Here is a 144,179-nt window from a genome sequence, read left to right as displayed (position 1 = left end):
TAGGCCCGAACGTGCAAGACGGGGCACACAGAAGGAGCTCAACAGAGAGAGTCAGCCACCATACTGGGTAACTGGGCATCCCAGCAGCAAAAGCAGCCACATCAGGACTCAGCATTCATTTTCCCAGACTGGCCAAGCCCTGGATGCCTAACACCTTCATGCTGGCCTCACCTGCATGTTGGTGCCGTATTCCCTGGCCCACAGTGCAGCAAACCTTACAGGGCTTCTAACATGGGACACATATGCTTGGGGGTAAGGGGAAATGTTACAAAAATGGAAAAAGGCACTGCCCTGACCCCTAGGGCACCCACAATCTACGGCCCAATTTAAACCTACAGATATATGATAGGCTAAGTGCAAAATGGGGATTGTGCTTAGGGAACAGCACTCCACACAATACCCTTGGGAGTCAGTGAAGCTGGTGCACGTATCACCCACCCCTCTCTTTTCTCTGCTGAGTAGTATTCCATGGTGTGGATGTAGCACAGTAGGTAGAACCTTTGTGCATTGTAGGACATTTCAGTTGCTTCAGCTTTTGGTCTAATAAAGATGCTATGAAAACCTGTGTGTGTGTGTCAAAAAGCTAAGCTATGGTCCTCTTTTAAAACTATCCACCACATTTCTTCCCAGATCATTTTTTGAAGAGTTGTTCATGTTTATGAACTCAACTGTGTTTTCTATCTATGCTCACTTCCTTTCAAATGGCTTGGAGGTGAGGTTTTGTTTTTTGTTTTTTTAAGGTTTATTTTTATTTATTTATTTATTTATAGAAGCACTGGGTACAGTCAGAAGCGTGGGAGGATGAGAGGATTCACCAGAGCCAGAGCAGGGAGCAGAGCAGGCAGAAGGACCGAAGTACACTGCTGAGGGGAGCAGCGGGCGGCAGGAGAGGTCTGCGCGCCATGTGAGACCCTCCTCCGGTGGCTGGGGAGCAGCCGGGTATCGAACCGGTGCTGCAGAGGCTGTGGGCAGCTTTGCAACCCAGCACTCAACCGCTGGGCCACCAGGGAGGCCCTGGAGGTGAGTTTTTTAAGAACTTATAATAAAAATAAAAAACCAAATAAAATCAGGATGGAAAAGGGAGATTTTGGGCTCCACAGTTTTAGCATCAGACCACTGAAAGCATCTGCACCTAAGCAAAGAGTGGGTGGGGTAAGGGGACCCTAGCTCCCCCTTTCCTGACTCTGCTACCACCCAGCCCCACCCCAGACCCCTCTCCAAGACTGGAGGACAAAACAAGACTGGAGTACCCAAAACTCAGCTCCACAAAGACCTGGCCATGCATTTCTCTGTTCGCCCAACAGGATGAGCCTCTGGGCAGCAGCCCCCACCCCCCCATCCCCAGCGGTAACTTACACAGGCACAGCCCAGACACTACCCACATGCCTTGTGCCCCTCCCCGAAGGCTGGGGTATAGGTAGCCCAGAGGGCTTCTCCCACAGGTTGCTGAATGAAAGCACTATATGACCTAGAATGAAACCCTACCTCTCTTAGGCCAGATACCCCAGGCCACCCCCAAAGTGAGGTGCGCAGCCAGGGAAGCTTGGACAACTGGTGACAGTTCCATGATCATTCTGAGTGGGGTTATGACCGGGCCCAAGAAGGGGGACAGCCCCTAGACTTCATCTGCCAGTCTCCTGGGCAGTACTCCTTCATGAGGGCCCCCGGAGTGGGGTCCCTGGGGGATACTGGGTACAGGGAATGCAGAATCAGTGGACAAACATGGACAGATAGAGGTATTGGAAACTCAGGTCAGTTCCCTGGCATGGGGCCAGGAACCCAGAATATGGGGCTCTGAGTTGCACCCAGTCAGGAAGAAAGCAACCCAGCCTGTAGAGTAGGCCAGCTCTTCCACCAATGAAGGCAGGGGTTTGGCCTCCCACATCCACACCTGAACCCCATCTAGAACCTCCTTCCCCAGCCCAAATGAAAAAGTCAGGCGCTCTCCCCATAGTCCCCTTCTAGCCTCCATTTTCTCTTGGCCCCTCTCCAGCACCTACAGCAGAACCCTGCTTAGGCCACTTCCCAGTTCAGTCACCCCCAGAAGCTCCCCACTTCCCCAGGCCCCTCCTACCCAGGCATTCTGAGCCCAGCTGGCCTCTCTGTTCCAGTTCTCATCACCCCCATGAGCACACTGGGCTCAGCTGCACTGAACTAAACTGAACTTACAGCTTCCCACACACTCCCCCCAGTCTCATCCTCGCCTCCACACGCTCACCTATTTCATGCACGCTCCTAAACGAACCCTCTATCTGCTCAGAAGGAAATCTCCCCCATGTCTGGAGACCCCCACAAAAGTGACCCCCCTCTGGAGAGACTTCTCTGATTCCCTGGCTGCTCCACCTCACCTGATGGCTCTGAAAATGGGGGAGTGGGGGAGGAGGGAGAGGGAGCTGGCAAGGATGAAGACCCCATATTAAACTGAGGAAACTGAGGTCCAAGTAGGAAAAGCATCTGCTCTGCCCCCTCCACCCCTTCTGTTCTGCTCTCCTCCCTTGAAGAAGTGAGCAGCCACGTGTGACTGGACTGTGGAAAAGAGAAGGTAGTCGCTTGGAACCCCCACTGGGAGTGGAAAGGGGTTGGGCCCCCAGTCTGGCGACACCCAGGTGTCACACGCTCCCAGGATCCAGTGCCAGACCTGCTCTGCCTCCTCGGAAGCTTTGCAACTGTTGACAGTAGCCCAGCTTCCTGGTTCCTAGTGGAAGCGGGACCTCAGGACAGGCAGGTCGCAGTGACCTTCCAGCCTGCCCAGGCCCTCTCCCAGGGGTGCCCAGGAAGACACAGCCCCTCCCCACAGGCCGGGGAGCCTGGCACAGGACACAGCCTGGGAACAAGGTTCCCCAGAGTCTTCAGGCCCTGCTGCTCCTCCTTCCTTGCTATTTACGGCCCTTTGGAGGTAGTTCTCCCCTTTGTTCTGCCAAACAAGCTCACTCCTGACTCCCAAGTCAGCCAGGGACTTGGCAAACATTTGTCAAGACTCGTCCCCTCTCTTTGTATTTGTCTACTCGGCAGAGACCTGGACTCTGTGCACAGACAAGCTTTGCCCCAAGGCTTGGCGGGACCCCGTTCTCAGCAGCCCTGAGCCCCTCCTGCAGGTAACCAGGCTGGGAGTCTGTCCATCCACCAAAGGCCCAGCCTCCCCCACGGTGCCTGAAGGGCCACCGTGTCCCAGCATCATGCACTCCCCCCAGGGCGGGACTCACACGCAGGTCCTGTCACTCAGTCACTCCTAAATGGCAGTGAGTCCGAGCTTTTGGGAGAGGGAAGAAGGAGGGGCCTGCAAGGAATAGGGGTGGGGGTGGGGCTGAGTGTTCGCCACCACTGGCAGGGGAGGGGGGCCATCCCCCCCCCCCCCGCCCCCGCCAGCTCCGGCCTGGCCTCCGTGTTCTGGATGCCTCAAGATGGTGCCGCCCAGCCAGCCCAGGTCAGTGTGCCCTGAGCAACAGATGATGGACAGCCCCCAGAAAGGCGGGTCCTCCGGGGAGAAGCCAGGCTCTGATTTCATAGTCAGCACCAGGGAGCAGACAGACAGAGGCCTGAGCCAGATGGAGGATGCAGACAGAGGCCTGAGCCCGGTGGAGGACGCACAGGGCAGCGATGGCCTAAGGGGAGAGGACCTCTGGATCTTGGCTTGCACTCTGGGTCCATGTTCCCACCTAGTTGCGCAGTGGGGACGCAGAGGGGAAGGAGGTCCTGTGCCTGGAGCCACAGAAGTAGCTGCCACAGCCCCACAGAGCAGAGCATATAGAGAGGCTAGACCGGGAGGGGGCAGAGCCCACACCTCCCCAGGTTGCACTCCTGTGACCCTTGGGGATAGAAACAGTCCCTGCTTCACAGACCCCTCTGACAACGGAAGGCGCTAATACACAGGAAGATGTGAGCAGAGGCCTGGCACCGGTGGCGCTTAATCCACAGGAGCTGGTATTGTTGATAGTCCTGGTGATCTTGGCCGAGTCTCTGGGCTCCTCCCAGCTGTCCTCGCCCTCATCTGTGAAGTGGGCTGACAGCTGGTTAGAGGAGGAAATGACCTGATAAAAGCCCTGCACAAACCTAGCTACAGATGGTGCTCAAAAATTGTTAGTCCCTCTGCTCACCTCCAGAATTTATTTAATAGATGCTTGCTGACCTAGATCACAAATGGCTAAAAGGAAATTTAAAAAGAGCAAGGAATGGCAGGTCCATTGGTTGTTCCATCGGGATGGAAGGGTGGGTGCCTTGGGCTCCTCAGGGTCTAGGACCCGGGGAAACTGGACTAGACAGTTCATAGAGAGGCTCTGACCCCTGCAGTGTGTGAACCATGGTTTAATCGTTCAGGGACGCCTGCTGCTCCAGGACAGGAGAGTGGATGAGCCCACATCTACACCCACCTTCAACCAGAGCAGTGCTGTCTTCATCTCTTTGGGGGTCCTGGTAACATTCCATTTTGAAAATTGTGTCCTGCTACAAGAATAATACAACTTCCTGTTTCTCAAGGGAAAAAAATCAAGTCCGAGAGGCCCATGAGCAAGGAACCCAGCACCCTGGGGCTGTGGAGGCTTCTTGGTGCCTTTTCAGATGACTCCCATGGGGGTGCACGGGGCTGGGCCCAGCCTCAGGTGGACACCTCACTTACATCGAGCTGCCCTTCACCAGCGTTGTCCCAGCCCGGCCCCCAGCCCAGCTCCAGAACAAACTCTTGTGCCCCCCACAGCTCAGAGGGAAGGTCACTTCCTCCAGGAAGACTGCCCTGATCCTGTTGTCTCCCATGGCTCCTAAGCTGGCCTGCTCCTAAAAGCACATTCATCTTGGAAGATTGTATCATGATTGCCCACACCTAAGGATAGTTCAACATCCAAGCACCAATTAATATAATTCAATATCTCAACAAAAAGAAAAACCATATGATCATATCAATAGATGCTGAGAAAGCATTCAACAAAGTTCAACATCCATTTATGATGAAGGCCCTCGAAATTTTTGGGCTAGAAGGAACATAACTTAACATAATAAAAGTCATATATGACAAACCCACAGTCAGTATCATCCTCCATGGTGAAAAGGTAAAAGCCTTCCCTTTAAGATCTGGAACAAGACAAGGATGTCCACTCTCACCACTGCTCTTCAGTATAATCCTGGAAATGCTAGCCGGAGCAATAAGGCATGAAAAAGACATACAAGGAATCCAAATAAGGAAAGAAGTGAAACTATCATTATTTGCAGACTATATAATATACATAGAGAACCCTAAAAACTCTACAGAAAAACTAATTAAAACAATAAACCAGGGCCTCCCCTGGTGGTGCAGCGGTTGAGCACTGGGTTGCGAAGCTGCCCACAGCCTCTGCAGCTCCAGTTCAATCCCCACCTGCCGACGAGGGTCCCACATGGCGCGCAGACCTCTCCTGCCACCCGCTGCTCCCCTCAGCAGTGTATTTCATTGGTCTGACTGTTCTGTTCCCCACTATGGCTCTGGTGAATTCTCTCACCCTCCTGAGCTTCTGACTGTACCCAGTGCTTGTATAAATAAATAAATAAATCTTAAAAAACAAACAAACAAACAATAAACCAGTTTAGTAAAGTGGCAGGATACAAAATCAACACACAAAAATCAGTAGCCTCTTATATGCAAATGATTGCCCACACCCCTGTGCCCGTGGCTCCCACCAATGCCAGCATATACAGTGGGTGCTTAGTAATTACATGGCCTCTACTGTCCTCATCTGTAACATGGGTGAATACTACCTCCCAGGATGAGAACGGTGAGCCACTCACGGGGCAGACAAGTTAAGGGCTCAAACAGCAGGGAGCCTTCTCCAGCTGCCATGGGCAGGGGCAGGCAGCCTTTAGCAAGTTCCCCTGCCAAGGCAGAGCCATACCTCAATAAGCAAAGGCCCAGGCTGGACATGTGGGGTCCCTTACTAAGACCTCAGGGAACCTCACTTACAGCCACCAGGACAGCACACCCCTTCCCAGCACTTATAGTCACTTAGGATTTGCAAGAAGGGAAAGTCACAAAGTACTTCCAAGCTCTCTGCAGAGAAGGGACCGTGAAGCCCTGGGCATCCAGGAGGAGGTCCCATAGCCAGTCCTGAGTGGACCTCAGAACTATCAAGGGCTGTTACTAAAGAGCTTATGAGCCTATGGCTGATAGTCCAGGCCCCCCACACATGAGCATCCCTATGCCTCACAGCTCTTGGCACCCCAAGACTGCTGAGAACTCAAGGCTCACAGTGGTGAGGGGGCAGAGCTGGGATCTCCTGCCCCCTAAGTCTGACTCAACTATCCTTGAGCGGCAGGGGGAATCAGGGCCATAGGTGCACACACAGAACAACTCAAGTCCCCAGTTGCACCCCACTCAACCCTGGAAGCAAGGCTGGAGTGCAGGGGAGAGCATGGCTGGGAATGAGGCACTAGAGGTGCAGGTCCCCAAACCATACTCGACATCTCTGCACAGAAACCCGCCGTCTGCACGGCGGGGCAGTCGGCCTGAGGAGCCAGGAGAAACGTCAGTCACTGCAGCTACCAGACTCCATCCAGAGCACCCCGGCTCCGAAGCAGCCCCGGGATGACAAGGAAACATCAATATTTCATGGCAGCTCCCTCCTGGCCTCCAATCATGTTTTCAATTGTCATAAAACAATTAAAAATTTCCAACTCAGGGCTAATAAGCCACAGGGGTAATTATTTTAAAAGCTTCTCAGAGGCCTGTTCTTTGCACTGTCTCCCCAAATTATGCATCTGCAGTAGTGGCTGTGCCCCTTCAGGCCCTGGGCACCCCGTCTCCCCACACAGCAAGTACGTATCAGAGGACTGCTGAGGCACTGGGCCCAGAGCATGGGAGAAACAGAACAGACCTACAAAAGGGTAAACTGAGGCCCCTCCAAGGGACAGCTCCAGAAGGGCAGGGGCCATAACTACCTTCATGTTTCCAGTGCCAAGCTATGCCCTCCTGTGTGCATGACAGGTGGACGGACAGATGGCCAAGGAAAAGGATGGATGGAGTGAGTGAGTGAGTGAATGATGTAGCAATAGCCTGCTCCCATCTCACCTATTCACATCCATCCTCCACTACCCAGGCAGAGTGATCCCTCTGGAAGTATAAATCCAACCAGATCTCCCATTGTTCAAATGCTTCACTCATGCCTCTTTGCCTTTGGCTAACATCTCACCCTCCTAACAAGCATTATGAAGTCCTGTGGTATTTGGTTCCCAGTCAATTCTCCAACTTTCTTTTCCCTCCCACCCAGTGCTATTCCCAGAAAAAAAAAACTGTTCCAGGCAAACTCCCTTCAACATCACATTGCACATTTGCTCTCTAACACTGTGCTCCAAATATGGTTATGTGTTAGTATGTCTGCCTCCTTGGCTCAACCCAAAATAAGCAGAAAACATTCATCTTTCTATCTCTGTGCAATCACAGGCACAGAACATGTGCTCTCTAAACTTTATGGCCTGATAGAGGCCAGTCCAGGAGGTTCCTAGGCCAGGGCTCTTTCCACTATTCCATGCACATGCTAATAGAAATCCTTGAGATGATGAATGGTTTCTATTTTTGCTTTGGCTGCTAGGAAGCTCAGAATACACTCAAATAAATTAATATCCTACATGATCCCAGAGGTTCCTCTCTACCTTTACAGGCTCTAAGTCCCTCCTCACAGACATGTTTCCTCACTCTGTGGATACATCCCTACACATGAGTCAGCAGACTCTGAACCTCCTTCAGACTTTGTAGTAGCTCTCCGCCTCTCTCCATAGAGGAGTGCATGACCAACCCTGGTGGACTTCAGACTCTCCCAACAGAGCCAGGGCCTGTCAGGCTACCGGCACCATCAGCAGTCCCCTGGGAACCTTGACAGGGCAGGGACTTCTTTCGATACCAGCGCACTTCCTGCCACCAGCAGCTCACAGAATTTGTGGAGGACAGCAGCCAGTATTCTTGAATGAGTGTGGAGACTATTCTTTAAGATGACAGAGTGCCCCCACTTCAACCTCAGAGGTGGAGTCTATCACCCTCGCCTGGCCAATCCCAGCCCTGAGTCAGTCTTCCCCACAGTGACTGGTTCTGGGGTAGGTATATGAGCTGCACCCAGCCCATCAGCACAACCCAAACTCTCTGTCCACTCTAAAGAGGGCCCCGTGGCTGGGGAGAGGCTCAGCCCAGCTCTCATGGAGCCTATAAATGGTGGGGACAAAAGGCTTTAATCTATCATTACACAAATATTCATTTCAATACTTTATTTCCATAAAAGCTGTGAGGAGACAGACACTCTCTACCTTTTCTGGGGACTGAGATAAACAATGCATGAGGAATCGCTGTCCCTTTCTATGCAAACATGGTGGAAAACATTTGCCTGTTAGATTTAGTGTGAACTAACGTGACAGATTCATCTCAGAGTCGTGTGTGTACCAGAGAGAAAAACTTTTGATTAGAGGAAGCATGTTAATTAGGGAGGAACAGCAAAGCAAGTGTGTTCTTCTGACCTTTTTTGATTGGAGACCTGGAAGCGCAAAGCTAAAGTAAACCTCAGGTACAAGGACTGTGCCACCTCTATTCCTGAGATTTTCAGCTCCACCCTTCCTCTGTCTGATGCCCAATTTCTTTACCTTCAAAGTGGAAATAAATGTGCCCCAAATTGGCTAAACATAACGGAAATTGAGAGATTTTCTTTTTTGAAGAAGTGTAGTAAGTTTTGATCCACAGCAGCCCCCCGCAGTTTTCCCAAGAGCTTCCAGGTCTTAGTCCCAACCCACCACACAGGCCTGCCTGGCTACCCTGGTCAGAAACCTTCCCAAGCAGATGGAGGGCAGGTCCACTAAATCAGAAAAGGGACCTGCTTCTGCCTGACACAGCCAACACCACCACGCTGGGGAAAGAAGTAAACAAAAACAAGAGTAAACTCTTTTAAAGAGCAAAGCAACCTGGCAGTTATCACAATTAACATTCAGCCCAGCTGCCTACCCCAACACAGGCCCATTCCACTCTGCACCATCATCGCCAAGATTTCTCAGCCAGGAGGAAACTCCTATTCTCCCATTTCACGGGGATGGAAACTGAGGCTGGGAGAGGTTCTGGCTTGCCCAAGGTTACACAGCAGTAAAAGACACAAAAATTCCGACTCTGGCCATGGGATCACTGAGGTGTTTTTTGTTTTTCTGCACTAGGAACAAGGGCATGCAAGGAGTCACATACACCGTCACTGCTGGGCACAAAACCCCAGGAGTCACTAGTGTGCAAGGGCAGGAAATTGTGATTTCCCAGTGCCGATGTCAGAGTGAAAACCACCCAGCTAGGTGACAGCTGTCCCTCAATAGTAAAGGTCCAGAGGTTGCATTTATTTCCAAAGAGTCCCCGGGACTTGGGGAGATGCTGTGAGGCGAAGGCTGATAGATAAAATCAAAAGCCACTCAGTTTAGCAGCCCACTGGACAGACCAGCCACAGGACCATTTTCACACATACAACAGCCAACATCGTGGCAAGGCGGAGCAAGAGAGGCTAGAATGTCCCCGGCACAGGGTCCCAGCTCAGACTGCGTTTCTGCCTGGCTGACCCCAGCTCCAGGTCGGAAAGCCCGCGTAGAGGTCTTGGCTCCAAATCATTAGGGTCCTGTGTCCACCGAGACACACAGAGCTGTGTCAGGGCTGTTCAGGGTCCAAGCAAGGCTTTGGAGTCCGGAAACAGCAATGCGGGGTGCAGAGGCCGCCCTCCGGGCTGCGCGCAGCGGCCTCAGCGAGCTTGGGTCCAAACGGCTCCCGGCTTTGCTGTGGAGGGGGTCTCGAGTCGCAGCCACCCCAGGCCAGGAAGCCCTGAAGGTGCAGGCGAGCCGGGCGCCAGGGCGGGCGCGGGGCCGTGGCCTCTCCCGCAGCAGCTGTTGGCGAGCACCAGGCAGGGAGGCGCCGCCGGTGACGGCACCTCATGAAACATTGATGCTCGGCAGCCGCACTGCCATCTCCCGGCACCTTGCGCCCAAGCGGCTGCCCCGGAGCCCCGCAGCCCTAGGCTGGCAGGCTCGGCTGCTCGGGTCCGTGGTCTCCCGACGGTCGGATCCACCCAGCCCGCTCGCTCCCTGCCCCATCTCGCAGCCCCGACTGCTGCGGCCTCGGATTGCGCGCTTGGGGGAAGCAGGAGCCAGTTGGGTCACTTGGTTTCCCACACCAGGCTGCGGGCAGAGGGTTATCTGGCCTTGGGTGACAGTGGCGGACCCGGTCGCCTGCGGGTGGGTGGGGGGCAGCTCCCCAGTTCGCCTCAATTCCCAATGGCCACCAGCCCTAGACAGGCGTGTGCAGCCACAGGGGCCAAGGCCTTCCCTTGCACTAGAGGCGCGGGGCTGCCGCTGGAGAGTGTGCTGGCAGGGGGTGGACAGGGGCCACTCAAGTGCGTCCTGGTGTGGTAGTCTCCCCGTGCCCTGTCAACCCAGCGTCTGGGGAGGTGTGGGTGTGTGTGGGGGGGGTGCGCCTCCAAGCTGGGCAAGTGGTGGGAAGGTTGCCCCTCCCCAATAACCCTCCCCCCCAAACTCTGGGGTCTGTCCTCAAACTTCCGCGGTTGCCAAACTGTTCAGTGCGCGCTCCCCGCCGACATGCACGCCCAGCTCCCTCCCGCAGGCTGAGCTGGAAGGGGGAAAGGGTCAGACCTTAAAGCCCCGGCTTGACCGTCGCCCTGCAGCCCTTGGGGAAACCCCGACTAGACCCCGACTAAACGGAAGTCGGGCTCGACCCCTGACGCGCCAGGTGGGAAACTGAGCCCCGGGAGAGAAAGTGCACCGGATCCAGGCCGGGACCGCGGAGACTCGGTGGCCAGCAGCCGGGTCCCTCCCGCGCCCGCGCGCCTCCCGGCCTCCGACCCCGGTCACGCGCCCCGCCGACCCCCGCCTGCGGCTCGAGGAGGGCCCGGACCCCGAGCCGGAGGGCCCGCGCGCCGCCCCCTCCTCGCCCGTCCTGGCGAGCGCCTCGACTCCCCTCCCCCCCTTCCCGCCTCCCCGGCCCGTGTCCCCGCCTTCCCCGCGGGCGACGGGCGGCGGCGGCGGGTGGAGCGGGTCGAGCCGAGGCAGCCCCGACCTCGCACGCGGGGATGTAGCGAACCAGCCGGGCCGAAGCTGCGCGCGGAGCCGGAGACGCGGCTGGATCCCGGGGCCCCTGCCGGAGTCGAAACTTCAGCCAGAGTCCGCGGCGAGCGAGCCCGGAGCCGAAGAGCCGCAGACGCCGCGCAGCCCAGGTGGGGTACGGGACGCTGGATTAGGGGCGCAGGGCTCGGCGATGTGGGGCGCGGGGAGGTAGCGGCCGGGCGCCACGCCGTGCGCTCCGAGAGTTGGCGGGGTACAGCCCGCGGCGCGGGTCAGGGCGCAGCGCGCAGGCCGGGCGCCATCGAGGCAGCGCGAGGAGCGCGTTCCTGCGGCCGGGGCTCGGTCTCAGCCGCCGGGGCCCGGCGCTCCCTCTCCTTGCCGGCGGGCCCATCCCACGCTTCGGGCTCGGACACCCTAAGAAAGCAGCATGGTCAGGGGCGCGGGCCCAGACTGTAAAAGGGCACTGCCTGGACGCCCGTCGCAGCCCCTCGTGGCACCGCGGGCCGCAGGGGTCCTCGGGGAGGACGCTTGGTGCTGGGAGCCCGGGCGCCCGGCTGGCAGAAGGGGCCCCGCCGCTCCGCTGCTGCGCCCCAGGATGGGGGCCCCTGCGCCAGGGAAGGCTCTGGCACCTCTGTATGGCGGGTCTGGGGCTTTAGCTTCGCGTCAAGAGGGTATTTTTCCCAAACGAAACCGCTTCATTCGTTCGTTCCTTCTGGCAACTACGCCCCAGAAAAGCAACAGACATGTGTGGGCTCTTTTCGCCGCAGACCCTGATGTCCGGCGATAGAGCTGGGGGGAACCCCCAGCCCGCTGCGGCCTGCCGTTGCCAGCACGGGTCTAGCTTTCCCTGAAGCCTAAGAGAAAACCCAAACGCTCTCCGCAGAATCCAATAAAGACGTCCCGGCTTCTCCCGGGTTTGGTTGTTGACAAATGGTTCTGAGCACACAGCCGCTTCTCTAGAACCGGGTCTCAGCATCCTAAAGTTGAGAAGGCTCCTAAATCGGAACGGTTTGGCTTCGGCCCTGTACTGCACAGTTGGGGACCCCAGGCTGGCATCCTGGTCTCCAGCTTTTCCGATTTAGGAATTCGCCTCATCTAAAAATATGAGTCCACTTTTCTGAGAAACGAAGGCTGGGCTATCTTGGCATACCAACAGCCTCTGACAGCCCCCGGCCAGAGAGGCAACCCCAGGCTGCTGTCCACTTGGCTGACGACGCCAGGCTAAGGTAATGGCAAAGCTGTAGGCACAGCGGCGGCGCAAGAGGGGTGCTTGCTGGCCTTCTGCACTTTCCTCAGACTGCTCTGGGGCTCCGCGTGTCTTTTGGGAAAAGGAAAGAGATGGATGGGGACACGCAGAACAGACTGTGGGATGGAGGGGCAGCAACTCTTGACCTTGCAGCCAGGCTCAGAGTGACTTTCTCTCTGGAACTCAGCCGCTGGGGAGAGTGGACCGTGCTACCGCCAAAGCTCCTCTCTTCCCGGGCTGTTTCCAGTGGCATGGCCAGCCGCTGCCACTTTCCTGGCCTTCACTTCCCCTCTGTTCAGCCACTCTCAGGAACCCAATCGCACCCAACGACTTAGCTAGGCTGCGGCGTGAGCCCGCAAGGAGGGTGCTGACAGAGTTCCAAGTCCATGTTCCCATCAGTGCCCCATGCAGCCATTGCGCCTAAATACATCCCAGCTCTCCCTGCCAGGACAGGCTGGGGAACCCCAACTGGCATGAAGCCTCGGGCTGAGGTCCTGGAAAGCCTGAAGAATGGAGTGAGACCATTCTGGCCCCTACCTGAACACCTCTTTTTCCCTTTGCCCAGTAATTGCTTATTTTCAAGAAACAAGAGCTTTTATTAGGGAGAGGGTGTTAGATCAAGCGCAGGAGGTAGGTGGTCCCCGCTGCACTCCCAAAACTGGGTTTTCTAGTTTGAACTTCTCCCCGGACTAAGAGGCTTAGGGCTGGAATGTCCCGGAGAGTCATGGATGGCCCCGAGGGCAAGCCATGGCACATTCCTTCCCTTTTCCTAAAATCCCTCAATTCTGACACAAAAATTAGGGCCAGGTACCGGTATCCCTATGGGTAAAGGATGCCCCCATGAGGACCCGCCAACCAGCCTTTCCAGAATAAATTACTAAACCATTCTTGGGCACCAAGTCCGTTTTTTAGGGAGCCCAGCCCTAGGAAGGGTCTGAACCCTATGGACCTTAGTTCAATCCCCACAACAGCCCGGGCACCTCTGCTCAGCCTAGCTAGGACTCTAAGCCCCAAATTTCCTGCAAGTAACAGAATCGTTGAGGCTCTGGGTGACCTGGAGGGGCCGGGAGGAGGGCACACGGTTCCGGCCCCAGGAAGCCCCTTCCCTCCTCACCTCACATCCCATCATCAAGTGAGCTAGAGGCTGAAAGAGCAGGCAGGGATTGCTGTCCCAAGTGAAACATGGAAACTGAGGCACAGTGCAAACTAAGCCTCGCCCAAGATCTCTCAGCAAAACCAGGGGAACAAGCGCTGTTCTTACTCGTGAAAGAGCCGCCTCCTGTCCTGTGTTTGTGTGTGACGTGTCTGAGTGGGCAGTGAGCCCCCACCCCACCTCAGATAGTGGCCACCAAAAGGTGCGGCTGGTGACGAAGAGTGTCCAGATCCCTTCCCTGCCAACACCCAAGATCAGGCCAGAGCTTCCAATTCCTTGTCCCCCTGCTCATTCAGCACTGCCTGTGGCCGGAAAGACTCCCCCAGAGTCCCCACTAGTGCCAGCCCCATGCTGGGGCTCCAGGTTCCCAGGGACATGGGGCTTTGCCGGCCAAGATGTGAGGGCCTTTTCCACAGCAGCCATCAAGATTTCCACATGCAGGAGCACACCACAGGTGCTCAATAACTGCATTAAATGTCTCAACAGTGAGCCCCTCAGACTCAATAGCTAGATCTGCGGTCACATGCCAGGGAGGGCCTGACTCCACAGACCCTCTGAGGAGTGGGGGGCCATGAAGCTCAGCCTCTGGATGCCCGCAGACAGACCACTCATTCCAGGTGCCCACCAGAGGTGCGCGGTGCTTCCACTTCATCTGACACTCGGCGGCTTAAACACACCCACAGCCGCCAGTTTTCATGCCAGACAGCATCAGTGTTCTGGGCCTCAGCAGCCTAGCTGTGTCACATATGCGGCTGTACCCAGCATTACCAGGTGGGTGCATGTCTGTGTGTACCCAGCACATGCCTCCAGACAGGCCGTACTATTGGGGAAGGCAGCTACCCAGAGGGCAGTGTGTAGAGGGCTCTCCCTGGGGTGCCACAGCACCTCAACTCCTTCTATCTGCTGCTGCAGGAGGCTCAGCGAGGAATGTGGTTAAGAGACGCAGAGAGGGGAAATGTTGAACAACCTTCCTTCCCTGTGTCCCCCTCCCACTCTCCTCCATACCAAGACTAATTTCACCCTGGGCTTCTCAACCAGGACAAATTCCCTTTGGGAAGAAAAATCAGGAGTGGCTGAGCCTCCCTTTGGGGAGTCTGGGGATACATCATTCCTCTGGCCTCAGACCTTAGACCCTGCCCCGGGTGGCCACAGACACCCAGAGGGCCGGGATCCACAGTGGGCTGGGATCTAAGTAACTGTGTTTCTGCCCTGAGCTGGGAATGGGGGGCAGGCCTGCTTTCTCCCTGTGCCCGCACCTGAGCCTGCTTCCGGCCTTCACCAAGAGCCTGGGTGCCTCCCTGTGATGGAGAGGCCGGTGGTGCACGCGTTTGCTGGCAATGCCTGCAGAATGTCCCAGAGCCTCATAGCCTGCACCGTCAATCCCAAATTGAGCCCCCCAGGAGGATGTGAGGATGCACTGGGCCCACCCGGTGAGGCGAGGCGGATGCGGACGCGGGGCCTGGAGAGTAAGGCAGTGCTTCCCGAGGTCACTGTCCTACATAGCACTCCTGTCTGGTGGAACTGGTCAGCCAGTCAGGGACAGAGATCAGCACGGAGTCCAGCTGTGACCAGAGGGACAAGTCAGAGGTGCCCCCTAACATCCCAGCTGTCGCCTACTTGCTCAAGACTCTGAGGTCTCCGGGCCAGTTAGCAAGTGTTGAACAAAATCCTTCAACAAACTTCACTGAAGTGGGAGGACTCAAGGAGGTGATCACAAATGGAGTGGGGGGGGGGGGCTGAGTAAGGTCTCTGCCTGTGCCCATCTGGTGCCCACCAGTGCTGCAGCTTAGCTACCACTGTGTGGGAAAGAAGCACAGGAAGACCGGCGTCCCGAGCTGTGACCCTGGGCTGGGAGACTGCAGTCACCTGGCCGCCATGCCTGTGCGCCCTCAGCTCTGGGGAGCTAAGGCAGAGGCCTGAGGTCACCGCAAACCTGCCCTGCAGAGGGTAGACACCCACTCCGCAGCTGCCAAAGCTCTGGCCGGGCCCATTTGGCCTGATCGTCGGAAGCACAGAGCTAAGGGGGGTTGGGGGGGAGCGTCCTACAGAAGCGACTGTGGGGCCTGACAGGGCTCTTGGGGTCTCCCGCTGCACTCGCCAGCGGCCTGGTGCCAACAGAAACGTTTCGTCTGATTAGAAGCCATCAGTTCTATCCCAATCCCGGAAAATTGACTGCGGTGCAGAGGGGGAGGCCTGAGAAGCGGCCTTGGGGGAGAGGGTCCAAGCTAATTAGGAGGCAGCATCCGGGGGCCCATTAGAGCGCCGGCTGCTGTCACTCAGCCGGCTCAGGTCCCGGGAGGAGAGGCCGAGGGAGGAGGGGCCCGCGGCCCCTCGACGGGGACGCCGCTGGGAGCTGCCGGAACGCGCCCCGGGCCCTGCCCCCGCCCTGGCGCTGGCTCGGAGGCGCCCGCGCGGTGCCATCCTGCTCGGGGAACGTCCACTCGTCCCGGGCAGCTCTCGCCGGGGACTGAGGACTTCGAGGCGGCCCAGACAGGCGTCGACTCTGAGCAAAACCAGTCAAGTGGGGCTCGAGGTGGGCGCGAGCCGCGCGGGGCTTGCAGGCCAGATGCGGTTTCTTTTGTGCGGCCGAGGGCGAACGCGGAGTGTCACCGGGGAGCAGGGAGCGGCGCGGGCGGGCGGCGCGGGGGGAGGGGGCGGGAGGCGGCGGGAAGGTGGCTGCGGAGGGGGGAGGGCGCGGGCGCGGCCGGCGGGCGGGAGGAGGCAGGGAGGGCAGCGCGGAGGGCGCGGCGGCGCGGGCGGCTCGGCGCTGGATTCCGCCCGCGCTCCCTCGCCCGCGCGCTCCCTCCCGCCCAGCCCCCTCCCCCCGGCCCACCCCACCCACCCACCACCCCTGGCGCGGGGCCTGCCGGAACCTGGCGTGCGCGCTGTCGCTTTAAGACAGACTCGGCCGGCGCCGTCCCGAGCCTCAGGAACCGGCCCCGGGTCTGGAGCCGCAGCCGCAGCCGGGGCCGGGCGGGCGGCCGAGGCCCGAGCGGCGGGAGCGCAGCGCGGAGCGCGGAGCCGGGCGCCCGGGCGCGAGAAGCCGCCGCCGCTGCCGCGCGCCCGGCCCCGCAGCCCTGGGCGGTCCATGGGGCGGGCGCGGCGGCGCAGCCGGCTCGGGCACCCCCGGGGGGCCGCCGCTTAGGCGCCGCGCTCTCGTCCCCGCAGGTCGCAGCCGGGGCGGCCGGGCCGGGAGCGCCCAGCCCCGGCCCCTGGAGCGCCCGCCGGGGTCCCCGCCTCCATGGACGCCTTCAAGGGGGGCATGAGCCTGGAGCGGCTGCCGGAGGGGCTCCGACCGCCGCCGCCGACGCACGACATGGGCCCCGCCTTCCACCTGGCCCGCGCCGCGGACCCGCGCGAGCCGCTCGAGAACTCGGCCAGCGAGTCGTCCGACACGGAGCTGCCAGGTAAGCGCGGCCTCCCGCGCGGGGCGCACGGAGCCGGCCGGGGCGCGGGGGGCCGGGGGCAGGGCCTGGCGCCCGCGCCGCGCACTCAGGCGCCCCCCGCGCCCCGGGAACGTCGGGGCCTCTCCTTTCCCCGTCCTGGACCTGACGGGGAACGCGGGCAGCCTCGCTCTCCGGAGCGGGATTTTAGTGCTAGACGGAGGCGCTTCCACGCGGTCCCCGCGCAGCAGGAGACCCGCACGGGCACGGACCTGCACCCAGAGGGGCGCGCGGACAGCCCCTCTCCGCCGGGAGCGCACGGAGTGGGGAGAGGGGAGCAGGGAGCGAGAAGGCTGGGTTTGCGCAAGTAGGTGCCGCGGAGACGAACCGACCGAGAAGGGAATGGGGGCGGCGGGCCCAGAAAGTGCCCGGGAAGGCTGAAAGGGGGGCAGGCGCCCCGAGAGAGAGTGGGCGACATGTTGAGAGGGAGAGTGGCCCCCGAGAGGAGGTGGGCGGGAAAAGTCAGGGAAGTAAACTTGGGGAATTGTCTCACGGCAAAGGCAGGCGTGGAGAGGGCAGTAGAGGCGAGGGGGTCAAGGGGCGCGGCTCGCCTCCGAGAGGCCGGACCCCAGCCTTGGGCGCGGGTTCCCAGCCCCACGTGCGTCGGGGAAGCCGGCAGCGCCAGGCCGCCGGGCCGGGGCTCGGCCTGGGCTCGGGCAAGCTTCGGCGGCGCAGCCTTTCTGCACGAGCTCGAGGTTTTCTCCCCCTGCTCCGCGCGGGGCCGGCGGGTGGGCGGCGCTGGCAGTCGCGCGGCGAATCCCTCTCGCCTGCACCGACCTCCCGGGTCTCCAAACTGCTCCCTCGACCGCCACCCTCACTGGGGTCGCCGCCGGGCTCCCCACTCCCAGGCCCGTGGCGCCTCTTCTGCGTTCATTTCTTAATCCTCCGCTGAGTGTTTCTCTACACGTTTTTAATCTCTATTTGTTTCTGTTTTGCATCCCTAAGTGACTTTCTCTGAGAGGTTCGGTTTGCTTGGTTAAAAAACAATCAGCGCTGAACTACAGGCTTTTGTTTTCGATAGTTTTAAGCGTGGTACTGGGTTGGTTTTTATTTTTAAATCCCAGAGAAATGTAGTTTAGGAAAAACCACATGTAATGAAGATAAGATAAATTTAATATTTTAACTATATTTTTCGATTTAGAAAGAATTGCTGTATTCTGGGTATTGCTCTGGAATTTGAAAAATCTACGCACAATATTATTCCGGAAATTTTTAAAAGTCAGACCAAAATGGCGCGTTTCTCGGCGATTTTCTTAAAATTCATTTATATCAGGATTATTTGCGGAATTTAAATTATCTATAGTTCTAGTTTCCCGCAATTTAAAAATTATCCCTAGATGGGCATTACTGAGAAGGCGTTTTAAAGTCTATTTACAACCTACATTTTTTTTTTTAATCCACAAGAAATAAATGCCTGTGTCTGCCTGAAGTTTACACATGCACAGCGCTGTATTTAGTTAGGGGTGTTTTTGCAAGGTTACTCTGGCTTCTAAGTTTGCATTTGTTCTGTGTTCCTACCTGCCTGTTTTAGAGAGTTTGTGACCCTTTCTGTGTTGTCAGGCATGAAGCTGTAGGATACTTCTCGGCTTCGGTGTTTTGTTTTTAAATTTTTTGTTTCTGTGACTTGCATATGTTTCATGTAACTTAAAAAGAGAGCCGCTAGAGCCCAGCTCACTTAAGAGTCTGTCTGTCTGGACTTCTGGGCTGGGATTTTCTGGGCCTTGGGACTCCAGGCCTGAAGCTAAGGCCAGGAACCCCACTGTGTGTGCCTGTCCGACAGGACTCCCACACAGCCCTGGAGATAAGAAAGCAGAAGGGTTTGGGGCCACTGACTGGCTCTAGCGCCACTGACCAGTTCGCTTCAGGCTGGAAAGATCTGAACCTGGTTTAGTAAAAACAGAGACCCCCACAGATTTAGAGCCCTAAGATTCCACAGCAAAATTGAACATTTGTGGTTGACATCAGCAGTAGTGCTTGAGAGGAAGCAGAGTTGGAAAAGTAGGCCCGCAGCTGCGGGTTGGGGTTTCTCCTAGGCATGCCAGACCAGAGGTGACTACTAACCACCAGAACGACCTATTTCCAATGGGGGCCATCCCAGGGTCTCTGGTGGGAGGAAGTGCTGCCAGCTCTGGTGGCAGGCCCTTCGGTGGAACCGGGATGGGTTACAAAAGGGTATAAACCCGACTTGACCGCCCGGTCCTGCCTGATTCAGAGAAGGAGCGCAGCGGGGAACCCAAGGGGCCAGAGGACAGCAGTGCCGGCGGCACGGGGTGTGGTGGCACAGAGGACCCCACCAAGAAGAAGAAGCAGAGGCGGCAACGTACGCATTTCACAAGCCAGCAGTTGCAAGAGCTGGAGGCCACCTTCCAGAGGAACCGCTACCCCGACATGAGCATGCGGGAGGAGATCGCTGTGTGGACCAACCTCACCGAGCCACGAGTGAGGGTGAGCTGGGGCGCGCCTACCGGGACCGCGCTGAGGGCTGCTGGCTGACCTTGCCGCAGCCCTGGAAAGCTTAGACCCAAGCTCAGACTTTCACTCTATCCACCACCCAAACCTGCTCCCTCCCTGCGCCGGAGGAGATTCCATCTTAAGCCCCAGTTCACCCCAGCTGTTGCCCAGCATTTGGCCACTTTTGTCCCTTGGCTGATGCCACCTTGGATCCCTCTGACCCCTCTGACTCGTCCTTGAGGTCTACGGCAGCCCCAGGGACTCTCCCATGCCCGGTAGGGCTGAGGGCCCACTCGGATGTTACCACCCTAGAAAGAGTAGATGATTCCCTCCGCTGGGGACCTCGGAAGCTGTTTGGCGCCTTCCCCTGAAAACGAAAGGGAAAGGCAGGTCCCGCCTGGTGCCCAGGGAGAAGCATAGAAAGTACCCAGCTTTGGGAATCTCAGAATTTCCTAGGTCATCAGTCCCATCTTCTCCTAGCTTCTCCAAAATCTCAGGGTGTTCTCCACCTGACTCGTCCCCAGCCATTCAGTCAGTTGAACCCTTTGCCTAATATTCTTTGGGAAAGGGAGGGAGGAGGACTGGAAATTTAAGGGAACGGGTCACCCTCAGGCTAAGGTTACCCTTTTGGGACCCAAGCCCAAAGCGAATCCTTCCTTTCCTTATCCTTTGATTCCCAGTAAAAGGAAGTTTTCCCTGTCAAGAGCAACAAAAATCATTTCTTTTCTGGGTGCGCAAATAATCGGCTATAGAAAGCATGTAAGACTAAAAAGTCCCACCTGGCCCACAGTATCTGCTGTAACCCCAGCTCTCATCGCATGCCAGCCAGGATGGCCAGCCCAGTAGGACAGAGTATAGACAGTACTCAGTAATCCCGAACTCACTAATCCTGCCCGGGTTTATGGGGGTGGGGGCATGATAGGCAGTGGTAGTGCTGGGGACTGGAGAAAGTTGAGATGGGGAGCACGGAGATCCTGCAAGCTACCTTGGGAAACTCAGTCCAGGGCTGGGGGAGGGCTGGGGAGAGCAGAAGGCATGAGACCGAATAAGGGTCCACAAGGATCAGGCTTTGGGAAAGAAGAGGTTCGTTCTTACAGCTTTTGTGGGAGAAAGTGAAGGGGGAGATTGGAGAGAAACTAGTAAGATATGAAAGGAAATTAAATACTTGCACAGAAACCCATTTGGCATATATTTAAGCGGCAGGAAAGACATGAAATTTCAAGGGAGCAGCAAAGCACAAGCATTTGAGAAAATAAACTACTTAAGAGGAACGGTGAAGTTCAGCTATTTGAAAAGAAGAGGGAGGTATTTGGGTAAGAAATGAAAGAATCAAAAATGGGGATAACGAAGAACATGGACTGTTTAAGGGAGAAGAAAGTGGTTCAGCCCCAACGAAAATAAACATTTAGGGCAGAAATGAAAACATCAAATATTGGCAATAAAGATATAAAACAGACTATCTGAGGAACGAAAAATAGGTTGAAGACCGGGAGTAGCAGTTGAGGGAAATACTACGTTTCAGGATAGAAAAATACCTTTTGTGTTCAAGGGAGAAGGAACATGTAGGAGGCAGACGGGAACCGTTTTGGGGGGGGAGAAGAAAGAAGATGGACTGGTTGAGGAAGAAAACGATTCTTTTATTAAAAACAAAAGCGGGTCCCTAGTAAGAAGAAAACGGATTTAATTTGGGGGAGAGCATAAAGATCAGAAAAAGGAACGGACTCCTATTTTCTGGGGACAGGAAAGGAATCGTTGGGGAGAGAAAGCAGGGGCAGAAATACCCGAGAAGAGAAACGATATTATGAAAGGGGCGGGAGGTGTCGGCGGGGACCTTCCCGCCCCGGGCAGCCCTGACCCTTCTCCTGCCCCCTCCCCCAGGTCTGGTTCAAGAACCGGCGAGCCAAGTGGCGGAAGCGCGAGCGGAACCAGCAGCTGGACCTGTGCAAGGGCGGCTACGTGCCGCAGTTCAGCGGCTTGGTGCAGCCCTACGAGGACGTGTATGCCGCCGGCTACTCCTACAACAACTGGGCCGCCAAGAGCCTGGCGCCCGCGCCGCTCTCCACCAAAAGCTTCACCTTCTTCAACTCCATGAGCCCGCTGTCGTCGCAGTCCATGTTCTCGGCGCCCAGCTCCATCTCCTCCATGACCATGCCGTCGAGCATGGGCCCGGGCGCCGTGCCCGGCATGCCCAACTCGGGCCTCAACAACATCAACAACCTCACCGGCTCCTCGCTCAACTCGGCCATGTCGCCGGGCGCCTGCCCGTACGGCACCCCCGCCTCGCCCTACAGCGTCTACCGGGACACGTGCAACTCGAGCCTCGCCAGCCTGCGGCTCAAGTCCAAGCAGCACTCGTCGTTCGGCTACGGCGGCCTGCAGGGCCCGGCCTCGGGGCTCAACGCGTGCCAGTACAACAGCTGACCGCCCGGCCGGGCCACGCGGGCCGGCGGCCGGCTCGGCGCCGGGCGGGCGCGGGGGCCGCGCGCAGGGCCCGGTTCGCGGCCCGCGCGCCTGCGCAGCCCCCGCCTCCCCAGTCCCCACGTCCGGGTTGGATTTGTGTTTGCTTTCCTGGGCCCCACGCCGCCCTCCAAAAAAAAAAAAAAAACCCAAATAAAAAAAACAAAACATAAAACGAGACCAGACAAAAGCTGTCGGAGAAAAGTGCCGCGCAAAAACGGATGAGTTGCAATTTCCCTCGGGAGGGCGCGGGCGGTGCGTGTTCGCCCCCTCGGGCCCGGCGGGCCACTCGGCGGAGCGGCAGCGGCGCGGGAGGGGAGCACCCCGAAACCGGGGCGGCCCGGACAGGACGCCCTCGCAGCCGGCGCTCCCGCCGCGCCGGACCCGGACTGAACGGCCACGCCGGGGAACTGGGCGCGCGGAGCCGAGCAGTCCCCTCCCCGGCCCCGCCAGGAACCAAGGCGCCCCTCCGAGCCGGGCCCGGCCGAGCTGCCGAGCACACCGTAGCTCGCATCGGATCCGAGTTGGGGCGGCCCTGACGGTGCCCAGTCCGGGATGGGGACGTGCCGAGGAGCGCACAGGGCCCCGGCGTGCCCCGAAGAGCTTTCGCCCTCTCCACGCCCCGGATTTCTATTTTAAGGCCACGGAGCCGCAGCTGGCCGAGCGGACGTGGCAGGGGGGATCGAAAGGGTTCGCCGCAGAGCACCCCAGTCCCCGAGCCTGCTGCAGGCCCAAGCCCTCTGCTCCGCGCCCGGGCGAGGACGTGGCCCCCTCGCGCCGGCGAAGAACCCCCTCCTAACCGCCCGCCGTGCAAGAGTCGAGCCGGGAGAGCTCGGGGCGCGGCCGGGGCCCCGCGCCGCGCCCACTTTGCACACCCGCTCTCCGGCCCGCTCCCCTGTTTACAGCGTCCCTGTGTATGTCGGACTGACTGTATAGAATTATAAATCTGTCTATATCGACTTGTCCATGTACGTCTATTAAAACCATAGTACGAGCGTGCTACCACTGCCGAGCCCCGACTGCTTCTTTCGGCCGAGGAGGGAGGCGGACCGAAAGGGAGCCAACCGCCCAGACCCTGAGGGTGGGAGGGAAGCGCTCAGGAGATCCAGCCCGAGGCCACTTGCCCCCGCGTCCTCACCTCGGACCCAGACCTGGCCAGACTGGCTCCTGTGTTGCCGCCGCCGCCGGCGGCGCCAAACTCCCCCTCTGCGAGCCGGGCGCTCCGCGGCTGAGCCGCTCAGCCTGGTGGCGCTGCGTCCCAGCCGCCTTAGCTGGGATCCCACTCCCGCCACCGCCACCTGACTCCGCAGGCTCTTTCCGGCTGGGTTTGTGATAACCCTCGAGTTCCTCTGGGTGCCCGGCCGTGCGGCCCTGGCCCACTGCACTCGGGAACGTCAGGGTGGGACTATCGTTTCCCTTGTGGGCCCAGCATCCCCACCTCTGAAACCTGCCAGGGCTGTTCCAAGGAGACGGAGGGTTCTGGTTCCTCGAGAGTCCACCCGAGGCCTCCCTCCATGCTGCCCAATGCTTCTAAATACCATCTAGGGACAAAAGGCTGAGCCAGAGAAAGTGTCCATCGCACAATTCACTTCTCACTTCCTTTTCCTACCAATTTATCGAAAGTTGTCTGGCCACCTCCACCCTCCCCCAGCTTTTGGAAACTACTGAACAACACCAGCCAGTAAACTGCCTGTGAAATTCAGCTTCCCCGAAATCAGTCATTTCTAATGGCAAAACAAAATGTTTGCAGCTGCAGCAGGAGAGGGAGAAGGGATAGGTATGCTAGGTTAGAATCACCTTGTGATGGCAACTGGTACTGCCCTGGAGCTGGACTCTGACGGGCTCTAGCCAGGAGTGGGGCAGGCTGAGGCTTGGGCTAGTAGCTGCAGAGCCCTGTGCCCATATTCTCAAACCAGGTCAACACTGCCTCTGACGTCAGGAGTGTTGTCCCTATTTCACAAATGCTGGACCCCGGGCTCCAGCACGCTGTGCCACCAGGTGAGGGTCACAATGAGTCAACAGTCTTTAGATTACAAAGCCAGATATCTTTGTACAGGCTCTTCACCATGAGGTGAGGAATAAGTACAGGTCCTTTCTGGAGATGGACCTGCCTGATGCCACAGAACTTGGAATGTGGGGTTCTGAGAGGGACAGGGCCAGATACACAAGCTGGAGGAGAGAGGTGGCAAGAGGGAAAGCAGAGGTGGGGGCTGGAACCTGATCACCCATCCCCCCAACAGCTCCAGTCCAGAGCTCTGACCCCTCACTCTGGAAACATAAACACAATCACATCTGGACTCAGAGTGTGTCCCCCAGCCTCACACATCTGCCAAGGCCAAGGGGCCCTGGTCTCAGTTGAGGGCAGGAGGCACCAGGAGACCTAGGAGGTAGGATCTGAGGGAAGTGGGAGGCAGACAGGCCTCTCCTGAAAGCCAGGTCCCGCCAGGTGAGAGAGGTGCTGCTGAGGGGCTCTGGTGAAGATTCCCTGCAGCTGTGGAACCCCAGGTCAAAGAACCACAGGTCAGGAGCAGTCCCAAAATGAGCCCATCATCCTTCAAGGACTGTGGGCAACAAGCTGAGTGTAACCCAGCCTGGGGTCCCCCCAGCCATTCTCACCCAGCTGTTCTGTGGCTGGCACTGCCTTCCCAACTGCACCACCTACAGGACCATCTCTGGAGGGACTGAGGAAGATACTGGGATCTGAAAGCCAAGTCCTCTGAGAAGGAGAAAAGTACTAGCCCTGCTCTGCCTGAAGAACACAGGGAGGATGTCATTCCTTCCTTCCACGTGGCCTTCCTGCCTGTGGTGCTGGGCATCCAGCAGCGGAAAACAGACACGGTCCCCGCTCCATGCACAAGTAAACAAACACATGTATAATTACAAACTGGGCTCAGTAGTTTTGAAGAAAATAAACGGCGCCGCAAGAAAAACGAAGAGTCCTGCTGAACAGGGTGGCCAGGCCACGTGTCCTGGGGAGGTGGCTATGCCCATGTGCAGCGGTGAGCACTGCCATCCACTGAGCCCCGTCAGGCTCCGGTGTCCCATGTAACCTCCCTGTTGAAAAGTCCCTGTACCTGCACAAAAACCCCTGAGGAAGGGTTCTCATTATCCCCTCTCCCTAATGAGGCTTTCAAAGCGTAGTTTATCCGCCCAAGGTCACATGGCAGGAAATGATGAGGGGGTTCAAACCCAGTCAGTGCCCACTCACTATCTTTTGCAATGGGCTACCCCATGCCAAGCACTATGGGCAACAGGAAAGGAGGTCTGGAAGAGATCGTAATTTCTACTGGCAACACAGGACTAGCCCCCAGGAACAGATTGATGCTTTTCTGGTCCTGACAAAGCAAGTCCAAAGAGGCCAAGAATGAGGGACAGGCGGGCAAGAGGCTGGTGCCCAGCACTTGTTTACAGGCACAGCGGAGAACCAAAGGTAAGTGGAATGAGCACTGTGCGCAACCCCCATTTGCCTGGTCACTGAGGGAGAGAGACCAAGTCATCTCCCCTAGCTTTCCAACCACAGCCAGGCTGCAGGCCTCCCCTGGGCATCCCTGAGGCCAACTACCACAGTCATCTGGGGGGGAGGGGGAAGTCACAGCTGGAAGATTTGCCTCTAGAGATGGTGCTGTGTGGCCCTTCAGAGCCACAGACCTGAGCCTGCTGCTCCCAGGTGAGTCAGCAGTGGGACCTCAGTCTCCAGAAGGCCGACCTGCAAAATGAGCGTGAGGGTAGTTTTGCAGCCAAGCCCTAGCCCTCCCCATTTTCTGGGCCAGTTACTTGGCTTTGGCATCCACAGGAGCCCTCACTGCAGTCTTGGAGACAGGGGCTTGAGCTCTGGCTTCACCTCTGAGTTGCCTTGGAGATTTAATTATCTTTCCTTGGCCTGTTTCCTCTTCTAGGGTGAAACAGTCACTTCACACGTTGTTTAAGGAATTGAATGAGACAATGCATCGGAGGGGCTGGTTGCTTCATTTATATTAGTAAAGAGCAAGTATTCAATAAATGGTTATTGACGTATTGTTATCAGTGTTAGTATTAAAGTGAGATGTCCCGACTCTTTCCCCACTTTCTGCCTTAATAATGGGGCTTCTCTAAGTTTCTCAACAAGTCATTTCTAAAAATGTCACGCTTTTGCCTCCAGCATCGCTGGCTGTCGTGAACGTGAGTTATAACAGACCGTCCTGCTGACTCCCCGCCCCACCTCACCTTCCCTATTTTATCACACCCCGGAACTAACTCTCCTCAGTGACCCAGCCCAGTGTCCTTGGGTGCAGTTTTCCCAATACCCTCTGTGGGCCTGGGAGACCCTGAGGCACCAGGCCTAGTCCCTGCTGTCCACTAGCCAAAGAAGAAGCAGAGGGGCAGCTGGTACTCTGAGAGATGAGCCTGGAAACAGAGGGGGCGCTCACTTCAAAATTCTCCTCTAAGGACTCCCCACCACGTAAGATGAACTCAGTGTTACCTCATCTTCTGGAGAGCTAGTCTCAGGCCCCTTCCAGGTGAGTGCCAGGCCTAGGGACTGGGAGAAGGTGAAGCTCCCGGAGACCCGTGGCTGGCCCAAGATGGCACAGCTCCCGAGGGACAGTCAGGACCTGCACTCGGGCCCTCTGACCAGGGTCCATGCTCCCATTCACAGTGTACACTCTCCTGACAAGAGTTGCGTTAGAACTGGGTGAGGGCACAAGGAAATAACAGTTAAAAATTTGTATCAAGAGTTTGGACTTGGCTGTGCTCTGGAAGAGAGAAAGAAAAGGCACCAGACCAGCTCAGCAGACTTTGTGGGAGAGGAGCAGAGGGCACAGTGACAGCGGGGACTGAGGAATGTAGCATCAGACAGTTGCCTGCACTGGCCAGGGCGGAGGCCGCAGGTCAGAGTGGCAGGTGGGAGCACAGGGGCACACCCCGATGAAGTTCCCAGAGATAGTCCTGGAATATCAACCATTAAATCAACCCTGGTCTCAGTAGTACAAGCTCATTTCCATGATAGATGTTTCCAGTTGGCTGCCCTCCAGAAGCCCTCCCAAGCCTTCAGGCTCTGCTCACCCTGGAGCTGCTCTTCAGTCTTGTATTGCCTCTGTGGGGCGCTGGACCTTGCCTCCTATTGCCTGGTGCTGCTAGAGCAGGCGTTCACCATGGGGCGCCCAGGAGGTGTGGCTGCTAGAGTGCAGGCAGGTCAGAGGGGCGGGCTGCAGTGCTGTGACCTAGACAGGCCGCTGCCCAGGGGCAGGTCAGGCTGCAGAAGCTGCCCTGAGAGCAGGTGGAGGCAGAGGGCAGGATTGCCTGCATGGAGGACGAAAGCTGCTCTGGCTGCCCTGGTCGGGTGGCCGCCGGTCACATGCCGTGCACTGTTCCAGGCTATGCGCTCTGCATGTTTTATATAGTGTCATTTTATTCGTGAGGAGGCTGAAGCTCAGGGATGTTGGGATACCTGTCCAGAGGCATGAAGCTTTAGGCACTGGTATCCGAGCATGTCTGATTGCAGAGCCGGGGGCTTAGCTACTGAGGGCACAGCCTCCTGGAGACCAGGCCCGGGCATTTGGGCACTGTCACAGCAGTGACAGAGCAAGGATCTCAACACAAACAGGTATAGATAGCGACCCTTGGAGAAACATCTGCACACAGTGGGTGCTCAGTAAATATTTTCTGAATAAAAGAATTAAGGGGCTACTTTTCCTCACTCCTCATTCCACAAAACATATCTTGGCCCTTTCTCCCTCGCCCCGTCCTTTTTCTTCTCTCTCACTTCTCTCCTTCTTCCACTGACTCCACAACTCCCTCTTAGCATAGGCAACTTGGCACTTTGGAAAACCATACCTGAACAATAAAACCCAGTTCAAAAATGGGCAAAGGGCTTGAACAGACATTTCTCCAAGGAAGGTCTACAATGACCAAAAAGCACATGGGAAGGTATTCAACTCCCCCAGTTATGGGGAAAAGGCAAGTCAAAATGACAGTGCGATACCAGTACATCTACTTGCATCGTGGAGCCTCAGGTCATGTGCCGTGCACTGCCCATGGCTACTATTGAAACAAAACCAGACAATAACAAGGGTTGATGACTATGTGGAGAAGTAGGAACCCTTGTGCCCTGCTGGTGGGTGTATAAAATGGTGCAGGCACTGGGGAAAAGAGTATGGCGAGTCCTCAAAACATTAGACAGAATTACTTTCAAGATATGATCCAGAAATTCCATCACGGGCTATACATCTAAATGAGACAAGTCCAAGGACTCAAACTGATACTTGAATGGACACTTGTACCCTGATCTTCATAGCATGATTCACAACAGCCAAAAGGTGGGAGCCACCTGAGTCCATCAACAGATAAATGAACAAAATGTCATGTGTGCTTACAATGGGATGTGTCTGACCTCTGAAGGGAAGGAAATCCTGACATGAGCTACAAGATGGCACTGTGGGAAGTGAAATGAGCCAGGAGTGAAGGACAACTGTGGTGACCCCATTTATATGAGGTACCTGGATTATTTAAATTCACAGAGACAGAAAACAGGATGACAGCTGCGGGGGCAAGGGTGGGGGAAATGGCCAGTTAATGGTTTAATGGGTACAGAGCTTCAGTTGGGACAATGAAAAAATTCTGGAGATGAATGTTTGTATAACAGTGTGAATGCACCTGATGTCTCTCAACCGTATACTTAAAGGTAAAACAGGGACCTCCCTGGTGGCGCAAGGCGTTAAGACGCAGCACTATGAAGCAGTCTGTGGCCACTGCAGCACAAGTTCAATCCCCGGCCAGGGAGCTCACCCACATGGTGCAGCAGACCTCTCCTGTGCCCGATGCTCCCCTCAGCAGAGTATCTCACTCAGTCTGCCTGTTCTGTTCCCCACTCTGTCTCTGGTGAATCCTCTCACCCACCACACGTCTGGCCTGTACCCCAGCTCTTGTATGCATAAATAAATAAATCTTTTTAAAAAAAGATAAAACAGCAAATTTTATATTACAAGATTTTTTTTAACCACAATAAAAAAACTGAAAGTGTTTATGCTCCTACCTTATCCAGAGAGGCAGGCCAAGGCTGGCACCAGGACTTCTAGGGCTGAATCCACCAACAGAGCTGGTCGGCTGACTACTGGCAAGCTTTTCACTTCCACCCTCTCCAATTGGCAGCCCAAGGATAGCCGACCCCCAGCTGGCCCTCACCCCATTCTCCATTCCTCTACTCAGCTTAGTAGTGGGGTCACTTAAAGGACACCCCCTGCTGAGTATCTACTACGTAATCAAGAATGAGCAGTGGGGTGGATGACTTCTCTGTAAGTGCAGCATGAAATTAAATAATAGGTTTACCGTGCCTTTTTTAAAAATGAGTTTTCTCTGTCAAAAAAAAAAAAAAAAAACCTAAGGCAGGCAGGCCATAAAACAGCAAATTAGCACAGTACCATTTTTGTTCTGGCATATGCAGAGACATATCTGGATGAACACCAACCATGAACATCAACCACCTTTGGGTAGTGGAAAATGGGAGATCTTTTTGTTTGTTTGTTTCATTTGTTTCATTTGTCCTTCCCAAGTTTTTTGCTCTGAGCATGTATTACTTTTGAAATGATGAAATAATATTTTATAAAAAATTCCAAGACCTGCGATCTGCAGGACTGATGAATGGTTGCATCCCCTCCCTGGCACCCGTCAACCTTCCAGATTCAGTTTGGGGGCAGGCCAGTGTGACAGGTGTCAAGTCCATTTTTACACATTTTTACAGGAATGAAATTTTCGTTTTCACATACAAATACATCCTTCTTAAAACAGCTGTCAAATTAGTAGGTGCCAACAGGAATGTGCAGAGAGAAGAATGAGCCGTGATGGTCCTGTATTGCCAAGAGAACTGTCTAGAAGAGGCCCCGGTGGGCGGGGAGCCCATCCCTGTCCCCTCGGTGCCCTCGCTGCCCCCAACACCCTCCAGCTCAGCCACCTACTTGCACTCCTACCTTGCCTTCACACGGTGTGTGCCTGCCTGCCAGCATGCTCCTGGAATCTTTATTAAAGAGTTCCAAATTACCAAAGTTTTACTATGCTACTAAAAATAGTTGTGCTTACTTAGCCTATTTAATGAGCATGCTATTTCTCATTTTTCTGCCTGAGTAAACTGAAACATCATTCCAGAAATACATTTTTACTGAAATATGGAGGTTTATTTTCCTCTTCTTTCTTAGACTTTTCTCTCTCCCTTTCTTCTTACTTTCCTCTCGCCACCGTCCCTCTTAGCCCCCACCCTGACCCCTTTTTAAAATTTCAAAACATAAATGGGAAAGTAACCGTAATTTGGACTTGGCTTTCACGCAAAATGGACCAATTTTTTTTAAGTGTGGTAATTTGTCCCGAAAATGGATATAGGGAGTCAGGCTGGAAAGGCTTTGAAGAATGGGGTTTTATGAGTGGAAAATGAGGCCGAGTGTGCGGGAATGCGCCTTGCCTCATCTGTGCCTGCGATGGTGCGGGCACGTGTGATAATCACAGCTAATAGCACCATTATTGTTATTATCACATTATATTATTGTTATTCATCAGAATCTGACAAACCTTATTAACCCAGTTAATTGAACCAAGGGCTTAACGTCCCCGTGATTTCACGGAAAGTGCCTGGCAAACTCTCCAGGACACTGCAGCCACAAGCCGAGGCCACTTTGCTGCTTGCCAGGCTGTAGCAGCCGGCAAGGGTTTCCCCAAAGTACTCCTGCCTGTGGCCTATCTGGGAGCTTTCCAGGACACACTCGGGTGGATGCTTCTCCCTATACTTATTCCAGTCCTTTGTGCATCCATTTCTCCCCCTCTCCCCCACCACGTGGGTAAGTCTAATTTAATAAAAGATATATTTACACCAAAGAATTGTATACACACATACACACAAGATGTCGCCAAGACATCTTGCACTCCTACCTTGCCTTCACACACGGTGTGTGCCTGCCTGCCAGTATGCTCCTGGAATCTTTATTAAAGAGTTCCAAATTACCAAGGCTTCCTCCCCCCTCAAGCTGACACACCCGCTGGGTCACCCAGGCTGGTCCTGAATACCAGCACACAATACAGGCTGAACATGTGCTTTCTCCTGAGTGTATGCCCATTCCTCCTAAGTCCATGAGCCCAGGGCGGGGTCCCTGAGTCCCCCACACAGGCATCCCCCAAGTACACCCAGCTCATCAAGGCAAGGAGAATCATTAAGCCCAGGCAGGAGCAGGTGGCTGGGGGAATTCAGCAGGTTGCTGAATTCTAGCCCTGAACAGGGCTCCTTCCTGGGGCACAGCCATCCTTCACAGAGCCTGCGTCTCCTCTTCTTGAGTGGCCACTGGACTGCCTGCTTGCTTCTCAGGTTTGAAGTGATCTTGCACATGACCAGTGTGTGTGTGTTTCAGGTGGGATATTGCTTCAGGGCACAGAATTGTCCTTTATCACCTCACCAACCTCCTACCGCTGCCACACACTGAGTGAGGAAGCTTTATTGGTGGTCAGCATACCCAGCCGTCTACCCCTCCAGATTCCCCCCACAAGGCCCCTGCCAGCCGGCCCTACAGGGGACTATCCTGCCTCACTCACTTGGGGACAGTGGCTACTGCCTGAAGTCCGTTTCCACTGGGCCCAGGGCGGTATGGCACACCAAGGCCCCACCTCAGGGCCAAGACAAATAGATCACAGGTTAAGAGAATAGGGTGAAGGGCCTCCCCTGATGGTGCAGCGGTTGAGAGCTGGGCTGCGAAGCTGCCTGCAGCCTCTGCAGCGCCTGTTCGATCCCCGGCCTCCAGCGAGGGTCCCACATGGCACGCAGACCTCTCCTGCCGTGCCCACTGCCCCCCTCAGCAGTGTATTTCGTCAGTCTGTTCTGTTCCCTGCTCTGGCTGTGGAGAATTCTTTCACCCTCCCGCGCTTCTGACTGTACCCAGTGCTTGAATAAATAAATAAATTTTTTTAAAAAGAGAGAATGGGGTGAACTCACAGCGCCACCACTTACAGCTACCTAACCTCCTAGCCTTAGTTTCCTCACCTCTACAAGGATAAATGTGAAAGGGACAAATGTATTGTTTGGTGCTCTGCCTGTGACAGAATAGGCTCAAAATAACCCCTGGATCTCTGCTGCCCACTTTCCCCTTCCCCGCTCAGGACTCTAAAACTGGCCTGTCTTTGGCACCCAGATGTTAGAGCATGACGTCTTAGTCTACCTCCCTCCCCGACTGGTGCTGTGAGAAGTATCTGTGGGTAGAGGAATTAAGATCTGATTTAAAGCCATGCATGAAAAGTCAAGGGTGAGGATGCAAGAAAGGGGAACTTAATGTTAACCAGAGCAATCAGGGAAGGCTTCCTGTCAGAGAGGGCCTAGCACTGTGTCTTGAAGGACAGGCAAGATTGTGGTAGCTGTGCAGGAGCCAAGGTGAAATTGACCCAATATCAGGGAGCCTTGGGAGACAGGGAGAGAGAATAGGGGAGCCTAAATGCCAGCAGAGGGGGGTAAGGCCACTCTCACAGAGGCTGCAGGGATCAGATCTGACGAGGTCCTCCTACTTCCGAACTGAACACTACAGTCCCTCAGAATTTGGCTCCAATCTACTCCCACCCCCCTATGGCACTCCCCACACACAGGCTGTAGCCCACCTGCTTCTCAATCTCTAAACCCTCCGCAAGTTCCTGTCCCCTTTGCTTTGTGCATGTGGTTCCTTAAGCCCAGAATGTCCTCCCACCTACCACCAGTTCAGGGGCATGCACACCAGTGCACATATACACTGATCAGCATTATTTTCTAGGTGAAAATTGTGTTGTTTTTCCTGATCATAAAATATATATTCATTCTTAAAATTCAGAAAGTTCAGAAAAACATGGGGATAAAAATCAAGACCATTCAAGCAGCTATTAATATGATCGTCCTGCAGACACCCCCCTCCCCACGCACATGCTTACCTACCTTACTCGTGCTCACTCCCTACGACATGATGGGTAGCTGCAGACACCACTTTTCCAATCAACTTACTATCTATTTTTACTACAGTAAAAATCTATTTTTACTGCCATTTGTAACAGCTACTCTTTAGATTCATAATCATTTCTACTGTCTCCTCAGCAGTGGGCATTCAGGGAAATCCCTATTTTCCTTTTTTTGCTTTAACTGTAACAAGCACAGTAAACACCCTTATCCATGCACCTCTGTGCATTTGGCTCCTTAGGAAAATTCAGGAAGCTGGGCCACACCTATTTGCTCTGCGGACAAGGGTACCAGGCCTGGTCCCCAGGCCGCTTCCAGGGTATGTCTATCTTCACTGTCACCTGAGAGGAAAAAAAAAAACTTGATTCCGTGTGTGTGTGTGTGTGCGTGTGTGTGTGGTCTTAGTTCTCTGTGGTGTTATGTATGTAGTTTTGCAACTGGCTTTTCCACCTGACAGCTCTTTTACTCCTCCTCTGCTTGTTCTTTCAGGGGTAAGATAAAATGTCACTTTCTTGAACCAAGACTCCCAAGATACCCCCTTGAGTGCCCATGGCTTCCACCCCTGCTGATGAGTTGTCGGTAGTATAGGAACAGGCGGATGGCCCAAAAGGGCAAACTGCAACGTCATCACCTGAGAGGCTAACCTTCTGGGTGTGGGTGTGGCTCTATGTGCCACTGACAAGGCTGGCTCGTCAGGCCTGCTGAGCTTACGCCTGCTCCCCATAGCCCATCTGCAGCCAAGCCTCCGTGTAGGCCTGCCTGCTTTACTGAAACCTAGGGCCGGGAGACTGCTTGGCCAAACCCCTCTTCTGCCCAGGCTGTAATTTCCTGATTAGGCACCACAGTCACCACCCCATCTGTACACACTGAGTGTTTCCGGCCGTCCTCTCCATCTCTGGCGCTCCCAGTGCTCCCAGGGCCAAGCCAGGAGTGACTGGGCCAGCAGATTCAGAGCCAAACCAGGCAGCAAGAAGGTGCCAGAGAACTGGCAGATCAAGGCCCATCTGAGGGACCACCCCCCCCCCCCCAGAGCCAGTCACTGTTTAGAAGGGAACCATGGCCTACCTTTTAGAGTTCAAAAACTAGCTGATGGAAAAGAACAAGGTCACTGTGAGGCAGCAGAGCAAAGGGGGCTCCTTCAGATACTGACTCTGCTTTCTAATGAGGATCTTGACCAAGTGACAGTCTCTCTGAATCCAGCTCCCCCACCTATGAAACGCAGAGAACAGTCCTTAGAAAACACTTGGACAGCATCACAGTGGAGAAGTTCAAGAGCCTGGTTCTTCCCCAGCAGTGGTGTGGCCTGGGGCAGGTTACATCATGTCTCTGAACCTCAGTTTTACCAGCTTTTAATACAAATGCACACTTGCCCAAGTGCTGTTATGCAATTCTAATCACATGTGTGAAAATATCTCCCGTACAGAAATTCCATGGTCAAGAAAGAAAACCAGCCTTTACTGCCTGGGCCTGGATTCTGCCTTCTCTGGCCCAAGGGCAAGTTTGGAAGAGATCTTCTTATCTCCAGCATCCCCATCAGGGACGGGGGGAGTCAAGGGCCGGCCGTCCTCTTGGGATGCTGTGGAGGTAGTGGGGTGCCTCTGCTGTGATGCCACTGCTCCATCACCAGTCTCCAGTTTCCCAAGAATTTTACTTTTTTTTCCTAAGAATTTTAGAACAGACTCTTTCTCCCTTCAGGCCTCTTTCACATTTCCTTTGAGACTCCAGTTTCATTTTGTAAAATGTCAATTGCACTAGGTGCCACCACCTCTACCCCAGCTAGGGGCTCAGGTGGTGAACTGTATAGAGCTTTCTTAACACTTTCTAATTTTAGCCTCAGAGATCGCTATTACACAGGTGATCTCTATGGCACCAATATATTCCAGACGCCACATGGTCCAGTCTGTTCTCGGAGGTTCATGTTATTTTTAATTTGGGGGGTTACATTTTTATTCTTCCATATGTGCACAGGTTCCACTCACTTAGATTTTCATCTTTTTAAAAAAAAAGATTATTTATGCATATAAGAACTGGGGTACAGGCCAGAGGTGTGGGGGTGAGAGGATTCACCAGAGACAGAGCGGGGAACAGAACAGGCAGATCGACTGAAATACACTGCTGAGGGGAGCAGCGGGTGAGACAGGAGAGGTCTGCTGCACCATGTGGGTAGCTCCCTGGCCGGGGATCAAACTCGTGCTGCAGTGGCTGCAGATAGCTTCATAGTGCTGAGACTTAACCCCTGTGCCACCAGGGAGGCTCAGGATTTTCATTTTTAAATGGTATAAGTCAGCAGCCAAATATGTTTTAAATAATTCCAATCATTTGGCCCTCTCAAAAGTATCATTGAGGAGTCAGTTGCCACACAAGGCAGCTGCCGGGCCCATTTCTCCTTTCAGGTCTCATACTCCAGCTGTGTCAGTGACTGTCCAGGGGCCCTTACCTCTTACTTCCTTCTACCGTCTCTCGTCCCGTCTCCTCATTGCACAGCCCCACTGAAACTCGCTGGTCTCTTAGTTTGCTGTTTGCCCACAACCCTGATTTTTCACTGTGGAGGAGAACCCAGACTGACCCAGAAAGCACCGGTGCTTCCCTTCCCCCCAGCTCTCCAGGCCCGCTCCAGTCTCGCAGTGCACATGGCATGGAAAATAAAATCCAGGCGCGGAGTCAGGGAAGGTGAGGCACGGGGCAGAAAGCTGGGAAGAGGGGACACTTGTGTGTTGACCAATCTCACTCCATCGCGTTCAGCTCCTTTCTCCTCACTTCCCAACCCCTGCGACCAGAGTTGGCAGCGATCACCTCGCCTTTCTCAGGAGTTCTGAGCCATGTTTTCCCTGGAGAGCCTGCGGGACGCTGGAGCAGGCAGGCCCAGGCAAGGGGCACCAGGAAGCGAGACCCAAACAGGTAGAGACACCGCTGAAAGCAAAGCCTGACCTGTGGGAGGGCAGTCTGTTTTAGGAAGTGTCCTGCCTCACCTGCATCAGAGAAAGCATCAAGGTGTGCAGTTTCCAGCGTCTGATTGATTTGTAGGGTTGCCGGAATCCACAGGAAAGCTAACACTCTCAATCACTGCCTGGACCGCCACAATGTAAGAACTGCTTCCTCATGGTAGACTCAACAAGCAGCTAAAAAAAAAAAAAAAAAAAAAAGTCCAGCTACCTTTCAAACAGTTCAAGCCTTGGATTCCAGATCCTTCCCACAAGAGCTGGGGAATGGCCTGGGTATGACCAGAGGACTCAGGCCAGATCCCCTGCCTCCAACTGTGGCCCCCACCCCACCAGGCCGGCAGTATGGAGATGAGCAAGCCATCCGGGGACAGTGCTGCTGGATCCCAGAACTAGGGAGTTGGTGGAGGGTGGATGGGTGTTCAGGGGGGGCAGGGGGAAGAAGGTCCTATTTTCTACCACCAGGCCTGGGCAAGCAGAGCCATTTCTGCCCCAAGCAAATCAATAGAAAGTCTTGGCCAAGCCTGTTTGAGTTGGTGAGAGCCCAAGTGGGAATTCCAATCTACCAGTGTTTGCTCTACAGGCAAACACGGCCAGATAGAAATGCCGCTTTAGGACTTTGCGCCAAATATCCGTCCGTGTGTTCTGCCAACAGCGCTGGGTCAGCCCTCCGCACGTCACTCTCTCCCAGTTCTCTGCTCTGTGACAGGCTCTTGCGAGCGCCCCGAAAGGCTGCTTGCCCTCTCACACTGCAGTTCTGTGCCCCCAGCTTCCCTCCTGGGCCTGGAACCCAGGCCTTCCTGGTCCGACAAGCTGTCTGTCTGCCCACCACATCCCACATCAGCTCCATCTGGAGACCCATTTCCTGTCCTTCTGCAGGTTCTGACCTTGGCTTCCAGCCCTCAGCTCCACACTCCCCTCCCTCCCACCTTGTTGCTGGCCCGGGCACTCTCGGCCCTCCCAGGCTGGTTGCCTAGCAGACAGAGAGCTGTGGTCAGCATGAACCCAAAGTTGGCTGCATCTTTTTTCACACTCTCCTGTGTATTTTATTTGATCTTTCTGTGGGTCATTTTTATCAGCGTGTTTCTCAGAGGAAATAGCTGAAGGTTTGAAAGATAGGTCACCTTGCCAAAGTCACCCAACCAAGGAATCCAGGTCTTTTGATTCCAAAACCAGGGTATTTTCTAAATTGCCTGCTTGAAGCAAATTTTTAAATCTTTTGTTCATTCCCAGATGCCTAAGGCAATTCTCAGTATTCCTGGGGAGAGCAGGCAAAGTGCTTTCACATTCTCCTGAGCAACGCTGGCACAGTATGAGCAGCTGGCAATGTCTCTTTTGCCCCAGCCCTAAATCACAGTCATTGCCTGAGGTCTGCCTGTCCTGCTGACCTGGCAGGCCCACCAGAAGCTCCTCCCAGCCTCCCTGATTAGGCACTGGCTGCCAGAGGCTCTGAGTGGCTCCCTCTGCCACAAAGACTACAGTCACTGCTCACTTCAGGCCCACCTCACAGGGTAATAGTAGCATAGGATTCTCATCACCCCAGGATGCAGGTAGGCTATACCCACTGCACTCACAGGGCTCCCCCACATATGGTCTCACATTCCAGAGCATTACTTCTTAACACTGTTCACACAGTTTTCCATTTGGTTCAGAGTGTGGACAATTGCACATGGAAATGGTCTGAGTTATCTCAGAAGTCACATATTCTCTCCATTTAATTACTGTCTCTTCCTCAGGAGAATTTTCTTTCAGCCCATCTGAATGGATTGTCTCCCCTACGCAACCACGGGCACCAACCATGTTTAGAACTAGATGTGAGTTTCTCATCACAGGACACACAGCAACTGCACAGCTCGGTGAACAGCAGCCAGAGGCATGAAAGAAACCATGACTAACGATTTCCTCCTTCCCCGCTCCTGTGGCCTCAGGAGTGCCATCACCGAGGCCTGAAGCCTGTGGGCCCACCCATGGGACCCTCTGCCCATCCATTCTCAACTCTGCCCCCTCATGCTTGCTCTGGCCTGGCTCCCCAGTCTGGGTCTGGGCCTTCCCACTCAGCTACAGGTGCTGGCTCCCAAAGCAGCCACACCGGGGCGCCGCACCCCCCATCCCGGAGCCACTGCCAAGGTGGGAGGCTCAAGAATCCTCCTCATCTGCCTGTTGACCATTTGCATTTCTTCTTCGGGGAAGTTTCTTTTCAGTTCTTCTGCCCATTTTTTGACTGGGCTATTTACTTTGTTGTTGTTGAGTCTCATCAGCTCTTGGCAGATTTTTGTGATCAGTCCTTTATCATTAGTGTTGGGTGCAAAAATGTTCTCCCAGTCAGCAGGGTGTCTCTGTGCAATGGGAGCACTAGGAACAGATGGGAACAAGGAGTGCCAGTCTCCTTGTCCTACCTGGGCCTTCAGAGGGCTCCATCATGTCCATACCAGGATGGTGCCGGGAACCTGGTGACTCTGGCAGTCAGTTGGGCAGGAATGACACAGAAAGTGTCACCTGTTAGGTGAAGAACACTAACCAGCTGTAAGGGGGGAGACAGTCCAAAGCACCTGATGCTGCTGCTCCTCTGGGCCTTGCGCGAGGTGCGCCACAATGCCAGAGGCTGCTTCCCTAGGCTGGCCCACCTTGAGCTCCACACCCCAGCAGCGAATCCCTGGTAACAGCTGCACCACCTGCAGCACCACGAGCACTGTGAGTCTGAGGGCAAGCAGAATATATCCCAGGTAGGGGTCCCATGGCAGTGGGTCCACAGAGAGAGATGGAGGTGTGCCAGGTGTGCAGACACCCACACAGATGAGTGAGTGGAGGTTCTGAGACCAGTAGGACCATGGCACTTTGAAGGAATCATATGCTGTTATGGGGTAGCTGCAGGTACTTCTTGGTCTGGGGGCCTCAAGGGGTGTCCTTATGAGCCCTGTGGTCATTGGTACTGAGGTCAAGGGAGCAGAGAGCCAGTCTGACCCCTGGATGTGGCCCCTGACCGGGGAGAACTGAGAGCCTCCTTTATCTTACTGCCAAGGTCTGGCTGTAGCATATGGGTGAAGGGGATCAGGTGGGCTCCAGGGAGTCAGACCTCATTGGTACCTACCCAGACCCAAGCCCCAAAATTTGGGAAACTCTGTGATCACAATCACCACAAAGAGGCCTTCTCAGAAAGCCTCTGTTTAATGGGGAGCCTATCACAGGCTCTGTGGTGCCCGGTGCCAGAGTGACCCACTCCCAACTACTCAGAATTGTTATCCGAGCTCTGGGGCTGTTCCTTCTGGGGAAGTTCTTCAAGAAGTTGGCTCAGCACATGCACGATCTCATAGTACAGCTCTTGAAGCCTGGAAATAGAGCAGAAGGAGAGGTTGTCCAGGCTCGGGGAGAGTTTCTGGTCCCCCTGGCCCCACCCACCATATCCACACATTCTCCACACCTGGCAGGGGTGAGGTTGGGAAAAGCAAGGACTTCAGAGCCTGATCAGGCTGGATGGAGTCTACTGTGGCCCCCAGAGTGAGTGACTGCGCCCAGGTGCAGGTTGGAGACAACAAACTCCCATGCTCTGAGTGACGGGCTACTGGGAGTTGACCAGACATTGCCTGGCCCCTTCTTGGGCTCAAAGTGTGTGTTCCCTGATCCTTTCCTTTTAGTTCCACCATTCCATGAAGACCTCTAGTGGGCTTTTGTTGAGAAATCAGGCTGTGTCCTCCCATGTTCAAAAGCCCCCTGAGGCCCCATAGGCCCCACGTCCCCGGCCTCCCTGCTCAGTGAGGGTCAGCTATAACCCCCACTAATGTACACTGAGCACAGCCCCAGACCAGGCCATGCTCAGAGCTTCACATACATAGAATCAGCCCAGCAGTCCCTCATGTGACAGGTGGGGAAGGCAGAGACTTGCCAGTCAGTACTCTTTCCTCGGCCCTCTGGTTTTTTTTGTTTGTTTTTTTTTTTTATAGAGGCATGTTTTATTTATTTATTTTATTTGTTTGTTTTTGTTTATACATGCACTGGGTACAGTCAGAAGCGCGGGAGGGTGAGAGAATTCACCAGAGCCAGAGCGGGGAGCAGAGCAGGCAGAAGGACCAAAGTACACTGCTGAGGGGAGCAGCGGGCGGCAGGAGAGGTCTGCGCGCCATGTGGGACCCTCCTCCAGTGGCCGGGGAGCAGCCGGGGATCGAACCGGTGCCGCAGAGGCCGCAGGCAGCTTCGCAACCCAGCGCTCAACCGCTGCGCCACCGGGGAGGCCCTCCTCTGCCCTCTGAAAAAGGGTGAGTAAAGAGGGCCTTGAGAGTGGAAGGAGCCAGCATTTAAGTACAGGTCAGGGTGGGCTGAGGAGGGGCAGGGGAACAGAGTGCCCCCAGCCAAGGGCATGTATGTCCCGTGCACACATGGCATCTGCACCCCAAGAACTTCCTTCTACCTTCCCTGAGCACTGGAAATACCCTTTGCTCTCCCAGGGCACCTCGCACGGCCCTGCCTGCAAGGAAGCCCAGGGGATCAGGAAAGGCCTGGTCTCTGGGGCAGGGCCAGAGGGGCTGGGACTGACTTGTAGATCGTAGCGTCTTGGTTGTCTAGAGTGGACAAGTAGACGTCAATAAAGGGCAGGCTAGTGCCAAAGTCATCCAAGACCATGGGGTCATCATGCCGCAGGGTCTTCTTGAAGTTCTTTACCAGATCACTGAAACTTCCTTGGTTACCATTTTTCTAGAGGGAGGTATAAAGAGAACAATGATGAGGCAGGGGTGACACCCAAGGTGTACAGAGACCTGGGGACCCTCCATGAGGGACCCCTGACAGAGGCATGACCATGGATGGCCCCAGGATGAGTCCTGAATCAAGTCACACAGGTTCATCTTGACACTTTCTGAGCCTGGAAGCCCTGACCATGGTGGCCTCATCAGCCACCATCACTGACATGAGTGCCGGTGGCACAAGCAGGAAGCAGTGACAGCCAGATTGTGACTCAGGATGATCTTACCCCACCCTGGGAAAACGCTGGGCACAGTCAAAGGAGTAGAGGTCTTAAAGAAGTGGGGGAGGCATGCGTGGCCCACTTGTGGAGAAAGGGGCAGCATGTTCACCACCCACAGAGCACCAGACCTGGGGAGCACTGAGCACTCAGACTGAAGAGAAGACGGCTCAGCCCTCTACAGTTGCAGCATACATTTTAGGAAATCTCTAAACTGCTGTGCTCATTCTTGTCCCGGTTTAGAAAACTGAGGTTGAGTGACACCTGTGAGAGCCTCTGTGGGCTCAGCGGCTTAGAGCACTGAGGCCATGCCTGCCTGGCACCCACTGAGCGCCTCTTCTTGGTTGTTCCTGTCAGCCCTGACTGTCCATCTGTTTGTCTACCTGCTCGTGGAAATGACCTACCTTTGCCTGGATCAGCTTGCTGATCTCATCCTGCTGCCGCCTCAAAATCACCTGCTTCTCCTCCATGAGTGTCATGTGCCTCTCCAACATCAGCTCCCGCTCAAATTTTTTGATGGAGTCCTAAGGAGTGAGTGGATGGAGGTAAGTGGGGACTCTCACCACATACCTGCCCCCCTTTCTTCTTCCCTAGCCTTGCATTGCCGCTCCGGCCTCAGCAGGAGGAACCCCAGCTCCATACAGGGCCAGTCCCCAAATCAAGCTGCCAATGGCAGCTGCAGTGGCCTCCCAAGTTCAGTGTCCTGCTGGCACTGTCATGAGGCAGGGAAGCACTCTGGCTCAGAGAGAAGGGTCAGGCTGGGGCACTATACCTACCTGGCCACCTCCCCTCCATGTCAGGAGGGAGGCAGCTCAGAATCCTCCCTGGAGACCTGGCCTACAGCTCCACCTGCCACATCTGACCCAAACACTAATTCTTACACTTGAAACCTCACCTCAGTGTAGATAATCATCACGCCGACAAACATACTGAGGAAGATGAAGGAAGCAAGCAAGATGAAGATGATGGTGAACGCCCGACTCAGAGCAAAATTCCTGTCATCCAGCTTCTGCTGCAGGTTTGTCCAGCCATCCACCTGCTCGGCAGGTTGGGGATGCTGAGTGCCAAGGCCCAGAGGGCAGGAGTCCTTCCTACCTACCCTGAGGGAAGCCAGGCCCACTGAGGAGGAGGCTGGCTCTGCCTCTACATCAGCCCCTCAATGACTCTCCAACCCCGCCCATAGAGGGTACCTAGGGGTGCAGGGCATCACAGGAGAGGGAGGCAACTTATGATCAAGGAGCCCTAGGGGCCCTTCTGCCTCTCTGCCACGCCCTCCTTGGAAAGACCAGGGGGATAAGAATTTCAACTTTCAAACTTGGGCTTGCAGGCTTATTCTGGGTGACCTTGCAACAGTCTATCCCCAAAGAGGCTGTGTGACATGGGTTTTGTTTCTAAGTTAAACTTAATCCAAGTTAACTTTCTTTTGAGAACTCTTTGGAAGCTAACTTTCTTTTGAGAACTCTTTGGAAGCGTGACAACCCTGTGGGACAAATGGAGCTGCTCTAGGGAGTCACAAGATTAGAGACAGAGCTGAACCCCTGGTGAGGGCACAGGCATCAACTGTTCTGGGAGGTCAGCCCTCAGCGTCCCCAGCTAGCTGAGAACTTGGAGAGGGCCCCATGTGAGACCTAGCATGTCCACACACATGCCAGCTTACATCCCTTCTTAAGGTCCCTGCCCTGCCCTCTGCTCCTAAACTCAGTACCGTGGTCAAGCTGAAGAGGGTAAAGAAGGCCACAGCCAGGTTCCCCCAGTTATCCAGGTCGCCCCCATCTGGACCTCCGAATAGGCAGAAGCCCAAGACAGCAAAGATGAACATCAGGACAAAGAGCAGGATGAGCACGGAAGCCACAGTGTAGACTGTCTGCCCCATGGCAGTGATGAGAGTCTGCAAAATAGGGAGGATGGGGCTAGGCAAGGCTGCCAGACTGGTGAGCTCAGGGAACAGAAGCCCAAGCTGCCCAGATTACAGCCATCCACAGCATCCAGGGTGATGCCTGGCACATGGCAGATGCTCCCTAAATGACTAGATGGATGGATGGATGGATGGATGGATGGATGGATGGATGGATGGATGGATGGGAGCTGTGCCATACTGTGGGCCGGACCCATCTAACCAGTTTATCAATGCATGGGCTCCACCCACAGTGACCTGTGGGCAAACCACACTGGCTGCCTCAGGTGTAAGGCTGTTTCCTTTTACCACTAGCCGCTCCATCTGAACCCCAGCCTGGCTCTGTGGTCATCGCAAGGTGTCCCTTCTCTTCTCAGCGGAGGGTTAGTCCTGAATGCTCCTCCAGTCCCAGAAGAAATAGGAGTGGGAGTGAAGAGGGCTGGGAGGAATGTGGCTTCCCATTTTGGGGGGATTCTGTTTTAAAGGTCCCCATCTTGTGACCCCAGCCTCCCCCTTTCGCCCAGTGAAATGGGTATTTGTCTTATCTCCCAGTACAAAGGCCACTCCTGGGAAGCGTATAGCACATGATTCTTCATGGTTCACTCTCCACACGTGGGGGTCTTGCATGCAATAGGCGCTCAATACATGTTCACCTACCTAAAGGCCATCACAGACATAATTTCAACACAAGTCGGTATTGTCACTCCTCCCATAACAACATGAGGGATCAAAGGCCCAGAGAAGCAAAATGCCTTTGCTAGGGTCACACTGCAATACAAAGGTGGAGCTGGGGCCCATTCTTGACCTTCTACCACTAAAATCCCTTTTTCTAAGACAAAAAATCACTCATTGACTTATCACTAGGACAGGCAGTACTCGCTAGGGCTGAGGTACCAGACAGTGAAGCCTGACAGTCCAGGGTGAGCAGAGACAGTCCCAGAGCACTGGATGTGAACGGGTTTGGCAACTGCCTGCAGGGGTTAATCACATGCTGAATACCTCTCTCCTCTCCTTGGGGGAAGAAAATTAGTAATTTTAATTAATTCTCTGAGAACTGAGTCAGAACTTCCTTCCCAAGAACCAAGTCTGAAGAGGTGAGTCCTCAGAAATGCTGCAATGGGACACAGACTGCAGATGGTGTGGGGGAGCACTGAGGAGCGGTAGGAGGGTGAGGGAAAGGCCTGGCTGGGTCTCCCAATTCCAGGCCTGCAAAGGCCCAGAGTGACCTAAAGTCAAAGCTGAGCAGTCTTGAGAATGCCCGTGAAGAAAACGTGTGTGATTCCTGATAGCTGGCCTTGCCCAGGTTCTTCAATAATCCAGTCAGGTGCATCCTCCCAGGACAGACGGTGCCAGGGAAGAAGGTGCCAGAGAAGGAGGCCCAGATCATCAGAGAGCCTTCTCTGAGGAAGTCCTAGGCCTTTGAAGTCTACAGTCTGGCCCCCAGGAAATGCCAGATTTGGAATTCCCAAATTCTCTGGGCAAGCAATTCTGAACCCTGGTTCAGTTCTCCAAAATGCATTTCTTGGAGAGGCCCAGCTGCTCTGAGGAGCCCTCCTATCCTGTCCAGTCAGATATGCAAAAAGGGATGAGCCTGGAGGAGGAGGAGGCAGAAAGGAAGGCAAAACTGGCTCTTTCCACAGCCCGGCACGTAAAGGTTGTTCTTCAGGCTGAAATTCCAATGACCAGGGCAGTGCAATCCTCAGGTGCCCAGTGAACAGAACTTCTCTGTGTGCATAACAAGAAGAAACTATTTCCTCATGGCGCAGGCTTACTGCCATGAGATGGAAGGCCAAGTGTCACTTTAATTAATGCGTGGATGGGAGCCAAGAATGCGCCAGAATAGGGCTGTGGGCACTGAGGTTCTGGCTCTGTTAAAGTCCCATTTAGATTCCAGTGAACGTAAATTAGTACAACAGGGCAGGTCCCCTGCCTGTTACCTCCAGCCCCTCTTGATCAGCTGGCAGGCCAGGGAACAGCAGAGGGTATGTAACCCAGAATCAAATTTCTGTGCCCCTCAGGGATCTAGGGTCCAAGGAAATGTTTTGTCCTCATGCCCGTGGGTCTCTGTGCATGTCCACAAGAACCAGAGCAGAGGCTGCTGACAGGCTAAGATCTGGATTCAGCTTTGACCAGGTCTGTGCTCCCCTCACAGAAACCCTAGGCTGGAAGGATAGGTGGTCCTGACGAGGCCCCGAGCCCCAGGCACTTGAGGGTTTGCCTCTGACCAGGCTGTCAGTCCCCTTGACAGGCTCAGCAGGCAGCAGTGCCCCGGGCCTTGCGAGGTGTCAGAGCAGGTCACTGGCCCTACCTCCCATCCCCCCTTCTCCCAAGACAGCCCTTGGACCTGACCATCAGCCCTACATGCTCCCCTCCTCTCTGTGCCGCTCTGGGCTCCCTTTCCACCCACCATTACCTCCTTTCTCACATGGCTCCTGCAGGTCTCTGGCACCCTCATCCTTTGGTTAGGCCTCTCATGCCCTCACCTGAAAATCTGAGGACATCGCTCCTCAGCTGCCCTTCTTGAGGGGTCTGACCCAGGAGGCCACCCTCTGCCTTTTCCTCAGTGCCCCAGCTCCATGAGCCAGGGCCCGGCATCTAGGCAGGCCCAACCCTTTCCCACTTCCCATTCCTCTCATGTGTTAGAATGTCTTCAGCCTCCCCCACATCCTGTTGTCATCCCAGGTGTCTTCAGAATCTACCACCTATCCCAGGCCTCTTTTTCTCTTGACTTCCCCATCCCTGATGATCCCTGCTCCACATTAAGTCTCTGCTTCCTTGGTGCCCAATGCCCAGAAAAAACAGGCTACACTTCTTACTGTCCCATCAACCCTCACTCCAAGGTGCCCCCAGCTGGCACTGACCCCCCACAGACTCCAGCTTCTTTCCTGTCCAGCAGCCTCACTCTCATCCCTGATGTGGTCTCCAATGCATGCACCTCCCTCTTCCAGGGCACAATCTAGGGTCTGTCTCTAGCTTACAAAGGAACGGTGCCAAGATCTGATGTGCACGTGAGAGACCCCCGCTGTTGGGGCATTTGTGCTCCGAGCTCTCAAGAGCATGAGAGGCCACTGCAGACAGGCAGGTAAAGGCAGATGGTGATGGAGAAAGACAAGGCTCTAGCGGTGGAAAGATGTGGACAAGGGAGTGACTACTGAGGAGGCCATGTAACAGGCTTTGAGAGGAGTCAGCTGACACTCAAATTAATGACTTGGCATAAATGGGGTGAGGGAGAACTTTTCACCAAAAGACAAAAAACAGGAGGATGAGCCAGTGCTCAGGGTTGGGAGGGTGGGTAAATGCTGGTTTAGACATGTTGAGTTTGAGTAACACATGATGTCCAGAAAGTGGTTTCGAAGGAGAAGTTAGGAAAAGGGCAAAGGCAGACAGTTAGGAACCGACCACCCCAAGTCCCTAAGTCCACTTATTAGCTTCACTGAGAAACACTCGGTTGGAACTAGGATAATGTCCCCCCCCACACACACACACACCCCAAGTCCTAGGTCATTTATCAGTCTGATTGGAGACCAGGAGAGTCCCTCCCTGCCCCACCACACCCCATGAACCCCAACCCAGTAGAGTGGAATGTCCAGATCACCAGCACATTAACATAATGCTACAGCAATGGCCCAAGGCTAACTTCAGGAAGGTGGCCCAGGAAATGTGGGCAAACTCAGTGGTCCTCGGTAGCCTAGGAGACCCCATGGGCCCAGCCAATCATCAAGAGACACAACATGGAGACACCCAACCGCCAAACCCCCACTCCTTGCCCTTTATACCCAGATAAGAACCTACTTCTCGCCACCTCAGTGGCAACCCACTCGGGACCCCTTTCTGCTTGGAGAGCGTTCCTGTTCTTCCTCATATCTATCAATAAACCTCTTGCTTTTCTGTAACTTTGATCTCAAGGTTGAATTCTTTCCTCGCCAATACAAGAACTGAGAAAAAGCCCACCTGGGGTCCTCAGTTTCTGGGGCTACTCCCTAAAAACACCAATTCAGTTTGAGTTTGAAGGTCAACGAGGGGGTGGACATGTAAAGACCACCCCTAAGAAGTGGAAAAGATCATCCAAAGAGAATATGCAGAGTAAGAAAAGTAGAAAACTCAGGACAAGATTCTAAGAAAGCAATACTTACGGGCCAGAGGAGACACGCCTGAGAAGTCACACTCAAGAGACTAATGAAAAACCAAGAGAAAGTGGTGACAAGGAGGCCAATGGAAGCAACCACTGGACTTGGTGACAGAGGTTAGAGTGAAGAAGCCAGGGTAGACATGGCAGATAAGGCAGGGGGGCTGCTATAAAGAGAAGGAGGGCTGACTATGTCATTTGAGAAGAGAAACATGAGTCTGTGACTAATGAGAGCAAGGAATGAATGAATGGAAAGTGTGACAGAAAAAGCTCTTGAACATTTTCTTTGTCTTTTCCACCCAAGACTAGGGCTCCCTGAGTGTCCAGCTTGGGCCCCTGACAGCCATCTAGCCTGGGTTAGGGCAGTTTCTCTGGATTAGAAGTGTCAGCAGAACACACTGACACACCCATCTGATGAAATGAGTCCCAAACAGCCCCTTCCTGGACATGTATGGAAGCTGGGTACAGTCGCACAGACTGTCCAGGAGAATGCCTGAAGGCACATATTGGTCAACTCTGAGGCTTGCTCTGAAACTCCCTGAGCCAAAGTAAGGCTGGTCACGGCTTCCAACAGCCCAGGGAGACTTCCCAGCAGGAGCATTTGTGTGAAGGGAGATGCGTGAAGGGGGTAATGAGACTACTGCCATCAAGAAAAGCAGCAAATGTTTCACTCTGAGGAAAGCCCTGAGCAGGCAGGAGACTTCTAGGCATGCAGCTCAAAGGGTGCGTGTCACAAGCAAACTAAGTGACTTTGCAGCATGGAAGAGCGAAAACATTCCAACAGCCTCTGGAGTGACATACATTTCCAATGTCAGTGCTGGCATATAACTGCTAAGTAATCTAGGGCCTCAATTTCTTCATTTGTAAAATGACGCTAATGATATCTTTGCTACAAAAGTTTTACAATTAAATGAGATCAAATTAGTAGAGATCAACTTGTCACACAGTGGGGACTCAATAACAGGATGATAGAATTATTTCAACAGGGGCTGGTGGGCAGATGGGCCCTATGGCCTGCACGCCCAGAACCAAAGCACCACCAGTCTACTCACTCGGATGCCACGGCTATAGCCGATAAGCTTGAGGATGCGCAGGGACTGTAGGCCATTAGCGATGTTGAGGTACGGATAGTGCTTGCCTTTTGTCTTTACTAAGATGTAAGGCAGGCTGAGGATGATGATAATAAGCACATCGAGCAGATTGTAGCCATCCTTCCAAAATTTGACGGGGTCCACATAGAGCTTGAGGTAGAACTCTGCACTATAGATGGACTGAAATAAGAGCTCTGAGATCTGTAGGGGTGACAAGGGTGGGCGGGTCAGACCAAGTTACAGAGCCCTATACCCTGGCCTCTGCCCAATCGTGTGTGTTTGGGGTAAGGGGTGTGCCTGAGTCACCCAAAAGAGAGTAAAACCCAGGCACAGTCCCTGGTACACAGTGGACACACAGTGTGCCCAACTTCCTTCTACTATGTATGTCTTCCCTACCCAGTGACCCTAGGCCAGGAACCAGGTTTGACCTCGGGTAAATGGAAATGACTAAGAGAAGGACCATGGAGGCCCAGCATAAGGCAACTCATCATGTCAGGCAACTGGAACGTCAGGTTTCCCAAAGAGAAAGTCCCAAGAATTTTCTATCAACCTGAATATTTAAACCTTGAGGAATAGAGATGAAACACTAAGATAGCTACTTATGTTTACTTTTTTAATCATACACACTTAAAGTCAGTTAACTAATCTGTTTCTAAAGAATATGAAGACTATTTTTTTCACTTTTACACCTTACAAAACCATATTCAAATTCTTCTTACACATCTACAGTTCCACTAGCTTTGTTTTTACTGAAAGATACTTTCTGAGTTAACTAAGCTTTTCCTTATCATGAATGCATTTCATTCACCGAAAAGGCTTTAACTGAGCATCTGCCATGTGCCAAGCAAATTCTGTTTTAGGCAATGGGAAACGCAACCATGAATAAGACAGAAAATTTCCAGGCCCCTCTCCCAAGTCTGCAATCTAGTAGAAATAAATGCTTAAACAAGTACATAGATAACCTCAGATAGGAAGGAAAATGAAACAGCTTCAAGGATGGGGGCAGGGAGTGCAGTATGTGCAAGTGTTTAGAAAAGGTGGTACACGGAAGTCTCACTGAAGCCATAATAAGAACTGGGAGAATTCTTACCAGTGGTGAGTCCAAGAGAGAGAGAGGTGTTCAAGATACACCAAAGACAGTGTGGCTAGAACAGAAAGGGGACAGAAGGGAGGGAGGAAGGAGGGAGAGGCAGCTGAAAAGAGGGCCTAGTATGTCCCATAAGAGTTTTTAATTTTAATCTCACCCTTGTAGGATTTAGAGTGAGGCCATGATTATGAATGAATTACATTTTAAGAGATCTTGCTGGGAAAATAGACTCTGGGCAGTCAGCAAGAATAGCAACTGAAGGGCAAGTTAGGGAGGAGGCGACAGGCAGAATGTCTAGGAGTCACCCAGGCAATAGTCAACCAGGCAATAGTCCAAGAGATTGGACTGGGTTGGAATGGGGGGTAGTGTGGTGTTTAAAAGAGGTCTGACTCTGGATGTATTCTGGAGGTAGGGGTGATGGGGAGTGCTCATGAATTCAGGCACGCAGAAGGTAGAGGGAAGGCAAGGAAGACAGAGCAACTGGGTAACTGGTGATGTCCTTAAGTGAGATGAGTTTGGGGGTGGCTTAAAGGGGTCCAGAAACTTTATGGCAGAAAATAGAAAGGATTTTGATATCACCTTTTAAATAGACATCAGGTGCTAGCACTGGAATTTATAACTCCAGCCAAAGCTGTCCATGTAGATAACATAAGGGCAGCTGGTATTTTCATTTGTCCTGTACACTTACATATGAGATCTCCGCACAGCAACTATGTACATACACTTTCAGTTAACCAAAATGTACAACCATATACTACTACCCAGCTAAAAAACAAAACATTGCCATTCTAGGCAGACTTTTTGGATTTCCTCATTGATCAAATCCCTTTCTCTTCTCAAAAAGGTAATCCTCCTGTAAATTAGGAGTATATCATGCTCTTCTACTTTATACTTTTACTTGTGCCTCTAAAAACACGACTTTATGTTTTACATATTAAATATCATATTCATTAAACAATTCTTCGACAATTTGTTGCTTTCATTTAAGTTGTAAGCTGCATCAACGTTGATGTGTGCAAACCTAGTATGCTGTTTGACCGCAACTTGCAGTAACACTTAGAAAAATACTACCACTGGGCCTCCCCAGTGGCACAGCGGGTTGAGCGCAGCGCTGTGAAGCTGTCCACACAGCCTCTGCAGTGTGTGTTCACGATTCCCAGCCAGCCAGGGAGATTCCCACATGGCGTGGCAGACCTCTCCTCAGCAGGTTATTTCGATTGTCTGCCTGTTCTGCTCCCCACTCTGCCTCTGGTGAATCTTCTCACCCTCCTGCGCCTCTGGCCTGTACCCCAGCTCTTATATAAAAACAAATAAATAAATCTTTAAAAAAAAAAAAAAAAGAAAAATACTACCACTTATTTATCCGGCTACCTGCTGAGTGATATTTAGTTTGTACGCCTTTGAACAACTCCTTTATACTTTGTTGTATGCTTGTGTGAAGTTTCTCTGTTTCTCGCTTTCTCTAGGAATGGAACCACAGGGTTATAGGAGATCAGCATTTTCACCTTCACTAGATTACTGCCAAGTTGTTTTCTAAAGCTTTGGTGCCAATTTAATATCAGCAGTGTTCCAATTGTTTTACATACCAAAACTTCTGTCAGACTTCAATTTTTGTTAGTCTGATGAAATATTAAATGGCATCTTGTTTTTACTTTTTTTCATTTCTCTAATTTTAATGAAGTTGAGCATCTTTTTAGGTTTAAGTTGTACATTTCCTGTTTCTGGTCTTTGGCCAAATTTTCTATAGAACTGCTTTGTCTTTGCCTTATTGACTTGGGAGATATTTCCTTTCTTTTGAATGCTAATCTGTTACCTGTTAGATAGATTGCAAATGCCTTCTCCTATACTGACCTTTCTTCTCTTTAATCATCTCTTGATATACAGAAGTTTACAGGGTTTTTTTTCCCCAAAGATATATTTATTTATACAAGAGCCAGGGTATAGGCCAGATGCACGGGAGGGTGAGAGGATTCACCAGAGACAGAGCAGGGAATAGAACAGGCAGACTGATGAAATACACTGCTGAGGGGAGCCGCGGGAGAGACAGGAGAGGTCTGCCACGCCATGTAGGACCCTCGCCGGCTGGCATCTAACCGGCACTGCAGAGTGCTGCAGACAGCTTCACAGCGCTGCGCTCAACCACCTGCACCACCAGGGGAGGCCCCAGAAGTTTACAGTTTTGTTTTTTTTTTTAATGTTTGTTGGGTTTTTTATTTTTTTATTTTTTTAAATAATAAATTTTATTTTTATATTCCCCATACAATTGCAACCCCCCCATTCTGATCCCAATCCCTCCCCTCCCGCCCCCCACCCCCCCAAAAGTGTCTCTGGTTCATAGTTTTCTGTTGATTCTGATTTTCACTTTCTTATAGTTATTCATTTTTCTGGTCCCTTATTTAAGTTTTCTAGATTCCTGCTATGAGTGAGACCATCCGGTATTTTTCTTTTTCTTTTTGGCTTATTTTGCTGAGCATGATCCCTTCCAGCACCACCCATGTTGCTGCAAATTGCATGTGTTTATCTTTTTTGAATGCTGAGTAATATTCCATGGTGTATATTACCACATCTTCTTGATCCAGTCATCTATTTTTGGGCATTTGGGTTGTTTCCAAAGCTTAGCTATTGTAAACAGTGCTGCTATAAACATAGGGGTGCAGGTGTTCTTTGGAATTGATGTTTCTGTGTCCTTTGGGTAAAGACCTAGGAGTGGAATTGCTGGATCATATGGAAGCTCTATGTTTAGTAGGTCCAGAAATCTCCACACAGCTCTCCATAGTGGTTGGACCAGTTTGCACTCCCACCATGTTTGTTGGGTTTTTTAAAAAGATTTATTTATTTATTTATACAAGCACTGGGTACAGTCAGAGGCGCGGGAGGGTGAGAGAATTCACCAGAGCCAGAGCGGAGAGTAGAACAGATAGAGTGACAAAGTACACTGCTGAGGGGAGCAGTGGGCGGCAGAGGAGGTCTGCGCACCATGTGGGACCCTCGCCCCTGGCGAGGATCGAACCAACGCTGCAGAGGCAGCTTTGCAACCCAGAGCTCAACCACTGCGCCACTGGGGAGGCTCAGAAGTTTACAGTTTTAATGGAACCAAATTAAATTAACCAAACTTTTTTCATGGTTTGTGTATTTTATATCTTAAGAAACCTTTTCTTCCTAACATCATGGAAATATTCCGTATTTTTCTTCTAAACATCTTAAAGTTTCTTTTAAGTCACTCATTGAAGAACCTCTCCTTTTGCCACTCATTAGCAGCATCACCTGACAGCTACCAGGTTTCCAGATAAGCCAGGGTCTGTTTCTAAGCCCTCTATCATGTTACACTGGTCTACATGTCTATCCACGTATGATCATCCTGCTTTAGCTATTACAGGTTCACAGAAAAACTTATGACCTAGTAAATTAAGATTTCTCCAACTTTTAACTGTAAAAATCATCTTTGTTGCTCTTTATCTTTTATTAGTTTATCTAAATCTTAGCACCAGCTTTTGGAGACCCATAAAAAATCCTGCAACTCTTTATTGCTTATTCAATAACTTTATTTAGTATTAACTTTTTTTTTTTCAGATTCTTTTGGGATTTCTATGTGGAAATTGACTAAAAATAATGACAGTGTTTTGTTTTTTTTTAACTTCGGTTACCCTTGTTACCCTATTACTCAACTATAAATCTTTTTTTAATTTTATGTATTTTTTATATCATTGTTCATTTTTGTATGTTTGATTTCTCCCCTCAGGTGTAATTCCAATAAAATTCCCATCACCATATTTTCCGTGAACCATCACCACAGTCTCTTGTGCTGTCTCCACCTCTCCCCTGCTATGTATCATGGATTTATAGTTTGCGTGCTAGTTTTTTTCTGACCACATGTTCAGTTTCCCTATATTCCTCCTTTATATGAACCCATCCATTATTTTTATTTTTCCTTCTGGCTTATTTCACTGAACATAATCCCTACCAGTTCCATTCATGTTGCTGTGAATGGCATGAATTTATCTTTTTCGATTGCTGAATAGTATTCCATTGTGTATATATACCACATCTTGATTCAGTCATCAATTTTTGGGCATTTGGGTTGTTCCCATATCTTAGCTATTGTAAATAGTGCTGCAATAAATATAGGAGTGTAGGTTTCCTTTCTTTTTTTTTTTTTTTTTTTTTTTTTTTTTTTATAGAGGCATGCTTTATTTATTTGTTTGCTGGTTTTGTTTGTTTGTTTGGTTTATACATGCACTGGGTACAGTCAGAAGCGCGGGAGGGTGAGAGAATTCACCAGAGCCAGAGCAGGGAGCAGAGCAGGCAGAAGGACCGAAGTACACTGCTGAGGGGAGCAGCGGGCGGCAGGAGAGGTCTGCACGCCATGTGGGACCCTCCTCTGGTGGCCGGGGAGCAGCCGGGGATCGAACCGGCGGCGCAGAGGCCGCGCGCAGTTTCGCAACCCAGCGCTCAACCGCTGCGCCACCGGGGAGGCCCTGTAGGTTTCCTTTCTAATTAATGTTTTTGTGTCCTGTGGGTAGATTCCTAGGAGTGGAATTGCTGGATCATATGGTAGATCTATTTATAATAATTTGAGGGTCCTCCACACAGCTTTCCATAGTGGTTGGCCCAGTTTGCATTCCCACCAGCAATGTAAGAGGGTTCCTTTTTGTCCACATCCTCACCAGTATTTATTGTTGTCAGGTTTTCTAATGTGGGCCTGAATCATACTGGTAAGGGGGGGTATTTCATTGTGGTTTTGATTTGCATGTATGTTGAGCATGTATGTTGAGCATATGTTGTTTCATGTCTGCTGACCATTTGCATTATCTCTTTGGAGAACTGTCTTTTTAGTTCTTCTGCCCATTTTTTGAGCAGGCTGTTTATTTTGGTTTTGTTGAGTTGTGTAAGCTCTTTGTAGATTTTTGATATAAGTCCCTTGTCAATTGTATGGAGTGCAAATAATTTCTAATCTGTATGGTGTTGCTTCACTTTGGTTATTGTCCCTTTTTCTGTACAGAAGCTTTTTAGTCTGATGTAGTCCCAGCTGTTTATCTTTTACTTCATTTTCTTTGCTTCATGGGATGAGTCTTCAAAGATGTATCTGAGATGTATGTCATGGAGTGTTTTGCCTATGTTTTCTTCTATATATTTTATGGTTTCAGGTCTTACATTCAAGTCTTATCCATTTTCAGTTGGTTTTTATGTATGGTATAAGGTAGTAGTCCAGTTTACCCAGCACCATTTATTGAAGAGACTGTCCTTGTTCCAGTGCGTATTCTTGGCTCCTTTGCCATAGATTAGTTGACCATATACATGTGGCTTTAAGTATGGGTTTTCAATTCAATTCCATTGGTCTGCTGTTTGTTTTGTTCAAGTACCACGCTGTTTTAATTATGGTTTTGTAGTATAGTTTGAAGTATGGGAGTCTTCATACCTCCATTCTTCCATTTTTTAGTCAGGAAAGCTTTGACCATTTGAGGTTTATTTTTTTTTCCCAATTCCATAGGAATTTCATTGACATTTGTTCTATTTCTTTGAAGAATGCCATTGAGGGCCTCCCCTGGTGGCGCAGGCGGTTGAGCGCAACGCTGTGAGGCTGTCCGCAGCCTCTGCAGCTTGGGTTCGACCCCAGCTGGCTGGCGAGAATCCCATATGGTATGGCAGATCTCTCCTGTCTCACCCACTGCTCCCCTCAGCAGTGTATTTCAGTCAGTCTGCCCGTTCTGTTCCCCACTCTGTCTCTGGTGAATCCTCTCATCCTCCCCTGCATCTGGCCTATACTCCAGTTCTTGTATGCATTAATAAATAAATCTTTAGAAAAAAAAAAAGAATGCCATTGAAATTTTTATTGGAATTGCACTGAATCTATAAATTGCTTTTGGTAGGATGGCCATATTGATCATGTTAATTCTACTGATCCAGGAGCAGGGAATGTCTTTCCATTTTTGTTTCTTACTTCTTTTATCAATGTTTTGCAGTTTTCTTTGTACAGGTCTTTCACCTCCTTTGTGAGGTTTATTCCCAGGTATTCAATTTGGGGTACAATGGTGTTTTCTTGATCTCTTCTTCAGATTGTCTGCACATAAGAAGGCTACTGATTTTTGTGGGTTGATTTTGTTTCCTGCTACTTTACTAAACTGGCTTACTGTTTTAGTTTTTCTGTGGTTTTAGGGTTCTCTCTATATATTATCATGTCATCTGCAAATAGTGATAGTTTTACTTCTTTCCTATTTGGATTCCTTGTACATCTTTCTCTTGCCTTGTTGTTCTGGCTAGGACTTCCAGTATTAAATTGAAAAGTAGTGAGAGTGGACATCTTTGTCTTGTTCCAGATCTTGGAGGGAAGAATTTTAGTTTCTCACCATTAAGAATGATATTGGCTGCAGGTTTGTCATACATGGTATGTTCCTTCTACCCCAATTATTTTGAGGGTTCTTGGATGTTGTACTTTATCATAAATGGATGTTGTGCTTTATCAAACGCTTTCTCAGCATCTATTGATAGGATCGTGTGGTTTTTCTTTTTCTTTTTGTTGACGTGGTGAATTACATTAAGTGATTTTCAGATGCTTAACCACTCTTGTGTCCCTGGTATCAGTTCTACTTGGTCATGAGGTATATACTTTTGATGCATTGTTGGATTCAGTTTGTTAGGGTTTTTGCATCTGTGTTTGTTTGGGATATTGGTCTGTAGTTTACTTTTTGTGTGTTGTCTTTGCTTGGTTTTGGTATTAGTGTAATATTGGCTTCATAAAATATGCTTGGTAGTATTCCTTTTTTCTCAATTTTTTGGAAGAGTTTTTGTAGGATAGGCACCTTTGAATGTCAGGGTAATTTGACATTCTAGCTTCCTGTATGCCTATTTTCATTTCCTTCTTCATGTTTGGGAAGGTCTCTTCCATTATTTCCTGGAATAGGTTATCAGTTGATTTGTCTCTCTCTTCACCTTCTGGGATTCCTATGACTCATATATCCTTTCCTCATGGTGTTGAATATTTCTCAAAGCATTTCTTCGTTCTTTTTCCTTTGTCCATCTCTTTCCGTCACTGGTTCTTTTTATATTTGTATCTTCAAGAGTACTAATTCATTCTTCTACTTCATCAATTCTGTTTTTGCTGCTTTTCCCAGAATTCTTTAGCTTCCCATTGCCTTTATTTTCTTTTTAAAGACTTGTTTTCATTCTTCAGTTCAATGATTGTATTTCTCATATCACTCTTTTCCTTTTCTTGTTCTTTAAATTTTAAAATTATGGTGAATCGGAATCCTTTTCTATGAGGCAGAGAAATTCTTCCATGTCAGGGATGTTGGGTTCTGCATACTTTCTTTTTATGGCGTGTTGCTTGCTTGGCTATTTGAATTTTTTTTCTCCCTGATGTTTGCTTTTGTATTTGTTATATGCACAGTGCCACTGCAACCACTGGTGCTGGCAGGCATTTCAGGGTGCTGCTACTGGGACATCAGGGACTGGTGGCCAGGCCTGATCTGGTACCATGATGCCAGGCTTCACAAGGACTATGATGCTGTGGATGGGCTGATGGGTGCTAGGGCTGTTGGGTGCTGGCACTGGAGGTTGCTGAGTCTCTGTGTGCTGCTGGTCTCCCCCTACTTTCGTGTCTTTGCACACAAGGCCAGGTGCGGTTGGCACAGCTGCAATGTGGTTCATGCACACTATTGCTATGTGTGGGCTGAAGGGCATTTGCCCATGTGGTTGCTGCTGACCCTGTGGGCACTGGGCCCTCCCTCTACCTGCCTGGCTTAACTCACAGGGCCAGGTGGGGCCAGCACAGGCAGGCAGGGATTTACACAGACTCTAATACTGTGCGTGGGCTAAATGGCACTCTCCCAGGTGGTCACTGCTCACCATGGGGTTGCTGGGTCCTCCCTCTACCTGCCTGGCTTCATGCACAGGATTGGGTGAGGTCAGTGCAGCCACACTAAGTTCACACAGTTTCTTATGTTGTATATAGGCCAAAGGGCTTGCTCCCACATGGTCTCTGCTCACCTTTCAATTATAAATCTTTTTTTTTTTAATTTTTTTTTTTATTAAGGCATGCTTTATTTATTTGTTTGTTTGTTTGTTTGTTTTTTTATGCATGCACTGGGTACAGTCAGAAGCGCGGGAGGGTGAGAGAACTCACCAGAGCCAGAGCGAGGAGCAGAGCAGGCAGAAGGACCGAAGTACACTGCTGAGGGGAGCAGCGGGCGGCAGGAGAGGTCCGCGCGCCATGTGGGACCCTCCTCCGGTGGCCGGGGAGCAGCCGGGGATCGAACAGGCGCCGCAGAGGCCGCGGGCAGCTTCGCAACCCAGCGCTCAACTGCTGCGCCACCGGGGAGGACCTCAATTATAAATCTTAACTGGAATACTACTTTAAAGGGATTATGCTAAGTTTTACAACTGGATATGAATTTTAATATAGTTTTTTCATAGATACACTTAATGAGGTTAAAAATAAATCCTTTATATATATTCATAGTTTGCTAAGTTTTTATCATAGAGGACATTCACAATAAGCTTTTTTCCTGCATCTTTAAATAATCTTAGGGGCCTCCCCAGTGGCGCAGCGGTTGAGCACTGGGTTGTGAAGCTGCCCGCAGCCTCTGCAGCGCCAGTTCAATCCCCGGATGCCGGGCGAGGGTCCCACATGGCGCGCAGACCTCTTCTGCTGCCCACTGCTCCCCTCAGCTGTGTACTTCGTCAGTCTGCCTGTTCTGCTCTCTGCTCTGGCTCTGGTGAATTCTCTCACCCTCCTGCACTTCTGACTATATCCAGTGCTTGTATAAATAAATAAAATAAATCTTTAATAATCTTAGGAATTTCTTTCTTTCTTTTTTTTTTAAAGATTTATTTATACAAGAACCGGGGTACAGACCAGATGTGCGGGAGGGTGAGAGAATTCACCAGAGACAGAGCGGGGAACAGAACAGGCAGACTGACAAAATGCACTGCTGAGGGGAGCAGCGGGCGAGACAGGAGAGGTCTGCCTTGCCATGTGGGACCCTCACCGGCCAGCTGGGATCAAACTGCCGCTGCAGTCTGCGGACAGCTCCACAGTGCAGCGCTTAACCCCCTGTGCCACCAGGGGGTTAGTAATTCTTTCATATTTTAAGCTAATAAAATGTGTAAGTCTTTCTGCACTGATGGAAACACCCATTATGGCAATGGTATCTTATCGCTTTTGTACATTTTTTAACTTGCTTTCCTAATATTCTGTTTGGGATTTTTGTGTTCAAGTTCATCACACCATGAGCTTTTTTATCCTGTCCTTCTCTAGTTGGGGCATGAGGTTATGCTAGCTTCACAAGATGAAGAGTTTGTGGGCAGGGCAGATACACTGGTGTATTAATCACTGAAAGCATTTTATGCTAGAAATTGGAGCTCCCATGAATGTAAAACCATCTCTACCAGGTTACTTTGTTTGCTTGACGGAGGGGCATTTTAAACTACTAATGCAATGTTTTATAGTCATTAAAGGACATATGTGGACATATAAAGATTATTTCAAATTTTACTGAATTTTTTTTCTAGAAAATCATCTTATTTCAGCTAGATTTTTTAAGTTATTGACATGAAATTATTACATTTATGGCACCTACTGTATCTGCAATTTTGCCTTTTAATTCCTAGCATGATTCAGGGATTCCATTTACCTTGTCTCATGAAGTTATATTTCTATTTTCAGATCTAACTTACGATTCTGTTGATACTTTCTTTGAGTCTGTTTCCTATTTCATTCATTTCTGCTCTTACCTTTACTCTTTCCTTCTTTTTCCCTTCTACCCTACGATTTCTTTCACTTTGATTTTATTCTCCACTCTTTTCCATCAAGTCAGCTCATAATCCACATACCACAAATTCATCATTTTAAAGTGTAAAATTCATTGGAAAGGGCTAGTTTTGAGAACATCAACTTTTGTTTATCTATTGTGGTAAAATAATACATATCATCATTAAATTGACCATTTTTAGCCATTTTAGGTATACAATTAAGTAGAACTAAATGTGTTAACAATACTGTGCAACCTTCACCACTGTAATTTTCCACAACTATTTTACTATCCCTAAAATAATGCACAATTCCTTCCATTCTCTACTTCCCCATCCCAGCTTTGTTATAGTGAACTCTGTAACACTTTTCTATATGCATTTGCCTATTCTAGGTATTTCCTCTAAGTGGAACCATACAATATTTCATTATTGTGTCTGGTTTTCTGGTTTAGTGCACATAGCATGCTTTCAAGGTTCATCCACATTGCAGCACGTGTCAGAATTTCACCCATTTATAAGGCTGAGAAATAGTCCATTTATTTGATGGATTTGGATGCTTTCTTCTTTTGACTGTTATGAATAATGATTCTATGAACACTGGTGTTCAACTATCTTTTTGAGTTCTGTTTTTACCTGACAATTGCTATCTCTGGTAATTCTATGTTTAACTTTTTGAAGAACTGCCAAATGGTTTTATATATTGGCTGTATGATTTTACACTCCCACCAGCAATGTTCAAGGTTCTAATTTCTCTATATCCTCACCAATGTTTGCTTTATACATTTTTTTTCTTTTAATAATAGCTGTTCTAATGAATGTGAAGTTGTATCTCATTATAGTTTTGATTGCATTTCCCCTTCTAATGACTGGGGATATTGACCATCTTTTTAGGTGCAACTTGAATATCCTTCGGAGAAATGTCTATTCTAGTCCCTTACTGGAGGTCCTTATTCTTTTTTTTTTTTTAAATAATAAATTTTATTTTTATATTCCCCATACAATTGCAACCCCCCCATTCTGACCCCAATCCCTCCCCTCCCACCCCTCACCCCCCAAAAAGTGTCTCTGGTTCATAGTTTTTTGTTGATTTTGATTTTCGCTTTCTTATGGTTATTCATTTTTCTGGTCCCTTATTTAAGTTTTCTAGATTCCTGCTATGAGTGAGACCGTCCGGTATTTTTCTTTTTCTTTTTGGCTTATTTCGCTGAGCATGATCCCTTCCAGCGCCATCCATGTTGCTGCAAATTGCATGTGTTTATCTTTTTTGAATGCTGAGTAATATTCCATGGTATATATGTACCACATCTTCTTGATCCAGTCATCTATTTTTGGGCATTTGGGTTGTTTCCAAAGCTTAGCTATTGTAAACAGTGCTGCTATAAACATAGGGGTGCAGGTGTTCTTTGGAATTGATGTTTCTGTGTCCTTTGGGTAAAGACCTAGGAGTGGAATTGCTGGATCATATGGAAGCTCTATGTTTAGTAGGTCCAGAAATCTCCACACAGCTTTCCACAGTGGTTGGACCAGTTTGCACTCCCACCAACAGTGCAGAAGAGTTCCTTTTTCTCCACACCCTCGCCAACATTTGTTGTTGCTAGTTTTTTTAATATGTGCCATTCTCACTGGTGTAAGATGGTATCTCATGGTAGTTTTGATTTGCATTTCCCTGATTACAAGTGATGTTGAACATTTTTTCATATGCCTGTTGGCCATTTGCATTTCCTCTTCAGAGAAGTTTCTTTTTAGCTCTTCTGCCCATTTTTTGACGGGATTATTTTCTTTGTTGTTGAGTCTCATCAGCTCTTTGCAGATTTTTGTGATCAGTCCTTTATCATTAGTGTTGGGTGCAAAAATGTTCTCCCAGTTGGTGGGGTTTCTCTTTGTTTTTGTTATTGTCTCTTTTGCTGTGCAAAAGCTCTTTAATTTGATGTAGTCCCAGCTGTTTATCTTTGCCTTCACTATCACTGCTTTGGGTGATGTGTCTGTAAAGATGTCTTTGATGTGCAAATCACGTAGTGTTTCGCCTATATTTCCTTCTATATATTTTATGGTTTCAGGTCTTATGTCTAGTTCTTTAATCCATTTTGAGTTGATTTTTGTGTATGGTGTGAGGTGGTGGTCAAGCTTCATTCTTTTGCATGTAGCGACCCAGTTTTCCCAGCACCATTTATTGAACAAACTTTCTTTGCTCCAATGCATATTCTTTGCTCCTTTGTCAAAGATTAGTTGACCATAAATCTGTGGGTTTATTTCTGGATTTTCTATTCGATTCCATTGGTCTGTATGTCTGTTCTTGTTCCAATACCATGCAGTTTTGATGATTATGGCTTTGTAGTATAGTTTGAAGTCTGGGAGTGTGATGCCTCCATTCCCTTCTTTTTTTTTTTCAGGAGAGCTTTGGCTATTCGGGGTTTTTTGTGATTCCATATGAATTTCATCAATAATTGTTCTATTTCTTTGAAGAATGACATTGAAATTTTGATTGGAATAGCATTGAATCTGTATATTGCTTTTGGAAGGATGGCCATTTTAATAATGTTTATTCTTCCAATCCATGAGCAGGGGATGTCTCTCCATTTCTTTGTGTCTTCTTCTATTTCTTTTAACAGTGTTTTATAGTTTTCTTTGTATAGGTCCTTTATCTCTTTTGTTAGATTTATTCCCAAATATTTGATTTTTTTTGTTTCAATAACAAAAGGGATGGTTTTTTTGATTTCTTCTTCTTCAGATTTATTGTTTGTGTATAGGAAGGCTACTGACTTTTGCGTGTTGATTTTGTATCCTGCCAATTTACTGAACTGATTGATGAGTTGAATTAGCTTTTCTGTGGAGTTCTTGGGGTTCTCTATGTATAATATCATATCGTCTGCAAATAGTGATAGTTTGACTTCTTCTTTTCCTATTTGGATTCCTTGGATGTCTTTCTCTTGTCTTATTGCCCTGGCTAGGACTTCCAGTATTATATTGAAAAGCAGTGGTGAGAGTGGACATCCTTGTCTTGTTCCAGATCTTAATGGAATTGCTTTCAGCTTTTCACCATTGAGAATGATACTGGCTGTTGGCTTGTCATAGATGGCCTTTATGATGTTGAGGTATGTTCCTTGTATCCCAAGAATTTCAAGGGCTTTTATCATGAATGGGTGTTGCACTTTGTCGAAAGCTTTCTCAGCATCTATTGATATTATCATATGGTTTTTATATTTCTTTTTGTTGATGTGTTGGATAACGTTGATTGATTTTCGGATGTTAAACCATCCTTGTGTCCCTGGAATGAATCCTACTTGGTCGTGGTGAATTATCTTATGGATACATTGTTGGATTCTGATAGCTAAAATTTTATTGAGGATTTTTGCATCAGTGTTCATTAAGGAGATTGGCCTGTAGTTTTCCTTTTTTGTGTTGTCCTTGTTCGGTTTTGGTATTAATGTAATGTTGGCTTCATAAAACGTGTTTGGTATTGTCCCTTCCTTCTCAATTTTTTGGAAGAGTTTGTGAAGGATAGGCACTAATTCATCTCTGAATGTTTGGTAGAATTCATTTGTAAATCCATCAGGTCCTGGGCTTTTGTTTTTGGGGAGGTTTTGGATTACCATTTCAATTTCGCTAATTGTAATTGGTCTGTTTAGGTGTTCTATTTCTTCTTTATCTAGCTTTGGGTGATTGTAGAGTTGTAGGAATTTGTCCATCTCCTCTAGATTGTTAAACTTGTTTCCATATAACTGTTCATAGTAGTTACTGATTATTCTTTTGATTTCTGCTGTGTCCGTTGTGATTTCTCCTCTTTCATTGATGATCCTGTTTATTTGTGCTTTCTCCCTTTTTTCCTTTGTGAGCCTGGCTAGGGGTTTGTCTATTTTATTGACTTTTTCAAAGAACCAGCTCTTGGTTTCATTGATCTTTTGGATTGTTTTTTTAGTTTCAATTTCATTTATTTCTGCTTTGGTTTTTATTATTTCTTTTCTTCTACTGGTTTTGGGGTTTTTTTGTTGTTCTTTTTCTAGATCTTTGAGCTTCGAGATTAGGTTGTTTCTTTGAGTTCTTTCTTGTTTCTTGATGTGAGCTTCTATTGCTATATATTTTCCTCTTATTACTGCTTTTGCTGCATCCCATACATTTAGGATATTGGTGTCCTCCTTGTCGTTCAATTCAAAAAATTTTTTAATTTCTTCTTTGATCTCCTCATTAGTCCAATGGTCTTCCAGTAGTGTGGTTTTTAATCTCCATGAGGTAGGAAAGTTCCTTGCCTTCTTTTTATGGTTTATTTCTAGTTTGATGCCTTCATGGTCAGAAAAGATGGTTGATATGATTTCAATCTTGGTGTATCTGTTGATATTTGTCTTGTGCCCCAGTATGTGATCGATCCTGGAGAATGATCCGTGTGCGCTTGAGAAAAATGTGTACTCCGTTTTTTTGGGGTTTAGTGTTCTATAGATGTCTGTTAAGCCCAATTGCTCTAGGTCCTTATTTAGAGCTTTGGTTTCTTTACTTATTTTTTGTCTTGTTGATCTATCCATTGTTGATAGTGGTGTGTTGAAGTCTCCCACTACGTATGTGTTTTCTCTGATGTCTGTTTTCAGAGAGGACAACAGTTGTCTGATATATTTTGGTGCTCCTTCGTTTGGTGAGTATATGTTAATGAGTGTTATTTCTTCTTGAAGTATTGTCCCCTTGATCATAATGTAGTGACCATTGGGGTCTCTTTTTATCTTTTTGAGTTTGAAATCTGTTTTATCTGATATAAGTATAGCTGTTCCAGCTTTCTTTTTTGGTCCATTTGCTTGTAGGATTGTTTTCCATCCTTTAACTTTGAGCCTATTTTTATCTTTTGTAGCTAAATGTGTTTCCTGGAGACAGCAAAAGGTTGGGTTTTGTTTCTTAATCCAGGCTGCAACTCTGTGTCTTTTTATTGAAGAGTTTAGTCCATTTACATTTAGAGTTAATATTGATATGTTAACATCTGTATTTGCCATTGTGTTTGTCTTTCCTTTGATTTTATTTATTTATTCTTTTAATAACTTTTTTTTTTTTGGCCTTCTTTCATTGTTATTCGTCCCTCTGAGGTTCTGGCTTTAGGACTCCTTGTAGTATTTTTTGGAGTGGGGGTTTAGTTGCAATGAAATTCCGGAGTTTCTGTTTGTCTGGGAAGGTCCATATTCTTTCTTCAAAGAGGAAGGAGAGCTTTGCGGGATAGAGTATTCTTGGTTGGCATCTGTTTTCTTGGAGTCTGTTGACTATGTCCCTCCACTCTCTCCTTGCCCGTAGTGTTTCTTCGGAGAAGTCTGATGTCAGCCTGATTGGTTTTCCTTTGAATGTTATCTGTTTCTTCCCTCTTGCCAGCTTCATTATTTTTTCCTTGTCCTGGATTCTTGGGAGCTTTACTATTATGTGTCTTGCTGTATTTTTCCTTTCGTCGTGGAAGTTTGGTGTTCTTCTTGCTTCTTGTATATCAATTTTCAGCTCCTTCTTCACATTTGGGAAGTTCTCTTCAATTATCTCCTTGAATATTTTCTCTGTTCCTACATCTCTCTCCTCTCCTTCTGGTATTCCTATAACTCTTATATTTCCTTTCCTCATGGAGTCAGATAGTTCCCGAAGTCTTTCCTCGTTCTTTTTCCTTCGTACTTCTCTTTCCTTTTCTGTTTTGGTTCTTTTTATTTCTGTGTCTTCAAGATTACTTATTCGTTCTTCCATTTCATCTATTCTGCTTTCATTGCTTTTCCCAGAATTCTTTAGTTCTTCCATTAATTCTTTGATCTCCTGCATTTCTTTTACTTCCCTCTTTAGGGACTCAATTTCTTTCTTCTGACCATTGTTTTCCCTCTCTAGGGACTCAATTGCATTCTTCTGATCGTTGATTATTTTTCCCTTATCATTGTTTTCCTTTATGACTTCTGTCAGTTTTATAATCACGGCAATTTTAAATTCTCTTTCTGGAAGGCTCAGAAATTCTTCCAAGTTATTGTCGTTGCAATCTGGGGGCTGGTTTTCTTTTTGTGGTGTGCTTTTTCTCTGGAGAGTTGCTAGGTTGCGTGTGGTTCTTCTCCTCCCTACTGTCTGTTTTCTAATTTGCCGTATGCGTTGGGACACTGTGTTGTTGGGACTGGCCGGCATCTTGGGTGGGCTTCTCTGTTCCCCTCTGGTTCCTCCAGGAGTCATCTGTCAGTTTCAAGCAGTCTTTACTGGAGAAAGGTCCCTGTTCTAAAATGCCGATGTGGGGACACACTCCTCTGTGCGCCTGGTCTGCCCCGGCGGTGGGTTCCTGCTCCCCCTCTGGGCTTGGACTGCAGGCCAGAGGGGGTCTGGCGTGGGCGAACTTCCCCCGCTCACCTCTGGCTCCTGAGGAGGCCTTCTGCAGGTAGTCTTTACTGAAGAAATGTCCCTGTTCTAAAATGGTGATGTGGGACACACTCCCTGCGCGTCTGGTCTCAGGCACACTCTTCTGCGCGCCTGGTCTGCCCCGGCTGTGGGTGCTCGCTCTCCCTGTGGGCTCAGACTACTTGTTCGGAAGGGGCCCGGTGTGGGCTAACTCCCCAGCTGGCCACTAGCTCCTTCAGGAGCCTCTGCTGGCTTCAAGTCGCTAGGTGGCGCCAGAGATCTCTCCTAGAGCCCTTGGGGAGCTGATTTTCCACCCCGTGGGACAGGGAGCAGAGCGGGGATGGTAGGGTACACCTCAACGGCTTTGGGGTGCTGTGTCTGCCTTGTGCCTCACCGTCGTGGGGAACCCACGCCCCTAATTTCGTGCCCCGGGTCTCAGTTCCAAAGCCCTCAGTTCCAGGACGCGGGCTGTAGCCCAGATCAGTGGCGCGGGAATGGCGCCTTTTGAATCCCGCTTCCCTGCCTGGGCGCCTTGTTTCTGCTCACTCAGGGAGGGCCTCCGCGGTCTCCCCGCAAGCCTAGGTCGCAGGCGCGGGGACCTGGGCAGCTGCGATCCGATCCGGATCAGCGCGCCGCTTTCTGAGCAGGCTTACCGGGTGGCCGGGGCTGTGTGCTGGTGCTGGTCTCCTCCTGGGGGGCGGGGCTCTCTTTAATGGCGCCTGGAGCTCACCTCCGCGGCGGATCCTGCAGGGTTCTCCACAGCTCCCGTTCACGGGGTGTGGTGGCTGAAATAGTTCCTTTCCACTCACAGTCCCACTTGCTGCGTCCGTTTTTCTTGTTGGCCGTTTTGGTTTGTTGTTTCCCTCCTCTCTGCCGTTTGGAGAGTGCCGACTTTGTGGGCGGGGGAGGGGAGCAGGTTTCTGCGCTTCCCTCCCTTGTACAGAAGCTCTTTAATTTGATGTAGTCCCAGCTGTTTATCTTTGCCTTCACTATCACTGCTTTGGGTGATGTGTCTGTAAAGATGTCTTTGATGTGCAAATCACGTAGTGTTTCGCCTATATTTCCTTCTATATATTTTATGGTTTCAGGTCTTATGTCTAGTTCTTTAATCCATTTTGAGTTGATTTTTGTGTATGGTGTGAGGTAGTGGTCAAGCTTCATTCTTTTGCATGTAGCGACCCAGTTTTCCCAGCACCATTTATTGAACAAACTTTCTTTGCTCCTATGCATAGTCTTTGCTCCTTTGTCAAAGATTAGTTGACCATAAATCTGTGGGTTTATTTCTGGATTTTCTATTCGATTCCATTGGTCTGTGTGTCTGTTCTTGTTCCAATACCATGCAGTTTTGATGATTATGGCTTTGTAGTAGAGTTTGAAGTCTGGGAGTGTGATGTGGAGGTCCTTATTCTTGAACTGGGTTGTGTAATTTAGTTGTTGTTGCTACTGAATTGTGAAAATTCTTTATATATTCTGGATATTTATCCCTTAACAGATATATGATTTGCAAATGGTTTCTTCCATTCTGGGATTTTTTTTTTCTTTCGCTTTTTATAGTGTCATTAGGTTCATAAATATATTTAATTTTGATGAAGTCCAATTTATTCTCGTTGCCTGTGTTTCTGGTATCATATCTATAAATCGCTGTCACATTTAAAGTCATGAAGATTTACCCTATGTTTTCTTCTAAGAACTCCAGACTTTATAGTTAGGATGTTGACCCATTATGAGTAAATTTTTACATATGGTGTGAGGCAGGAGTGAAACTTAACTCTTCTGCATGTGGTGATCAAGTTGTCCCACCACCATTTGTTGAGATTATTCTCTCCCCCAGTTAATGTTCTTTTTTTTTTTTTTAAAGATTGTATTTATTTATGTATACAAGAACTGGGGTATGGGCCAGCAGGTAAGAGTATTCACCAGAGACAGAATGGGGGGAGCAGAACAGGCGCATATACTGAAATACATTGCTGGGGGGAGCAGAGGGCAAGACAGGAGAGGTCTGCTGCACCATGTGGGTAGCTCCCTGGCCTGGATCGAACTCATGCTGCAGTGGCTGGCGATAGCTTGATGGCACCAAGAAACAACCCCTGCACACCAGAGAGGCCTACCCCACTGAATGTTCTTGACACCCTTATTGAAAATCAATTAGCCATAGATATTAAAATTTATTTCTAGAGTCGCAATTCTAATTTTACTTCTTCTCCTCCCCCCACAGGTCTATCTTTATGTCAGTATCACACTGTTTGGATTATTGTATCTTTGTAATAAGTTATAAAGTAAGAAAGTTCAAATTCTTCAACTCTAATTCATTTTCAGTACTGTTTTGCCTATTCAGGGTCGCTTGCAAATCCATATGAATTTTAACATCTGCTTTTCCATCTACTGTTTAAATGCTGTTCAAATTGCAAGAGATTATACTAAAAATTTATAGATCATGTTGGATAGTTTTCTTAACGAGTCTTTCTATCCATGAACACAAGATGTCTTTCCATTTACTTAAGTCTCATTTAATTTTTTTCACCAATATTTTATGTTTTCAGTATTTACATCTCTCATTTCCTTGGCTAAGTTTATTTCTGAACCTATATCTTATTTTGGATGCTGCTATAAATTGAATTTTCTTAATTTCTATTTCAGACTGCTCATTGTTAGGTACAGAAATAAAACTAATTTTTACTGCTGGTCTTGTATCCTGTAACTTTGCTGCATCCATTTAGTAGCTCTAATTGTGTGTGGTGCATGTGTGCAATCTTTACGATTTTCTAAATATTTGCTCAAGTCACACCTATAAATCAAAACAATCTCACTTCTTCCTTTTCAATTTGGATATCTTTTATTTCTTTTTCTTACCAAATTGCTCTGACTAGAATTTCCAGTACAATGTTGAATAAAGGAGAACGCATTCATTTTGTCTTGCTACCGATATTAGTGGACTTTCAGTATTTCACCATTGATGTATTACTAGTAATATCATACCACTGAGTATGATATTAGCTGTGAGTTTCCCATAAATATATTTTATTATCATGAAATGTAGTTGGATTTTGTCAAGTGTGGGATTCCTTGGCACCAAGTGAGATAATCATGTGGGTTTTTCCCTTCTTTCTACTGGTGTGTTAACATTAATTGGTATTCTATTATTCAACCATCTTTGATTTCTAGGATATATCTGTTGGTCATGGTTTATAATCCTTTTAAGTAAGCTCTTGGATTCAGTTTTTTAGTATGTAAATGAGGTTTCTACATCTTTATGCATAACACACATGTAGCTTTCTTTTCTGGCTATGCCTTTGTCTAGTTTTGGTGTTGGAGTAATACTGGTTTCATGGAATGAGTTCAAAAGTATTCCTCCTATCTTCTGGAAGAGTATGAAAAAGATTGATATTCATTCTTTAAATGCAAGGTAGTATTAAATAGTAAAACCATGTCACCCTGGGTACTTCTTTATTGGTAGGATTTTGATTAGTGATTCAATCCCTTTCCTTGTTGTAGGTCTATTTGCCATTTCTTGATGGTTGGTATGTTTCCAGGGTTTTATCCATTTCATCTAGGTCAGCTAATTTGTTGGTTTACGATTGTTTATATGAGAGTATTCCATATAACCCTAACAGTAACATCCCAACTTTTATTTCTGTTATCAGCGATTTGAGTCTTTTCTTTTTCTTCATCAAGTTAGCAAAGGTTTGTTAATTTTGCTGATCTTATCACTGAACAAGATTTTGACTTTGTTGATTTTTCTCTATTGTTCCTATACTCTCTATTTTGTTTATATCACTCTAATATTTTATTTCCATGCTTCAGCTAGCATTGGGTTTAGTTTTGTTCTTCTTTTTACAGTTTCTTAAGGCACAGAGTTAAATTCTTTTTTTCAGATCTTTCTTGTTTGTGCATGTAGGCACTCACAGATATACATTTCCCTTTGAGCGGAGCAGCAGTGTTCTGCTGCATTTTATAAGTTTAATTACACTGCATATTTAACTACAGACATACATATATATATATATATATATATAAAATTCATTGGTATATTCTATATTCCAGTGATTTCTTCTTTGAACTATTGGTTGTTTATGTTGTTGTATTTCCACAAATTTGAAATTTTTGGGAAATTTTTCCAGTTTTCCTATTACTTATTTCTAGTTTCATTCCACTATTGGCAAAGAAGATATTTTGTATGATTCCAATAATTTTTACTTATTGATACTTGCTTTGTGGCCTAATGTATGGTCTATCCTGGAGAATGCTCCATATGTACTTCAGAAAAACTAATATATCTTCATGTGCTGACCCTTGGTCAATGTAAAAATGTCTTTGTCTCCTCTAACAGTTTCTGTTTTAATGTCTATTTTGTCTGAACTAGAATACAACTCCTGCTACCTTTTGGTTTCTATTTGCATGGATCATCTTTTTAATCTTTCATTTTATATCAATTTTTATCTTTGAACTTAAAGTCTCTTATAGACAGCATATATTTGTATTATTTTTATAATCCACTGTCTTTTAATTTGAAATTTAAATTCATTTACTTATTAAGGAAGAATATATTTTTGCCATTTTGTTCTTTGTTTTATGCATGTCATTTTTTTGGTCCTCAATTCCTCTATTTTTACTTTATGTCTTAAATTTTGTGTGAAATTCTCATGTTGATTTTCTTACAGTGTATTATTTTTATTCCTTTCTCATTTCTTTTTCTGTATTTTTTGGTTTATTTTCTTGGTCATTACCCACATGATTACAATTAACTTCTTAAATTTATAACAATATTTTTCCTTTACAACCTTAGAGAGAGATGGAGACAGATAGGCTCTGTGCTAGGGTAATCCTTCAATGCTCTGCTCATCATTTGTAACCCTGGGATTTTTTCAGGTCGTTGCTAATCATGTGTCCACCCCAGCTTTCTAATAAAATGGGAGTTTTACTCCCACTTTCAATGCCCTAATTTTCCAAAGAACCTCTGTCCCTGGATTTTCCTCACAGGCTTTCAGCATGTCCATTTCCTGCCTCAACTGTTTTTTATTTTTGCTCAGGTGATTTTTGCCCAGGTGCCCTCTACATAGTCACTTTTCTACACTGTAGAAGTTCTACTCTAGGCAAAAGAAAAGCAAGAGACTTGCATGAGTCCCTCCAGCAGACCTCATAATAATTAAAACAAAGACAAGTCCTTAAAGGCCTCCCTGGTGTCGCAGGCGGTTGAGCGCAACACTGTGAAGCTATCCACAGCCTCTGCAGTGTGGGTTCAATCCCAGCCGGCCGGCAAGAATCCCACATGGCGAAGCAGACCTCTCCTGTCTCGCCTGCTGCTCCCCTCAGCAGTGTATTTCATCAGTCTGCCTGTTCTGTTCCCTGCTCTGTCTCCAGTGAATCCTCTCACCCTCCCGCACATCTGGCCTATGCCCCGGTTCTTGTATAAAAATAAATAAATCTTTAAAAAAAAAAAAAGACAATTCCTTAAGAAGTTCTGATGTGCTGTTTCTGTACCCAGGGATCAGGAACCCACACTGGGGACATGGGCTGCCATCTTTAAGCTCATCATCAGTCTGGGCTGGGGAAGGGGTGAGTCAAAGGCAAGTAAAATTGTTACAAAGTTTTCCTTTTCTTTTTTTAATTTTTTTAAAAGATTTATTTGTTTATGCATATAAGGACTGGGGTACAGGCCAGATGTGCGGGAGGGTGAGAGGATTCACCAGAGACAGAGCGGAGAACAGAACAGGCAGACTGATGAAACACACTGCTGAGGGGAGCAGCAGGCAAGACAGGAGAGGTCTGCCACACCATGTGGGTAGCTCTGTGGCCAGCCGTGATCAAACCCGCGCTGCAGAAGCTATGGACAGCTTCACAGCGCTGCGCTCAACTCCCTGCACCACTAGGGAGGCCCTTCCTACCTTTTAAAAGTTACTTCTTTCCTGATTCAGAGTTCAGTCAGTTGCAGTAAACCTTTAACTTTTTCCCAGTTTTGTGTTTCTATACATAATGGACCCTTGGAGTTACCTACTCTGCGATTTTCACTTATGTCACTCCTCTCTATCATTTTTGAAGGACAGATTTCTGGATGTAGAACTCTTGGTTGACAGCCTTTTTCTTCCAGTACTTAGAAGAAAATATCCCACTGCCTTATAACCACCATGATTTCTGGTGAGAAATCAGCTATTAATTTTATTAAGGATTTCTTTTTTTTTTTTTTTTTTTTATAGAGGCATGCTTTTTTTTATTTATTTGTTTGTTTGTTTGTTTTGTTTATACATGCACTGGGTACAGTCAGAAGCACGGGAGGGTGAGAGAATTCACCAGAGCCAGAGCGGGGAGCAGAGCAGGCAGAAGGACCGAAGTACACTGCTGAGGGGAGCAGCGGGCGGCAGGAGAGGTCTGCGCGCCATGTGGGACCCTCCTCCAGTGGCCGGGGAGCAGCCGGGGATCGAGCCGGCGCCGCAGAGGCCGCGGGCAGCTTCGCAACCCAGCGCTCAACCGCTGCACCACCGGGGAGGCCCAAGGATTTCTTATGTGTCACAAATCACTTCTTGATTAGTGCCCCCAAATTTTCTTTGTCTTTACCTTTCAACAGTTTGATTTGATGTGTCTAGGTGGATCTCTTGAGTTTATCCTTATCAATCTTCTTGGACATACAGATTTGTTTTTCATCAAATTTGGGAAGTTTTTAGACTTTATTTCTTCACAAATTGCCACACCCTTTGTCTACTCTCTTTACGAAGCAACCATTCCATGTGTGTTTTTATATTTTAATGGTGTCCCAGAGGTCTCTACTTATTTTTGTTCATTCTTTTTTCTTTCTGTTTCTCACAGAGATTTAAAAACCATGTCACTGCTGCTACTGCTGCCACCATCTTCCCAGATTTTAGAGTATATTTTTAAAGTCACTAGAATTTTTCCACAGAAAAGTATCTTAAATATCTTAAAAAATCACACATTTTCAGACATAAAATAGATGATACACAAGAAAATAGATCCACTTTGTCTACTTACCTCAAAAAAGTTGAAAAACGCATAACTTGTTCGAAAATCAGTGTTCAAGACCACAAAAAAGGCATTCAATGAGATGGTGCTAATCATAATTATCTTAAAGAGACGACTCACAATGAGTTTCTTCACAAATTCCTGACTGCGAATTACATTCATCCTGTCAAAAAGTTGGTAAGACATCTGATTATCTTATAACAGAACTAGATCTCCAAACAGTGTATACTTTTAAAAGAGCAACTAAGGCAGCTCTCCTGCCCACCTGTAACTACGCAGGTGTTTCTTTTTATAAACCTTTTCCCTTTGCAAAGCAGCAGCAGCAGCTCCCCTGTGACTATGCAGGTGACTCTATCTTTCTCCTTTTCCTAATAAACCTGTGCCTTTAAAAATGTAAATAAATAAAATAGTGGTACATACACTTTAAAATTTCAATTAAAAGCTGACTGGATCATTAAAATATATATGATGATCACTGTCTGTCCCCACTCAGTTACTGAGTACTTCTCTCTAGACCTCGGAAAAAGAATGGTTACCCCTCAAGCAAAACAAAGCATCATCTTCATTTATTTAAGAAATTTATATTGAGTGACTACTACATACCAGGCAATATAGTAGGTGCTGGGAATATAGTATGAGCAAAGTTAGTGGAGAAAATTGATAATAATCAAATAATTACCCACATACTTAGAAATCAATGATAAGAAACTGAATACTTTAAGACATTAATTTCCCCCACAAATGTTCAGTGGCAGTACTAACCATGGAGATACAAATTAAGAAAAGCCATAATTTTTACTTATAAAATTAGCAAAGACTTAAACATGGTAATACTTAATGCTGAGAAGTGTGTATTGTGATGGGGCACTTTTCATAAACTACCAGAGGAATACAAATTCACCAACTTTTCTGAAAAGCATCAGAATTGTTCATATTGTCTGACTCAAGGCATCTACCCCAAGAAAATACAATCTGAAAGGTAAACAGTGACTTTGGCCACCTGTTTATCCCAACATTTACAGTAGTGAGAACTTTGAAACCATTTGTCTGAGAAAAAGGATTGATTAAGGAAAATATTTGGCAAAGCCTTCACAAATCTCTTCAGTCAAAGAGAGCAGATTATTAAGGACATGCACCTCAATTTGGGAAGTGGACTAGTGCCTACAGGAAGAGGCTAAGAGAACACTGGCACTCGGCATTTGCACGTTTCTTAACAAGCAACCAGAAATAGAGAATATTTACTGAAATTGTGTACTTCTCCCACAGAATGTTTCTGATCCATTATCTAACAGTGGAATGAAAATGACTTACGAGTCATCCTCGAGGTTAAAGTCTTCAGACATTTTGTAAATTTTCAATTTTTATTCCTTGCATTTATCATCCAACAGACAATCTCTGCGTAGGAATTTCCTCAGCATCTAGATTCCACTAGCAAAGGGTCCACAAAGGGAATCCTTGCTTTATGAGGTCACACTTTGGTATTCCAGTACATTACCCTGTGAGGCCCCTGACGAGTATGCTCCCAAGCTGATCTACCCACAGACAGTCTCTTCCCAAGGGGACTGATTCCCAAGGAGCCCATCAGTTCAGCAAAATCATTATGAGTACCCAGCAATTGTGAAACTCCAGGCCAAAGCTTGGAGACAGCAGAGATAAAGCAGGCAAAAGCTCTTCCTTCTCCAAGAAGTGCCTCCATCTGACAAAGACTCTTAATGTGATTAAAATAAGGGTCATCTAAGAGGCAAAAGCAAAGTTCTCTGGGGTTCTAAGAACAAAAGAAAACATCCAGGGCACATACTGCAAAGACCTAAAAGATAAAGATTTTGAGCAGCTTGGGGCAAGAATGAAAGAAACCGGAGCGCACAGGTTACCCATGCCAGCACTGACTAATTGGGGGCATGGAATTGCACATGCAAACCACCCAAGGAGAGTGTAAACTATGAGCCTGTGTGGTAGAAATGTTTTAAGTACATGAGCAATAGGGACTTTTTTTTTTTTTTGCCCTGCTTATTGCTTGAGATTAATATATGACAGAGGGACCTGAGTGGCTCTGCACTGCATGAAATGTTTAGTCAGTCCTGGAAACTTTAGTTCTTAGGTCATCAGAAAAGGAGGCAACCACCCCACCATCTTTACTATACAGCAGAACCTTAGATAAGGTCATTTCATTCAGCATCATTTTAACATTTATGGGGTCTCTCCTGGTGGTGCAGTGCTTGAGCGCTGGGCTGTAAGGCTGCCCGCAGCCACAGCAGTGCTGGTTCGATCCCCAGTCGCCGGCGAGGGTCCCACATGGCGTGCAGACCTCTCCTGCCACGCCCACAGCTCCCCTCAGCAGTGTATTTCATCACTCTGTTCTGTTCCTCGCTCTGGCTCTGGTGAATTCTCTCACCCTCCCGAGCTTCTGACTGTATCCAGTGCTTAAATAAATAAATAAATAAATATTTTTTTTTTTTAAAGTCTAAAAAAAAATTTATGAGAAAAAGAGAAATCCCAGTCGACATTAAACAATCAACATTATTCAAGGACCTGGCTTTATTGTATACATCAGTATAAAGTCACAGTTTCCAAGAACCTGTTGACAATGTTAAGTGAGGACTTACAGTACCTGGTATTCTAAAACAAATATGTGTGACAATTCCTGGTAGGAAAATAATCTCAGAGACAACCAATATATTGAAGTGAGAAATAACATCTTATTTATTCAATGAACATTTAAAATCATCAGTAACAAAACTTTAATAATCACTGGGATTACTATCCCCAAGATTCAAACGTTAGCTTCATCTTCTTGCTCTACATTCTTTTTCTCAGAGATCAGTTGCTTCAATACCGCCTACTGTCTCCTTTGGTGACATACCCCAGCACCCTCTGGGCTCCTGCCCAATATGCTCAGAGCTACTCCAAGAGTCAGCACACACTGTGCATGCTTCTACCTGCACCAAGATATCTACATGCCTCATCCCATTACGGGGATTAGAAACTTCTTGCTAAGTGTGTGCTACGTGAATATACAAGTGAATAGCATCAGGGATCCTTAAATTCACTCATGTAGTTGAGTTTAGCGGGGGTTCCATCTGCAGAAACCATTGGTACACCACTATGCCTTCCCTCTTTAAGTACCAAAAGATGTTTTTTGAGGGGAGAAATGGAGATTAAGAATGTAGAGATTTTGGGGCCTCCCTGGTGGCACAAGAGGTTGGAACACAGCCTGTGAAGCTGTCCACAGCCACTGCAGTACAAGTTCGATCCCCGGCCAGGGAGCTACCAACACAGCGCAGCAGACCTCTCCTGACTTGCCCACTGCTCCCCTCAGCAGTGTATTTCAGTCAATCTGCCTGTTCTGTTCCCCACTATTTTTGATGAATCCTCTCACCCCCCACAGCTCTGGCCTGTACCCCAGTTCTTGTATGCATAAATAAATAAATCTTTTTAAATTTTTTTTTAAAAAAGAATGTAAACATTTCTTTCAGGATGCTTGCGGTGGGGGCAAGGAAAGCTCACTAGCTGTGAGCAGAAGAGACGAGCTGGCTGGTCTCATATCAGCACAGCCAACACCAGCTGAACGTGGTTTCTTAAGACATTAAGTCAGGGAATGGAACTCCAGTTGGTAAGTGGAAAGCAACAGGAAATCAGAAGTGACAAACTTACCCCAGGTCTATTGGAATCTTACCTTCTCATAGATAAATGGAAAGAACAAGCATCCTGGGATGAGAAGTCAAAGGGTCACCTCTTCTGCTCTCTCAATAGCAAGTGGCACTCTGCTCAACATGGACAGCACTAGCTTAGCTGCACACAGCAAGCAGAGCTTGCTCTCAGCAGGGATGGCAGCATGGGACTCTCACGTTCTAATCAAGAGTCACTCCTTTACTAGTCCCAAGTACCTGGCACTGAAACACAAAGTGCACACATTACAGCAAAATCCTACTGTATACAACTCTTGCTGAAAGTTAGAGTTCAACTAGTCTATTTTTGAATGTTGGATTAGAAAGTACATGGACTACTCCATACTGACACTAGTATAGTAGTCCAAAACTTCAATCTACTGATGAAAGTCAGGTCTGTGTCCAAATACTTAATACACGTGCTGTACCTTTTTATCTAGGGGAAAAACATGAAGAATCATGCCTATTCTATGTAGCCAAAGATTCCCCAAATCCTGTCAATACCAGAAATTAACTATTATGTTCACAACTTTTATTAATTTCATTTTATTAAAAGACACTGACAAATGTCCTGGGCCTGGTTTGTTATCTGTGAAAGTCACTGAAGGGGTCATAGGTCATGTCTGTTTAACTCCTCTCTACTCCAGTGATCATTTAAAAAAAAAAAACGGAAGGTTGGACCTCCCCTGGTGACGCAGCGGTTGAGCGCTGGGCTGCGAAGCTGCCCTCAGCCTCTGCAGCGTCGATTCGATCCCCGGCCGCCGGTGAGGGTCCCATATGGCACGCAGGAACTCCCCTGCCATGCCCGCTGCTCCCCTCAGCAGTGTATTTCGTCTGTCTGCCTGTTCTGTTCCCCACTCTGGCTGTGGTGAATTCTCTCACCCTCCCGCATTTCTGACTGTACCCAGTGCTTGTATAAATAAATAAATTAAAAAAAAAATCTTTAAAAAAAAAAAAGAAAATGGAAGGGAAACAGAAGCTTCACATCAGAAGAACCACAGTATTCACACATAGATTTGGAGCAGACAGGAACTTGGGGAACTCCAACTTTGACAGTGTCTCTTATAAGTTAAAACTTCAGTTACTTGGAAAAATTTAGGGATTCAGACTGTTGGAATTTACCACTATGAATATTTCCATAAACTTCTGACACAGGATCTTTGATTATACTAAAGCATGTGAGTTCTGGCAGATACAATATCCCTTACAATGGTCCTTATGTCTAAGCCTTATAGATGCTACTTTCTCAGGTCTTTGGTGTTGCAATTACAAGTCAGATCCTGCTTTCTCCATTGTGCTAGATGTGATATATGTTAACACAGCCAGTAGGTTTAGCCTCACAGACTTACATTTAAAATAGGGGAAAGACTTCCATTAAGGTATAGTGGAGTAAGTTAAGTGATACAAGTAAGCAAACAAATCCAGAAAACAGAATATTCTACAGGACACTTATCTAGTTTTGTAATAAATTCATTACCTGGGAAGGAGGGAATGGGGGACAGCCAGCTTGCTCTGGATTGAAAGAGTAAAGAGAAAACAACCAGATGTGATGGGAGAAATTCACGTGGATCCCAATTAGAACAAATTACTGTCCTAAACACATTCTTGACCTCTGAGCAATTGGATTTTGCACGGGTATTAAGTGATAAAAGAATCATGGTTTACTTTGCTAGGTGTGATAATGGCACTCTGGTTTGTACACGAAAATAACCATATTTTCTAGAGATTTTTTTTTCTTTTTTTTTTCTAGAGATGTTTAATGAAGGATGATGTAGGGGAAGAAGAACATGTTATCTGGGACTGGCTTTTAATTATTTTAGCAAAGAAAATGGAAACAGGATTATATGAAGTGACTGGAGCAAAAATCTTGGTAAATGTTAAATCTGGGTGATTAGCACATTAGGGTTCAATGTACTATATATCACAAATGTTTTAAATTTTTCATATTTAAAATTCTTATAAAAATTAATATAATGAACTAAAATTCTTTTGCAATAATATGTACAAAAGTTCCCAAATATATAGTACAAGACAAACTTATAAGAAACATATATCTTTGCCTTTTCCTCTACAAAATTTTAAGATGCCTGAGTTGTACCATTCAGGCTCTGGAGCTCCCGAAACACAGAGTCTCAGGTAGCACTTTCCTCTCATCTCTCCCTGCACAGCTGCCCACACTGGGCATACCAACCGCAGTTGCTTCTCCAAAGCCAACAAAACCAGCGAAGAAATGGCTTCTCAGAATTCAGCCTCCTTGTCATATTCCCATACTTCTCAGGTTGGGGGCTAAGGGGATGAGGAAAGGGGAAGGTTTGCTTGCTGTGACACAGAACGGTTTTTTTGGCCTCTGAAGTGAGGTGTTACAAAGATGAGCCTTGTTAAATCCTACCACCACAATACTTCAAGGGATTGACACATGTTCTTTGAATGTATACATTCTTTTAATGTATACTCTAATCTCATTAATAAAGTACTTTCCTGAGTTCCTTCAAAGAACACTATTATTGCAATTTTTAAAGAAAAGACTGTTTTACATTGCATTTTACCCATTAATGACACAAGGAGTAGAGCTCAAAACTGCCTATTACCAAGCCTCTAGCTTAGTGGCTATAGACCCTCAGTTCAGGGAGGCTGACATTCAAATGATGAAAAAAATAACCCTTTGTTCCTTCTCAACTCAGTTAAGTCAAATGATGGTCTGGCACATTGGTGACCATAACAGTGAATCCTCATATTGCCCGACCTGGCTAGAAGCAATACGCAAGACAATGTCCTCTCCTTCAACTCCATCTGAAAAGGATAAAACATACCAACAGAGCTCACCCAATTTTTGTGACTTTCGTAAGTAAATGATCTTAATAATAACAGCAACTAAAATCCAATTTGAAATTAATTTTAAATTCATAAGAATTATTATCATCAGTTAAAACGCTTCACCTGCAAAGTTCATAATTCTTTTTCTACCTGAAAAATATTCTCCCATATAAAACAGTTGTAAAGTCACCATAATCACCTGAATTTCTGGTTAGATAATGTTTGAATAGTCTCCCATCCTTATTTCTGTCCTTAAGAATGGCTATCCTACTATTGAATTAAAAAAAACAAAAAAACAAACAAAAAAAGAATGGCTATCCTCTTTTAGAATATTGTTAATATAATCACCTGGATTGGTTTACCTTATGCATGTGATTACATATAATGAAAAATACCTTGGACTCAAGTTTAAATCACTTTGTATTTAAGCACTGATTTTATAAAATGTGGTATAAAGGGGAAATTAACAACATGATGTGTAGATGTAAATTGCCTTCAAAATACATTCCAGCTAAGATGTGCAGAAGATTTTACATGCATTTTGGAAGAAATCACACAGAAGCAGCTGCCTTTTCAATAAAAGTGGCCAGTTTCACATCTCTTTTAGTCAGTCCACCACAGTCATGTGAAGTGAGAGTTATCTGGACCTACAAAAGACAGAAGCAGTTTTCAAAACTCTGAGCTGCAATTCAAGGTATTCTCCTTTGGTGGCTCAGAAATCAGTCTATTATTCAATATTCATATTTGAGAGTTGATTTAGGAAACATTACATTTCCATGTATAAACATGGCTTTTCCCCAAACTCAGTAATCTCCAGAACACAATCTGCCTTCAGGCAGGTCAGAGCAGCTGCCCAGAGATAAAAAAGGTTCACTCATATGAAGGGCAATTCAGCTACCAGAATATCCAATCTCATCTCTTAAAAAGAAAGAGACTGAGGTTCCATTTTCAATCCCATTACTTTAATTACACCGACTGTTTTCAGGCCACTGAGAAAACCAAGCTATCAAATGTAATGTCTTAGCAACTAAATTAAAAAAAAAAAAATCCATTTCCAAATTAGGAAAGTGGGGTGGGGGTTGGGTAGAAGAAAAACTGTTGTTTTCAGACAAGTCAGTTAAAAAGGAAAAGGAAAATGATGGGCAAGGAGAGGCAATTAGGAGTGAAAAATTTAACCTGATTCCCCCCAAAAATCATAAGCATATTGTGCCATTTTCTTTTTTCAAAGAAGACTTCCCAGGAGAAAATAAAACCTCACAGAAATCTGAGGTGATAAGACATTTCAAGTAACACAACCTTAAAGGCAAGGACACTTTTGGGTAGACATGATTGCTCTCACTGAGCCCCCTTAAAGCTACTTAAGTCTCTTCAGTCTGCTTTGTCTTAAGAAATGCAGAGGATAAAGAATTTAAAAAATAACACTTAAAGCACAGTTCTTGAGCAACCATACTTGAATGAGGTAAGGCCATATCTATCTTATTTGCTACCAATTCTTGTAATAATTTGCCTTAAAGGGGGCTTAAAATGTTATCTGCATGGCTGATATTTAAGTTTAATTCAGGAGCTAAATTTGGCCCAAAATTCTCATACTTATTTCAACAGGAAACAAGCATAAAAATGCTGAGCTTATTAGTCACTGTTCTCTTGAGCAGATCTGAAAATTTGTTACTGACTTGCAATACACAGGAATTCCGGGAGAAAGGGTGCAAGAGAATACTTTTCTAAGCACAATGATAACTAGCTGCCCAGCATAACAAAAAAGAAAGGAAGGAGTTTCTTAAACTCCATAATTAAGGTGATCCCCAAATGAGGCTATAGTTACCTTGTTGTACACATTGAACCATTCCGGGTGATGATTCATCTTCTCTGCTTGTAGGGCAACTCGGGACATAAAGCCAAATGCCTGCATGAAATGAAATGATTACTGACATTGCCCTCTGCCCTGGACCTAAGGGAGACACAGAGCAATCTGAGCAGATAAAGATAGGGCTGGGGTCCTTAGGGAAGCCAGTAGAAATCAAATATGAAAGGGATTTCTCTCCCCCAGAACTGGGGAAACACCAGACTGTGACCTGGTTCTCAATGGTGAAAAACAAACAGGCTCAAATAAACAAACCAGGAAATTGGTCTCACCCAGTGACCTGTCTGGACTGTTTAATTGTCTTCAGGACAAGACTCTCCGAAATAGCACAGGAATAATTTCCCTTCAACCCAGTGCCCTGGATATCACTACCTGGCCCCAAGTCTCAGGAATCACTTTTTCTTGCAGCACTGTTCCTTCTGTTTTTAGTGACTGTGTTGCTTACTAAGGCAGCACTCATAAAAGAAGCACTCACAAGAGAAAAATGTCTTCTGAGTGCATGCAAGGCAGAAATGAACAACTTCCCATCCCATCTGCCAGGCAGGACAGGAGGAAATAAACAACTACTTTCATGCTATACTGACCTATAGCACGAAACACAGACTGGCTTGCTAGATCTGGGTCTTCTTGCATTGCCCAGCATTGCCATTTCCAGGAAAAAGGTTTCCAATTCAAGGTAGAGGACTGCAGACACAGCACAGGCATAAGTGTGGTTTTATACCACTGGAAAAGTACAAGCCTAATTTTGTTAAGCAGAAGGCAAATTTGTCCTGAGAAAGGGAAAAAAAAATCTTCTTTTGGGGGCCTCTCCTGGTGGTGCAGCAGTTGAGAGCTGGGCTGCGAAGCTGCCCACAGCCCCTGCAGCACCAGTTAGATCCCCAGCCACCGGGGAAGGGTCCTACATGGCGCACAGACCTATCCTGCCGCCTGCTGCTCTCCTCAGCAATGTACTTCATCAGTCTGCCTGTTCTGCTCTCCACTCTGGCTCTGGTGAATTCTCTCACCCTCCCGCGCTTCTAACTATACCCAGTGCTTGTATAATAAATAAATAAATCTTTAAAAAAAAAATTCTTCTTTTGGGGTTTTTTTGGCTTTTTTATGAGGATAATGGCAAACAATAGGACAGTCTGTCTCCATGGTGTCCGGAGGCAAAAATACTTGGTAAGACTAAGGTAATAGTATATTAATTACAAAGTTACAGCAAAATTCATAGGGCAGTACCCACTTCACCCACATAAATAAATATTTAACTTCATTACTCCTATCTGGAAAAACCAATCTGATACTAGTTTGGCTATGATTTTTGGATCACCAAATGACATAAAAACACATTTCCAAGCTAACATGAGAAATACAGAAGATGCCATTTTAAACATTTTTTAAAAGATTTATTTATGCATGCATGCAAGAGCTGGGGTCTAGGCCAGAGGTGGGGTGGTGGTGGTGAGAGGATTCACCAGAGACAGAGTGGGAAGCAGAACAAGCAGACTGACTGAAATGCACTGCTGAAGGGAGCAGTGGGCGAGAAAGGAGAGGTCTGCTGCACCATGTAGATTACCTCCCTGGCTGGGATTCAAACTCATGTTGCAGTAGCTGTGGATAGCTTCATGCTGCTGTGACTTAAACCCAGTGAGAAGCTTAGAAGACAGGATTGGGGGAAAAAAATGGACAAAATGAAGCAGAAATCAACAAGATTTTATAAGAATTTTAAAATATTAAATACAGAAAACAAAGGAGATACATATGACCTTTGTGAAGAGAACAACAACAAAAAAAGATGGAAAAGATGTCATTCAAGAAAAATTCCCCAAAATAAAAGATTTATACCTACAGACTGTAAGAATTTAAACATGAATAATGAAGATTTTTTTTAAAAAAATTATTTGGGCATCTAGTCAAAAAGATCATTTCACCTATATGAATGAAAATAATCTAGTTGATTTCAAATTTGCACATACAAACACAACATAGAAGGGGAATAATGTTCTTTAACAACTTTAGGAAATGACAGTGCAAAGAATTTTATACCCAGCTAAAACGTTATTCAAAGTTAATGCAAGAGATAAAAAATTTTAACACAGTAACTCAGGGAATAATTCCCATTCATTCCTCTTGAGAAAACAACTAAAAGATGAAATATAAGTAAGAGACGAATGGAAAAGCTTTAGTAAAAGTGTTGGCAGTGAGCAATAAATTCATTTATTGCTAGGAATACATAATGCTAGGAATACATTCAAAACAGCTGTGGGGGTTACAGTCACCGAATGAAATGCAAATGTTACCAACTATTAAAAGGATTTGTAGGAGGCATGGAGCCGGAGCCGAGCGCTGGGGAGGCTGCCCCGGCCGCGACCGCGCTCTTCGCCTGGGGTGCAAATAGCTATGGGCAACTCGGCCTTGGCCATAAGGAAGATGTGCTTTTGCCCCAGCAACTGGATGAGTTCTGTAAACCTGGGTGTGTCAAGAGGATCACGGGAGGAGGGGGCCATTCTGCTGTCGTCACAGATGGAGGAAGCCTTTTTGTCTGTGGCCTGAATAAGGATGGGCAACTGGGGCTTGGTCACACAGATGATGTTCTGTATTTTACCCCCTGCACATCCCTTCTCGGCTGTTCCATCCAACAGGTGGCCTGTGGCTGGGATTTCACCATTATCCTCACAGAACATGGTCAAGTTCTATCATGTGGTTCCAACTCCTTTGGCCAATTAGGAGTTTCTCATGGGCCTCGAAGATGTATGGTTCCCCAGGCCATTGAGCTCCTGAGAGAGAAGGTTGTCAGTATTGCTGCTGGACTGAGGCATGCTTTAGCTGCTACAGCAAGTGGTATCGTGTTCCAGTGGGGAACTGGTCTGGCATCATCTGGACGGCGGTTGTGCCCTGGGCAGTCTCTCCCCCTGTTTTTGACAGCAAAGGAGCCAAGCAGAGTGACAGGTCTAGAGAATTCTAAGGCGAAGTGTGGCCTTGCTGGCTCAGATCACTCAGCTTCATTGACAGATTCAGAAGAGCTGTATGTTTGGGGAAGCAACAAGCATGGGCAACTGGCCTCCCAGGCTGCTTTCCTTCCTATGCCCCAGAAAATAGAAGCACAGTCTTTTCAGAATGAAAAGGTCACTGGCGTCTGGAGTGGGTGGACACACCTGGTGGCTCAGACAGGTCTCTTGTGGCTCAGAGCATAATCTGGCAGTGATTGGTGGGGCCTGCTACTCCTGGGGCTGGAATGAGCATGGCATGTGCGGTGACGGCACCGAAGCCAACGTCTGCATCCCGAAGCCTGTGCAGGCTCTGCGGTGGTCATCAGGACTCCTCGTGGGCTGTGGAGCCGGCCACTCCCTGGCCCTCTGCCAACTGCCAGTTTCCCCTGCACAGGGCAAGGGCCTCAAGTCTGCTGGCTCTTCCTTAAACGCCACCCAGGACACTGAATCTCAGGAAGCCATGGTAGAGGGAGAAACTGGAAGGAAAGAACCAGAAACTTCTACTCAAAGCCAACCTGACAGGTGAAGGAATGGGGCGCTTGTGACAGAGACCCATTAATAAAGTGACTTTACTACCAAAAAAAAAAAAAAAAAAGGATTTGTAGGAGACCAAAAATATGCCACCCCAAAATATGTCTTTGGCAAAGCGTTGATTTCATGAGAGGGACTTTCAAGGTTGGCTAGAAGTTCCTTTTGAAGGATATTTACAGGTAAACTTCTATAAGGGTGTGTGTACTGGGAAGACCTAATGTCCTTATCCTGTTTTAATGGAGAAGGCAGAACTTAAATCTACATATTTTTGTCTATTATGCCTTTACCAGTAACCTCCCTAACTACCTTCCTATTCTCCCCCCAAAAGGCCTTCTGTCTTGGCTAGGCTACTTTTTTTTTTTTTAAGTACCAAAGCAACTTTATTTTATTGCTCTTTTTTTTTAAATATTTTATTTTATATAATTCTTACATCATTTTTCATTTTTGCACAATGTATGCATTTTCATTTTGGTTATATTCCCCATACAATTGCACCCCCCCCCTTATTTTGACTCAAATCCTTCCTCTCCTCATGCCCCCCCCCCCAGTGTGTCTCTGGTTTATAGTTGCTTGTTGATTTTGATTTTTACTTTGTATTAATTAGTTTTTTTCCTGGTCCCTTATTTGGGTTTTCTAAATTCCTGCTATGAGTGAGACCATCCAGTATTTTTCTTTTTCTTTCTGACTTATTTCGCTGAGCATGATCCCTTCTATTAGCTAGGCTATTTAAAATGGCATCTGAAGCCATGTCAGTGAGTTACTCAGTCATGTTAAATCTGTCCCATGTATACAGAAGGCACACATGTTACTATTAAACTCTTTTTTCGGCTTCTTTCTCATTAGTCTGTCTGATGCTTGTTCGTTTGTCAACCTAAAAGAATGTAGAGGAGTATGGGATGTTCTTATTTGAGCTCTGATAGGTTGAAAGAAATGGGTAGTGCAGATGAAAATAAAAAGAAACTTTGAAAGCTGAAAGATCAAGCATTAGAAGTCTAAATATATTTAAAGATATAAAACATAAGCGCCTGAGCTAAAAAACAATATAAACTAAAATTTTATGATGAAGAGAAAGTAGGCAAAAGTAAAAATTCAACATAATTCTGCTACTGCTTTGGGGGAAAAACACTATCTAAAGAAATGCTATCTAGACAAACAAGGAATAAGTTTGCTATAAAAAAAACTACAGGTATAGTAGTATCTATAAGAAGAACTAAAATAAAAACATTCACAGTTAAATAAGGGGAAAAATTTAAAGCAAACATAATCCATATTGTGGTTTAAATTAATAAAGAAAAACAGGTATTGATTCTGTCATCTTTATAAGGCTATACATATCTCTATAATCGATAAATATAAAGGGAGTAAATCCAATCAATTAAAACAAAACTTTATAATGAATCATAAAGCAGAACTCAATCACTGTAAATGGAAAAGTAAATATGAAAAAAATTGAAGAAATCTTAAGGGTAATTTATAATTAGAAAGTACACTCACAATGAAGACAATATTTGTGAATATCTATATTACAAGTAACAGCACAAAAATCAATCAGTCAAAAAAGGAAATATAAAAGAAACACAAACATTTGCAGCTGGAGACTTTAACCATCACTTGAACCCACAACAGATTTTAAGTGAACGAAAGTAAGAATATGGGGCCTCCTTGGTGGTGCAATGGGTTGAGACATAGCACTATGAAGTTGTCCGCAGCCACTGCAGCACCAGTCCAATCCCCGGCCACGAGGAGACCCAAATGGCGCAGTAGACCTCTCCTGTCTCACCTGCTGCTCCCCTCAGCAATGTATTTCAGTCATTCTGCCTGTTCTGTTCCCTGCTGTCTTTGGTGAATCCTCTCACCCTTCCGCACATCTGGCCTTTACCCTGGTTCTTGTATAACTAAAAAAAAAACCCACTGGAAGAAGAGCCCGCATCTAAAATGGCAACAAAAATACCTAGAAGTAGACTTTAACAAGTGTTAAAATTCTATATGCAGAAAACTTTAAACTGCTACTTAAAAATACATAAATATTACATGATAAATGTTTGTAAGGCAATAAAAAACAATGAAATTAAAACACAAACTATAGGGCCTCCCTGGTGGCCCAAGGGGTTAAGCACAGCACTATGAAGTTGTCCACAAGCCTCTGCAGCACAAGTTTGATCCCCGGCCAGCCAGGGAGTAACCCACATGGCACAGCAGACTCTCCTGACTTACCCGCTGCTCCTCTCAGCAGTGATTTTCAGTCAACCTGCCTGTTCTGCTCCCCACTTTGTCTCTGGTAAATCCTCTCACCTTTCCGCACCTCTGGCCTATACCCCAGTTCTTGTATGCGTAAATAAATAAATCTTAAAAAAAAAAATCACACAAACTGTATTTTTCAGGACATATTTACCTAGCACATAATGAGGTCCTACAAATTAACAAGAAAAAGACCAACCATCCCTATCAGACAGGAAACAAAAATCAAATGATTCGTAAATATAAAAACTGCACAATCTCATATATTGTAAGAGAAGTACAAATTAAATTTCAGTTATGTATTGATTGTATCTCGATAAAGCAGAGGAGGGAGAACTAAGTTAAACCTATCATTTTGGCAAAGATCAAAAAGTTTGTAATATTTCATCAGAGACAATATAGGAGAAAAGGTACTCCCACACATTGTCAGAGAATTTATATAGATATAATCACTATGGAAGAGAATTTGACCACACCTATTAAAATTTTAAAGATCCAATTTTCCTCTTAGTGAAAAAATATGTCCATGCCTTTCAAGCAAACAATTTCACTTCCAGGACTTTGTCCTGCAGACATAATCATACATAAATGACAAGAATGGTTACTACAACACAGCTTATAATAGCCAGAGGCCTCAAGGAGCCAAATGTCCATCACCAGGGAACTCATTAAACAGATTATTAAACATTTACACACTGGTATATTATGCATCCACTAAGAAGAATAAAGAAACTATTTATCCTCTCACATGGAAATGTCTCCTAGACGTATTACTAGATGAAACATTGCATAAGTCTATGAATTGTACAAAAAAGAACAGAAACTGTATGTATTAGTATTGCTGTAAACAACACACAAGGAAATGGTAATAGAAAGTGGGTTGGGAGGGGGAACTGGGTGGCTGAGAATCAGGAACAGAATTACTATAATCTTTGGTATCTTTGAACTTTGTACCACGTATATAACTGATATATCTTTTAAAATTAGTTGGTTTGGGGAAAAATGAACAAGTCATGCAAATGTATGTAAAGGGACCTGGGATCCTGAATGTCTGTAACCTGGTTCATATTAAAATATTTTGGCTCATGTTAACTTTTTAACATATGCCTACCTGTTTAGGTGGGTTTTTAGTGCCAATTTACAGCATAGTTTGTCTATGAGCCATGTTCTGTTGAGCCACGGCCATTTCAAACAAACATATGGCCAACAAATAACGTATAATGGCTGATAATAGTTTCAGTCTTTCCTCTATTGCAAATTACAAACATTTTATGAACAAGTCAATGAATGCATGATGAAGTATGACTTTTTAAGTCACTCTGCCATTGTAAGGAATGTAAGCATTACAATCACAGTAAATTGGGCCAATGAAGTTTGTCATTTGGAAATCTCCAAACCATCAGCAATTAAAAGATTTTTCCATGAACCCAAAATCAAGTGTTCTTTGGGAACTTTAACTTTCCTTAAAGTTCCTTTTGTTTCATTTTATTCCATGAAAATATGAAGGGCAATCAGATGCACAAAACAAACAAAAATCCTGTATCAATCTGTGAAACATTTACCAATACCCTAAATTTAAAATGCAACTTCAATCCAAATAACATGTACGATTTATTAAAATTCTAAGATTTTAACATCTAGCACATACTTACAGTACAAATCTTCCATTACTCAGAGCACTTCTCTTTGATATATATTCTTTAAGTCAGCTGCCTTTTATATTTTGATTATAGACTATTTTAATTATGCACTGAAAAAGAACATATCTCCCACTAAGAAAATGAGCACCAGCAACTCCAAAGTAATTTCCCCGGTACAATCTCCATTAAGCCTCTAAATACTTCCTTTACTTATTCAATGAATTAGAACTCTATTGTTTACGAATCACCTTTACATTTGCAGGCCTATAACCCTTCTTTTATAAAACACAATTGCTATGGAAGGAAATGATATTTATGTCTGATTAGAAATGAAAACACTATTACATAAATCAGTTTGGGCATTTCTTCACGTCTTGAAACATGATCAGCAATTTAGTCTAATTGGTGATCAAGGAAACTATCTTGTGATCAATTAAAGTAATTACCAGATTCCGGCAACACAACCTAGCTTAATTTCAGTTAGAGTCTGCACTTCTTCAACTTTAATTAAAAATAATGAAAATTATTAAGTAAAATGCATGGCAAGATCATTGCCAAGCACGCATATGTCACAGGACAGGACCTTCCCTTGGTGTTAGTGACTGATCAATCATATTAAAGTTTGCTTGCTGTACCGAGGAAAGGTGTTCTCTGCCCCTTTCCATGGAGAACATGATCGCATGTCTCCCTACGACTTATTCGTGGAAAACACTGTTAATTGTTATAACCACAGCAAAGGGAACATCAGATCTTTATTTGCAGACAACACAGGAATATTCTCTACTAGTAATACAAGAACTATGAGGAGCAGACCTAACCAAAGATGTATTTGAGTCATGCTTTCTTTCTCCAAATTGGCATCCATATTCTGAGCACAGTGATCAATTGCAGAGAATTGGGGTCAGAGACCTAGGTTTAAGTCCTAACTCTGCTATTCACTAGCTTATGTGACCTCAAAGAAATTACTTAACGTTTGAAATGAGCCTCAGTTTCCTCATATGTAAAAAGGGGATAATCCATGTAAAATACTTTACAGTATGCCAGGCTGTAGTTAATGATAGTGATTATTATTATCTTCAATACTTTAACATTATAGGGTCTATGGCCTGATGAGGAAGAATTCTTTTCCAACTCTAGTCCAAGAGTAATTTGAAAGCCAAAGAAATTCACTTTTGCAAGGCTGACAATACCAAAAACATATTTCTTTCTCTAAGTGTGGGTATCCTAAAATTTCTGAGAGCACTGGCAGTCTCTTGGTGAGTATCTCAGTCAAGCAGGTGACTCCTAAGAAGACAGACTAAAGGCCTTACCTGAGGTCCACTCCCAAGGCGGTCCAGTATATGTTTAGGAGGAGACTCAAGATTCACCTATTCCAAGCCACTAGTCTACCTGCCTTCTTCTTCATCAGCTCCAGAGTTCAACATTTCCAATAAGTCAAGGCAAAAATATCCAACTCTGAAATAAAAACTGGCTTCCCTGGATGCACTTGAGACAATATCCAGGAGCTCCAGAAAAATCAGCCTGCTCTATGTTCCCTAGGCTGCATCAGTGCCCTTGCACTAGTGGCAGCAAGGACACCGAGGGGGAGACAGCACCCTCATTTCTAAACATTACCTTCAAAAGATGCACTCACAGGACCATGACATATTAGAGTTTTAGAAATAGTTCTTAAGTCATCGTTTTTGGCAATTATTATAATATCCTAGACAGCCAGTGAGAAAAATAAGACAGCTCTTTTCAGTAATTACAGTATCACCTTCCATTTATACTGTTAAATGCCAATGCAATAAGCAAAATAAATTTCCTTTGCGGAATGAGGATTTATCATTACATTAGTAAAGTCCTGCTGAATCCCTGAGCTGGGAACAGTACTCTTTGACAGACATCTACTAGTATAAACCCACTCTTTTCGAGGCAGAAGAGTAACCAACATAAACATCTGTGCACACAACTTTACCTAAAAGCCCTCAGTTTCTGTTCTATTTTTAGGGAAAGTACTCTAGGTAAATTTCACACAGTTGATGTAAGTCAAAAAGGCATTCTGGACCGGGATGACCACAAGATGGGAATATCTTTTCCCTAAAAAGACTACTTCTGAATTCCTCTGCTCATTAAGTTTAGGTTACTTTTCCCCATATCATCTGCTGCTATTACTGGACAGCCAAACAGTTCCGTGTGATTAGTTCCTTCCAGGATTTCATACGATCCTTCACTTTTGCTGTCTTGGAATCAGTACATGTCACCAGTTCTCTACTCACCCTTCTCTCAAATGCTGGTTTGAAAATCACCCCAAGAGGAACCCACCAGAGAAGCCATTTGTTTACCTGCAGTTCACTAAAATCAAAATCACTTCTGATGCCTCACTGTTCACTGGAGCTGCTGTAGCTAATCAGTTGCCTCAGAAAGTCCCACTGGAGGTTTTCTTTCCTAATCTGCTGAAAATCCATATTTGTTAGCTTGCAGGAGTCTGACGAGATGAGAAGTATTATAAAAACTACCAGAGTTTTCTGTTTTATTCTAGCAACCTTTAAAAAATCCAAATTTATGCTCTTAGTATTGTCATAATTACAAAATAACAAAAATTCTAATTTATAGAGAAAAACACTCCTAGGCTTCAAGTTTATGTGTCCAAACCTCTAAAACATATGGGGCATTTCCCCAAATACATTTTTAAAAATCTATAAGTATGCAAAATGACAGTCTACTCCCTAACTCTTCTATTTTATCATCAAACGCCTCCTTTCAAGAGATGCAACTGAAGGATGCCAGCTTATATACAGCAAGCCCTAATTATTGAAATAAAAAGAATCTATATGCACCTAATTTTTTAAAAAAGATTTATTTATTTATTTATACAAGCACTGGGTACAGTCAGAAGCACGAGGCGGTGAGAGAATTCACCAGAGCCAGAGCGGGGAGCAGAGCAGGCAGAAGGACCGAAGTGCACTGCTGAGGGGAGCAGCGGGCGGCAGGAGAGGTCTGCGCACCATGTGGGACCCTCCTCCGGTGGCCGGGGAGCAGCCAGGGATTGAACCAGTGCTGCAGAGGCTGCGGGCAGCTTCGCAACCCAGTGCTCAACCGCTGCACCACCGGGGAGGCCCAGCACCTAAATTTTTTTAATGCAAAAGAAAGAAAAGGCTTCTGACCAAATGGGGGCATGTTAAATTACGCTGAAATTCAAGACCCTGCAACAATAACCAAAAGACTGTAGGATGAAAAGACTGGCAAGGCAGAAAGGACACCACTCAAAAGAAGTTTAAAGAAATAAAGCAATAATAAACTTGGCTTAATGATTCAATGTATACATTTTCCACAAGAAGAACACATTGTGTGAAACAGCCTCATCCCACCTCATAAAATATCTGAGAGTATAAAAGGGTCTGCAGAGCATCACCAAATTCAAACTTATCCTTTCTTTTATTTTAAAACAGAATCAATTCTCCTCCTAAGAGTTTTTAAGTACAAATTGGACAAAATTTGCCAATATATTCTGGAAAAATAATATATTACCCAGGTACTAAAGCCCCACAGGACATCTTGAAAATTCCAGAGCCCCTCCCATGATAGACAGCTGCAACACCCACTGGGAGAAGTCAGAGCCCACCAGGCCACTTCTCAGAAAACAGTGCCAGTCCAGAGGAAGCCGGGAGAGGAGAGAGCGCAACTTATATGCCCACTGTATTTGTTTCAAAGTGCACACACAGGTTGTGAACTTGGAAAGGTCCCTGAACCTGTCAGTCTTCAGATGCTGAGTTGAAGCAAACCACAAATATATTCAGAACTTATCATCACCCTATAATGATGAGGCTTAAGGTGAGATCTATACACTTACAGATTGAAACACAGGGACTTTCTTGTTTTTGTGTGTCAAACAGTATTACAAGAGAATTAAAGAAAAAGCAGGGCTTGAAGCACAGAGTAAAATAAGCTTAGCACTTATCCTGGTTTTAGTATCAAAAAATTCAGTGTCTGGTGAGTGGGATAATCCAGTCCTGAAAAGGTCTAATCTCAACCCCATCTCATCCTACGGCCTTGAGCAAACCCTAACCCCCTCTCACCTCTCCTGTATATTGGAGGTTCTTAACTTCACTGTGAGTGTGATGAGGTCTCATAAAAACACGCTGCATGCTCTGTATGGAAAATGTGCTACTGTAGGGCACTAAAAACGTTGCAATTTGCTTGAATCCTACACAAAGTAATTTTGTGCCATTTTTTAAATCTGGAAAATCTGTTCTGTCTTGCCAAAAAACTTAGTTGCATCCTGAATACAAATGAAAAGTTTAAAATTCACAAATAAGGCTAACAACTCAGAAAACACTCATGAATGGAGGAAATATTTAAAAGAATAAGTGCTTACTTAAATCAATTCTTTTTGCCATAGTCTTATATAAATTACCTCAACTTCAGCTTCAGTAGTAGGATTTGGTGGTGGGGGGGGGTTAATTTTTTTTTAAACAAATAACTCACAATATCCTGAAAGGGGAAAAAAAATGGCTCATTTTCCTGAGCCTATATAAACAGGAAAGTTAGCTTGCTCTCCTTAGCTAGAGAGGTCCCTGCGCAGTTCCAGCACAGCCTCATCCGGCAGGTGAAGGCTGTGGGGCAGGCTCTGTGCTGCACCCCATCTCTGTCCCAAGAGCAGCACAGCTCGCTTACAACCCCATCAGAGAAAAAAATACAACAAAGAAAGCATGTAGATATCGGTGGGGTGGAGAGTGCACTGCCATTTGATGCAACCGCTAAAGAGAAAACCTTCCCTTTTGTTTTTAAAAAAGTTTATTATTTCATACCTTATGCAAATCATGCTTTATATATTAGGCAATAATATATGAGAAATACTCAAGTCAAATTAAAGGCTTCAATAGCCTTGCCAAAAGCACTGTGATTTTCCTATAAAAAAATTATTCCAATTTGTTGATCTTACATAGGATGAAACATACTGTAACAATCTTCATAATTTATGTCCTGTTGGGACACAATGATTTAAAGTAACATAATACAGAGCCGCATCACGGCTAATCTAAACCACCTGACCAGATAAACACCAGCTTCCCTTCTCTCTTCAGCAAGGGCATTTCTGTTTATTGTCATATCATTTCCTCATTCTAGGAACACGAAGAATAAATGCAGCCAACCTGCATTTCAGTGGGAGGCTGAGCTGGCCTTTCCCATGTCAGGAGGTCTCTACGTACATAGGTACCAGTACAATGTCAAGGGCTTACAAGACAGAAAACAATCCAAGAATTCCACCCTCAAAATCATTTACAGCGAAGCAAATATGGATTCATCCCGCACAATATGGACCAGGTGTGGTGTTATAAACCAAAATCTTTGGGTTTTTTATTTCTTAATGTCACTGAAGAGGTAATTCTTTAAAGCAAATTATAGGGCTTACCATGAGCCAAATTTTTAGAAATGTTTCAGTCATGCTTCTTGCCACGCTCACAGGCATTCATGGTCTGATTAACCAAACTAAAATGCCCAAATTAACCAGCATCTTTTGGAAGTGAAGAATCTTGGTGGAAGAACAAGACAAAGAGTCCATGTGGCGATAACCAAGGCCATTTCTGGTACACAAATTGCCAGGTTTCTCCAGGGTCCAAATCCCTGCACTCTCTTCACATATGCAAACCTTACTAGGCAGAGGGAGGGTTTCAGGGGGACTTTAGGCAAGGGTTTAAAGTTTCAATCATGAAAGAAAAAGTGCAGGAACACATGTGCATTCGGCAGATAACAATTCACTGAAAATATTTTAAATCAAAACAAAACGCCTGTCTGACCAAATTTTTATAAACTTGGGTTGGGGAAGAGGAAAACAAACAATTGTTTAAGGGTGGTTTCAAATACTGCTTTCTGCTATTACCAAGAATTTTCAAAGCTTTTCATGCTCCATTGGTAACGGCTCTGCTTCACAAGCTGTTCTGGTCGATCCTGCCAAAGAAATGGTCTGATACACTTTATTACAAGTTTATCAATTTGCTTACCCAGGCAAATATATATATAATTTATCTTTGCCCATAGAGACCAGTATAAAATAGGACCCCTCCACTGAAAGCAATGAGATTACTACAATACAAATGGATGAGATAGATACTAGGCATTTGCATCCCAACCCCACCTCCACTGAAGTCCACACAGAGAGACCCTAACTCAAACCAACCAGTCCTTAGGCGCAGAACCTAAGGCAACCTGAGTGGCTCCATTTTTAGTTTCAAAAGCATCTACACAGGAATGGAGACAGCAAGTAATTCTATTTCTGTTACCACCTGGAGCCCTTAATGTGGAAAACTGAAGGAAAAAAAATATCATTTTGGAGAATCCTTTTCGGGCAACAGACATTTTGTAACACGGGTTTGAGCTTAACATTACTCACATTTATAAAAATGTAAGGTACTAGATTATAAACCTGCACTATTGTTGGTGTCACCCCAAGTTAATACCATCTGCACTGAATTTTGGTAAAGAGCGAGACTTGCTCTAGAACACTCATAACCTGGACTGATGCCCCGCTTGTGAATTCATATTTCCATGATCTGTGCACCATCCTGCATTTCCACAACCAGTTCAAAACCAGCCTACTTTGTTCTGAAGACGAGAGGACTTCGGTTACCATGGGTTTTCTCAGACCTCATGCTGGGGTTAGGGGTACTCTGATGACAAAAAGCCTTGTCACTGGATCATGTTGTGACTGTCCCAAACACTGATTTTCATAGCCCTGAACCTTTATTTTTCAATAAACTTTCTATCACAGGGTTACCCCAGAAATTGCTATCCTCGGGAAGCCCACACCTGTACCCAGGGAGACATGGGATACTTGTTACAGAACTGACAGTGATAATGAACATCAGAAAGAAAAATGTCCACCAGAAGGGGAATGGCTGAAGTGTGGTTAACTTATTTAAATTTGTGTTTGATTCACAGAAGAACAGAACATATTGACAACACATCTAATGTATCAGAAGCAGCTGTAACAAGATAGAAAGGGCATCAATCTAGAAATCCAAAAATCTGGGCGCTAGACCCAGACCTGGAGCAAGCCACCTAATTTGGCTGGGTTGAGACCCCCATCTGGAACAAAGAGATGATGTGTACCAATCTCACAGACAGTGCCCTCACACACAGTAATACTCAATCAGAAAAGAATTTAGCTAATAATAACATCATTACCATCTAGTAGGCACAAGGACAGGATATCTCTGATTACTTTCTGATTATTTCAGCATTAACCAGAAATTATTTTCTCATTTACATGCAAACACCTGAGTAGACCCTATTCTGATCAAGTAGCACCTTCTGAACATAATTGATTCCTGCTGACTACGGATCTTAGTGCATTTCAGGCCTGAGACTTCACTGATTCTGATTGTTCAGTTCTGAGAACAAAAAGGAACGGAAAAAAACACAATAGGCTCTTATAAAACAGCCACTCCAGCCCAGGCGCTCACACTCCCTGACAACAGGGTGATCGTTCTTGTTTTACAGAGCGAAGGACTCAAGCTCTATCACATGTCCCTGGTCACAGACTCAGAAAAGTGGGGCTGGGTTCCCATCACGTACATCCAACTCCAAAGCCTTCATGTGCATGTTCAGTATAAATTCCTGATGCCAGATTATATTTTTTCCACTTATTTCCTTTACCTCAAAGCTAATTATAGCAAAAATGCTTCCTGTAATTTTTACTTAAATTTTTTAACCACGAGAAAAATAAAGCATTACTAATGGTTTGGAAAAGGAAGAAAAAATGATTTTGTATTTTGTTTTTAGTTTTTCCCTGTGCCTTTTTTCCACACAACCGTATGATAATCCTGGACCTTCTTATAACATTAAAAATTCCTATTCATTTTCCATGTGGCTCCAAGGTCATCTTTACTTACTTGTACAAACAAGTTAATGTTATTTATAAGTGGCACCCCCTCACATACAATGGGTAATTTTCACATTTCAGGAACTAATATAAATAGTTTGGTATCATAGGAGACAGACATGAATACCAAATTTCTTTTTAAGCCAGACTTTCTGAACATGAAGATTCTTTGAATTCTCTACCAATATACACATAGTGGTGTTTCAGGGGCGAAATTAGAAGAGCAATTGTATATGTGGGGTTTTTGCCCAGTTAAAACATTAGATAATATGATAAAGTCTTCTTTGGCTAAGCACCGATTAAAGCAACCCATTAGTTCAGGTATTAACAGTCAGCTGTGCCAAAACCATCACAATTGAACCTGTTAGAACAAATACTCCACCCACCAAACTTGAAATGGCAGGGACACTGTTATTAGATCTTCCAACATGCAAGCAGTGTACACTGTGGAAAAATCCCCAAAGCAAATGGGAACTGAGTTCTCATACTCAAATACTATTTCCAGACCAAAGTGTTTCTGTGGCCATGCCTCCCAACTGTCACACTCACTCCCCTATGTCCTGGAGAGGACCACTCACTGAGGGGCCGCAAGAAAGCCAAGAAGGGGCTCCCTGGTGGCACAAGGAGTTAAGTCTCAGCAAAATCAAGCTATCCCTAGACAGGGAGCTAACCCACAAGGCTCAGCAGACCTCTCCTGTCTTGCCTGCTGCTCCCCTCAGCAGTGTATTTCAGTAGATCCGCCTGTTCTGCTCCCAACTCTCTCTCTGGTGATCCTCTCATGCCCCACACCTCTGGCCTACACCCAGGCTTTTGTATGCATAAATAAATCCTTAAAAAAAGAAAGAGGGTCTCCCATGGTGGTGCAGCGGTTGAGTGCTGGGTTGCGAGGCTGCCTGCAGCCTCTGCAGCGTCAGTTCGATCCCCGGCCACAGGCGAGTGTCCCACCAAAAAAAAAAAGAAAGAAAGAAAGAAAGCCAAGGAGTCTGTGTTTTACTTATATCTGTCTTTAGTGCTTAAGAACAGAGTTTGCACCAAAATGGTCTGCATCATAAGTTTTCAAAATTATTATACTGGTAGACTCTCATGATGAGGTGAGTCTATATTACCCTCTTGGTCTGCCTACTCTTACCTCAAGCACCCGGTACAAACTTGGGAACTACTACCCTGATGTTCTGAAATGTATTCTTCATGGTAACCATGAGAATTATGAGTAGTCATTAACCCAGAGTTATACTAAAACAAAAAATATGCAGAGCTTTGAATACAGGGAGTGGGCATGAAGTCAGAAATAAAGTGGGGATGGTTCTAAAAGAAATGCAAAGCCAGAAAGGGATGCTTCACAAGACAAACATGGCTGGGCCTGGCAGGGACTGCTGCCGTTACCTGGCCCCAACCTCAAGGTTCAGGAAATCATGGCTGACCATTTTTAGTTTGAATTTATTTTCTTTACAAAAGAGATATTTAACTTTACATCTCTCTGGCCTATGCAGAATGTAATGGAAAAGTGCCCAATTAGTCCTATGATACAGAAAGTCCATGGGCAGAGGAGGGAAACTTTACTTGCAATAGAGACCTAGAGTTCCTACTTTGGACAGTTACTCTCCCTTCTCAGCCTTGGCTTCCCTGTCACAGCAGAAAAGGGTGGACCAATGATGGTGGGAATCTTCCCATCATGTGACGTGGTAACCAGAAACCTGCCATGTTCCCTGGCAATTAAAAAAAAAAGGTTTCTCTCATAGCAGACCGGGTCCCCCTCAATCCAACAACCATGATATTAGGAAATGAGGGTTTGAGGGTTTGGTTTTTCATGGTAACTCGGGAAGTACCTAGAGTTCTATTGCACAAGTGACCTATTTTGGACCTCAGAAGTTTTTCACAGGGTCCAGTAAAATGTTAACGTAGTAAATGTCATATTTATCTTTCAGGGGCCTCCCCTGGTGGCGCAGGCGGTTGAGCACAGCGCTATGCAGCTGTCCGCAGCCTCTGCAGCACAAGTTCGATCCCAGCCAGCCGGCGAGGGTCCCACATCGCGCGACAGACCTCTCCTGCCGCCCGCTGCTCCCCTCAGCAGTGTATTTCGGTCATCTGCCTGTTCTGTTCCCCGCTTTGTCTTGGGTGAATCCTCTCGCCCTCCCACGTATCTGGCCTGTACCCCAGTTCTTGTATAAATAAATCTTAAAAAAAAATTGTTAAAAAAAAAAATCTTTCAGTTTCATACATTGTGAGAGCAGAACCCAAGACACAACTGTCTGTCTGTCCACAGACAGAATTAGATCACAGAAGATTTTAGGTCTGAAGGCTATGTCTCATGCGGTGGGTGCTGCACAGAACCTGTGTTGTCTCGTGACTTTCATTTTGTTTTGCATAAACTGGGGTACTTTGCCTCACTCCTTTTCCTGACTGCTTCATTTCAGTAAACGCCCCTTCAAAGACAAAGAGGTTCCTAGGACCCCCACATCTATTACATGGGCAAAGCAGTTTACAGATACAAAGCTCTAAAAATTTCAGAATCTCAAACAACAAAATCTGAAAATAAGAAAATCAATGACTATATTAACATAAGCTTGCAATAAAGTTACAAATTCTGTCTGGTCACCTTTGTCTACCACTTTTTAAGAAGACAGGATATTACTGAAAAGTACCAGCTAAAAGAAACTTAATGTACCTATTTTTGGAAGGTTCTAGGTAGGTATTTCCTTTAAACAGTAAATACGATCAAGTATATTCCAAATACAGCATTTTTTACAACTAAGAACATGCTTACAACGGCTTTAGTTTAAGAAAAATCTGCTTCCAAATCTGATAGGAAAAAAAAAAGGAAGGTTAAATGAAATAGCCAGTATTTATATCATCTCAAGTAAAGACTTTGATGAATTTAGAAGTTGTCCCTACTTTATTTAAAAAGCTTTAAAAATTATAGCTAAATAGTTTTTTTGTGCAACCCCTTTTGCCACTTGTAAGTTAGTAGTAAACAAATTTGGTTACATCAAAACAATGTGAAATGGTTTTGGTTTTAATGCAATATTTTTAAACCTGGCAATAAATTCCTTTAATAGCATTATATATATTATTTAAGTAATTAAAATTTCTAAACCTAATGCTTGCATTTCAGACACCATTTAAGCGTTTCTAGCTTCATAACCTCTTAGTTCTATTATTCCCCTTCCCCCCAACACAACTTCAGCTTCAACTTCCCAGCCTCTGCTCTTGCACAAAATTAAGTCAAAGGTTAATTCCCATTCCTAGTCAAATCTATTTCTACGCTCCCAAAGTACCCACCCGACACACAAAACTACTCTGTCAACAGTCTCTTCAGTGGGAGGGCTCACAAAAGGGTGACACCTGACACAGCAAAAATCAACTATAAAACCCACCCAAAAGTTCCACTGATACCCACACCATAATATAAACATAAAATGGTTAGTGGAAAAAAAAAATTCAGTAGATCTCCATTACCATATCTTAGTCAGAAAATGACTTTTAAAAACTAAGTCAAAAAACTATGAAATGAGAGGCAAGGCTAATAAAGCCACAGCTGGTTTCACTTCTAGCACCCAAAGTCGACAGCCACAGGGATGGGTCCTGACGTGCCTTATGATACTGAAAGGCAGCAGACACCAGAGGCAAAGACAACTACAGGAATTGCGGATGGAGACTCAAAACCTGCATCCCCACATTCACAAAGCTAAAATGCTTCCTTGCGTGAGAAATAAAATCTTTACTAACAACTTTTGGAAATAATATTTCAGTCTTGGCTCAAATGGATAATTTTGTCCTGCACCAAAACCAACTCCTTTCAAATTCCCAAAGCCTATGAACAGATTCACACTAATTTCAAGACAGAGTTTCCTTCCAAACCCAACGAAATGAAAGGCAGAAACCAGCAAGAGGGGAAAAAAATGAAGTAACATATATAAGACGGTTCGCCATTTTATGAAAAACAAATGAAGAATTACACTCACATCACACTGATAAACTGAGAGGCTGCCAGTGGTTTTCAGGACAGATGTAACATTTTAACAAATGTGATTGTTTGTGAACGAAATAATTCTGATCAAAAACTTAATTGCAGCCAAAGTGAGCCCTGGGCTGTGTCACCATAATCCATTCTGACAGGAAGCAGTGAGTGGAGATTCCTACTGTGAACGGAGCACATGTGAAAGGTCAGCTTTGGCCTGGAACTTCAAAACCGTTAACGTGTAAAACAGTGTGCATTAGAGCCCGGAACGGCTAACCGCTGGATTAGCGGATGTCCGCTGTGTGGGTCTGATGTGCTTTTGGCAGGTAATGGTTAATTTGTAAATAGGCAGTGTATTGTAACTTTCTTCTCTGCTTCGTCCCAGCATTAACCAGCAGAAGCCATTCTTAATTACAGTGCCAGAATATTACAGTATTAGATTTATATATAACATGGTCTCATTATAACAAAGTTTCAAAAAATAAATCTTTGCATATTCAGTGAAGGAAAAGTTGCATATATTTAAATGTTTGTTGCTATAATGAATGAAAATTTTTTCACGTAAAATGAATATATTTGCTCATCAAATAGCAATCGTATTATAGCCAAAATTTGCCAAATGACAATTTCACTAGAAGAAATGTATACTTTACTCATATATTATAATCTGTGAAAGCAATTACACAACACTGTTCTGCGTGGCTTAATATTCTAAATAAAAAGGCAATTAACACTAGTTTTATTTTTCAACATTACTTATAAAAGAAGCAAGCTAAATATTGCCTTATAAGTCAATATATGCAAAAGTACTTTATACATATTGTTATTTATACAACTGTTCTATTTGACGTTAAATCAGCCACTTCTCCCATAGCTGAGCCACTTAAGGTAATAATGAATGATAAAAGTACACTTCAACTTTAAGATTATTTCAGGATTTAACTCATTTCTGAGTTGAGAGAAAATTATACTTCTCTCTGCAGTAAGCAGGTTTTCTAAATAAGTTTTATTTGTATTCTCAAAAGCAGCCTTCTAAGGTCATGGTTTTAGACAGACGCTGCTCCTGGGGCCTTTGCAGGTTAAATCCAGGGATCTTGAAAGCGGCTCAGGCAAGGGCAGCCTCCGCACCAGCAATCTCATCGTTCCTGTTCACTTCAGAACTCAACTGACACCTTCAGGAAAAAAAACCAAAAGTGCTTCTAACTGCAAGGAAGTCTGAAGAGAATAAAATTGTGGTCAGAAAAACAAGCTATCAATTTCTTATGTTTCTCTGTGTTCATACAGGATCTTCCTAACAGTCTGCTCCTGAAAGTATGGGACGTACATGATTACCACTCTGCTGCTCTGTGCCAAGTCACTAGACCCTGGGACACAGTCCCTGTTCCTCAAGGAGCTCACAGTGTGGTGGGAGAAGAAAGGTCAACTGTGAAGAGCTGGTAAGAAGTGAAGGGGGCAGAGGAGGAAACAATCCAGAAAGGCTGAGAGAGAGACTGGTGCTGGGCACACCCACCTTGTATTGTCACTCTTCCCCACAGAAGCCCAAGTAGAAGCCACCACAGCAATCCAGTTCACAGGGGGCACCAAGGTTATCCTAGGAGCTAAATTTATTCCAGGCGTAAAATAAAGAGATGTCACAATTTACGGGAAAAAAAAGTATTTTACAAGGTTCCAAACTGATCACCAAAGCATTTTTTTAGACCATGAAGTGATTAATTATACCTGATAACAATGTATATAACTTTAACCTCACCCTAATCATTTTATCTATCACCACAACTTTTTCACCATAGTAATTCTTGCTACCATTCCACTTTGAGGTCAAGTTCAAAGAAGCTTCCAAACCTTCCTCCAGCAAATGACCATCAGAGCAGAAAGGGCCTTCCCATGGAGTTCCAACGTAAGGTGAGCATGCCCACTCAGGTTATGGACTTGTGCTGAGGAACTGCTGGCTGCCCCATCCTCAGTGCCAACCCCTACAGCTCTCTCCCTCAGAGAGCAAGACCATTCGCTAAGGCAAATGCAACTACTGATTACAGGAAAGATGTCGTTTATTTTTTAAATTAGCTTATATTTGTTTACCTGTCCTAAAATACTAAACGTCGAGAAAGTTAACTTATACTTTAATTCAGTTCTGGACTTCAATTGACAAACAGAAAGAAGTATGTTGCCAGTTACCTTTTTCAGGACCCGTGTTCAAATGGGAGGACACCAAAGAAATTAATCATTCAATTCCTACTTATAGGAGCAGATTCTCCATAACGTATAAATTATCTTGATTTACAGTGAATCATTATTGTATTCATAAATGCTGGAAAGTTGGTGAACAACATGATATAATGACACCCCGAAATAATTTTATAACTGCAGGTGTGCAAATCTTAACATGTGGGAGATGACTCAAAGGATAACGGGGAATAAAACCGTTTAGGAAGGGTCACCCAGAGGAGGGAAAGGGGCAAGGGCATGCACCCCAATACTCCAAGATGTCTTTAAACCTGTACGCCTCCTTTAGCGGCAGATGCAGTGGGGTCGCAAGCCATGGGCAGCAGAATCATCAGTTAGGTTTAAACAAGCAAAGGCAAAATGCTCCATAATTTACAACAACCCAATCACATTGCTCATTCTTTTGAGGTTAAATGCTACTGACATAAGCTACACCTGAATCCAATCAGTGCAGAGACATTGAGAAGATTCACACGAAAGGACTAAATTTGTCACAAATGGGTTGGTTTCCGATCTTAATGTTGCCGAGTTGCTTCTCTCTGACCTCCATTGAACAAATCAACTTAATGGGCACTAGGAGTGCTATAAAACTTAACAATGGAGTGATTTTTAACTTTTAAAATATAGTTATGAAGCAAAATGTTGGATAGCTTCTACAATACTGGAAATCAAATTAAATCTAGATGTTTTTTAACAGTCTTGACAGATATAATCCTAGTTACCATGTAAATTTATGGTAAGCTGCTGTGATATTAGCCACAGGTGCTACTTTTAATATATGAGCCGCATCTGGCTGGGAATAGAATTTCTCAGAGGACTGAAAATGACCTCACTATCAGACAATGGAAGGGGAAAAAAACAAGACCACTGTGGCATATAAAAAGCTGAAGATGTGGTCCACAACTAAATATTTCACATAAAATTGATTTTAACTCTGCAGTTGCAGGTTAAAGGATATTATACTTTCAATATTTAAGAGGCGTAGATATATTTCAAGCAAATAGCCCAGAAGATTAAGAATGTAAGACAGTTATGAATACCATGGCTATGTATATAATACTAGTTTTCAAACCTTTGATCAGTGTTGGAAAAAATGATCCACTAAGACTTGAAAAGAAAATTCTTTCATGGTTCCCAGGCACAAGACATAATTAGACACCACCAAGCATACCAAACCAAGATGTAACAATTACTGATCTTTAAGCAGCAGCAATTAATTCTCCAACAACTCTCCATCAATGGTTGTTATTTAAGTTCTCTGGAGTCATTCAGATGCCCAAGAAAACATTCTCACCAGATTTTTTCAAAATCACCACAAGAAATCACCATTTGAGCTTGACCCATAGACAAACACAAAGAGAAAACACCGTTTCACTTACCTATCCAATTCAAAAATAAAATGATCACGTGCAAAACATAGAACTGTTTCCTTTTAAGAAATCCTTCCTGAAACATTCGAAAGTCATCATTTGCAAGAGAACTGGCAAGTGTGGAAATGGAATAGAGGATTTACAAAGATTTAATTTCCTATGAAATAACTTCCCGAATTAAACAAGCCTTCTTTATCTGAAAAAAATCTTTAAAAGAGAAACATTTCTATGAAAATATTCCCTACACCCTTGCACTAAGCTGTGAGAATACTAGCTACAAAGCCCTGTAACAACATTTTCCTTCTGACCTTCTCGAGTGATTTGAAAGGCTTGATTTTTCAGCTTTAATAGATCAATTCAATCTAGGTGATGATTTCTTTCTTTTTTTTTTTCTGACAAGTACCAGATTCCATGCCTGATTTCAATGGGTGTCAAGATCCTAAAGTATCTTCAGCAAGAAGAACCTGCTATGACTTCTCTGATACTTCTGTGATCAACCAACAGCATTTATATGGTGCACTGAGAAAAGACAGGCTCACAAAGCCCCATCTGTAAAGATGGTTAGTGACTATACAAAGGTATTGGTTAATTAAGTGTTGCCTTTCCATTCCATGGAATTTTGTGTCTATCCACCAACAAATATCATAAAGCAAAATATTTTACTAATAGGGAAAAATGTTCACCATACATGAAGTGAAAAAAGCAACTTGAGGAAAAATTCTACAATATCACCCCAAATATATATACATATATTTATATATATACACACAGACTCACAAAATACACATTCACACATACTGTCTTTTAAGTGGGCAGAAGGATTACAGGCATATTTTTCTTCTTTGATTTTTCTGTGTTTTCCAAATTATAACGCAAACTCTGCAATCAAGATAAAAAAAAAGTTGTAGGCATTAACAAGGTAAACATGCCACACAGATGTAACATGATGGTATCATTCCCTGAAGAACGATCTCTGTGGGGTATAAGTAATCCACAAATGCTAATCCCTCCTATTTAAAGCTTGCAGTTTTCAACAAATAAGTTCACAAATTCCCATCAATAGCTGGCTACCTTTTTCTTCAAAATATGCAAAGAACATATAATCTCCTCTAAAAAAATTCACTTCAAGACACCAAAATTACACCAGCACTCCTACCTAAACATCTGTATTCAAAGTTATATGGTTAGTGGCTCAGGAAGCTGCAGTCTCTCAAAGCAGGTTTATCTTTTCTATGTGGAGTTCTTATTTGGTTGCTTTTTGCAGACCTTTTATCAGGAAGTGACATCCCCTTCCAGAGAGAACTTGACCTCAAAGTGATATTTAATACTTTTTCATGCAATTGTAAATGGGATTGTTTTCCTGATTTCTCTTTTTGCTAGTTCATTATTTGCATGCAGAAAGGCAACAGACATCTGTATATTGTGTAGCCTGCCACTTTGTTGTATTTATTGTTTCTAATAGTATTTTACTAGTCTTTTGAATTTTCTTTGTGTATTAACATGACATTTGCAAAAAATGATGGTTGTACTTCTCCTTTCCAATTTTGATACTTTTTATAGTCTCTTCTTATCCAATTACTCCGGCTAGGACTTTCCGACACCATATTGAACAGGAATGGTGAGAATGGACATGTTTATCTTGTTCCTAATCCCAGAGGAAAAGCTTTCAATTCTTCACTACTGAGTATGATGTTTGCTGTGGGTATGTCATATATGGCCTTCATCATGCTCGCTGACCTCCAATCTAGATTGACTTAGAACAAAACACTTATCAAGTATTATAAACTAAAGCTTTCAGACAGGGGATGGAGAATCATGTAGCAGTTTACAAATTCCCATCAATAGCTGGCTACCTTTTTCTTCAAAATATGTAAAGAACATATAATCTCCTCTAAGCCCTCCAAAGTAAGTATGTTGGAGTATTTCCTAAATAGAACAAAGAAGCAGACTCAATTTTGAATGGCCGAGTTGTTCATTCAAAGGCCTAGAACATTGCTAACAATGTTTTAGTAACAAAAACTGCAATCCACATCCTAAATCATTGCACAACCCTGCAAAATACAGACTGGAGCCTGAGACAAGCTGTCGCCTTATGGTGGGAAGCCTCCACTTAGAACAAAGGACCACGGCCTGCTCTTCCCTAAGTTGGAGGAGGTTCCTTAAATTCCCTCACTATTGTCACCATTAGCAAAATGGGGTTACTACCACTTGACCTTGTGAGGCTGCTGGGGAGCTTTAAAAGCTTTCAGTTATTTCAGAGATCAGCTAACAATGAACTACTAAGACTGACTAGACTCTCCAGCACTCATTAGTTCACAAAGTACTTTGTGACTCTCCAAACCATCACAAAAACTGATTTGACTGCATCTCAGGTGAAAAAAGAAAAATAGGGCCTCCCCGGTGGCGCAGTGGTTGAGCACCACGCTGTGAAGCTGTCCACAGCCTCTGCAGTGCGGGTTCAGTCCTGGTCAGTTGGCGAGAATCCTACATGGCGCAGCAGACCTCTCCTGTTGCACCCGCTGCTCCCCTCAGCAGTGTATTTCTGTCGTCTGCCTGTTCTGTTCCCCATTCTGCCTCTGGTGAATCCTCTCATCCTCCCACCTTCTTTTTTTTTTTAAGGAAAAAAAAAAAAGAAGAAGAAGAATTACCTATATATAGAATGGCATTAAAGCAACATTTTCACATCAGAATTTCTAAAAATCATTCCTATAAAAAAGTCATCAATAAATTTTAAAACTTTTCTATCTAGATACCAATGAGTTATGATTTTTTTAAAAAGATTTATTTATTTATTTATACAAGATATCCAGGGTACAGGCCAGATGTGCGGGAGGGTGAGAGGATTCACCAGAGACAGACAAAGGATTCACTGGGGAACAGAACAGGCAGACTGACAAAATACACTGTTAAGGGAGCAGCAGACGAGACAGGAGAGATCTGCTTCACCATGTGGGATTCTCGCCGGCTGGCCGGGATAGAACCCGTGCTGCAGAGGCTGCAGACAGCTTCACAGTGCGGCGCTCAACCGCCTGCACCACTAGGGAGGCCTCCAATGAGTTATGATTTTTAAAAAAATTAGCCATGAGTACTAGATCAGAAAAAGGATCTGTATACAACACAACCCCAGTCTGCTCTCAAGAACTGGCTTGAAACAAGAAATGTACACTTAACTATATTAGGTAGAAAGGCCTAAGGCAGTCTCCCTATAGTCTTGAAAAATCTACCATGGGCCCTCAGCACGGCCATATTCACAAGACTGGCTGTGGGTAGCTGAGGTTGTGCAGTCAAAATACTGACATGCATCAGCCTCAGTCTCTCAAAATCAAAGACAATTTTTAAAAATGCCCTTTCCTGTTCTGATGCTTCAAAACCACCTGCAGAACAAAGGCACAGTCACTGCAGCTCTTCCAGGAAGTGCCCCTGTCACTACAGAACATCCCATCACACACAGCACCTTAGTGGCCACCTACACTATCAGGAACCATCTATGTCCAGGAGTAAAGAAATAGTGACAGTGGGCTGGGTAGTGCGCACAATGTACACAGCACACTCCCTCTGCTCTCAGGGTTCTTTTATCTCTATGAGAGAGAGAGGAGAGTAATTGCATATCTCTTTTGCATAACCTAAGTTGCATTTCATCACAATCTAATTCTTCCACAGGTTTAGTATTAACCTGAGCATCCCACTTCACCCACAGACCTCATCTCTTCCAGCTCTAATATTCAAGGTTTATTATCACCGCTGAAAGACCACCACCACCAAGAGAAACCCAAGGGCTGAATTCTAAATGGAAAGAACAACAGACTGGTGTCTGTGGCTACAAGGACTTCTAAAGACACACTTCTAAACACACACGAGCCCCACGTCCTCTCCAGGCTGACCTGAACCCCCATCCACCAAGCCGCCCTTGCCATGGTCACTGATGGCCTCCATTTGCTTTACCCAGTGGTGATCCGTAGTTACTCATCTTACCTGGAGTCTCCACAGAACTGATTCCTCCCTCCTTCTTAAAACACTATCTTCTTTTGGATTCTGTGACATAGCAGGGACCTGATTTTCTTCCTATTTTACTACCAGTTTCTCTCACTCTTCTGCCAGCTCCTCCTTTTCTATTCAACCCCTAAATAAAACAAATTTTGCACGTTCTTTCCTTTACATACTAGTTTCTTCCAGAGTGATCTCACCTATTATCTTGGCTTTTTTCCATACATACCTGTGACTCCCCAGTTACCCACAACTCAGATCTATACTGTGGGTTCCTAACAATACATAAAACTACCTTCTTAAAATTGACATTCGGAATGTCACAGAGCAACTCACAATGTCCAAACTAGAAATTTTAATCTCCACCCCTCTCCCAATCTTCCCCACCTCAGTAAATGTCACTTCAAACCACCCAATTCCTCCAGGTAGGAAGGAGCATAGTGGGGGAAAAGAACTTAAATAAAAGTAGGAAAGAAATGAATTGAGCTGCTGAGGGTCATGGCTGCAGTTCTGGAATGCAGTTAATGTTTTGTGCTTCCTTGTCTGAGCCTCAGTTTCCCTACTTCTCCAGAGAGGGAGCAACTAGGTCACTCTCAGGTTCTATGTCTCACAGAGTGAAGGAGCCTCTTCAGAGAAGCATGAGAAACAGGGTTAGGGCCTGACCACAGGTCATAGGTAGCTCTGAAAACCTCTGAGATGGTATCTCCTAAGATGTAAAAGGAAGGAACTTGGATTTTCTGAACAGAGGCCAAACTGGTCACAACACATGAGCCCTGGGGCACATGCAGGCAGACAGAGTATGAAGATAAAAAGCTGCCAGGATGGTGCCATGGAACTCCAAGGGTGGGGCAGTGCACCAGGACCAGAAGCATGAACTTATGAAAGACACTCAGGGAAGAATGACCAGGTGTTGGTGACCGATCAGAAGGTAATTCTTGGGCCTCCCCAGTGGCGCGGTGGTTGAGCGCTGGGTTGCGAAGCTGCCCGCGCCGGTTCAATCCCCGGCTGCTCCCCGGCCACCGGAGGAGGGTCCCACATGGCGCGCAGACCTCTCCTGCCGCCCGCTGCTCCCCTCAGCAGTGTACTTCGGTCCTTCTGCCTGCTCTGCTCCCCGCTCTGGCTCTGGTGAATTCTCTCTCCCTCCCGCGCTTCTGACTGTACCCAGTGCATGTATAAACAAAAAACAAACAAATAAATAAATAAATAAAGCATGCCTCTATTTAAAAAAAAAAAAAAAGAAGGTAATTCTTCAGTTTCAGGTCTGGGTGCCTGAGAGATTGGTGGTACTGCTGAAACAAGCTAGTTGGAAGAAAGATGGGAAGTCAAGGGTTTGCTTTCAGATCCTCTGAAACTGAGATAAAGTCAAACCCAAGGGGAGAGAGCAACACAAGCACCCGCCCTGCATTCTTCAGCCCTGCTCACCGAACCATTTCCCCCACCAGGTACCAGTAAGATGCATCTTTTCTGTCTGTCTTTGACCTATGCCCTCTGCTGGCCCCTCTTAGTGCATGCCCTTAAAAACAAACAAACAAACAAACAAACAAACAAACAAAAAATCATACCTTTGGAGACCAAAACTATTCTTCTCCAGGCAGTGACCTTGGAGGACATCTACTTCAGCTTAGTACTCACATTTTAGTGTCTAATTAAATTGGCAATTTAAAAAGCCAACATTTGTATAATTAAGATGAGCTACCTCAGGCCCTCTGTGGCGCAAGGGGTAAGATGCAACCCATGAAGCTCTCTGCAGCCACTGCAGCATAAGTTCGATCCCCAGCCAGGGAGCTACCCACATGGCACAGCAGAACTCTCCTGACTCCTCTGCTTCTCCCCTCAGCAGTGTATTCAGTTGGTCTGCCTGTTCTATTCCCCACTCTGTCACTGGTGAATCATTCACCCCCCACACCTCTGGCCTGTACCCAGTTCTTGTACGCATAAATAATCTTAAAAAAAAAAATTCTAAAAAAAAAAAAAAATGTGCTACCTCCACAACAAAACTAGGAGTTCTGGGCAGAAAAAGAACCATGTACTTCTGCATCTTCCTCCTTGCACACCTTGGCCACAGAACAATGCTATCCTCTCAGAGGGTGCCTACTCAAGCACCTCCCAAGGCTCCCTGACCCCAATGGAGCCAGACTCGAAGGTGGGCTCCCAGTGGGAAGAGCACTTGGGTCTGCTCCAGGGCTCCTGGTACATGTCCCCAGCCAAGGCAGCAGAGCCAGGACAGGGCATGAACTCAGCTTGATGAATGATAGGGTAGAAGGGCACAGCCTGCCTAGCTGGCTGACAGCAAGAGAGCAAACAGATTCATTAGCCACATTTACTGTTTTGATAGGCCTGATTTTAACGATACAATTAAATGACCTCTGATTGCTCAACACTGATACCTGGGTTACTCCTAAACAAGTACAGCTTTGTTTGCTTTAGCTGGTGAATAGTTCCTTTCTCAGGGAAGTATGGTCAAGAACCCACTTAAGCAGAAAAGTGATCCAACAGGTAGTGATGGTAAAATAAAATATCTCCTAGAAAACAAAAATAAAAACACCTCTTAGTACCACAGTGTTGTGGCAGGAAGGCACAGAGCAGGCTTTCTATCGATCCAGGCAGATGGGTGAAGATGCGTCCTAAAGCCCTCAGTGGCTTTTTCAGACTTTTAATGTCTCTCTACAGCATTTACAAAGGAGGCAACCAAGCGCAGGGCAGGCAGGAGGCCTGGGAGGCCAGGAGGCTGGCAGCTATTCCAGGCCCCTGAAGTGAAGATTCCAGCGAATCTTCACTCTCTCTGGGCTCACCCTGACGTTCTCTGTTCTCTCCTAGTCTCTTCCTCTCATCTGCATTGAACCACGACTCTCCACCGTGCTCCGCCAGAGTCCTCTGCCACAGCCCGTCCTCTGTGACACCGCCCTTATATGGTCAGCCTCCAGGCTCAGGTGTACCCACTTCCACATGCCCACACCATACTCCAGATGTCCACCATCAGGCACGTGTACCCCAAGCCCATGCACCCAAGCAACTCCTGCACTCAAGGCCGCAGATGATAGTCACTGAGGCCAATGGTGCAAAACCTTGAGCAGTCTCCATTTGCCCTACATACACAGTAAGATCTAAAACCGTTGCTGGTGGAACCAGAGATGTGAGTCTGGCACCTCCTAACTGTGACATGACCTGCTGTGACCACAAGCAACCCCAGAATCCCAGTCTGGCTCAGCATTGTACAAAATTCACCATGTTGGTTAGAATATCCAGGTCAAATGGCTATGTGATGGACAATTACTTGCAAAACTGGAGAAACGATTCACTGCTTTGTTTTGTTCAAAGGATGCAGAAAAAAGTCAAATACAGAGCACGCACCAGACAAGAAGGTTCTCACCCACTGAGCACACCGGAAGGTGAGTGCCTCCTGAGGGCAGCCTTGTACTTGCTGCTAAGGAAAGAGGGAGAGTTAACGTGGTCACTCACTCCATCAGGCACCCAACACCCATACTTTGAAACAGCTGACCTTAAGTTTGTATGGCATGGCCCTGACGCACCAAAACTCTACTGACAAAACTTGCTTTGCAAACCTGAGCACTATTGATAACAGCGGTATTGAAGCAATGGGCTGGCATAGCAAAGAAAAACAGAACAAAAAAGTGCAAGACCAAACTGCTTTTAAGTTATTATTTAAGTCTCCTTTAAATTATTCTCTGTAATTATTGAGCCAGCAGTCCATTGTTGTTAATTCATATTCAACCTACTTAAGCTGTACCAGCAATGCAGGCTGAACACAAATACCTTAGTAATTTCCTAACTTTTGAGTGTTATTTTCTTGTCAGTTAAATTTAAAGCAACCCATTTGTGACCACATTATACCAAGTTAATCTCATCTAAAGTGCTTCACAAACCCTAACAGCTACACTAAGGTTTTATACTAATGAAAACAATTTACATAAATGAAATTTATGTCAATGCATTTCATGACAAATTTTTTATTTTATAATAATTATAGTTCTTATATGATAACATCTGTTGATATTCACAGTCTAAACCTGGCAAAGATTTAAACCCACAACGTTTTCCATGCATCATGTACATTATCTGTGAAAAGCAATAAAAATAGCAATGAATGCATTAATCATACAAATATCATCTGCAAAGCATAAATCTGAAATACCTTTCACGTCAGCTCAAAAGGCTTTTTATTTTTTACACACCTGATTTTATGCCATCTGTAAAAGGGCAAAACAAAGACTTGAGGAAATTATATTTCTTGGCTGTTTGACTTTTACAAAATGCTTGGGCTAAATTCTGTAAACAGGAGATTTACTATATGACTAAGAAAAAATGATGCCATTAAAAGCCCGTTTTTATTAAAGGACGGAGTAATGAGCACAGCACTTTCACACAGCAGCGCGGTGTCCTACCTGCATGTTTAACACCTGCTTTACATTTCCCCTCGCCTATCTCATGCATGTGTTTTTACAAATCCACGTCAGGCCTGACCCCACTGGGCGACATAAACAGCAGAAGCAAGACTCCAGAGGATAACATTTTAGGCTCTAGTTTCCCTACCCGTGAGGACACCCACACTGATGACCCAGCTCCCACCTGACAACATCGGTATGGTCCCGTCCAGAGCTCCCGGCAACTCCAGGAATAACTCCAAAGAGAGCACCAGCATGAACATACCACGCAGCTATTTTCATTAGCTTCTCAAGCTCTAGGCAAGGTTTGCTAAAACAGAAGCGTGCATTCTCTACTCTCCATTCCAACAACGATGGATGCTTGCTCTGGTTTCCAGGCGGCAGTGACAAAGACGGTCAGCGTGCACTGAGCCCCAGCGATGGCCTGTGACAAGCACATCCGTTTTCACTTAGCCTCCAGTCACACAGATAGTAGCCCACACTTTAAAAGCAAAATGACGCTATCTGATCTATATGACACCTAGGCCTCGGGGACACCTTCTCTGGGGGTGCGTCCTCATTCTAAACAGGCAGTGAACATCCTCCTTTAAGGGGGATGTTCAGACGGGACGTTTAGTTTATTGTGTTATTGGCTCATAACTCGGACTGGATCAAGTTTTGGCACACAACCGATGACCAATGAAACCCAAACTAATCTGTCCCTGAGAGCTGTTGAGACCTCTCCCATGTCTTGCAAAGAACTGTTAAGATTCTCATTAACAGCCGTCTGTCTTCTGGTGTCATGAAACTTGACTTCACTAAGTGTTTCAAAATGTTAACCATAAGCCTATTATCAAATTCCTCAATAAAACATTTTTATAAAGTAAGTCAGCAACAGTAACTTTCGAAGGCTTGGTAGCAGGAGCTCCAGGGCACCGGAAGAGCAACATTTTACAAACCCCAAACTCACATATGGTGCTACTGCTGCTAGCTACACAGCACCCCACCACCTCTACCTCCACTGCAGAGGCCATCCGACAGCGCCTCCCACTCCCGCTCCAGAAATGTTTTAATATCAGCAGTGACAGCAACGAAATGTGATGAACAAGATGTAGAACAAATAAACCTTAGACCCTGCACTGCAAGAGATACAGCACTCTGACAAGTTATTAGACTGAGCCATGAGAAGTGCCATGTTATAGGGTCAAGCTAACAAAACTGAACACCCTGCCAGGCAGGCCCACCTAAGAAAACACACACAAAATACAGGCGCTCTTCTGGGAACATGGGGACTTGCAGCTCTGCCTCACAAAGCTCAGCCCCTTTCCTCTGTGTCACAAGTGCTCTTCAAAAAAAAAAAAAAAAGTGCTCTTCATTGTGACTGGAAACTCGTCATGCCCTATACCCTGAATGCGTCAACTCTTCATCACCCAAAAGTCACCAAACCAATGTGTGTTCCACCACCACTGCTGCCCTATTTCTGATACCAAGTTCACTTCCATACTGAAAAGGGTCACTCCAGTACCAGGAATGAGGCTGAGGACAGCCTTGGGGGAGGTAGTGCCAGGGTAGGGGGTACTGGGGGGTTGCTGCCAGGCCAGCCTAGGCTCCTGCCCTGCAGGGCTCCCCCTGCTGGCATCCACAGTAGCTGATTCCTGGGCTGCGAAGCTTCACTTTCTGCATCTTCCTCTAATGCTTAAATTTTCCTCTGATTTGGAAGACTTCCCTGCCTGTCCCCATACACAATAACGCATAACAAAATGTACCTCTATAGGACGCTTACTGGCATTTTGTTCTTCCAACGTGGGCATCCTGCAGTTGCCAAACATCTCAGAGCAAGTTTATATGTCACTTAGAGACCTCTCCCTCTGTCTATGTGAACAGAAAAAAAGCAAAACTCTTCTACAAACGCCAACACCACCTGAGTCCAAGCACTCTAAGTATAGACATTTCCTCTCGACAGTCCTGGTACCGCCATGCTGACTGCTCACTGCATGTCACTGTCACTGACCCACCAGCCACAGCACATGGCAGGGGCAGCAGCACCAGGGAGTGAGTGGGCAAGCAACCGCACCAATGGCAGAGGAGATCTACCGCCACCTCCTCTGCCTGCAGTGTTAGAATCCCTCAGGGATTTTCGATTTACAATCTCTAATTTATATTTGCACTCACCTGCACTATCAGACACTGTGGACTATTTGAAACTAATTACATCTTGGAATAAAATCACTTAGAAAAAAAAATGTCAAGTGTAATTTGCTGGTTATTTATTATTATAGTAAAACCCAGAACAACTCAAGGTATTGAAAAAATAGGTTTATCATCCAGGATCACTGAAAATGTTTCTAAAATGTATGGTTCTTTTTCTTCATGAAAGAAATGTGAGTTCCAAAGCAAACCTGTGATGTCCTTTACACACACTGTATAAGGAAGCTATGTGTAACACTTGACCCAGTGTAATCTTACTCCTGAAGATTTGTAAGTAACATCAAAAGTGAGGTGAGTGCCTCTCTGGTGGCACAGGCAATTGAGCGCAGTGCTGTGAAGCTGTCCGCAGCCTCTGCAGTACCAGCTCGATCCCCGCTGGCCTCGGAACAATCCACATGGCGAGCAGACCTCTCCTATCTTGCCCGCTGCTCCCCTCAGCAGTGTATTTCTTCAGTCTGCCTGTTCTGCTCCCCACTCTGTCTCTGGTGAATCCTCTCAACCTCCCGCGCATCTGGACTGTACCCCGGCTCTTGTATAAATACAATAAACCTTAAAAAAAAAAGTGAGGTGAAAAATGTCCCTATCCTATTGAGCAAATGAAAGAGAACATACTTTTCACCTGTATGTTCAGCAAACACTGAAATACTATATATGTTAACACCCAATATGGGTCCAACTCTCTGAAGAGAGAAAGGGGGTCCTCTGTTCTGATGTAGCTCCTCCAGCTTATGGATTGGAGGCAGGCGAGGTGCTACCTCTGGAGGCCACGGGCGCACTGACCTCCCCTAGGGCAGGGCTGTGGGAGGAAGATGTGTGCGTGCATGTGAAGAGCCCACTTACTCTAAGTCACCGGCCCAAAAGGCCATGATGGCCATCCTCAGATTCACTTTTCACACAGGCGGGATTATATCTAGAAGACAAATACCTAGATTAGGACACTGGGTATGTGCTTTTAAAAACTTGGTAATCACGGCCCCCAGGGGTACTTCCTTCCTCACCAGGCTGGACTCCAGCTGCATTCCAGCTATAAACTGATCCTTGCAGACACCCATATTTCCCTCACCCCTCTGTTCTGACATCACACTCATTTGGCAAAAGTTCAACCCTTGTTAAGCCCAACTCTACACGTAGGCCATGCCCAAGCAGCTTAACTCAGCTGGACAAACTACAAATTCTTCACTTTAAATATCTGACCACAAATCTCTGTGGGGACACTGAGGACCACACAGCAACCCACCAGTTTCCCAGTTAGTTTCAAGATGACTCTTCCACTCCTTCTCCTATCACCCCTGATCTCCAGCGCGCCTTCCTCCCACCTCAGCTCATTGTCAATTGATGACCTAACTGAAAATACAGAAACAAGTGGAAGAGGGCCTCCCCTGGTGGTGCAGGCAGTTGAGCGCCACGCTGTGAAGCTATCAGCCTCTGCAGTGCCAGTTCAATCCCGGCCGGCGGCAAGGGTCCCACATGGTGTGGCAGCCCTCTCCTGTCTTGTCACTGCTCTCCTCAGCAGTGTATTTCATCAGTCTGCCTGTTCTGCTCCCTGCTCTGTCTCTGGTGAATCCTCTCACCCTCCCACACATCTGGCCTGTACCCCGGTTCTTGTACAAATAAATAAATCTTTAAAAAAAAAAAAAATACAACTGGAAGAGAAACAAGCACTTCTTCCCAGGACAAATGGAGCAACCTACCTACATCTATACCTACATTCTCTGCCTTCTCGCTGTCATGGAGAATATACCAGGCCTGCCCCTCCACCAGCCCATTCCTCCCTGGGCTCTCTTGCCAGTCCAGGACTCTGCTCACAATTACCTGCTGTGACAACTCTCAAAACTACTTCCCCAGCTTGAGCTCTGAACTTTTGTGTCTACTGCTACCTGATATCACCACACGGGTGACTAATAAGTACCTCAAAGCCAACAAAGCCAAAGCAAGATTCTCATTTCCCTACCCAGCTTCCCACCTCTACCCCAGTGCAGACGACACCAATGGTACCACCCTCTGCCCTACAGCCAGAACCAAAGTCTTGGTATCATCCTTGACCTTCCCTTCCCCTCCCCACACCCAATCTACCAGCAAGCTCTGACTGTTTCATCTTGAAGGCATATGAGGAAGTCTACATTGCTCTCCACCCCACTGCCACCTCCATAGTCCACATCTCTCGCTCAGCCTACTCCCACGGCATTCTGCGCATCCGCCTGCTTCCACACCTGCCCACCTACCATCTAGTCCCTGGGGAACAGTCAGGGTACTCGCTTGAGAACAACCAAGTCATGGCAATTTGTGACTGAAATCCTCCAACAGAATAAAATCCAAACTCCTTACCATGCAGACAAGGCTCCAGTTCTGGCCTCTCTTTCTTAAATTTCATCTCCCACTAGTCTCTCCTCCTTTCTCTGTCCACGGGCCTTCTGGCTCTCCCTCAATCACGCCAAGATCATTCCTGCTTCAGGAATTTTGTACTTGTTATCCTCCCCATCTGACATGCTCTTCCTTTGGGCCTTCCCCTGTTGCGCTCCTTCACAACGTGCACGCTGCAGGTGTCCACTCCCCAGAGAAGCCTGCTCATTCCACTCCACTTAAGGAGTACCCTGACCCCTCCACCCCTCAGGAAACTACCTTTTTCTTCTGCATGGCACTTAACAGCACCTGAAATCCTGTTATCTATTCATTTAGCAAACACGTATATTATATATTCATCTGCTTATCGTCTAGAATGGGAGCTAGATGAGCCCAGAACAGTGCTTGGCACAGGAAGATGCCTTATTAGGTATCTACTGAGTTGTCACAAAAAAATTAAACTGATTTTTTTTTTTAAATAATACCACACATACAATCATCACATTGAATAAACGTATCTGTATCTATGGAGATATAAATCTATGGAGAAAAGACACAACAGAATAGGAAAAAAGATAAAAGTAGTTGCGATGAAAAAATTTCTTATGTCATCCTATTTCAATGTTTAATATTATTGTTTTATAATAAACAATCAGTACCTTTTCAATCCTAAACAAAAAAGGCAAGTGAACTCTATCAACACCAGAGGGTCATCATTCTAACATCAATTGTGTGAAAGAGAAAAACAGCCCCTGACACCTGGGGGCAGGCCTGGGGCCATCAAAGAGGTCTTGGCATTCAACAGAAATGACATCAGACAAGGTCACTCTGTGACCATGATAGATTAAGACAAAAAACAAGACCACTCAGTAATGACATCTAAACATAGACAAAATACAAACATAGTCTAAGCCACAGAATGCCAACCAGGGCCTCCCTGGTGGCGCATGGGGTTAAGTCTCAGCACTACGGAGCAATCCACCATAGCCACCGCAGCACGAGTTCAATCCCTGGCCAGGGAGATGACCCACGTGACGCAGCAGACCTCAGCAGTGTATTTCAGTGGACCTGTCTGTTCTGCTCCCCACTCTGTCACTGGTGAATTCTTTCACCCTCCGCACCTCTGGCCTAAACCCCAGTTCTTGAATGCATAAGTAAATAAAAATAAATCTTGGGAAAAAAAAAAAAGCCAAACACATCCCTCACCCAGCTCAGTGACTACTGTTTTTTTACCAGTTCCAGCTTTGGCCTATTTTAGCCTATTTTCCCTATAGGTAAGATGTGTTAAAAAACTAAATCACAGAATTATACATATTCTGATAGCCAGCAGCCCAGAGCAAAGTCCTGATTCCTTGAAAACGCTCTAAAATCATTAACGCAAACCCATATCCTGTGGTATCTATCATTGTTTTTTCAACCACTGACGTCTGACACAGTTCCCACAGTGTTCCACAATAGGCAACAAGACCAAGGTGTTCAAGCACTGGTGTGTTGCTGGGGTCTTGGGCTGTGGGCAATAACAGCTGCCATGATATCACTTGACATTACAGGCCATTGTGCAGGCGGAAGTCATAGGAGCCTGGCTGGAACCTGAACCCAGGACACAACATCGGTGTTGGGCCTCTGAACACGTTTCCTGATACCAGTTGATTTTCTTGTCATCTGTCTCGTTCCCCTAAACATTGGAATTGCAAGGGCTGTCTAGTGAATGCCAGTGAATAATGTCATGATTAATCATGGATGCAATGTACCTTCCTCCCCTTCCATTTCCAAAGTTACCTGGAGCACAAGGTCAGCAAGGAGTTGAACGACCGATTCAGAGCCTGAGGCAACATGACTCAAGTACTTTAAGCCACATGTTCAAGTCCAATAAATTAGCCCTAGCTTAAAGAAGTCAGGCTATACACATGTAAGAATTTTAATAAGCTTGGAAAATGCTACCTAGAGTTTATGCACAAGCTTACTGTACCAATGGGATTCCTTGCCACCAGCCACAGAGTGCTAAGCCCCTGACAAGAGCTGTCCAGCATGTGGGGCAATAGGACCAAGAGTCGGCTTGATCTGTGTTCCTTTAGGAGTTGGAGACACAGAAGAAGGCTGGCAGCCAGATGAATAAAGAGAAAAATAGGGCACTACAGCTCAGTGGAGCCAATGGCATTTACTCAAGAAATACGTAGAAACATGTAGAAATCTGGCCTTCATATGCCCATGCAGAAACTTACATATACTGTAATCAATGTCTGCATTTATCAAGTGCCTGTTTTTATCCAGAACAGTGTTAGGTACAATAGAGTTATTTAAGCAAATATGGTCTGTGACTTCTCAAGCTGACACCTAAATAAATAAAACCAATGTATCTGTCCAGAGGATTACCAAACTAACTGAACAAACAAGAAATAGACAAAAGCATTGACCTGACATAAATGCAACCAAGTAAGATGTGAAAGGTAAGTCATGGGAGATGACTCTATAAACAGGGTGGGGCCTAATGTAACAGTTACCTTGCTAAGACTGAGTCTTTAGGGGGAGGTTGGCTTTTAAGCAAAGCTCCAAGGGCTGGTTTGGGGAAAGGAGCCACTCAGAGAAGAGGTACAGCTTGGGAGAAGGTGAAGCTCAGGAGATAATTTAGAAACAAGAATACAACCACAGGAAGAAAGAACACCTGACAACTGTCAAGAAAAGGTAAGGGAAATCCGTCAAGTAGGGGGTAAATACTTCTGGACCACTTTTACTCATTTCTCTTCTGATAAACACAAAAAGCTCACTCTCTTTTTTAATGTTCAACTAAATATCTTAACAAATGCCAAATTAAAGCAGCAGTACTTGCAGAACGTAAGTTTCCAAATGACACATATCATCCCTTCCCCTAGAGCTGAAAATCACCCATTGGGGTGGAAGCAACAGGGTAGAAGGATCAAGGAACTATACATGAATTCTCCAGAAAGAGAGGATTTGGACATCCCTCGTGGTGCAGGGGTTAAAGTCTCACTGCTAGCAAGCTATTACCAGCCAGGGTAGCATGAGTTCCATCCCCGACCAGGGAGCAGCAGACCTCTCCTGTATTGCCCACTGCTCCCTCAGCAGTGTATTTCAGTGGATTTGCCTTTTCTGCTCCCCACTCTGTCTCTAGTGAATCCTCTCACCCCTGCACCTCTGGCCTACACCCCAGTTCTTGTATGCATAAATAAATAAAATAAATCTTTAAAAAAAAAAAGAGAGGATTTGGATCCTGGAGCCACACAAGGACAAGGCGAGCAGCAGTACTACCTAAGGTGACGAAAACAGACCATGACATTAACAAGAACATGTAATAATTACCTGATTAAAATTTTTGAAGGTGAACTCTTTGTAGATAGCATCTCTCTCACTTAATTCTGACCATCCCGCTGCTTTAAGGTCAGGTATAACTTGGTTCCTCTCCTCTGCTGTCAACGAGCGAGCATCTGCTGACTATGAAAAGAACATATTAAATATCCAAAATGTAGAGATTTAATTGCTTACAGCTCTTTATCTTATGTACAGATGTAGAAAAGTCCCAAGGGCAACAAATTCTCACCATCTTTGGTTTCATTATTCACAAAATATAAATTTCTCTCCAGGAAGACAAAAACAAAGCTAGCTCTGTGACAAATAAGCTGCCTTCAAGGTATGCTGTCTCATACCTTGGACACGATGCCTCAAAATTTATATTTTGCTTTCTCTGGTTTATTACATTTTAGAAGTGGACATTACCATCCGTCAGCTTTACAGGATGTGGGGAACTAAGGTAACTAAGGTAAACACAACCACCCAAGGAAACCCTGGCAGGACCACAATTAGAATTTGGGGCACAAATTCCTGGTCTATTGCAATTTGGGTATACCACCCCCTTAAAAGTCTTCACTGCTTATTCACATGGGTGTTAACTATCAGGGTTCACTATCCCTTTTCAGATGTGATGAAAACCAGTCCCCAAAAGGAAAAAAAATCAACTGCACATTGACATAAGATTTTGCATAATTCTGGGGATCCAGACTCTGAACTACAGGTAAAAAGCCCTTGTCTTAGCAAAGTGAGTTTTCTGAGTACCAGTAAGACAAGCTCTCTCCACACTCTGGCCCAAGCACTGCCCAGTTCAAAAAGCACACTGTCCGCCTTGTTCCTAGTCACCCTGCTGATGACATCTTAAGTCCAGGGTGCTGTTGGTTAACAGGCCTGCACACGCCATGCTATTTGCTTTTAACCGAAAGAACTCTCAACATCATGGCCAGAGAGAAGACTAAGACACTCAAGTAGAAGTCAGAGCTTAGTTCTCATCCAGCACAAGCGCCACTCAATGACCTCTGCCTTACATATTTGCAGGTTACCTGGCTCAAGTGAGAGAGGGACTGTCATTCAGACTGAAATGTGAGAAGTCTCTCATCAAAGGGCAACTAGGGGCTGAGCTGGACCCCACTATTGAAACTGCAGCTCATTCCCACTTCAGAAATCCTTAACGTAATTCAGAGGACAAAGTAAGTAAACTTACTTTAACACAACTTACTCTAAAAAAAAAGAGGGAAAAAATGATAATGAACCAATTTCTTAGACTCCATGCCAGGTGAGTTACCTTCCCCCCCACAACTAACATAAGAGAAAAATGAAAATACCTGAGATAAAAATATCTAAAGGCTTATTATCAGAAACCATTTCTATTAAGTACCAAAATCGCTATTGATTAGTTTTGCAATGAGTCTGAAAGATTTCATATCAAGATCCACTGTAGTAAATAATCTCAAATTCTTGTTATACATTAAGTATTTTTACGTCAACACAGAGTATTTCAGAAAAGAAAAGGAAATATCTGTGTCCACATTCAGGAGCCGCAGTGAAAACTATTAATCATGCTGTGGATAATGTGGGTAATGCCACAGGCCTCTGGAATGCTCTCTGAACTGTCTGCTCTGTTCTCCATCACCCGCATCTCCATCGAGGTCAATGTTATGCACTCTGCTCATCCCAGATGTCTGACTAGGAACAGGGATGGTCTAGAGCTGTGAAAGGAGCCTTTTCATCTATATAACAGGAAATGCACCCTTGGGGACACACTTCTGCAGAACCTTTGGGGTGGGCTTCATTTTTTTTCTGTGGGACAGGAAGGGAGGGACAGGATTGAGAGCAGAACTAGACTCAAGGCCTATCGATGTGTTGCTTTCAACAGTGGGATGCAGAACTAGTCACTTAGCCTCTCAGAGTACCAGGACCCCTATGTTTATAGTGGGGATATTACAATATCTACCTGTTGAGGTTTTTTTTAAAAAGCAGAAATTAAAGAGATCTTCAATGTGAAAGCATTGAGTCCTGTACCTGGCAGCCACTCAAATGATACTGGTTTATTCATTCATCCCCAACACAACGACTTTACCTGATTGCCAACACTTTGGGTAGCAGTATACCTTCAGCCACACTTAGGAGGTAGTAAGCGCTCAACTTGTGTTTTCATATTAAAGGCAACGAAGGATGGCCTCCCTGGTGGCGCAGTGGTTAAGACGAAACCTATGAAGCTATCCACAGCCTCTGCAGCACGAGTTCGATCCCCGGCCAGTGAGGTGACCCACATGGCGAAGCAGACCTCTCTGGCTGTGCCCGCTTCTCCCCTCCGCAGTGTGTTTCTGTCAATCTGCCTGTTCTGCTCCCCACTCTGTCTCTGGTGAATCCTCTCACCCCCACCCCTGTACCTCTGGCCTACACCCCCGCTCTTGTATGCATAAACAAATAAGTCTTTAAAAATCAAAAAAACAGTTTCAAACACCCAAATGGGCTCCTAAGTAACTTAAAATGAAATACTGTGGTCAATGCAACATTTCCCCACTAGGTGGTGCTGCATGTTAAAACTTTCCCTCAGTTAATTTACCCCAATAAATTTGTAAAAAGACAAAACTGACCCTATTCCCCAAAGTGTCAAAAATCGCTTTCATTAAAAAATTAAAAAAAAAAAGAGTAAACTTATCAATAGTTCCTCCAGAAAAGGAACGCCAAAACACACGTTAACTCTGCAGTCGCTCACCACGCTGACCGCACTCGCCCTGACAGAGAAGGGCCCTGCGGCTCTGGCCGAGCACACAACCTCCAAGCCCTCGAGCCACATCAAGTGACCCTACACTTGACATACTTTTACAACTGCTTTTTGTAACTGCTTTTTAAAAAACGAAATTCGGGTCCCCCTGGTGACACAGGCAGTTGAGCGCCGCGCTGAGAAGCTGTCCGCAGCCTCTGCAGCGGCGGTTCGATCCCGGCCGGCCGGCGAGATACCCCCATGGCGCGGCAGACCTCTCCTGTCTCCCCCGCTGCCCCCCTCGGCAGTGTGTTTCAGTCAGTCTGCCTGTTCTGCTCCCCACTGCTCCTCACTCTGTCTCTGGTGAATCCTCTCACTCTCCCGCGCACCTGGCCTGTACCCCAGCTCTTGTATAAATAAAAATAAAACTCTCAAACAAACAAGCGAAATTCGACCTCGTCTGGCAACTCCGTTGACTACGGCGGGATTTCCGCGGAGAGGAAACCGGGAGAGCCCGCGGCCGCCACCCCCGGGCCCCGCCGCGCGGCGGGCAGGTGCCGGCGCCACTGGCGTCCGCCGGCGCCGCGGGGCTGGCCTCCTCCCGCCCCGCTCCTCGGCACTCACCATGGCCGCGAGGCTCGGGCCGCGGCCCAGCAGAGCCGCGAACAAGCGCGACGCCGGCCCCCGCGCGCCCAGCGCCGCCGCCATGGCCGCCGGCCGAGGGCTGCCCCGCGCGCTGCCTGCGCGCCGCCCGCGTCTCCCCTCGGGGCCGGCTCCGCGCGGGCGCCCCGCGGGCGGCTCCCAGCCTCGGCCCAAGCGGCTCGCCCGGCCCGACCCCGCCGCGCAGGTTCGGGCGCGGCCAGGCCCCCGGGAGGCACCGGGGAGCTGCCGCGCGGCCCTGCGGCTGGCGGCCGGACGGACGCGGCGCGGCAGGACCCCGCAGGCCCCCCGCGCGCTCCGCCGCGGCCCCGGCGCCGGGTTTTCCCGCCTGTGCGGGGGGCGGCAGCCGGGGGCGGCGAAGGGCGTCCTTCGTGCCGGGGCTGGAGCGCGGGCTCTCCCCTCAGGGAGCCGGCCTCGCGGGCGGGCGGGCGGGCGGGCGGGCGGGCCCGGCTGGGCTCCTGCGGGTCGGGGGCGAACAGTCGCTGCCGCGGGCAGGGCCCGGGAGAGGCGCGCAAAGAGGGGTGCTTGGGGGCCGCTCCCTGCTGTAGTCGCGGGACAGCGCCCTTTACCTCAGGGCCCGTGGGCAGCGAGCCGCGGCTCCCGCCTAAGATTTGCCCAGGGTCGGCGGGAGTGCCTGGCCCGGCCCGGAGGGGAGAGGCTGCCTGGAAGGCGGGCGCAGCGCGCCCCTCGGGGGCACAGGCTCGGCGCGGGCAGGCCCTCCGGGCCACGCGTGGGTAGAAATGTCCTTGTGTATCATTTCTTCTTGAGCAATGGGTATTCCTTCTTTTATGTGTTTTTATATTTTTTCTTATTCTCACTCAGTCCCCTTTTGCATTTTTGTGCAAAAGTGTGATGTAATCCACTTATAAAATTCACCCTAGAAAGTTCAGTGGTTTTTAGTATATTCGCTTTTTTTTTTTTTTTTTTTGGTTTTTTAGAAAACAACTTAAGCAAATTAAAAATAGAAGCTTTTTCGCAGAGGACATAGCAGTGTACACTAGGGTGTGTGTTTGTGTTTAAGAATGAGTACATTTAAGATGGGGGGGTGTGGGGTGTGTTGTGTGTGTCTGTGTGTACATTTAGGGCCTCCCCTGGTGGCGCAGCGGTTGAGCGCTGGGCTGCGAGGCTGCCCGCAGCCTCTGCAGTGCCAGTTCGTTCCCCAGCCACCCACGAGGATCCCACAAAAATATAAAAATAAAAAGAATGAGTACATTTAAGTTCACGTTAGTTGCCAGCACATCGAAAATTCTGTATCAGTGTAACTTAGGGTGCCCGATGAAGTAACCTGCTGACTCTCAAACTAGGTATTACTCAATTTAGAAGTAAGGTATCAACATAGTCAGCTGTGGTATACCGGAATTCAAGGGGTCTTTTAAAATCAGCTTTTCAAAAGTTTTGTATAAGTTACATGTTTTTTCTACAGGTGTCCTAAACTAGACTACAGTCAACTAGTGAGCAAGGACTGTTTCTGCAGCTCTTCTGCCCGCCTGTGCCTATGCAGGCGCCTCTCTTTTTCTTTCTTATTTTCCTAATAAACCTTTTAAAATGTTAAAACAAAACAAAAAAAAAGACTTTCTCTATTTCTTTAACTCTCACTAAAACAAGCACAGTGCTAAGAACATTTGAGGTTTCAATTCATGCATGCTGGTAACGAACAAATTTGTTATGCTTTTAGCATAGTTATGGTGACATTTACTTTCTCCTAACATCTGCCTTATCCAGATACAACTTTTTAAACCACTTCTAATTTTTTCAGTGAAAATAGAGATCAGAAACACCAAGATACTTGACTTTTTTATTTTCTCATCAATTGCTACTTTTAAAAGGACACTTCAATTCTAGTTACTCCTCCAATAACAGCACATTCCTGTTTATAGACTGAGAAATTGCAAACAAACAGCAACCATCTTAGAGGTAAGGAATCAAGGGTTTTCTAAAACTATAATCTGAAAAGTCCTGTGTCTGCCTAGATAGCAAGCATATTGTCATTTGATTTACTAACCCAACAGAATACATCTTCACATTTCAAACTGGATTATTCCTTTAAAGTAAAGAATGATGTTCAAGTAGTAAAAACAAAAATGGTGAATTCCATTGAATATTTTTGCATTTGCTTATTGCAATACTAGTTAAAACACCAGTTCATAAATTTTTTTACATATTCAGCAGTGCAACAAATGCATGATTCTTTTAATCCAACTGAAGTTGTAAGAAGACAACACTTCACTGGAGAAAATGTATGAAATTGCAGCATTAATTTCTGAAATGAAATTCCTCTTTCCAACTTCTTTCAGTCCATCACTACTCCACATGTTCTTGCTCTTGTCCCGGAATTAGCCACCTAATACTCTCATTTCGAATGGTAGCATACATAATAAAACTAATTAAAAAGAATAAAGAAAATACAAGCAACCAGTCCACACTTTTTATCAAAGTGCTGGGAAGAGGGCCTATTTGGTCAGCTTGAGTCACCACCACATTTTTCTTGGCTTCTATACCTGAAAGAGAAATCAATTGTTTCAAATCAGATAGAAAACATACCTGCCACAGTTTTTTCTTAAGTATTTTGCATGGTATGCAAAATGACATGCAATCTTAAAATAAACATCACTGCTAGTATATCTGGGATGGGTTTCACTTGCCTGTCAGTATAATTTGTAACTTGCCTTTCTCCCCACCACATCAAAGGAACAGGACTCCATTCAGCTATTCAAAGCTAAAACATTAGAATTTCTGTGAACTCATCAGAAGGCTTTTAGTATATTATCAGAGTTGTCTTTTGTTCTGAGACCAAGGTTCAACAAATAACTAGTAAAGTTACTCTGACAGATCTACATAATATTTTTACAGGGTAAGTAATGCTAAGTTCAAATAACCACCACTGTGTTCTGCAATTACCAAAGATCCTGTGACTCCAGATTTCATTTGTGTTCAAGGTTTTCTTAGAGCACTGAACAAAATGGTCCCCTCTCTTCCTTGTCAATTTGAATGATGAACAGGAGTCTCACAGGAGACTTGGAATGGCTCACCACCTGGAAACACGCCTTTCACTCCTTTGAGATAACTCAGTTGTTTGTTCTTTAGTGTTACATATAAATAATTACATCAACTTAATATATATGGAAGGTATAATGTAATTTGTATTTGCTTTCAGTGAATATACTTCAGGAAGGAGTAGGATGCTCATAAATGAGGCATTAAAGCTTTTGAGAAATGAACTCCAATAAAGAACATTTCATCAATATTCAGTGTTGAGGGGCTCTCTGGTGGCGCAACAGTTGAGCGCTGGGTTGCGAAGCTGCCCGCAGCCTCTGCAGCGCTGGTTCGGTCCCCGGCTGCTCCCGGGCCACTGGAGGACAGTCCCGCATGGCGTGCAGACCTCTCCTGCCGCACTCCCCTCAGCAGTGTACTTCGGTCCTTCTGCCTGCTCTGCTCCCTACTCTGGCTCTGGTGGGTTCTCTCACCCTCCTGCGCTTCTGACTGTACCCAGTGCTTGTATAAATTAAAATAAATAAATAAATAAATAAAGCACAAATGTTTAAAAAAAATATTCAGTGTCCAGTTTTTACAGAGTAAAAAATAAGACCATAGGTTTTGGCAAATATTCAGGATTCACAACAGCATCTGCAAATGGATTAATAAGTACAACGCTGAACAAAACACAAGTATATGCAACTCTGCAGATGAACACCACAAGCATAATGGTGAGTGAAATGAGCCAAACAAAGAATCCACACTGCATGTTTCCATTAATACAACATTTAAAAACGGGTAACAGGGCCTCCCCTGGTGGCTCAGTGGTTGAGCGCTGGGCTGCAAGGCTGCCCGCAGCAGCCTCTGCAGCGCCAGTTCGTTCCCCAGGGCCGCCGGCGAGGGTCCCACAAAAAAAAAATAAAAAATAAAAACGGGTAACACTAGTCCACAGTGTTAGGAGTCAGGTCAGCAGTTCTCCTAGGGGAAAACAGAAGCAGCAATGCAGCAGGGGAAATTGATAATGTTCTTTCTGAGCACTGGTTACCCAAGGTGTTCACTCTGTGAAAACTCTGCCCCTGTCCTAATGACTCATGCATTTTTGTGTGTGTAAATACTGTATTTAAATGAAAATATATCTACAGGTATATGGTTTGCAAGTTATGTCTCAATAAAGCTGGGTATTTGTTTTAAAGATACCTATAATAATTAAAATTATCTAGGGCCTCCCTGGTAGCACAAGGGGTTAAGATGCAACCTATGAGTCTGTCCGCAGTCACTGCAGCACGAGTTCAATCCCCGGCCAGGGAGACACCCACATGGCGCGGCAGACCTCTCCTGTCTCGCCCGCTGCTCCCCTCAGCAGTGTATTTGACTTAGTCTGCCTGTTCCATGCCCCGCTCTGTCTCTGGTGAATCTTCTCACCTCTACCCCACACCTCTGGCCTGTACCCCAGTTCTTGTATGAATAAATAAATAAATCTTTTTTTAAAAAATCATTAAAATTATCTAGTCATGTTAGGCTTGCCAGTAATTGGGAGACATTTAACAGGTTCATAGCAGTTCATAAGAAAAGACACTTTACATCTCAAAGCCAACCTTGAATCCACCATTTAAGCATAATAATAGATCAGAATCCACAGAAGCCATAAAACCCCAGCAATAAAATGTGCTTTTCTACAGCGTATTATTTGTACATACCTGTCTGGTTAAAAATGAAGATTTTCAGCATTTCCAATGTTCGCTCTGTGTGATTAAATCTAGCCATTGGCTTAGCTCCTTGAAATAACAAGATGTTGGGAACAGCTACGGTGCCAAACCTGGTAGAAAGGCTACAAGAGAAAGAAGCCAGTCAGAAAGTCTGAATTAACAGTGGACTTTTCACAGAATTACCCTTTATTTTCATCAGTTTCAGGTGACCTGTGGAGGTTTCTGATATTCAAACTGTAGATTTCTAGTTGTTTCTGACCTCCTTCTTTATGGGTCATGGTTGAGAACATTTCTGTTCTGCTGAGTTGCTTTCTATTACAATGTAGAACTACCCATGACACAATTATTCCACTATTCAAGTTCCTGACTGCCAAAACACATCAGACCAGAAAATTCTAATTCATGGACAAGTATACTATGTAAATTGACTTGACAGAAGATACTTTAAACTCTTTAGAATCCCCATCTCCGTCCTTCATAAAAGATTCAACTTCTCCTAAGCAATTACCTTAGTGAGCTGAAGCAAGGGAACCTATAACCTAACAAGCACACCAGGAAATTCACAATTAGGGCGGGAAGACTCAGAAGCAATGCAACCTGCCCAGTCCTGTTTCACCTTTACATGGCAGAGGAGTGGTGATAAGGTCCGGAGTCAAAACACTTCAGGTTCAAGCCTCAGTTCTGCCACTAAACCTGCTGTGTAACATTTGGGCAGATTATTTAACCTCTTTAAGCCTCAGTCTCTCCATAGTAAAAGGACAATACTGAATAATTGGGATTTTTTTTTTCTATACACATGTGCTATGACTTAAATATTATAGGAGTCAAATACATGTCCCAGGCCATATAATGAGAACAAATATCTTCTATTTTCCATAATGAAGGAAACTTATGTTTCCTTCCAGACACTGAGAAGGATGCAAGCAAGTGAAGCAAAGAAAGAGAAAGCAGATGATAAAAATATCCAGGCAATGAGTGGGGATGGGAAGGCAGGAAACAGTACCAGATCCAAAACCAAAGAGTGCTAAGCAGGTGCTGGGAGGCAATCCTGCTGGCTTGGGGGCAGTGTTGTAAGTGGTCAAAGCTGGGCATTGACCTGGACTTCCTTCTAGTCTGTTCCTTTGGGACACACCACTCAGCTATTTTCCCTGGAGCAACTGTGAGAATTTACTGATTTGTTGGGCCATTTCTTTCCTCCTCAACAGTTTCAGGTAACTACAGGCAGTTACACAGTCCGCACTGAAAACCAGGAGGGCACAAATTAATAAAGTTCTGTTCAATTTCATTTTTACCACCAACTTGCCCCCTTCCAGACATTACAAATTTAGTCACACATAGCCTTATATGACCTACTAAGAAGTTTCTGATTTAGAAGAGGAGGGAAACACACAGTTTATAAGCCAGGCACAGCCTCAGCACTTGGGGGAAGTATGTAACATCTGAACAAAGTTCCTAATAATTTATCTCACTGAACATTTGAAAAAGAAAAAAGCCCACTGGAAGGATATTTTAAAAGATACATAAAGTAGGGGTAAATATTGTTTTAAAAGGCTAACGTAATTCATTAACATATTAATGTCACGAAGACATTTAAGAATAAATGCATGCAAGAATAAATATAAAGAGGAAAGGAAGATGAAGGAGGGAAAGAAGGAAAGAAAAAAAGAAATCCGAAGTGGCCAGAACAGGGGTGCTGGGAGGCAGGCTGCCAGGGGTGGGAACCCAACGTGCAGATGAGACTCACAAGGCAAGATCCTTCTGGTGATACTAATTTTTGCTAATTCAGTCTGGTCAAGCCCCTAAAAAGTCCTCTTGCGCCTCCCCAGCCATCAGGCACAGCCACCTTTAAATCCCACCACACAGGGCCTCCCCGGTGGCGCAGCGGTTGAGCGCTGGGTTGCGAAGCTGCCCGCGGCCTCTGCGACGCAGGTTCAATCCCCGGCTGCTCCCCGGCCACCAGAGGAGGGTCCCACATGGCACGCAGACCTCTCCTGCCGCCCGCTGCTCCCCTCAGCAGTGTACTTCGGTCCTTCTGCCTGCTCTGCTCCCCGCTCTGCCTCTGGTGAATTCTCTCACCCTCCCGCGCTTCTGACTGTACCCAGTGCATGTATAAACAAACAAACAAATAAATAAATAAATAAAACATGCCTCTTTAATAAATAAATAAATAAATAAATAAATAAATAAATAAATAAATCCCACCACGCAGAGAACAGTCCTCTTTCTTCTTGAGCAGTCTCCAGACAGTGAGGCTATGGGCTCCCTCCCAAGGATGACTGCCCACACTGCCCACACCCTCACACACTCCCTTCCTTCTACTCGAGCTAATTATGACCTCCCAATCTCTGCAACCATCATCCAAAAGATGTGACATAAACCCCAAGCAAGGAAGATACCTGCTGTGCTGAGATGCATCCAATGCCAAAAAGTGAAGAGTTGGAAATGCCCGGGGCAGAGAGTTAAAATGAGGGGCCAAATTGGCAGAAAACCGGCACCAAGGGGTGTAAAACAGGACGAGAGTACAGTCACTACCATTTGGGTTTAGAAAATCCATAAGGTCCTGTGGTAAAAGAAACAGGTGTTAAAGCCAGTAGTAAATGCACATGCATGTTCTTCTGGAAGGATACCCAAAAAGAAAAAAGAAACACGGTTGCCTCCTAGGAAAGGAGGTGGCTGGGGACAGGCAGGAGACTACATAGTATCCCCAGGAAGGTTCTGGATTTTGAATTTGTGAATTGGCAGAAAAATACTATCGAAGAAGTTATAAAGCTTTCCTAATATTACTATCAAATCATTTTGATATTTAATTCAACTATTCAAATACTAAGTACTCGCAGGATATTGGCTACTGCCTCGACCTCTGAACTGTGCCTTTCATACAATTAAGCCACGGTATTAAAGCACTGGCTCTCAGCAAACTATCATCTTAGCAGCTCCTAGTGTCTACTGTCAGATCAATAAATCAGGCTAAAGGACAGTTCAATTCAAAGGTGTACCATCCCTGCCACCACCCTGACTCAGACAGCTTAGAGTGTGTCTCCTGGCCATGTGTTTGGAATGTGTGTGTGTATAAGTGCCCACCCCTGTACCGCTGTAACCTCTAATATGAAATAAGCATCACAGCTTTCAGAGCTAGGATTTCTTCTCCTACAGAAGCAGCCTGAATTCATCCTGCTCCCTGGCTTAACAACCCTACAGAAAGCATCAAGCATCACCATGGCGTTCTTTCTGGAATCACCATTTACCCAAGAAGCTGGAAAATGGAAAAAGCACAGCTGGGTGTGGGACAGCATCTCAGCTCTCATTTCAGAGTCAACACAGGGCTCACACTCTTTGAAGGAAAGAAACTTTCCATCAATGTAACATACTCCCCAGGGGCATTACTAGTTTAAACAATGAAACAGGGCCTCCCTGGTGGCTCAGCAGTTGAGCGCTGGATTGAGTAGCTGCCCGGGGCTTCTGCGGCGCCAGTTCGATCCCTGGCTGCTCCCCCGCCGGAGGAGGGTCCCACATGGCGCGCAGACCTCTCCTGCCACCCGCTGCTCCCCTCAGCAGTGTACTTCGGTCCTTCTGCCTGCTCTGCTCCCCGCTCTGGCTCTGGTGACTTCTCTCACCCTCCCGCCCTTCTTACTATACCCAGTGCTTGTATAAACAAACAAACCAACAAACAAACAAACAAACAAACAAATAAATAAATAAAACATGCCTCTATTTAAAAAAAAAAAAAACAATGAAACAATGATAAATGACAGCTTTTGTAATTGTGATATTTTTCAGTTGCCTCTGTAATAAATACTCTATTTGGAAGAAGAAAAATGCTCTCTGATGGGAAACACCTATCTGTCCACTGGGATTTTTATCATGAGGCTTGGCGGTGACACTACCCCAAGGATGATGGGATGTAATTGTGTGAGACATGTCACCAGCACTAGCTGTGAACTCCTCCTCTCCTACAAACACTACAGACAGCGAAGGCAATTTTCACCCAAGTGGCCACTAAATGCTGTTCTCCTTACAACAGGAGAGAGGTTATGGCCCTCCACTAGAAAGCTGACGGTGTTCAGCCATAAAATCAATGTGCAAAAAAGGAGAAAAGTGCTAAGTAATTGACTCTTACCTGTGACATATTCAAAATTTTCAGAGTGAAATTTTCTAAACCCGTCACATTTCTCTCCTCACAGGTCACCTTTGGGGATTTCAGACTTTCGGTGTTATTGGCGTGTTCTGTTGGGGCCGGGTCAGACTCCGCCGCTTCCGGCTCCGTGTAATACTCCTCCTCTCTGTCGGGGAAGACAGCTCCGGCGCTGTCCAGGGAAAAGAGGCTCTCTCGGATGTGGCACCGCGAGTCCTCCTCCCCTCCGGCCCCGCAGGTGCCACCACTGGGCTCTGAGCTCAGCTTATCCTCAGTTTCTCCAGGAATCACTGACAGCATCACCATGGGGTCACCATTAGTGTCCAGAGCCAGCACTGAATCGGCCTCTTCCACAGATGTGTCCCGGCCCACAGGACCACGTGAAGGCGCCTCCTCACGCATGTAAACAGTCCCCACCTGCAGAGGGTGAGCTGACTGCTCCTCTGACCACAAGTGACCGCTTTCCTCTGCAACTAAAACATGTCAGCAAGTTCACAGTCATACCTAACTTCAAAATACAGGAACCCCAGGGAATGGCAGTCCTCAAGTGTGAAACTTTCCCTTACCAAGAAAAGATTTAGCCCTCCCACAGAACTATCAGAGTGCCACCCACCATGATCCACGTTAGGAAAAGGGTACTAATGAACGCCAAGTAAATTAGTGGGCAAAGACACAACCTCATGCAAAACCCGCTGCTTGCCATGTGGATTATAAGCAAAACCATCCCAGTGCAGATACCCAATTAGGAATGTATAACACAAACACATTAACATTTGTGTCTGTTTGATTAAAATACCCTAGAAAATGATGGCTTTACAGAAATTCTATGGCAAAACATCAGAGCACACATTACAATAGCTCTGTGAGATGGAAAGGACAAAGATTACCAACCCCACTTAAAAGATGACCAAGCTGAGGCACAGAGAGGTTCTGCACAATGCCCAACGGCACCCAGCTAGGAAGCAGCAGAACCAAGTCTTGAATCGAAGTCTTCTGGACACTGATTCCAATTAGGCCTCTGTCTCTCCTGACCCTTTAGGGATGCTGGGCAGTACTGCCTGAGGAACACTGCTAGATTCACACGGCAGTTCCTTCCAGAGGTGGTTTCTGAAAGCTGGACTCTGGGAATGCTAAGAGATGTGCTGGGACAGCAGAGGGAACAAAAGCAGGGGAAATTTCCTCCCACTTTGGAACCACTAGGTAGAACTTGTACAAGTGTTTCCAGGTAAGGGAAGAGTCCTGGGCATCCTCATATAGTCATTTTGCAATCTTCACTCACCTCTGTAACAATGACTCCTACCCTCCAACCCTAATTAACTCAACAACAGCAGCCAGATTGTGCCAGGCAGCGACCAGGGAAAGCGAGCCCAGGTGCACTCACACACGCCCAGCCCACGGCTGGGAGCAGCAGCTGGGTAATGAGTTCTGCCATGCCAACAGCATGTCACCCAAGTAGGAATGACCAACTGGCTTCAGGATTGGGGAGGGGTCTGGGGGCTTCCAAAGGTACACATGTTTGCATAAGCGTTCATGGAATATCTCCACAGAGACTAGCAGATTCACTCAGTAATTCAAAAACATTCTCTGGGAATTCTGCCTCTAGCTAAGATGGAACAATGGGTGCCAGATTTCCCCATTTTTCTGAAACAACCAAAAGAGCAAACAAACACATGAAATCACAGTTTCAGAAAGACTATCACACAATGAAGAACAGTGACACCTGAGAAGCAGGAAGCAGATGAGAAGCACCCTACAATTGCTTTAGCTAACTGCTTGAGAGGCTTTGAAAGGAAAACCTAGCAGACTCAAGTCGAGGAGGTAGAGCGGCCAGTCCAGGGGGACCAAGGAAGCTAGAGCTTGCAGGACAGAATACTGCAGGTGGGAGAGCTGCCTACAGCAAGGATCCCACTTGCTAAACTGGAAAACCTCAAAATTCAGGAGGCACTGGGTAGAATACACAAAGGGGACTTGCTGAGTGTGGAACACAATTAAACCTAGAGTAACTCAGCTCTGCTTCCATCTAGCAAACCCTAGGAGCAAGTGTCAAACCATGTCCAAGTTACTTAATGTATCCCAGAACAAAGCTCAAGAATATTTATACAGGGCCTCCCCGGTGGCGCAGCGGTTGAGCGCTGGGTTGCGAAGCTACCCGCAGCCTCTGCAGCGCCAGTTCCGTCCCTGGCTGCAGGGCGAGGGTCCCACATAGCGCACAGACCTTCCCTGCCGCCCGCTGCTCCTCTCAGCAGTGTACTTCGTCAGTCTGCCTGTTCTGCTCTCCACTCTGGCTCTGGTGAATTCTCTCACCCTCCTGCGTTTCTCACTGAACCCCAGTGCTTATATAAATAAATCTTTAAAAAAAAAGGAATATTTATACAAATACTAAAATACATAGCACTCAACAAGGTAAGATCCATTCCTGGAATCCAATCAAAGATTAACAGACATGAAAAGAAGCAAGAAAATACGATCCGTAACAAAAATAATCAACCATTTGAAACTGATCCTTAACTTACACAGATGTCAGAATTATTAGATGAGGATATTAAATTATATCCTCATATACTGTAATTATAACTGCATTACATAGTTCAAAAGTTAAGTAAGCACAGAGACATAAAATATTTTAAAGGTCCAAATAGTACTTCTATCAATGAAAACAACATTATCTGAGATGAAAACTGCACTGGATTAATGGCAGAAAGAAAAGAGTGGTAAACACAGCAATAGAAGTTATCCAAAATGAAACACACAATGGGTGAAGCAGACCTCTCCTGTCTCGCCAAATGTTCCCCTCAGCTGTGTATTTCAGTCAATTCACTTGTTCTGCTTCCCATTCTGTCTCCGGTGAATCCTTTCACCTCCACCCCCCCCACACACACACACACATCTGGCCTACACCCCAGCTCTTACATCTTTTGAAAAAATAAAAATAAAAATCTAGGACTCCTATTCCCATCAAAAGTATCTTTCAAAACCAATGGCAATATATTTTTTCAGACATAGAAAGATGAAAGAATTTACTACCAACAGATACAACACAAGACTCTTAAACTCCTTCAGGCAGAAGAAAAATAATGCCAGCTGGAAACAGGATCCACATCAAAAAAAGGAAAAGCACTAGAAATGGTAGCAAAATGGATAAACACAATTCTTTCTGAAGTCTAGCTACATAGGGGACAAGAAAGATAGGCTGGTTGCTATGGACAGGGGCTAAGAAAGGTTCTGTTTTGATTTTCAGGACATAGAAGAAATTCAAGGCTATATAAAGTTGATGAGAAAGTGGGTAAGAAGGGGCCTCCCTGGTGGCGCAGGGGTGAGGATGCAACCTATGAATCTGTTTGCAGCCACTGCAGCATGAGTTTGATCCACGGCCAGGGAGCTATGCACATGGCGCAGCAGACCTCTCCTGTCTTGCCTGCTACTCCCCTCAGCAGTGTATTTCAGACAGTCTGCTTGTTCTGTTCCCCACTCTGTCTCCGGTGAATCCTCTCACTTCCCACACTTCTGGCCTGTATCCCAGTTCTTGTATGCATAAATAAATAAATCTTAATTAAAAAAAAAAGAGAGAGAGAAAGTGGGTAAGGAAGGAAAGGTGATGATGTATGTTAGATAGGACAGAATTCAGGACTTGGGTAGCAAAGTGGGTCTTTGGCATAAAAGGGCAAAGCACTTATGTAACTGTAACTAAAAGAAGGCGCTAGATGCTTGGGCAGGGAGTTTTGCCAATTTGGTGGGAGGTGGGGGGGTGGGATCACACTGGAGGTTTTTCTGTAGTCTCTCATTGATGAGTCTGTACTACTTGTACAATGAGAAGAAATTAACAGGTTTGCTGGGTCATATATAAGACTGAGCAGGAAGTGAGCACCAAAGAAGCTAAACATCTGAAGAATAAGGGTGCCAAGTTTAGAATCAACCCTACTCCCAAATGTCCCAGCTTCACAGTGCTCTGCTTCCTCAGAACTTAGCATCCTAGGTCCCATAAGTAATAGGAGAATGCCAATATTCTAAAAGGATTTCAAGGTAAAAATTCAGGGCACAAATTAGAATCTGGTTCTCTCTAATTACCTTCAAGTAAAAATAGATACCTGTTCCTACAAAAATCAAAAGGGAGCTGGAGTGAACAAAGAGCTGGTATTTTTTAAGTCTGGGAGTGTTTCTCCCCCCTCTAGGGAAGATATTTAAGTACATAGTTCAGATTAAGAACAAAACAATGTGTATGTTCTCAGGTACCACTGTTTCCGTTTACTTAATGGGAAGAAAGGAAACAAGGAATTATTCCACACTAAGAGAAAAATGACCCACCACAGAGAGCCACTGAAATGCCCCATGGCAACACACCCTTTAAGTGGTTGTTTCTTAACCTAAACAAGCTGACTATAGTTTGAGGCATACTTAAAGTGAAATAACTGCATTATTAGAAGCAAGGAAGATATTTGGAGAACATGCCAACTCTACCTGGAAGCCCTCGCCTAGGTCAGCTCCCTCGCACCCTTCTAGCTTTTCAGAAGGCTCTCTACCAGTCTCAGGTTTTTTGCAATGGCTTCCGTGGCAGGAGAGTCAAAAGTGCGGAGGAAGACAAAATCAGCGAGATTGGAAGAGCAACACCCCATACTTTTCATAGGAAATACTCGTGTGCTCATCTAATAAAATGGAGGAAAAAACACCAAAACGCAGAAATTCACAGCACTGGGGCCTCCTAAGGTCTCAGCACTATCAAACTATCGCCAGCCACTGCAGCATGAGTTCCATTCCCAGCCAGGGAGTTAACCCAGCAGCAGACCTCTCCCGTCTCACCCACTACTCCCCTCAGCAGTGTATTTTTCAGTAGATCCACCTGTTCTGCTCCCCACTCTGTCTCTGGTGAATATTCTCACCCCCGTACTCTGGCCTATGCCCCAGTTCTTGTGTGCATAAATAAATAAATCTTAAAAAAAAAAAATTCACAGCACCACTATGAAAATTAAATGAGAAAAGATATGGTCTGCGGCACATGGAATCATGTCATAAACAGAAGCATTGGTGGTGGTGGTGGTGGTGATGATATAGAATGATGATGTTAACACTGATTATGACTGATGGTTACTATCCAAAGAGATGGACAGGTACCGTAACTAAGTTCTACTAATTTCTCTGCTAAATGCACTCTGAATCCATCCACCTCACCCATGTCCACTCACATCTGTCAGCCCAGGCCACGGCCATCTCTCACCTGGACAACTGCAGTAGCCAATTAGCTGGTCTCCCCAGTTGGTCCTCTATGTCGCTTGCAGACCCTGCTCCTCACAGTAACCCAAGTGTAAGTGAAAGCTAAAGCAAATCTGATCATGTCACTCCCCTTCTAAAAACCCTTCTGAAGGCTTCCCCATACCATGAAAGAGTCTGCATCCTATAGTGTGGCTACCAAGTCCTACGTGATGTGGCCTCTGTCCACAATCTCAACTGATGCCACCATTTTTGGTCCCTGATCATTCATGTTCTACTCAGAGTTGTCTTGAGGGCTGTTTCTCTGCCAGAAAAGTACTGGTCTTCTAGCTAATCTGACCCAGCCTTCAGACATCCTAACCTTCACCTCTGTGAGGTCCACTCTACCTTCCCTGAGCCTCAGGCCAGCGGGGTCTCTCATTGTAGTATCCAATACAGCCCTGGGACTCTCCCTGAAACACTTTCCAGTCTTGTAATCTACTTAGTTATCTTTAGTCCTTTAATGCTGCCTTCTCCATGAGATAGAAAGGCAAGCCCATTTCTCTCCATGATTCACCACGTTTCCCGAAAGTAGGGCAGAGTGTATGGCATGTGAGGGGGCCTCAGCAAGAATGTAGTTGACTTTGAGGAATACAGGCATGGAGCTGCTGAAGCCAGGAGGTGGCTCCCATTTCTTGAAATGTGAACAACAGTCACCACTAATTGCTAATCTTCCAGGGGTGTCCCATGTAGGAAAAAAAGTCTTGGATTTGCTGCCACCCTGCTGGAGTAGGTCTCTAGATCTTAACCCCATTCATGGCCTGGACACAATGACATCCTATGGCTGATGTTACCCCCAGGTTTGCATGAATGTGACCCTGCCAGGTGGACTCACACAGACGGCAATAAGGAAGCCCCCTGAATCAGCCAGGATTGTGCCAGAACAGAGAGCAACTTGAGGAGAGTTAGGTAGAGGAAACACCAGAGTCAGCTGGGTGTTCAGAAACCAAAAGCAACAATAAAGAATTCCAGAGCCAGTCATAAAAGAGGGGGTGCAAGTTGCCAGTGACAGACCTTCCCAATCCAGAGGCAGAAGCAGTCACAGAACTGGCAAAGAGTGAGGAGAGCCTTCTCGAAGCTGTGACTTCACTTTTCCCTCATTTCAACCCATAAGAAGCCCAGAAGGCAAGAGAGTCCCTAAGGGCAGTCACAGAGGCTGGAGAAAGATCTGCGGGAGATACAGAAGACATCCAGGACATGCTGTCCACTCTCTGAGGCTGGTGGTTAGGAGCAGAGGCAGAGAAGTGTGGTACCGAAGTTCAACTATACAGTCAGGCAGACATGGGCTTGAATAGTGCCTCCTCCACTTCTGGCTGTAGACAATGCAAGACTATTGACTCTTGAGTCTCAGATTACTCATCTATAAAACAGGAACAATAACAACATCTACTTCACAAGCATTTATAAAGTTTAGGTGAAATGACACTTGAGAGCCCGAAGCACAGCGACTGACACACAGTGAGCACTTTGAATGGTGCTGTGTTAATACTCCTGAGCTTCTCTGCGTTTAGTAAGCTGGCTGCCCTGCTTCCTTCCGAGACACCCCAGAGACTCAAAACCCTGCCTATTCCTGCTAGGTTCTGAAATGACAAGCAAGGTGACAGAGTCTGAACTTCAATAGGACTGTGAGGAGTGGGGCGAAGGTGCAACTCCAGTAAAGACTGCAGCCCACGCACACAGCCATGCACCCGGGCGGCTGCCTCTCCTCCCAAGGGCCCCTGAGAGCAAGTCCTGGCAAGCAGCGGGTTCCCCAGGGCGTCTCCCGTGTCTTTTCCTATCTTTCCCGCAAGCATCTGAGCAAGAGTGGCCTTCTTGTGAACGAGGCCAGTGGGGCGCTCAGTCTGGTCTTTGTAGTCAGAGAGACAGGCTCTGCATTTACCAGAATACGAGGCCCCGGAGCGGGGCACCTTCACTCTGAGCGGTCACGGAGGCCCTCGGGGCTGCCGGGCGGGCTCGGGGAGATGGACAGCAGTAACCACCCGCCTGGCCCCGCAAAAGGACACCGGGCAACCCGGCTATTCGCTCCGACTGTCATCCTTAATAACGAAGTGCTCACCACAAGCGGGTCTGCCTCAGTCAGCGCTCACACAGGGCACGCCAGGCGGGCGCACGACAGCTGAGGGGGCCCCCACCCCCGGCCCCCCCAGGCCCCGGGCCTCGAGCCGGGCCGCCGGGTGGAGGGGCCGGGACACCGGCGGGGAGGAGCGGGGCGCGCGTCGCGGCCCTCCCTCGACCTCCACCCCAGCCCGTCTCTCCGCGCAGGGCCGCCGGCCGCCCCCGGCCCTGGCCCGCACTCACCCTCCAGGCCGCCGGCGGGAGGCCCCAGCACGCACAACAGAACCTGCCACCAGCCGAGAAGCCGCATGGCGCGGGGCGGGCGGCGTCCGGGACCACCACCCGGGCGGAAGAGCAACCGGCGCACGGCGGCGCAAGTCGCGCTGGCTGTCCGAGGAGAGCTGGGGGTGGAGGGACGCGGGGGAGGAGAGCCGCGAGCGCGGGCGCGGCCCCGAGCCGCCATCTTGGAAGCTGGCAGCCGCCGGCAGCGCCATCTTGGAGCCGGGCAGCCAGGCTCCGGTGCTCAGGCTTCTTAGGAACCCAGCGATCATCAATCATTTCGGGTCGTTTGGAACTTCCCAGAGGCCCAAGTCCCGTGCACGGTTGCAGCAGAGAGCTGTTGCCCTTTCTTCATGAATTGGTCGAGGCTTTGCTGCTAGAGGCACATACTTCACTGCCTGGCATTTTATGCCCAGGCCGGAATGATCTCGAAGCCACCTCCTTCCAAGGAGCAAATCGTGGAATCACCTTCTTAAACGGTGCTATCCTTATAAGGGTCGCCTGGTAAAATAGGGGATACCTGGATTTAAATTTTACATAACGAATAATTTTTTTACTACAAGCCACATACTGAGTTCTAATTAAAATGAGTTTTGTAATTTTATTAGCTATATCTGGCAACCCTAACCCTGTCTACTGAAGGCAGATGGTTTTGTTGGTTGATTGGCTAACTCACTTGCAGGGTAATCTCGCCCTTCCTAAACTTACAACCTCCCAGGCTGCGTCTTGGAATATGTGGCACCATAAAGCTTGAGTATGAAGCAAGGAAAGGGCCTACAATGAAGCAGGCATGGATAGGGAGGGATTGTGCAACTGAGGATCAGGCCTAGGTATTCTGAGGAAGGAGTCTAGAGAATATACTCTCAGATGGCATGAAAATGATGACCCTCTTTCTTGATCAGTAATTAGGGTCTTTTACTGCTGAGGGCCTCCTAATATCCAATAAAACACGTTTTGAACAGCCACCAGTGCTAAATCTGTGCAGAGTGCAGCTGTCAAACTTAAAAGACTGAAAAAATAAAACTAGAGTTCACAGATATTTACATCAAACCACTAATAAATATTGGAACCGTTGGGTCCCACTTTATGTAACATCTCTTAAATTTCACTTTCTTCTGTAAACTGGAGATGAAATGATAGCTATGTGGATTAATTGAGATGTAAAGTGATGAGCACCGTACCTGGTACACACAAGAAGCACTTGAAAGTACAATAGTAGCCATTATTTGAATACTACAATTGTAGTGGAGTAGCCATAATCCCATTGGGACCATCAAAGAGAGATTAGACTGCAGAGATTGTTAGACCGGAAAAATATATCATCAATCTGATTCCATGGGTGTTTCTGACTGCCGTGGTTTTGCTATAGCAAATTCTCAAGCGCCTTTGGGTCCTGGAGGATTGGAGATAATGGAGAAGAACAAAAGCCCACAGTTCTAAAGATTACCATTCTATAGTCATTTGGTTAATTATCTTCCTAAACTCCAAGAGTGCCACAGTAAACCTTTCCTTCTTTAACTTATCCTGTCCCATACCCTCCATACCCAATTTGACAGTGCATAAAAAGTGAATAGGACAGAAAACAAAGGAGATTTAGGATTAATGAAAAGGAAGCTAATTTGACTCATCTGGACACTCCACTGTGGATCCCCTATGGTCACAACTCCTTTTTTTTATTATGTTTCCTTTTCCTCCCGGTGCTTGTGCTTCAGCTGTTTGTTGGAGCAAATACATTTACAAATGTAAGGATTGTTCTTTCACTCAGTACTGTAATACACCAGAAACAACTCAATCAATGGCAGTCAACAAAATAGAACGCACATGTGACTGTCTCACCACCAGGTGGCGTATGCACTTATTTTCCTTGAAAGAACTGCCTTCAAGCTGGCCTTGAACTTTTATTTTTGTTTCTGTGGCAGAGGGGGTTGATTTCATCCTCTTTCTTTGGCTTAAATGAAATCTATGCACCCACACAATACTGCCTCTGGTTATTTATTTAAGAGCCTAGTAATAATTGGAATTGTTATGCACAGCTACACACCTGCATGCCTAGTGTTTAGTTTCTCTCTTGATAGATTTTAACTAGGCTTTTTAAAATTTAATGAGTCAGGAGGCTCTCTCTCCCAGTTCCTCCCTCTCATTTTCCCTCTGTGTCTCCCCCACTTTCGTCAACAGACGAGCATTTGTTTTCATTTAGATCACTGTGGCAAAGTGTATTTTCCAAAAATTGCCACAATAATATCCTGAGAACTCTGAGCTTACAACAGATTTGAGAAGTTTTGTTTAGAAAACACCACATCCTTAAGCATGAAAGAAATCCTTAAATTATGGTTCAAATTACTGTGTTTGACAGTGTATCCAATATAGCATTTGGAGAGATGTATTCACTAATCCCATCTACAAAATATTACAACTGACATAAAAATTATGTCTATAAAAAGAAAAGGGCAATAGGCCACACACTTTTGTTTTAGAACAGCACTTGCAATTCTTAGGAAGATAAAATCATTCAAGTACAGGAAGCAGTTTTAGAGTGAAGCTTCCAAGTTACAGCAACATAGTTGGCATTCTTCTTCCCCTGTCCCACACCCCACTCCAGGTAATTTCCAGGTAATCTGAAGGGTTAAAGGACTATCTTCTGCTATTACCTGGTATTCTGCCCTGACAATACCCAAATCAATGGGTGAATTTTAAAAATTCAGAATCTGCTTCATTTTATTAAGATACTTTCATGTTCAAGCCCTTTTTTGAATGTATAACAAAAATTTTAATTACCATCATAAAAAATGCCAAGAACCACATTAAGTATTTTAGTTTGGTTATATATCCCATATAATCTTCCAATATCCCTGGCATAAATATTATACACATTTTAAAAATGAAGAACATAAAAGAGTAATTTGCCTAAGGTCCCATATTAAATGGTAGAGCTTTAATTAAAACCCAAAGACAAACTGTCAGTAGGCCAAATTTTCCTTATGCATTATTCTCATTTAATTCTCGCTACAAACCTATTTCTTAGGCTTAGAAAGTTCAAGCAGCAACTTGACAAAGGTGATAAGCTAATGAGTGATTATGCAGGGACTCAAATCCACCTCCATCTCTAAATCCAGTATGTTTTGCTACAAACATAGTCAGAAAAAGTAACATGTTATGAATATCATATTAGGAAAATGAACCAAATAAGTGAATGAAAGCAGTAGGGAATGCCCTGGATCACCACTACTCAATGTCTCTATTAGAAATCAGGGTTCAAACATTTCAAAAAAAAAAAAAAAAAAAAACTATGTCTTTGTCAACAATATCTAGCTTTACATAAACAAATTGCAACAAAAATATTACCTTATCCCATAAAAAGAACAAATCTTTATCCAAATGCTTCTGCTCTTACTGGAAAGCCACTGTGGGGTATTGTGGCTGGGGCGAAGGGGACAGGAAAAAAACTTAAAAGATGCTTTATTAGAGTAGGAAACCAGGTACTGGTATGTCTGTGTGCAGGGGAGAACCGTAATTTGAAAACAAAAGCAGCACACTTAGTGATAACTCTTACTTTTGAAGTCTGCTCAAAGAGATACACCGTATCTCAGAATGGGAATCAGAAGTTTACCAGGAACATCTCAGGGTAAGTGTAACACTTTCGTCCCACTTTCGGCCCGCAGACCTCTCCTGCCGGCCCGCTGCTCCCCTCAGCAGTGTACTTTGTCAGTCTGCCTGTTCATGTTCCCCACTCTGGCTCTGGTGAGTTCTCTCACCCTCCCGCGCTTCTGCTGTACCCAGTGCTTGTATAAATAAATAAATAAATAAATCTTTAAAAAAAAAAAAAAAGTGTAACACTTTCAACATGCCTTTTTTTTTTTTTAAGAGGCATGTTTATTTATTTATTTGTTTGTTTGTTTGTTTATACATGCACTGGGTACAGTCAGAAGCGAGGGAGGGTGAGAGAATTCACCAGAGCCAGAGCGGGGAGCAGAGCAGGCAGAAGGACCGAAGTACACTGCTAAGGGGAGCAGCGGGCGGCAGGAGAGGTCTGCGCACCATGTGGGACCCTCCTCCAGTGGCCGGGGAGCAGCCGGGGATCGAACCTGCGCCACAGAGGCTGCAGGCAGCTTTGCAACCCAGCGCTCAACCGCTGCGCCACCAGGGAGGCCCTCAACATGCCTTTTATTTGCTTTGCTTTCCTTCCTTATCCCACCTATCAAAAAATTTTAGATGTCATCATAATGATTTTCTGTTTAAATATTGTATAAAATGGCAATTCTAAAATATGAAGAAAATTCTTCTAAAATTCATATACCATAAAATTCGAGACAGAGGGCCTCCCTGGTGGCGCAGTGGGTTGAGTGCCGCGCTGTGAAGCTGTCCGCAGCCCCTACAGTGCAGGTTCGATTCCCAGCGGCCAGGGAGATTCCCACATGGTGCAGCAGACCTCTCCTGACTCACCCACTGTTCCCCTTAGCAGTGCACTTCAGTCCATCTGTTCTGTTCCCCACTCTGTCTCTGGTGAATCCTCTCACCCTCCTGCGCCCCTGGCCTATACCCCAGTGCTTGTATAAATAAATAAATCTTTTAAAAATAAATATATAAAATAAAATTCAAGACAGAGCATACTGCTTCCCTAAACTGCCTTGCTGAATTAAAAGACCTTTTTGTGAGTCTGGGACATCTTGTCACACCAATACACAAGGAAGCTGTCAAAAGAATACCAGGGTTATGTCAAAATGACTAAGGAAACAAAGTGGCTCCTATTAGACAACTGGAACAATTTGAGCATAAAAATTAATTATTTTCAATACATGAATACATCTCATGTTAGAATCCATGAGTTTATATTGAAAATACACACACACACACATACACACACTTTTTTTTTTTTTTAACAAATCATCTTTGGAAATAACTTGTTATTCTAGGTAAAAGAAAAGAATCAGGAATTTATGTATCTTTCCTGTACAAAATTTATTTCAAGGTAACAAAATACTTAATGAGGGAAAATTTTTTTTGTACTGAAATATTTGAACTAATGAAGGAAATAACAAAATTAAAAATTTCCACTTTGCAACCTGTAAAGAAATAATGAAGCTAGGCCAAGATCATCAAAGGCTACTGTGATGGCTAACAGTGACAACTTGACTGAGCAAAGAGGTACCCAGGCAGCTGCTAGAACACCACTTCTGGGTATGTCTATATATATGGTGTATCTGGAGGTATTTGAAACAGCAGACTGATTAAAGAATTTCACCCTCACC

The 144,179-nt window shown here is 46.2% G+C and overlaps 5 protein-coding genes across 5 annotated transcripts; 2 read left to right on the top strand and 3 right to left on the bottom strand.

Annotated features, from left to right (window-relative positions):
- Positions 1–16,677: 16,677 nt before the first annotated feature.
- On the top strand, positions 16,678–22,282 carry PITX1 (paired like homeodomain 1; the record flags this gene model as incomplete). The annotated part of the gene is made up of 3 exons (XM_084251786.1): positions 16,678–16,843; positions 19,092–19,324; positions 21,209–22,282. The coding sequence occupies 3 exons, from the start codon at positions 16,678–16,680 to the stop codon at positions 21,749–21,751; spliced, it is 942 nt and encodes a 313-aa protein (XP_084107912.1). The 3' UTR covers positions 21,752–22,282.
- Positions 22,283–38,867: 16,585 nt separating this feature from the next.
- On the bottom strand, positions 38,868–71,986 carry CATSPER3 (cation channel sperm associated 3; the record flags this gene model as incomplete). Its single annotated transcript, XM_084252618.1, has 7 exons — positions 38,868–38,970; positions 40,173–40,330; positions 41,000–41,119; positions 41,491–41,631; positions 42,301–42,483; positions 47,668–47,907; positions 71,834–71,986. The coding sequence occupies 7 exons, from the start codon at positions 71,984–71,986 to the stop codon at positions 38,868–38,870; spliced, it is 1,098 nt and encodes a 365-aa protein (XP_084108744.1).
- A 6,868-nt stretch (positions 71,987–78,854) lies between these two features.
- Positions 78,855–122,595, bottom strand: PCBD2 (pterin-4 alpha-carbinolamine dehydratase 2; the record flags this gene model as incomplete). Its single annotated transcript, XM_084251785.1, has 4 exons — positions 78,855–78,950; positions 80,126–80,206; positions 119,193–119,324; positions 122,512–122,595. 4 exons carry the CDS (start codon positions 122,593–122,595, stop codon positions 78,855–78,857), a joined length of 393 nt encoding a protein of 130 aa, XP_084107911.1.
- On the top strand, positions 82,473–84,425 carry LOC311183464 (secretion-regulating guanine nucleotide exchange factor-like). The gene is given in 2 exon segments (XM_084252874.1): positions 82,473–83,315; positions 83,317–84,425. Coding segments are annotated over 2 exon segments (1,188 nt in total). The 5' UTR covers position 82,473; the 3' UTR covers positions 83,663–84,425.
- Positions 122,596–124,848: 2,253 nt separating the features above from the next.
- On the bottom strand, positions 124,849–139,148 carry TXNDC15 (thioredoxin domain containing 15; the record flags this gene model as incomplete). Its single annotated transcript, XM_084252873.1, is given in 6 exon segments — positions 124,849–125,045; positions 127,218–127,348; positions 129,623–129,786; positions 131,344–131,831; positions 138,898–138,976; positions 138,978–139,148. Coding segments are annotated over 6 exon segments (1,230 nt in total).
- Between the last annotated feature and the right edge of the window lie 5,031 nt (positions 139,149–144,179).

The sequence above is a fragment of the Talpa europaea genome, assembly GCF_964194135.1.
Source record: "Talpa europaea genome assembly, chromosome: 13".
In the NCBI taxonomy this organism is placed as follows: domain Eukaryota; kingdom Metazoa; phylum Chordata; class Mammalia; order Eulipotyphla; family Talpidae; genus Talpa; species Talpa europaea.
Note: the sequence above shows the minus strand (reverse complement) of the source record. Positions and strands in the feature narration are given on the sequence as shown.